Source organism: Salminus brasiliensis, chromosome 1, assembly GCF_030463535.1.
Source record: "Salminus brasiliensis chromosome 1, fSalBra1.hap2, whole genome shotgun sequence".
In the NCBI taxonomy this organism is placed as follows: domain Eukaryota; kingdom Metazoa; phylum Chordata; class Actinopteri; order Characiformes; family Bryconidae; genus Salminus; species Salminus brasiliensis.
This window is the reverse complement of record NC_132878.1, coordinates 76,828,230-76,972,408: the sequence shown is the minus strand read 5'-3', so window position 1 is coordinate 76,972,408 and position 144,179 is coordinate 76,828,230. Positions and strand designations below refer to the sequence as shown.

Here is a 144,179-nt window from a genome sequence, read left to right as displayed (position 1 = left end):
AACAACTTCCATGCTCGCTGCTCTTTGATATGAAGTCGGCTAAGGCGCTCGTGTGATCGCTGGCCCATGAACGGGGAGGACAGCGCAATCAGAAAAGTACCAGAATCAACATGAAATAGCTAACAATTACTGGCACTTTTTCGCCACGGTGGGTGGAAACAAGGAGCATATATAAATTCACTGTGTTCTGGAAGAGCTCACGGTACTTGCACTTGGCGGAGGGTGCTGGAAAGTAACTATGCCCATAAGTGATTATGTACTCATTCTAGTTCTGTCACTTTGTGTTTACACGTCTGTCAATGACATGGCAATCAAGACCCTTATAAGACCTAATTCGCACGCCCTAGACTAGTGCTTTGAGAGGACCTTTTTTGGCCTTCGCCAATGAGTATCTCAAAGTCTCTCGCAGCTCTTAGACATTTGGCCAAAAAAACAAGGCTTTTACCCTAACTCATTGTAAGCCTTATCCATTGCTAAGCAAGTGCACATAGTCTGTATTATTATTATTACACAGCAAATGCAAAGGAATATAGATTTTTATATCAAGGTACAAATGCAGATACCCGGACCCTAATACGAAATAAACAAATCATTTATTTCAATATTTTATATTTGAAGAGTTGCATAACTGTTTTACACATCATTTTAATGTTCTTTTAGCACATTAACTCCAATAGCTGACAGCCACCAGTCTAGATTTTGGAACAAGTGTCTTTATTGGTTTATTGATGCTAATAAGAGCAATTACATAGGTATTGATATTTGGCATAGAACAACACAGGTCATTACCGCAAAAGCATCAAATTTCAACAACCAGCACTAATAAATACACTAGCAAAAAGCAAGGCTCCGTGCTAATTACTGGATTCGACAGTCTTGGTGACAGTTCCTTCATTTGAAATCCTGTCACTCAGGATTTAACAGAGTGTCTGAATCTGGCTCTTTTCAGCTGTAAATCCTGATATTACAGTCCTCCAGGCTTCAACTGTTTTACAGCGCTATTTAAATAAGGGAGCAGGGTGAAAAAGTATGTCAAGGGTCTGTAACAGATGTCCAGTGGTCTTTCCGCTCTCCCTTTGGCTAATTTAGCACTATATTGAGCCTTCAGGGAGGATTGATGGTCCGAGAGGAGGGGCCTACTCTCCTCCACATGAACAAGTCCCAGGAGGAAGCTGCTACAACTTCCAACACTTTATTATTGGTCAATTTGGAGTCTTCTTTCACTTGGGTGACATGGCTTAGGAGATGTCACAGACTGGCCAATCAATACTTGAAGCTTAGCAGGCTGAAGTGTCTGCCACCACGAATGGCAGCAGCTGTGGCCGGACTCACTCCTGACCTGTTTATCGGACGGTAATTACTTGCGAAGTGCTCAACATTTGGCTCGGGCTGACCAGAGCAAGTTAATGAAGGCGAAGAGGAAGAAAAAGCATGTCTTGGAGGGTTGAGTGATCAATCCATCCTTGAGCTTGACCACTGCATTTTAAATGAAGTGAACATTAATATAAGGTGCATGATGTAGGCTTCACGCTCAAGTCGGTTCATCATTATGTTCACTTGTCCTCAACTAGCTGGAGTTATTTTAGGTCATACAATTGATTAATGACCAAATGCCAAAATGGCATTGATATCTGGACAGGAAACAAGCAGTTATAAGTTTTCTGAAAGGACTGCAATTGGCCCTAAAAAGTGCAATGTACAGTTCCCTCCCACAGAATTTCTCTCCAAATCGACCAGTAGCATCTCCTGATATTTCTCGGCTTATTTCCTCTGAATGAATAGTACGCGCAGGCAGCAGCGGCGGTGTTAGGCTGCGGTTGCCTGTGGCTCGATGTACTTGACTTGTGGTGCAGCAAGGCGCTCAGCATGTAAGCAAGCCAAAGCCTGGTAGCTGGCAAATGTATTGATCCTATGGATTTCCTCCAAAAGACGCAATAATGATACATCATGGCCAGATTTAGCTGAACAAACTGTTAGGGAAGTGTGAAACCAATTTGAGAACATAAAGACCAGCACTTTCTTTTGTGACAACACAACAACAAGCAGGCAGAAAGGAAAATCTATAGGAAACCTTGAAATGCCTTTATCTCGTAAGGCTTTAACTTTGCATTGTACTATGCATGGTCTCTGAACCTTTACCACTTAATTGTCAGGAACCAAAACTGATGTCATTCTTAAGAATACTGTATATATGCTGGTGGACAAAAACCTTGTATCTCTGAAACACCTGTAAGTGTATAATTTAAATAAATGATTAATTTACAAAAACCTTAATTCATTTTGAATGATTTTTATTGATCCGACTGTCATAAAATATTCACACAATAAAAAGGCCACATGGAACATTGCCTTAAAAATTGTAAAATGTGTTCCAAAGACAGTATGTTCAAAATACAGTTTAAATGGCATTATGGCAATAAATAGGACAATCTAACTATGATGACATGAGTGCTTCTACACGAGATGACTATCTGTAAGTCCATTTTTAATTTGTGGATAGGTTTAAGTGGAAAGAAGAGATGATTGGTGTACATTTACTACTGCTCTTTCTCTTTAATATAAGCAACACAGCAAGTGCTCTCATAGATAAAAAATTATGAGGGTGGAAAAAAAGGATGACTTCTCTGTTCAGTTCTGAGAAATATGGTCATAATCCGGCATGTAATGTATCAAACCCTTTCATTTTTCAACCTGAATCGATGCATCTGTGCTTTAAGCTTCTTAGTATGGCAAAGTATTAGATTTCTGTGAAAACCTCATATACACTAGTTTTTTTTTTTTTTGATAAAATCCACAATTTATATTCCATATTTTCCAGCTGATTAAAATGTAATCACTGATTATTGTGACCCTCTGCAATCTTTTCAACATCAAGAGGAACGTTCATTTTAATCTCTACTACATTTTAATTACTTGGTCAATTTCTACTTTCAGGGAAATAATATTCATCTTTGCAGTATGCAAATTACAAGATAAAAATATATAGACGTTCCAAATAAGAAATATATATATATATTTTAAAAATACAGTTCATACTAGATTACTACCATCTACTCTGAAAAGTCTGTGATTTAATGACACAGCAGATTATTCGAAGTCAGCAGAGGTTTTTTTTATATTTGAACATATGGAGGCTAAATAGCTATCACATTACCTTGAAGGAAACATGTTTTTAATAGAACTGTTTGTATTCAAATAACTGCTTGTAAGCAGGAGAATGTGAATGTGACATTTCTGAACGTGTCCTAATAATTGCTTACAATCAGTAAAATGTAAACCGTAATAAAGGAAACACACATGTACCTTCTATTATGAAGGACACAGGCAAAAAATATGAAGCTTAATCGCTATCATAGTACTAAAAATGTGTGCGTAATGAGGGCACAAAGAATTATTCAGTGTATGCAAAAAGATTACCTAAAGATTAAGACTGAATTTAAATGTTGCGAATCAAAGACATGATAACTGAACTGCCCTGTTTGTAGCTATCTTCTTATTTCGAGAATGGAAACGAGGAGTTTCTTTGCAAAGCGTGCCTCCTTTCTACACTGGACACCTTGTTTGAAGGCAGCTGTAATTTTGAACAAGGTTTTTTTTCTTCCCCCTCCCCTCCTTATCTAAATGCTGTAGGAACCCGCAGTCTTCTGTGGTTCTGTTTTAAATGCGACTGCTGGCCAGCATGCTGAGTGTTCATTTTGGAGCTGTTATGGCCAAATCAAGATAACAACATGTCTCTTCAAACAAAATGACCACAGCATGATGCTGCCAGCTGAAATTAATTCCACAGTTGACTCAAGGGGGAAAGACTCAGAGCCTGCACCTACTGTAAAAAAGTCCTGAATATGTAGGAGGAGGCCTTATCTTTTATACGCCGTCCGCAATTCAATCTCCCCCGACATTCAGGATTACACTGATGGAAATGTACATCAAACAAAAACATTTCGCTGAACCACCTCCCTGCGCCATCAGGAAAATGGATTTGCAGTGCTGTTACGAAAGGTAAATTCTGTGTTCTGGGCTTTTCGCAGCTGTCTTTGTGTTGGAGAAGTGATGCGGGGTCACTGTGAACTCACTGCTGGTTATGACACCTCCCAATGTTTTTTTTATAGGGGAGAAAAAAAGAAATCTCTTACAAACATGCACATCATAGTGAGAGTAGTTTCGCTTCAAGTTTAGCTAACTGTGTGATAATTTATTCCAAACAGAAAAAGGTAAACAACCTGCAAAATTATTCTCAAATTTGCCCCACGACTTATTGTGCATAGAAAATGTAAACCTGTCATTTTACCTTGAATATATATCTACATAAAAACCCACTGAATATGAAAGTCTGCAAAATAATAACTGCAGTAAAAGCTACAAAGACATTGCGTCTTTTTGGACAATCTTTTTGTAATTAAATACAATGTTTTTAAAAAACTGTCTCTAATAATTTGCTTAGAAGTAGCAAAATGTAAACCACAATTAAAGGAAACAGAGGTGTAACTTCACATAAAGCATACAAATTAGTATTATAAAACTTATTCATCCCCAGAGCTATCATCAAATGTGCCACATGATTTAAACTGAATCACAGGATAAACTATAGATTTTTTTTACAGATGAAATTGTGTTTACAAGACATGCACCGATGTGGGAAATGTGGTTCAGTGTCATATCTGCCATATACAAACATTTGCAACACATAAACATTTATAAAATGCAGTAATCATACATCAGTCAAACCTAAACATCTGATGCTGGTGTCTTTTAAAGATATTATCTGCCGTTAACGATACAATTTCAATATCGCCGGGCAGCCATACAGTTTCAGTTTGATTTACATTCTATACTGACAGCTTTAAGTCTGCACTTCTACTTCTACTTATAAACACAAAAATTGTATGGACTGAAAGTCTGCACTTTGCATTTATTTGCTAATTTGAATGAACTACAAGGGATAAATAATTACCAAATTAAAACACACTTTGGTTATCATTGGCCTAACTGTAACTTAGAGAGATAATTACACTGAGATAAATAAATCTGACACCAACTGAGAAAAGGTGTCATAAAGAAGGAAAAACAAGTGCTCAAGACATAGGATGCAATCCATCAGAAACATTTAAGAAAAATGGTCAAAATATTTCCATTTTAATTCCCACCAATAGCAATTTTTAAGCGCAAACTTTACAAAAGACCACTCTGACAATAAAGAAATGGAAGCAAATGACTAATACTGAAATAACTAAAACTTGGGTTAGAAACACAGCTGTGGCTTGTACTGCCTATAGCTGGGTGACCTCTCACGCAAGTGGCTGTGGAAAGAAGGAAGAAATTGGGGGGAAAAAAAGGGTAGGGAACGATCTCTCACCATGACGTCACACACACATAGGGCAACAGATTGTTGGTACTGGTATATCAGTACTGATGTTGTACAAAAGCCTGAGTTTCAGTTTTAGCAGTACTGACAGATAACAAAAATGCAGTCAGCTGTAATCTGTCATTTGCTTCCATGTAAAACACATAAAAACCTAATAAATACTAAAAGGTTTATATCTGGTATATGATTACTATGCTGTGTAAGGTTCCCTTTAGTATAATTCTAGGAAAAGTGGAAAAAACAGCCCAGAAAAACAAGAGATGTCACTTTTGTAAGACAGAGAGAAGTAGCACTCAGGAACATTAATTATTAATTATCTTGATTTTAATACAACCTAAATATAAATTAGCATTGCAATCTTTTTGGAAAGCATTTGAATAATACTGCCCAGCACTGGTGTTGGCCTTCATATTTCTTAAGTGTTTCATAGGTAAGTTTTGACTACATTACATATAATATGAATTATTATTTAAATAATTATTTTTAAAATTATAAAAAAATACATATTTTCCTCTGTTCAAAGAAAAACATGACCTTTTTAGGTCAGGTCATAATTCTGTCATGTCGATTAAACAGGGGTGGTAAAGTAAGCGATAATGCCATGGCTAGTCTATGACAAACTGATCAGCGTCACACTGACATTTCCTTAAAACAGACTCAGATGGGATGATGCAACACTGAACAAAACAGACAATAACTGGCCTCAGAGAATGTTATGCAGAATCTTAGTCTGTAGTCTGTATAATTAAAAAGCAATATTCTTATATCTAATATTCTTTAATATATTAAATCTAACTGTAATCATTAGAAGTCCATTCCTCCATTCTATTCTGTTTTATGTAATGTCAAAGATGTGTTATTTTTTTAAAAATATATAAATGTTTTAGAATTTAACATTTATTAGTGAAACTGCAAAATTATTCATTTAACAAAATAATTAAAACTCTAGTTTTACCAGCAAGACTATGGTGGTGTCACGGACACTTGACGTCTCTATTCAGTGTGCAGTGTTGTAAATAATTGCAGACAATTAGCATGTTATTAATGATGCTGAAACAAAAGGACAGCTCCCCTGGCGCACGTTTTCAGCTTTAGGAAAACAACAACCTTGCTGCTGTTGACAATCTGCCATCTGTCTCTAAATCCACAGGCAAAAAGACAAGCCTCGCTAGCAGTACTCTGCGCTAATATGACATGTTGAAACATTAATCGCCCCCTTGGGCCGACATAATTACTACTCCATGTTAATCACCTAACAATTAGCAGCCATCAGTTCCGAGGGGCAATCAATGAATTAGCTGGAGATTCTCCCACATGTTCACTGCCGCTCTAGCCATTCAAAACCAGCCAGCCCTTCAGACTGACACCTTCTGTGCATAGAATAAGAACTCATTTGCACTTGTACCAATTAGGCGCTCTAATATCCCTCAGTGAATTGCAAGGCCATTTCACACATTCTGTGGCATTGATTTTTTTCTTCCTCTTTTAGCGATACATTCTGTATTCACTTGTAATGCAGTGTTAACTCAGAGTGCATTAATGCTACGCTTACTAATTAAGTACTTAATAATATACTGACAAATTAAAGAATATAACACTACACTCACAATTCAAAGCACATATTAAACTGACAAATTAAAGCACACAACACTTGATCTGACAGATCTTTTTCTACACTGTATTTTTTGTATTTTTTTGTATCTGTCTCTGCTCCATTTAGAATCTAACTAAGAAAACATGATTAAAATCACCTACATGAATAATAATATACAATTTGACTAACAAAAGCTGAAGCAGGTGCAGTTATCTAGATAACCATTACTTTTATTGCTTTACATTCTTACATATTTAATATAATTCTTAAACATATGTCACCATACACATTACATAATAATATACAGACTCAGAAAAGATATTACTCTGATTGGCTTGTGCTAAATTTGACCATGTGATTTTTCTCCTCCTTTAAAATGTACAGCAGGTTATACATTTGGAACATAAATTCTGAAAAGAAGCTAATATTTCAGATTAGAAACCCAAATTTAATCATGCAGCTTTGATCAGCCATAGTGCTCTATTCCTTCATTATTCTTTATATTGCCTTGGATGATATTACAGTGTAGATGCCCTCCTCTCCTTTATTACGTTATGATCCTATAGCCACATGTGTGAACCAGCTTGCAGGGTAGCTGTGTTACATATCAGTAATATACTGGCTTTGTATGCTGGGGTGATATATTACAGCCCTGTTTTTGTGGGTGTTTTTTGAGGAGGGGGGGTGAAAATGCAGTGAGCATCCATATGTATGTACAGACTGTGTTTCCATTCATCTGAATAATCAGTGGCCGGTTGACAGTCAGGTGCTGGCCTAGCCGGGCCAAGGGGCTGATTTAAATGTCAACCTCAGCATCACCAAAAAGTACCTATGGCAATCACTGAAAGCTTTAATAGGTTTCCTGTCTTGTTCTTAATTTGCTGAAATTGCAAAATCAATACCTGCAGTTGTAGTCACAGCTTCTTGTTTTACTGCTTTAAGATAAAGTCTAAAGGGGGAGGCAATCTTCACTTCCAATTTGCAATGTTCAGCATCAGGCTAGCTCTTATCAGTGGCTTTAAAAAGCAGCTGTCTGGCCCTAAACACTGGACTGCTCGCTCCGAGATGACTGCTGCATGCTAGGTGCATTCGTTAAAAATGTGGTGAAAAAGTAAATAACATCATATGAAATAAAAGATGTTGTGTGTTCAAAAAGCATTGCATTTTAGCTGATCTTTACATTGTGTGAAAATGTAACAATAAATGAACCAACAGATATGTCTCGAAAAGTCTCATTGCATTAACATGCATTACAATAAAGAGGTTCTCCATTTTGCACATACAAGATTTTGTTCTGACCACAATGACATGCAAATCATTCCTTGATCAAAACTAAGCTAAAAAGATAATTGATCCACTGTCGGTGACCACAGATAAAGCTGCTCTAACATCACTGTTGTAAAAAAAAAAAAAAACTCATGCCAATACTAGCAACTGCAGAAGAGAAGGAAAAACTTTCCTCATATAATAAATTTAATTGAACAATATTTTATTGTTTCATTTTGGGTCCATTTATCATGACATCTTCCCAACATATAAAGGGTAGGTGGCAATTTTAAATGGTGTATAAAATGGAAATCAAATGCAAAAGAAATGGACATCATCATCATCAGAAATGGCGATCTTTGATACAATATGACAATGTGTAACAAGTAAGCTACTCAATGGCAATAATACAGCATTCATTTTTTCAAGTCAATGTTTTAGATCATGTTATGATCTAAAAGCCACAAAGAAAACAAAAAATGAAGGGCATACCCTTAACTCAGTCCTGTATGGGACAATGGATTGTGGTGTGTTCTGCCTTCTGTGTGACTACAAACCAACTCTGACTCTCAGAACACAGCTGTTTTCAGTTCAAACAGAACGCAAAAGGTTACAAATATAAAAAAAAGAGATGCAGAGACCTTGATTCCCTCTGATTCTTTTGGAGGACGCGACTGCATTCATCTGCCTGCCTCAAAAGCCTACCTACAGAGGCCCGTCAAGTATTTAGTGTAAGTGTTTTGGCATTATGCAAATGAAGCTGTGTAAAGTGTGTGTTCATTTAGCGTGTTTTTAAAGAGGACCTCAGATCTTTTGTCTCAGCATGTGGGCCATTAATCCATCTTAAAGCCTTCTCTCTGTAATCTCCCCTCTTTCATTAGCTGAGATGACCACAGAATGCCACCTTTATTGCTTTTCACTTTCTAATTGCATGTTGATCATATATAAAAAAAAACACTGTATCTGAATGGTCTCTTATTCAGAGCCTTAAACTGCAATCAGGGGAGGACTTTGCATTTGATTGCAGAAATAATTTCACATGTTCCAGAACAGATTAAAGAAAATTTAATCTGGATATTAAGAACATTATATGTCAAAGTTAGGGGTCAGTGCTGGTACAGTCGGAAGGAAATCCATAAAAAATTAGAAACGGATTTGATGAGGCTGGAGTGTACACCACAAAAAAACAGAGAGAGATTTTAATCAAGCCCCGTCTTTATGACAAGAGGACTGGCGATTCTTTTCTTGGAATTTTTAAAATTATTTTGTGACGTCCCAACATTTCTTAATCGCATAATACAATAAGCAGATTTGCGGAAGGGCAAAAATACTGCCAAAATGGCCATGGAGGGGATGCATTTTTGAGCATTCTCGCATTGTGTGGGTGGAAAATCAATTTTATATTTGCTCATCACAATGAATATTTATGGTTTTAAGTCATAAAAAGCACTTTATGATAATGCAAATAGTTCAAGAGGCACCCCACACTTGTCACTTTTTGCACACTCTATACAAGTACATAACAAATGTCTTGTTTACAATTTTCCCATCTCAAAATAACTGCTCAACAATAGTTCATTCCAGGCCTCATCCTTACACACTTCCAGCAACGACAGTCTTCTGGGGCCAAAAGAATGCTTGGGGAAACACTGCCACCTACTGGCCGGTCAGAATGGAAAGCAATAGCTTTGCAAATTCGAAACATACAAGAAAAGATGCAAATGACCTGCATGTTAAGTAATACATTCCTCTAGGCACAGGCAGCATATACATGACATGCACATTACGGACAAAAAAGGGGAAAAAAAAACAGATCAGCAACAATCTCCCAGCAAAGCAAAGCTGGAAGCAATGAGAGGGCTTTCTATTCAGCTATTTCAGAGGCCAAGCACCAAACCTTCGTAAAAGAGATATTCTGTAAAATGAGAGTGAACACACATAAAAGTCAATCAGCACTGAAATAAGCAAATAAGCAGATTCACACAAAGCAGTGGCTCCACAAGCGGTGCATACTCATTCAAAAAGTTGACTCTAAAACCCAAACACTAATGCAAGTCCAAATAAACGTCCATTGTCAGGCCACATCATATGGAAGCAGTCTTTGGAATGAAGGGTGTAGTAATATTTTAGGAATAATCAAAGGATTATTCCAAAAACGAGCAGTTAACTGCAAATACGTCCCTCCACCCTGACTTCATGATTACACTTAAGCCCCTGTAGTTAGGTGTTTTGAATTTCCATATTCACACACACGTTTAGAGAGAGGACGGCGGGGGTGACAGGGTGGAAGGGGGGAGCAGCCAAAATGTCTGCTGCACCTTTTATTAAAGCGTATGAAAGGCGCTGAAGGAAACCCACACCCTGTTTTCATTAGCTGCATGTCAGCCCGAGAAAGAGAGAGAGAGAGAGAGAGAGAGAGAGAAAGAGAGAGAGAGGGAGAGAGAGAAAGAGAGAGAGAGAGAGAAAGAGAGAGGGAGAGAGAGAAAGAAGACACTGCTTTTCTTTCCTTTTTACCTTTGCGCTTCATATTACAGCATGCAGCTGGGCATCAAAGCCACAAAGAGGCTTATTCTGGGTTTTATTTTTTTAAGGAAAAATGTTTCACATTTAAAATGCTTAAAAAGCTGGCAAAGAGAGAAAAAAGAGAATGCAGTATATTAAAAGAATATGATATGGCAGCATTTTTTAATGCTGAATAAAACAGCTCTTTCTTAATCTTCACATTTATTTTTGTTATATTAAGTCTGTTTCGATTTCACTAAACATACTGAAAATTACATTTCAGCGTGGGCCAAGGTTTCTCTTTTATCTGCAACCTAGTTTGTGAGAAATATTTCAAATTCCTTGCAGATAATAAATAGTTATTTTGTATATTTTCTTAACATCTGTTTCCACTCAGTCGATTTGCAAATGTCCCTCAATATGACTAAACAAAGACGCTTCTTGAATTTTCGCTCGGGCAAAAAAACTAAACCAGATGTTGCCGTTGAAGGAGTGAGAGGGAGAGAATTTTACACATATCAGAACGTTTCTATCAGCACACCTTTTTATAAATATAGTGTGTATCTGGTGGAAAGTTTGTTGTATTTAGTTGCGGAAAATCACACATACCCTTTTCAAAAAACAAAACAAACAAAAAAAAAAAATATATATATATATATATTACTGTTTTAATGTTTTATATATATATATATATATATATATATATATATATATATATATATATAAACTGAAACATACATTTCATTTTAAGTTCAGCATGAGTCATGACCATTTCTAGTCAAAATCAGAAAAATCATAATTCAAATCTGAGCAGCTTGCTTCCTCGGCAAGCTGAAGTGAGCACTGGAAATGTGCGTGTAGACAGCGGTGGTGCAATCAGCTGACTGGCACTGTGTTTGTTAAAGCCGCGTGTAAAGCAGGGTGAGGAAGGAAGCCAGACTTATTACTATGCAGACCCCTCACTAAAACGCTCAACGGGCGAGGGAGAGGGAAAAAAAAAGAAAAAGCAAAAGAAATAATAAAACAACAACCCTCTGCCTATTTCTGGAGATTTAAACACATCTCCGCCCCGAAACGAGCATCAACACAGTAATGGAGCCTCACTTGCAAATTGCGTTCCTTAATGATCATTTGACTGCATTTGTCTGACGCATCACTCTTCTCTCAGGCTCATGCAAACGCCAAACCCTGTCCTGTCCTGCCTGACCAATCGCAGCTCGTGATGAAGCAATCCTGCCCCGCGTGTGATTAAAGATGATGGATCTCCTCAGCTGATAAGAGGAGAAAAAAAAATTACCCAGACTGCCCACCGTAAATTTGCACACACCTTAAACGTCAGCCCGCATGACACGCTCGCACGTATAAAAGCACGAGAATTAACGCAGTCGGGATTAAGCCGAGGGGGGAATAACAAGGCACCTCTTTAAAAAGCGCCTCGTCTCCTGTATATTACAATGGGCAGCGCCGGTGCCCCCCGAGAGAGTCGAAACAGTGAGCTAGAACAAGACATCCCTCATCAGGAACGGAGCAGAATTACAAGTGCAAGAGCGGAATTACTTAGCCAGCATGGCCATATTATGTCACCGTCTTGACTGAAGGAAGCCTGGGATGGAATAGTTCTAATAATAATAGAAATAAAAGCAATAGGACTCCAGTGCTTGGACCCCCTAATAATAATGCACAGACTCAAAAATCCACCCGCATTGCAAATCATGAATGTGGATGAGATAGAGTGAGGAGGATGGATAATAAACATGAGGATTCATGCAGCATGGTCACACTCGACTTGACGAGACGCACAAAAATGACAGACATTCAGAGATATTTACCAGTGTTTTCGGTCCTCACAACCGCCCTATTCACTGTGTTTGAGTGTGAGTGAGGGTGTGTGTGGTGTGTGAGCTTGAGCCTAGCCTTCTCTCTTGGACCGCTAAAGCAGAAGGGGGATAAGACAGTGTAGTGTGTAGTGTGTGTGTGTGTGTGTGTGTGTGTGTGTGTGAGTGCGTGTGTGCGAGTGTACGCAACCATGGCCCCGAGACGCATGACCCACAGTGATGTTCAGGAGCCATTCAGTGACCTCCCGCCAGCCGGCCCCCAGTGATTAATTCCCCCTGCCCTTCACACACGGGACAATTCAGAGACGTATGTGTGTGTGTGTGCCCCCCCACACTGAAACCCCCCCAAACTCCTTCTACAAACCCCCTCTACTGTAACACATATACACACACACATACAGGCATACACTGCCTCCACTGAAAGCCAAGCACACGCAGACATGCAGGTTTGTTTTAGTACAATTCCAGGACATATGTCAGTACATATCACAAATGTGTAAACACATATATGAAATGCTGGCCCGTATGTGTTTCAGGTACATGGAAATACTGTTACAATAAATCCATCATATTGTATTATTAAATATAAGCCTCTCAATTTAATGCGCACAGAAATCGAACAAACATTTAACAGTTTGTAGGAAATACAGTATGCTTATTCTAATACTGATAAACATATTCCACAAAGTAAAATAAAAAAAAGGACAGATCATCCCACATCTACAAACCCTCACCCTCAATCTATATTAACTTATAGCCACACATTATTATGAAACACAGTACCTTTACAATGTTGAAGAAAAATTAAATATACAGGCACATTTAAATATATATATATAGGCAGATTGTAGGGCACTCCCTATTTCTGCCATTAGAAGAATTACTTACTCAAGCCACAGTACATAGTTATATAATGTGCAATAATAACAATGTGCCCCAATAATTATGTGCCATAAAGTAGGTTTGTTTTAAAAATCCATATGTAACATATTATGTATTATATGTCATTATATGTAATATGGATTTTCTAGGCCTTACACCTAACCTGCATTCAAAAGAATGTACACAGAACAAACATATATATATATATATATATATATATACACACACACCGTCATTGCCAAATGCCAAATTTTATTTCAATATACACAATAAAAATAAATACAAAATAAAAAAACTATTTTTGACTGAGAAGAAGAGAACGGCCTCTGTAGCTAAAGCAAACATTAAACAAAATTGTAGCAATAATGCACAGTTACTCATTCATTAATAACAGAAAAATAAAACAACTAAATCATCACTGTAGTCTATGTAAGTCTGGGCACCTTGTTTTTTTTTGTTGTTTTTTTTTTTGGACAAGGCTTTAGACCTTAATTGGCAAATCAAGTATGAGGTCAACCACTGCAATTAGGAATCTTTATTACAATAATCTCAATAAAAACTCAATAAATTTCATAAGAACCTTATCACAATACGTAACCGCGTCACAAAACACAAAATAATTCTAGTTATGTAATTCAATTCATTGTAGAGAAGTCAAATGGGTTTGTGAGTTCTGTGGATCAATAAAGAAAGTCACACATCTCTTTGGCCACAATCATCAAAGGTGTGTTTGGAGACTTGGGGATTTATCAAGTTTGTGAAGGCAACGCTGCACAGTGGACCAGTGCATCACTCTCTTGACTCAGCCAAACCTTCATGTAGGTTCTTGGCAGTCATATAGAGGGTTTCATTTGTCTGTCTAAGCACACCAGCAGTTCTCTAAGAGTTTTTTTGGTCTCCCAGATCCTATTCTGACCTCCATGGTTCAACTACCATTTCCTAATACCAGTCAACACTGCAGAAACCATGAGCTGAAAACGTTTGGCTATCTTTTGATAGTCTTTCTTTGTTTGTGTGCATCGATTACTGTCATTTTCAGACAGACATTTTAGACAGTTAGAAGAAGAGGCCAGAAGAGGCCATACTTGACAAGAGTAGGCAGAAGTATGAAAGAGCAAGAGAATACAAACCTGGGAAATTTAGGAAACTGCATTAGAATATGCTGAAAATATTGTGTTTTATTTGTGATTAGCGACAGAAGCTGCTATTCTTAATTTATTATAAAAAATATTTAAAAAAAGTTTTGGATGAGAGCCCAAATTTTGCATAAGACTGTACATACAGATGTGCAAGACAACAAAATGTCCATTCCTACAATCACGTTTTTACAAAATCACATCCATTTCAAGATGTAGATGATACATGGTAGTTTTAGTTTGATAGCATGTCATAAGATGATTTTTGTTATTATTTGATTTAATAATCATCACAGATATCATGTGATGCTGAATGAGCAAACAAAATTAGCAACATTAGATAATTTATCCAACTTTTTTTTTTATCCAGTGCATTTTCAAGGAAACGCATGTGAGCTCATGCCCAACAGGTTCATGTACACTCAGTGTCCAATGAAAAATGATGGGCAAAAACAATAAAGGTTAACAATAAAGGAAGGAAACAGAGAAAAAAAAGAAATGATCACACTGCACGTCATCAGTCAGTCAAAATGGAGGTTTGGTGAAGGGAGAAAAGCAGTCGCCATTCGCCATCACAATATTTTCTCCCCCTTCTCGCACATTTGCACTTACACACATTTTGTCTCTGACCACAGATGGCCGCTGCGCCATGGCGACACAATTTCCATTTTCTGACAGACTGAATTACCATTCGTCCACTTTCTTTTCTGATTATGTGCTGGACAGCAAAATTTGGGGGGCTGCACAATGCAAATCGTTTTTTTCCCCTTTTTTCCCTCCTCAACCTGACACCCTGACAGCGAAACTGGCAGTCACACAAGGACAGAGTGAAGAGAGCAATCTAGCGTCCAGGGGATATGAATTTCTGATCAGCAGCAGTAGCGAGGAGGCTGACGTTACTGCCTGGGCTTTACTGTAATCCTATTGGATGGAGCGCTCTGATGAAGACTACAGGATTCGGGGCCCCAACATGGTGGCAGCTTACAATTGCAGACGTCTGACCATAATTTAAAACCACACATTGCAGAGTGCACCGGCCACAACAACAAGCAGCAATTTGACTGCTGGGGCAGCTATGCAGATTATGCTAACCTGCCTTGCCCTTTTCAAGCCCTTTCCCTTATGCTATTTGTGTTATTTAAATTACTGTTCTGTCAAACACGCCCGTCTGATGGCGTGATGTTGTTTAACAAACATTTCTTAACACACTCCCTCCGGCCTACGCTTTTTAATGAAGCTTAAACTGGATCCCTTTCAGCTATCAACTGCTAGCAATGTGAGAAATGGACGAAAAGTAAGAGGAACAGTATTTACAGCAGAATAAAACAGGGAAAAGTTTATTCTTTTGTTTTGCTGCACTATTCAGATTCTGTTTTTACATTTTTCATTACATAATGAGCTGTACAATAGATATACTAATGAAATAGACAATCAAAAACTCAGCGGAAACAGAAAACTACTTAAAAACAAGCATAAAATGTCCAAATTGAACAGTTTACAAATCATTAATGATAGATGAAATTTAAAAATAGTGATTAAAACACTGTTTTATTACTTCTGTTCCATCCAAATATCAACAACAGACCTCGGACATGCGAAACCATTTTTGAGTTTCTACAAGAAAAATTGGACAACTTTTTTGTTGTTTGTGCCATGTACCAAAAGAGGGTACTAAGCCTATCCCACTTCATATGCAATATATATATATATATATATATATATATATATATATATATATATATACACACACACACACACACACACTAGACATGCAAAATCTAGATACTTTTAGCAACACAAGCTAAAATGAAAGTCCCTGCTACAACACAGTATAGCCATCTGTAGCCACAGTTTTTGAAAAGACAAAAAAATTAAGTTTGAAACAAGAGTGTCAAAATGTGACAATTGCCTCTGGTCGACAGGCCATGGAAAATGAGAACAGTGTGGAATGCTGTTTTGTATAAGCGGCAAAAAGGTTGAGCATGACATGTTAAGATATAATTTCACATGACACGTCCTGCCATGTGACTGTTGCGCATGCAGACATCCTATAGAAATCAGAGTATTAAAACTAAAACTGTTATTTATCTTTACATTACATCATACATGTACATTTTTGGATTGTGTTTTATTTATGTCATTCAAATATCAATAAAAAACACTTATTTTAGGTTTTTGTTGGGTCTAATATGTCTAATATGTTTCATTTTGGTGCATAACAACCATTTACATTTACATTTAACTTACAGGTTTACACTTCTCACCTTTGTTTGTTGCATTATAAAGAACTTGTTGGGCCAAAAACATGAGGAAAATGAATGGATTGTTTTTCCTTTTCCACAAACATGGAAAACATGTTCAAACTTATTAATCAAACTCACTTCAATGAAATATCTCCTACAAATCACAAAATGTCTTTACTTGTTTTGATGAGCTAGTGTAAGAAATAATGAATCATAAATTACACCATGCTTTTGTTATTGCCAAAGATGAATGAGATCTCTAAGGTTTAAAACCACAGCGTGGATCTGGAGAGGGTTCCCTTTAAACCCGTTTATAAAGCCATATGTGGTGCTTTCTTTGTTTTAGCGCTGGAGTGCAACACATAAAAAATCATGACAGGCTATGTGACACAGGTAGGAGAGGCTACAGTAGCTGTGGGACTTGCTGAGTACACAGCAGTTGGCCAAGGCTATCAGCGGCTGTTAGCCCAAGGCAGACACAGCACATTCTTATAAAGGTCATGAATCTGGGCCATGTGGTCGCATGACCAAACGAACTTTGTAAATGTTATTGTACATGATGACCCGTGTGAAGTGATGCGCTCTCAGAGCAGTGGCTGGAGCTAATATGGCTATGATGAAGACAAGCTGGGAACATTTATGCCTGTCGGAGAGAACCCCAACACTGACAAATAAATGTTCCTAAATGGTTCTTGGGTTCCAGGAACAAAATCTTCAACTAAAGTGCAACCTTTACATCATGTGGGGGTTCAGACCTTCACATAGGTTCTCCACACTCACAGTTCTACAAGAACCATCGACGGAATGTTCTTTAGGTAACCAAAAGTGGTTATTTTATGGTACTGCTCCAAAGAACCATTATTTGCACCTTTTAAGGATCTAAGTCACAAGGTAACAAGGTAAGACCCAAAACCAATTTGGATCTATTTGTGGTAAACAAAATAAAATCTGACCAAACTTGGCTACAGGCAGACAAACTCCCTTTGCCTTCTGTAATGGTTAGGTTGTACTTACTAAAGTGTGTCTTTTATCTCCTGCATTCATTTAAAAACAGTATAGTTTACTGGGCAATCTTCTGGGCAAGTAATAGATAACTAAGTATTAGTTATACAGACCTGAACCACTGCATAGTGTGTAATTTGTAAATTAACAGTAGCTGAAGTGGAAAACATTTACAAGTAGTAAATTAGTATGAGATAAGCAGGGATAGATGTTTAAAAAAGGTTTAACACTTTATTAAAGACCTTTTTCTGAAACTATATATTCATACATTCAGGAAGTGTTTAAGATCTTTACTGTTCAAATAAGTTTTACATCAGGATTTTCTGTTTTTTACTGTTAGTCCCTTTTTCTGAAATACTTTTCCTAACCAACATAACTCATTTATGTTTTTAGAAGAGGACATGAATTCATTTTATCTGAGGATTTTCACTCTGAAGCAGTTTCACTTTGAAGCCTACCTGTATTTTACTGAAGAGCCAGGCCCCAGAAACATCTGAAACACATTAAGGGCCAGTGACACTAAAACTTGAAATGTGATGATCTTTGACTTTAATTCTTCATAGAACACAAAAAATAACTTTGGCCAGTAATTAATATCTACATTGGTTTGTGAATAGAAATCTACAAGGACAGGCTCCAGTCATGTCAATAGCTTTTACACCTAACCTTTTACACGGATAGGATCCTGCAAAGCAAATGTGTAACCTGGACGCATTATTATTATTATCATTATTATTGAGGTTACTGTATGTCCAGTTTAGAGTTAAAGAATGAAGAATTTCACAGGTTATGTGACCGAGTTCCTCAAACGTTTCTTTCAGCCACCTTTGGTGAACTGAGGCAAACTCAACGCATGCACCACATTCATAAACATCGCAATTAACAGTGACACGAATTCCAATTTTCCTTAGGAAAAGGTTACTTTCATGCAACGTAGGTGAAAGGACGGAGGAAAGGGCAGATAGCGCTCTTTTCCTTTGCTGAATTAAAGGAATTCAGATGGCTCTTAAGATGGCTACTGCTCGAGTGCTCCCTGGTCGCAGAGCACATTAAAGAACATCCCCTGCTGCATTTGGCCATTTGAATGAAACACTTCTTATAAGTAAAAAGTTTGAATCTTAAATAGATTAATCTTTTAGAGGCTGCCCTGCTAACAGTGTATGCAGTGACCTGCGTCTTAATGTCGTACTGTGAACTTGAGTTTTTTTGTAGCGGTTCCTCATGGTGGCGAGTCATCCATAGAGACGCAGAAATGAGCGAGGCGTGCGACTGCGGAGCCTGCGTTATAAAGGATATTGTGGAGGGTGATACAGTTGAAAGGCATGAATACGAGGTGCTGAGAGGGGTGCAGTCAAATCAGCACAGTTTGCAGGAGTGAATTAATTCACCTGAGTAGTGTGAAGGCGAGAAGCTCTGAATATTAACAGGGCTCTTATTGTAATTGTATGATTAAAGTTATTCCTGGACTCTAAATAAAACCATTATTTCTGTATTTTTACACTCCATTTTAATCAAAATGGTGGGTGACATATTTATATATTTATGCGTTTGTTTCTCATTGCCTGGTTGGGGTGGGGAAGAGGTTAGTAACTTGTCACGTTGGCAGAAAGCAGGTAGGGTGATGTCACTCTGATAAAGGACGGGCAACGGTGGCCAATCAGAAGGCATCTTTCGTCTCGGTAGCACCCACATAAGCGCGGGAGTGGGTGATTTACAATATGGAAAAGAATTGCTCCAGATCGGAAGCAATATTAAAGGAGGTTAAGGAAATGAGATTAAGGAGTAGACCTCATTGGTGCATGGGTGAAAGCCCCACAACTGCACATAGGCAGATGCATTAGACTGATGAAAGTGTGACCACTGATCAGAGTTTACAGATGAACACTTGTTAAAAAAAAAAAGGGGGGGGGGTGTGATAGAGCCAAAAAAAAAATCAAGAAAGCGAGAGATGACAACATCTGTGGTGTAATGAAAGCGTATTGTGTTGGGCCAGATTGTATGGAGGCACCTAATCAGATCCTGGACGGTAGGAAGGGGTGCTGGTGTCATTTGGTGAAGCTCTTTCCACTATTGTCATGATGGAGCAGCCTTCAGTCTGAGGCCCGTGCAGGATGATAAGTGTCTCACACGTGAGGGGTTATTCGAAGTTCATGTGAACGAATGAAGTCCATTTCCGAAGAGTGCGATGAGAGAGGAATACAGCCACTGTTTTCAATTTACAGCTCAGGCAGAGGAACGCGTGTCTGGGAAAGAAAGGGAGGGGAAAAGGGAAAAAAATGCAGCCAACCAACAGAGCTTCCTGCAGAGGTGGCCTGCAACCCACCGAAGAATGTGCTGGGATCTTCACCAGAATGTGCCAAGATGAATTGTGGCTCCGGGCTCGCTTTCAAACGCATTAGTCAAATTTTGCGGCCAGAGAAACTTTCCTGAACCCCTCGGAAATCAAGAGTTATTACTTTCATTTTGCTATACTGTTCAAATGTAATTACATATTAAATAACATAAAACGTAATACAATGTATAACAGTACCGTTCAATTTACATTTCATGCAGAGAAGGTTGCGTCAACTTGTTTTCATTTGTATTGATGGCAAAACAAGACAGAGACGTAAAAGAAGGTTTTTTTTATCCTGACCCTACGCACAACAACAACCTTTCTTCAAATTCAAATCATTTTATCAAGCTTTGCCAAAAGACTGTTGTTGAGAAAAGCGTAAAGCAGAGAGGCCCTGAACATTGTTTTAAATATGTTTTTAACACTAGAACTACCACACAATGGTGGTCAGTCCTCTGCTGTATAAAATAAAATACTAAGATAAAAGTATAGAATCACAGTATTGAATTCCAGCATGCTTCTGTTATCTAACTCAAAGGTTAATTCAGCTGTGCCGACTGAACCAACATCCCCAGTAATGTTGGACAGACTTCACCTCATGAATCGCAATGGCGGCAGTTTGGCGCAAGACCGCTATTTGGAGAACCGTTCGTATTTACTTGCTGATTTGAGACATGAGCCAAGGCCGGGTCACTCTGCAGCCTCCTCGCAGCTCGGCCCATCCCAACACGGCAGTGCCTCAAATTACCACAGGCATCCATGCAGCCAAGTCTAAAATAACCAATATCACCTCATTATCCTCTAGGTGAGAAGAAATATGATTGGTGGCAAATTAAGCTGTTACATCTCCACCGCGTTGAAATATGGAGCGCAAATAAATACGGTGAGAGGGGTGGTGGGAGGGGGAGTTACAGCAGGGTTTGACTTTATCAGGAGACATGCTGGGCTCCAATCTCCCACTGCCAGGTGGGTTATTTACCTCCTGAGCACACACTGCAGCACCGAGGCAGTGAGGGACTATCTGTCCCAGACACACGCCTGACAGTACGCTGTGCTGAATACACAAATGCATTTAAAAGAGTCGGCCTGCATTCTCACAGACACAAGACATGCACTGCGATTCTTGGAGTGCAAAATGCAACATGCATCTGAATATTGAATTAGCATCACTGCTCATTTCAGAGGACAGACAGTAGGGCCTAGCACTTGAATTGGACTCCTTCACACATCAGGGACACACTTCGAAGGCATGTTTAAGAGGATCTGTGTGCAATGGAGTGGCCATTGTCACTGTTTATCAATTCCCTGTGCCAGTCCTTTATGAACTTTTTCATATTTACTGCACTTTAAGTCACTAGTTATATTATCGATGTCACGCAAAACAGGAGAATGAAAAAGCGTATTAACTTTCAATGGAAGTCACTGTCACAAGATTGTATTTTAGTTAAGACTTACCCTGGAGCATTTCTATTGGTCCATTCATCAAGTAATTTTGCACAATGTAATAATGGACAGCTGCCAGATTCTTCTTCTGCATGACAGCAATGATATGTTTATTTATGCATCAAAATGACATAATTGCATATGCAATATTGCATGTCAAACAACTTAATTACCCAGCTGGGTAGGGCAGTTTGTCAGTACTCAGTGACCAAATGAATGTTTCATCATTAAGAGAGTAAGTCCTGGCTACCTGGACTCAATGCAGCACAGTGTGTGAAATGTTGAATAAAATCATTTGTACTCATAGTTTATTATTTTATTTAAATGCACCACTGTTTCCTGTTTGGTCCAATTTATGAGTTTCTTAAAATTATGAGCATTTCTTAAAATACTGTGATATTATATTTAGGACAAATCGCCCACTCCTGTGCCAGAGACTGCTAACGTTTTCTTACACTATTCACCTTATTTTCCATCAAACATGGGGGGGAGCATTTATTTTGTTTATGTTGTGTAGAACATTTGGTGCGGAGACACTGCTATAGTCTATGATCGAAGGCGCTAAATTTAAAACATCCACCCAAATGTCCATGTGACTGCTCTTACCAGAGAAATGGCGAGGTTATGTAGCTCCGAAATGGCGAGGTTATGAAGCAGACGTAGCGTTAGATCTTAAACATCTTACCCGACAGCCTCACAAGTACTCGACGCGTCCACTTCACTTGTGCATCATAACTGAGTCTCTCCTCCACAAAAAGGTTAAGATCAGACGTATGTTTTAAATGTATTACCTCTTCTTCTTTGGATATGGTGCCCCACTTTAAATAACGCTAAATAGCCTGTTGGCATGTTGTGTTAGCATAGCTAGCAACCCACAGCAGTAGCTTGAGGACTGCATTCATGTTGAATACGATTTGACTCAATCAACTGACATAAAATAAGTGGAAATTCTAACACAAAGGCAAAAAAAACATTCTTGAAAGTGGGCGTGAATATGTGGCAATGAAAATATCAAATGTAATCAACACAACACAGATCTAGATTGTTGCCATCATTCTGTTTGCAACAGTTGTTAGGAACAATACATAGTACAGCATGGATGGGAATTTGTAGCCTCATCAATCTCAGAAAATTCACAATCAAGCCATTTCCACAAAGAAAACAAGTTTGAGTATATTGAAGTTAGAATATTCAAAAAATCATCTGCATCCTCTGGCCTTGTTTACCAGGAAGATAATGAGAGGTGTATTATTCCACATGGGCTAATGCTAATCGAGATGTCCTCTGCAAATGTTATTTATCAGAGGCTGTAATGAGACATCTATTATTCCACCGTGGCGGAAGCTAATGGGCTTAAATCCATTTGCTGCAACCGCACAGGACAAAAATGCATGCAGGGGTGCAATTTTAAGGTGTGTGGAACAATTGCCAATCGGTTTCCTTCATTTCCTGCACATGCCCATAGAGCGTTTTTTTTGCGGTGGTGTCCTGCAGAGACAAACGCATCAGCCTGGGCAGCGGGAGTCGCCATCAGTTTCATTTTGATTAACGCTTCTATCGCTCAACTTGATGGAATACGACTAAAAACAAATTATTACACATTAAATAACTTTTGCCTGGTTTCTCTGGAATGCTCACACTGAACACTCAGAGTTTATTTTAGCAGTTCATTAAAAAGAGAAAATCTTGATTTATCTTTAATTTGCAATCCAACTCTGATGTAAACTAAAAACACACCGGGCCTAATTATTTAGCTCACGAATTAGAGGAGGGCCTCTCTTACGCATGAATAAAGGAAGATGCCATACTCATGTAATTAATTTCGCATCACTATTTATGTGTATGCTCATAACCATTTAAATTTCTGAAACGTTTCCTTTAGCGGAGAGTGATTTTTTACACTTGACTTCCTGTTGTAATCAAGGTCTTTCTAACCTGATAACTGAAGGTCACGCCTCAGTGAATAATTCAGAAAGGCACTGAAACTGTGGCAGCATAGAGAGCACTAATCTTATATTGGAGCAGTAAAGGATATTAAGGAACAATTGCAAAAAGTGACACATCTAATAGAAAAAGATTACTCTGTGCTACACCAATTTGATTTGAATTGAATACATTTTACAAGTGCTTTCTCCTGTGCCCGTCTGGACATAATGCAAGAATGCGGGGTGTCAGAGAAGGCCAAGCGCAATCCCTCCCCTCCTCTGGCCTGGCTCTTTCTTCAAAACCTCACTTGTATAAAACAAGTCAAAGGAAATGTGGTGGTCTAGAGAGAGAACCCGGGATTCCAGGCTTTTTTCTTTGTCAAATGGCCCTACCTTTTTCTTTTCCAAAACCGCAGAAGTTTAATCAGGAAAGACATGCGGCCAGTGGAAAAAAAGACTAGAAACAGAACAGGTAGCAAAGTGAATGCCCCTCTGGGTTTGGGAAAGAAGTTTCATGTACCTTTGCCAACAGCAAATTTCTGTTGATCTAGTGGGAGACAGTTGGGGAATTATGAGCAAAAATGTGTGGGTGAAAAATGACGGGCCGTAATCTTTACCCTTAATCTCTCATTGAATGGCAAGCTGGTCGCCGGCCCGACAGACGCCATTAATTTTAAACTGTAGCCCACTTTCATTACCAGGAGTAGCCTATGCGTGTGGGGCTTTCTGTGACTGAACCTACTCTCCTTTGTTCGAAACCTTCAGCTTCAGAGAAGGTGGACTTCATTTGACAATGTCAACAGCAATTCGAGAAGACCACGTCTTATTTAAAGCAGGACAGTTAGGCAAAAGCAAAAGCGTAGCTTAAAAGCAAGGTCGAAAAAAAACCTGTTATCAACAAAATCTTTTAACTAAACCTCTCTGGAATACTACAACAAAGGAACAACGAAGTTAGGATACTACCAAGGCCGGCGGGGGCGCCAGAAGGTTCCTGGCACTAGAGATTCACTTTTGCATGCAATAGCATAACAAAAGATCAAGAGAGATTTGCGAAGACCACTGGTTCAAATTCCCAGCCAACAAAGAGAATAATCCAAATGATACTGCCACTGTGGGACTCTACTGACACCTGGTGGCAGCAGCTCTGCATAGCTAGAAACTAGAGATCCATCTGATCCTGTGTGCGAGTCAGAAAAAGCACAAATATATATATATATAAATAAATATAAATAAAATGGATTAGGCACTTAATATTCAACATCTGGACAACAAGCCGTATAACATGAAGAAATCTGAAGTATATAAACTCAAGAACCTAATCCTTTGCTGTGTAAATGTAACCCAACCATCTTTTTGGTCCACACAAAGTAGGGAAAAATATAAACCAGTCATGCCACTTGCGGATGAAGCCATCAACAAGCAGCGAAGAGTGTTTTAAATGGTTGCACTCAGGCGAATACAATTTTTAGAGCTTGACGCGCAAAACAGGAGGAAGGAAAATTCTGCCTATTCAACTTGCAGATCATATGGATTACAATCACTTTGAACATCCTCACAGTGGTGAATGTCAAGGTGCACCGGGTGTAGAGTCTCCCTGTGCACAAAGGGAAAAGAATGGATATGCTTATTCTACCCACTCCACTCTGCTCAGAGGCGGCTTACCGAGGCTTAATACCACGCCGTCACACAAAGCTGAATGCTTGAAATGAGATGTGTGCCTCGAATACTAAGATAATGGTTTGTGTACCAATAAGAGCATGCAGCATTGTGCGGTTGTTCATTAAGGATCACTGGATGCTCAGCTCTCTCCCATGTCAAGCTTTGCAGTTTAACCCCACGCAAGCCGCTACTCCATTATGGAGTTGATTGGAGGGGTTTGCTGTGTTTATTTTACCTCTGCTCCATCTCCATTTAGACTTCCTGGCAGCTCTCCCGCAGTATAATAGCTGGGTGCAGCTGACTCTGGCGCATTCGAATCCAGCGATATGAGATTGTTTCCTGAAAGAAAACAACAACAACAACAAAGAAAAACATCAGAAAACTAGAAAGCACCAAAACTAAATACAGTTCCCATGAATGCTGAGCGACTGCCAATCCAGATCAGTCCAGTTCACAATACTTGAATCTCACCTAAGAAGGTATTGGCTTTTTGATGGGTGATAAAATGAGTTCTGTTCCAGTTGTCTAAGGACCTGTAGTCAGCGTGATGAAACAAACTACAGATTTCACTGTACTGTTATTTCTGAGCCCAAAGCATCTCTGGCATGGAATACTTATAAAAAAATTTTTAAAAAGTGGTTGAGGACATTATGCTCTTTGCGGCATCTGATTAGAGCTCAGTCTACAAAAAATGGTGACCAATGTCATATTTTATTGCTTGAGAGATAAATTACATTACATCTGATAAAACTGTGGGTATCGCCAAAACTTTTAGAACACAGAACAACAGCAGAGATTAGAAAAGAGACCATTAGATAGTGTACAGTAATCGCATAAACGGCATTGTAACATACAGCTAGTTGTTTTCCAACTTTACAAATCTAGTAAACTAAATATCATGACACACAGTGTATCTTAAAAATGTCTATAAAATGTTATATGTTTTGCCAACTCATCAGTATATGCTGGTTTACTGGGTCTAACTAGGTCCACTGGTTCCACCTTCATCTTTTCAGTATCAATTGGCTTTAACAGGTTTTGTTGTGCATGATATTTATCAGTCACTCTTAGACTTTTGAAATACAAATCTTTCAAAACAAAAGTCCACTCTAGTCCTCAGTGCCCTTTTGCCTGTAGTTTATAGGCAGTACTGTTTTACAGACGCATTAAATACGCGTTTTTTAATCCAAACTGACTCCACAAGACACAGGTTACCTTCAGAAGTCCTATGGAGTCCATGCCTCGTCTTTGGATGCATAAGAGGGACCTGCACAGTAATACGCAGGAGGGTTTACTGTTATGGCTGATCAGTGAATATGTTTCTGTCTAAATGGCTCAATTAAGTCTATTCAATTATTCCTTGTTGTTTTGTTTTGTTTTCTTTAATCGTTCGTCAGTCTTGGCATACAAATCCATTAAAATATCTAAACCTTTTCTGACAGTGTCAAACTAGAGCCGATTTTGCCACCACGCACAGCCTCTTATAGCTAGCTAGCATGTTTGGAGCGGCTGTCTTCAGTCTCTGTAGGAGATACGTGGCGATACGTGTTTTTCAGTGTATACAATTATCTACATATCTTGAAAACCCGAAACACTTTACTGTCAAATGACCAATGCCATTTAATCTAATCTTAAAAAATATGCTTTTCAAACAACTGAAACCCCCAGCCTGTCAAACCTTGGCATCCCTACCTCACATAACCAACCAGTGCAACTCTGAACTGCCGGAGATGATTATAGCTAGCTAGCACTGAAATACAAACTGTATTAGCTAGCTAGGTGCAAAAACAGTAGCCTAAACATCATAGTTATGCATGCCAGTCAAATATAGTAAAGCAAAATGAGTTTATATGGACTAAGTTTACTGTACGAACAAACGTTTAAGCTAACTAGTGCTAGCTAGCTATATTAGCGCTAGCTCAGTTAGCCTGAGTCGTCACTAGCCAAGTGTATCAGACTATGCAAACTTGGCAAGAAAAGTCATGTAGACTTTAAAAGGAAATATAACGGCAGACAATCCCATTTAAAAAAAAAGTTTATTTCAGCACGTCTAAACATCATGAAACATAAGAAGAGGATTAAACACGTAGCGCTAGCTAGCACTACTTACATGATCGATGCGCTGTGGAGAACTGTGCTGCTGATCACCGACATCTGCCCTGACATATCATTCATATCTGCCATTCACTCTAACTGACCTTATAAAACGGCCTAGGATGAAAAAATGACGACGTGTTTTGAATATTAAGTTATATTTAAACATAAAATCTATTGGCATTAACTTAATCTAACTATCAGTTAAAGGTCAGGACTGCCGGAATCTGAACTTTAGATTTAGCTCTAATTGTATCTGTTAAACTGTAGGATTAGGGTTTAGTCTGCTGTAGTAGTCTATGCAAAACATGTGGATTACCTGGTAAATTATCTGATATTCTACATTTTAAAATAAATAACAGGAATTACAGGAAAAGGTTACTTACCCTTTTTTAATAACTAAAAATTATGCCCCTAAAATTGGACGTTGAATAGGTCAACGTTACTGAAGTTAGCTATATAAGCAACATTAATTATTTAAACAACATAAAAACTGACATTTTAATCTGTTGTTTTTTTTCTGTTGTGTCAAATTTCTATGATGAAAGGACCAGTCTTTCACTGAAAGTTAAAAACCGACTTTCCGTCTCCTGTAAAGTTGTCATTTTGTGTGCCATAGCTCTTATATGATTTTACAGAAATGAATACACAGTTATTTATTTGATTTGTTTATTTAAACATAATTAGGAATACACCAATTCCAACATAGGTTACAGAATCAGTCTAGAATAAATTAAACGTGTGTTCTGGCCCTCAGTATTGTAGCTATTTACATTTCAATAGTCATGTTTACAGTGTTTTTACTGCTTTAACATATCAGCATTCTGACATAACACTCAGGTATGAAATAAGAGTAAATAAAACATATTTCTGTGATGATCAGAGCTGGGTCAAATACAGATAATGATATATTTATTTACTTTGTTTTAAGCATTTGCCAATATGTTGAGTCAGATACCATATACTGTTACTGTAACCTGCAATATATAAAAATACCAATGACCACTGAAAAATAGCAGGAGATCGTTGTTAACAAGACTGCTCCAAGAAAAAGGTTAACTTACTGAAACAGATGGATTTTCTGTACAATTCAAAATTAAAATGTTAGAAAAGTAGGGCTGGGTGATATGGTAAAAATACTGTATCACAATATTTAAAAACCTTTTTCATGATACACAATATTTATCATGATAGGTGTAATCACAGACTAAAAACATCAGTAGCAACAGATTCTTATAAACTCAGATACTCTCCCGTACTGAATACAGTAATTTATATTCAACAGCTGCTGTTCGTCATCTAATTAAAGCAGTCTAATTACACTGTTAGTAATGAAACCTGTAGCTGATCAGTGTTTACTAAGAGTATCCTTGAAATGCTTAGAAAGCATATTGTCATCACGATAACAACATTTTTATCACAATGCGAATGCCCAGCTCTATAGGAAAGTCAGTTACAGTAGTTTAATGTGAAATGTATCCTAAACAAATGTAAAAAGTCCGAACTGCTGTGGTGATGATGGGAACCAGACCAAACTTACCTTACAGAAAGTTCATACACAAAACAGTTACCTGATGATAGCGAATGACAAGGGTTTGGCCTAAAACATTAGTACATGCACGGAAAAAAAAAACAGCACTCAAAGAACCAATATTTTATCATTATCAGTACTGCATATAACATTTCAGGAGACACGTTCACATTGTAGGTTCACTGGTCGCTTTAGGTAGTAAAATGTCTATGCTAGTGTTGTTGACATTGTGATCCCTGGTGCTTTTCACCACCACTATAGATGTGTCAGACTGACACATTATTCTGTGTCAGTATGTTTTTTGACATTGTTTACGTCCCAATGATGGAATTACTGCTAATATCTTCAAAAATGATGTGGAATAACATTTAAAGGTATTTTAATACATTAATTAATATAAAAGGTAATAAACATTCTGAAATCCACATTTGACCCAGGTCTGATAAAAGTTTTCCTCCATATTTATCTGACATCACCTAATCTCTATGGTCTGGAAAGTTCCTAATAAATCTAAGGTACAAATTCAATAGATTTCATGCCATTTACACATTTACAAACACAGCCGGCTGCAGCTGTAAGTAACACCTTGACAGGGGTGGTGATGCAGACTTTAGGCCTCAGAGAGGAGGTTCAGGTGAACGTCTGCTGGAAATGGGCTGTGCCGGCATCAAGATTGTCGGACTAGAGGAGGACTTGTAGATCTCCTGACTCTGAACCTGAGGGGGAGACGGGATTGGGGTGTCTGGAGAGGCTGGAAAAATAGGAACAAAAGGATTTAGCATTTTTAAAAACAAATCTCCATCTGCTGCAAGTCAATTGTAGGGTCATTTACAGTGGACAATAATTTTGAAGCATGTTCTTGTCCTTACAAAATAAAATTGATCACTTGAAACACACATAAAAAGCCACTGGGCAGTTGGAGAGTTCTGTTTTTTAAGTATGTATCCAAAACATTTTCATAAAATCTTTGGTCAAAGGTATAAAATATAAATATACGTAAACAGGTGTGATTCATATTACTAAAGATGAGATGATGTTTTTTAGAGAGTACTTGTGTTAATATATTACCTACATAGTAGTGCGGGTGGAGTTTTCACAGGGAAAAATCATAGGGAAGCTGAATCAACTGGAATTGGTTGGTTTATGGTGTTGCTCCACTGTTCGAGCATTGCATTTATAAGAACAGCTTTGATAACACATCATATCTGTCTCAGGGTTTATTAAAGTTCTTTCCTAAGTACAGGGAAACACGTCATAAATATTGTCTGTGGTAACTGACGGTCTGATACAGAAGCCTTGTAGGCCTTCAGAGAAAGCCTTATAGGTTTTGCAAAGGTTCCGAAATATTTATATTTCTATCATTTTTATTTAGTTTTTACTCAGCATGTTTATATTTTAACTTTGTTAAAATATAGTAGTTTAGATTATTGCAGCAATACAATGCTGTCATTTGACACTTACATTTCTTCTGGTAGTTTTGGAAATATCACATAGCCGTAGCCGTACCCTATCAGTTACAGTCAGTTGCTAGAAATGTAACAGCAGCGGCAAAGCTCTTTACTGAAAGATTATTTGTAAAACTTCAACATACAAAGTAGATTATAGGATACAAGCTTAGAGTTAAGCAAGGAGTGTATTTTCAAGCTTAAAAGAACAACCTTATTCTCGAACGACCAAAAAAAATGTTCCGTGCTAAAAGTTAGTATTGTTTTTTTTGTGGCCTGAACGGAAGGCCCAGCATTAGTGGTCATGGTCTGCATGGACCGAAAGAGATTAGGTAGAGTAGAGGTAGGTGGAGTATTCCTTTCAGGTATTAAGATGCTCATCCACAGTGTGCTCCTAACATTTGATATGTACACAACAGCTATCACTTGCAGATGCTGTAATATTGATTAACACTGTTGAATAATTAAGCTAAAGTAGATGTCATAAATAATTATCTCACCTATTTGTTGTGCATGCACAGGGCCTGAAAGGGAGCTGATGACAACTGTCTGCCCTGTGATTGGATCCTGGGCCAACTGGGAATGACCATGGTGATGCAAGTGTGGCTGCTCCGTGGTGAGACCTGTGAAGCAATCAACATATAGATTCAGGTATTGATTAAGAATGACATATCCTTTCCTGTGGGAATACTGTATACCCAATGATGGATGCTACATATTCTGCTATCCTTAATAGATGCTTTGCTAGGCCTTGATTATGTCAGCACTAATATGCTGGCACAAGAATATAGTTTTATGTATTAGCAAAGGCCAATCTATCCAACATCTCACCACAGGAGAGATTCTACACGGCTTACAGTGACAGCGATGCCTTATTTTACTTTAACCTAGAGCTGGGCAATATGACAATATTTTATTGTATTGTGATAAATATTGTTATCATGATACGCAATATACTTCTCTAAGCATATTAAGGATATCATCAGCCATTTCATTACAAACTGTGTAATTAGACTGGTTTATTTAGATAAAGTGCAGCATATTTTGAATATAAATCACTGTACTCAGAATGGGAAAATATATGAATAGTAGGTTTTAGGAATCTGTTGCTACTGTTATTTTTGGTCTGTAATTACATGTATTGTGATAAATATTGTGTATCTAAAATAATGTATCAATATTAATGTGTGTAAAATGTATACTCATAATTCATGTAAAATTTACTTTATGTAAAATTGGTTGTAGGACAAACAATTATTCAAAACTGTCTGTTTTTCACAGTTGTAATTTCTAAATAAGGAACGTCTAGACTAAGGATGGCATGTTTTGAAACTTTTAACATACTACATCGAACTGTCTTATGAAAAAAGCGAGAAACATTTGTTGTCTTTTGTGTTTTTCTATGATCCCTTTAAAAAATAAGCTTGGAGAGCAAGAAGTTAAATTCTTAGGTTGTCCTGTAAATGGCCCTCTCCAGCCTCACCTCCGAGCAGCATCTCTTGCAGCAAGTTGTCGATCTTGGCCAGGCCGAAGAGTTTGATGAACTGCAGCTGTTCAATCATCTGCCAGGTGATGCTCTGTAGAGTGGGCAGCAGCAGGAGTAGTTCACCAAAGCGCCCACGAGAGTCGTACTGCCGGTCATTTATGTAGTCCTCCAAACTCATCTGGACCTGGTACCTCATATTCTTTATCTTTGACGGGTCTCTGAGGCTTTTGGCATCTGAAGGTCATACACAGAACCAGAGTCATTTAAATGAGTTAAGGCCTCTATTGACCACTTCATGGGATGGTGCTTGGAGAATTGGGAGCATGCGAGGGAAATGGGCCAATTTTTTATTTACATGAGCACTTACCGGGGTCAAAGAAAACAATAGCTTTCAGTGCTGCGTATTCATTGTCATCGATCTGGATGTCTTGGAAGGGTGCGACCAATTCGTCGAGGACACGGTTAGCCACTCGGCTGATCTCTGCTTCGGGGCAATTTCGGTGAATAACACAGCCATTACCTGCAAAGGAAAATAGGCATTTGGGCTTATTTGTGATCATACCTTTTCTGTGAGTGTGTCTGTGTTTGTGTGCTTGCGCACTAAAGAGTTGATGTAAATGACATTTTCTTGATCAATAGTTACCGAGAAGCAAAATGTCTTTGTATGGCATTGACCTCTTTGCCACTCCGAGCAGAAGATGTTCCCCTGCGTGCGCCCGTAATAAACTGACCTGCAGGACCGGAACAACGAGAAGAAACGCTTGAACATTTAGCTCATTTAAAAAGCATCAGCAGCCTACAATAAGCATACTCAATCAATACAATAACAATGCACATGGCAGGGAAGATCAGAAATTCTGCACAAAACAGGGCACCAAAGAGCAGGCTGAATGGAGGGCTAAATTGAGTCAGTCATGTGAATAGCAAATATTGAGCTCAAGCAAAAGGTCCTGCAATTTAAGCCAAGTGCCTTGCCAATTAGCGCGGGCAGTTTGGCTTTCGAATGGCCATTACCTGGTCGTCAAGAGGCAATTCGCCGAAGGCCGGGATGTATTTAGCCCACTCTACCAGAACAAGCAGCTGTTGCTTCATAGACTCGCACACGTCCCCAATGGTGGCTGATTTCTTTTCCGAGATGTCGGCAGGACCTGCCGGGCTGGCAACATTGATCTGCACACAAACTGAGGTTGAGCGAGACGAAGTCACCGCATCCTCCAGAACCGTTTATTATTATTACCCAAGCTGTTGTCTCTCCTGGAGTAAACCCCACATAAGTAGTCATGCAGATGATTGGAAACGTTAATGACATTAACTGATGCTCAAGCGGAGACTGATACTCATGCAAATTACACATGCCATCTCTCATCATCATCATTAACTGAGCATATCTGAAGACAGAGACCTTCTTTATAGTTATTCTAATGAGACTTTCGCATTACCCTTTGTTGTGTCTTTAACCAACTGTGTTGCCACAGAGGACAAATCGAGTCGATGGAGAATATCACAGGGAGCATTTGAGCTATTTCCTGCAAATGAACTCAAATAATCTCATAAGCATAAATAAGATTTATATGTATGCATGTGTTTGTTTTTGTACTCCATCAGGATTAAAATGTCCTAACTATTTAAGGAAGCCATAGAAAGACAGAGCTAACCAAGAATTCCAGGACCAACCAGACAGCCCTGTCAAGGTGAAGTGTTTCAATGCATGCAAGATTTCTGTTTCACAACAACCAGGTGTCCCTTCAGTCATTGCCGCATGACACTTGATGCATTTCTGGTTTCAAATGTAATCTTTTCCTTCTCCAGAGAAAGAATTCTGCTTTCATCATGCACACATTTCACTCGCAACCCGCAGGGCTGACAGATTAAGGTTCTTTTTAAATAAACAATGGAACCAAAAATACTTTATTTAAACAAATGATCTAATCAGTGCATATTAATTCTCATGTTTAATCTGGCAACCCAGGGAGAGAGCACGTACAGTGAGCGATGGCTAAAAATGGCAGGTTTGATGGAACGTCGCTGATGGCCAACTTGTCTTGAATAGGGATGCAACGATACATGTGTTCATATCGAACCATGACAGTACAGGCATAACTGTTTGGTGCACGCAGTTACACAGCAACTACCTGGTACACGTTATTAGAGGAAATACAATAATTTCACCCAGAAACCGTACACTACTTATATAGTATATTAAGAGTAATAGCTGACAATGAGAAGATAGAAATTTTGTTTTATCTACAGAGATTATTTTACAAATATAATTTTTAGTGTTTTTTTAAACAATATTTGTGTTATATTCTGCTTATGATGGGCAGCATTAAGAAAGTTTGGCAATCAGTCCTGTTCCTTCAGTTACAGCATCACTCAGCATCATGTTATTGTGCTTTAAGTCTAATTTAATAATGGTATTATTATTTGACCTTTTTTTCCAAAGACAGATCATTTTTTATTTAATCACCTTCCCTATTCTTCCTTGATCTAGTCATCTCTTATCTCCTGATGTTAAACTACAACATGGCTGTTTAGAGTAAACACACTCAGCTAAACCTGAACTAACATGCCTAGCTCAGTTGCCAGCACAGTCACTGTCATCTTTAATAAACACAGAATATAATGTTACAAAGGGCAACATAACACCAAACTATTTATATGATTTATTATTATTAATAAACTTACTATGTTTACACATGATCCTTGCTCTTATGTTAAAGTCCCTCTCCCAAATAAATAATCTGTCATTCGATCTGTCATTTAAAAATAAGATTTCCTCCCTTAATATTTAATCCAAGTTGGTGCCAATGTACACTGTATATGTACACACACACACACTCACACACACACACACATATATATATACATACATATAATTATACATACATTGGTAGTAACATGACATTGCTATCAGATAAGAACCTCATACACCGAATATCCAAATGTTTATGGACACCCCTTTCTGTAATGATGGTGGGGTGGTGATCATCTAACATTCTGACCTCACTAACATTCTTGTCACTGAATGCAATCAAATCTTCAAAGCAATGCTCCAAAATCTAGTAGAAGGCCTTCCTTGGACAGTAGAGATAGTTACTCCAACAAAAGCAGGAGAAACTCTTTTTAACACCCCTGAATAAGCAGAATAAGCAACGAATGAGAAGGTATCCCAATACTTTTGTCCATATAGTGTATCTACAAAATGTTAACCTCACAGGAAAGGAAATAACTCAACTTCAAGCAGAAGCCAATGTAGACAATTTGATTGATCCCAGTAATTTTGGACCGTTTCTATTGGCTCATTGATCATGATTGAAAAACACCAAAAATGGAGATGAGGTTTTGTTCCAACTGTGATAAGAAATAAATATGGGCCATTTTACTTATGTGTGTGTGTGTATACAATCAGTAGCTAACCTGCTGTGACAGTGACTCTGCCTGTGCCAGTACAGTGATGGGTGGAAGGTCTTGTGAGTCCTGTATGCTTCTCCTGGAGCTGATACGATCCCGCTCATTTTGCACAGCTGAAAAACACACAAACAATGTGGCTGATTAGAGGGCTAATAACACCCCATGGTGATTACTGATTAGCTAAGATGATTGTGTGCGTCTCCAACTTCCCGTCAAGCTCGCGCACCTCCAAGAAAAAGGGCTCATAAAGTGCAGCACTTCAGTAGCCTGTTCTCAACTGATAATAAAATGACATTCCACTTGAACATCTTATCTGGTGAACCTAATTAATAAAGGTCCCCGTAGAGTAGAGCAACAGAGAGTTCATCACGGGTGTTTCTAAACTACTAATAAGTATCTCAGCATGAAAGAAATGAATGGATTTTATAACTGGAGGAGAGTGAAGAGTAAACACCTGAGTAGGAGTTCAATAGTAAATAATACTGTACCATTGAAACCTTACTGGCATCTTTACTTTTACTTTTGAATTAGAGGGAAACCTGCCCGAGCAAGAAGCAGAGGAAGGTAAAACTTTAACCAATCACTGCCCTGAACAACATGTACGCACGGAAAGTGAGGTAGAGAGCACATGATCGCCCATCATAAAAGCCAAAGCCAAGGTTATACATCCAATAAACTGCACATTCCTTGTGTAATCAGTGCAAGCTTTTATGGCATAACCCCTTTCAGTGTTAAGCATTTTACTCTCATTTTTCCTTTCTTCCTTGATCTATGAGTGTTCATTCTTTCTTTCTTTCCTTCTTTCTATCTTCCATTGTTTCCCTGTTTGCCTTTTCATTTTGTTTGAGGTTTTTTTTCTTCGTACATGGCAGTAATGGCGGAAGAAAGCGTATGTACCTTCCTTCTTCATTCCAGCTCGGAAGCACTTGTTAAGCCGGCAAAAGCGACACTGGTTCCTCTTGTCTTTGTCAACCACACACTGCCGATTGAACCTGTTTAAATGAGTCAGAAAACAAAGATCTTAGACATTTTTTAGACATTCTATATAAACACGTGACCCGCTGCTGCATTTGTGAACAGAATTTCAGACCTTGAATTTAAATGCCAATCAAATCACTGTATGAACTTTGTATGGAGCCCACGTTATGCACACTTTTCTGAAGTCTGTGTGGGTTCACTGTCACTCTGCCTTTGAGGCATATACATATATGTAAATTATCTCTGTTCCTATTGACTGCCTTACTGAAAAAGCAGTATGGGCTGAAAAACACAGTCTTCATTTATTTATTTTTTTGCTAATGATATTGGGCCTTATTTTAATTATGCCACACATTTCTATTCACTCATCAGGACTGCATATACTTAGCTTGTTACCTAAAACACAAATGTGTCAGAAAAAGTCAAAAGACAAAGCTCTTATATTTTTCGGTCTTGGTCATCTCTGGTTAAACAGAACTTGTAGCATGACCATGAATGTGAATAGTCGTTATGTATGAACAGCATGAGCTCATATGGGTCCATATGTGATTGGCTGTGATCATATGGGCTCTGCCAGCTACCTGCATGAGTAGACATGGCTCTTCCTAATGCTCCTGCGGAAAAAGCCCTTGCAGCCGTCACAGCTGGAGGCTCCGTAGTGCTTGCCTGTGGCCTTGTCCCCGCAGATAGCGCAGTTGGAGCTCACCCCATTATCCCCCTGGCTGATGCTGGGCTCCGTTGGCATGCTTTCTGAAGATCAAACAGCAAACATGAACACTCGCAAAGTAGACTAAAATCATACACAGTGCTATTAAGATTTGAACCTCTCGATTTTCAGTCCAGCTCTTCTATAACTACGTGAGCCCAGAGTACAGATTGGCATGAAAGAAATGTATTTAGCAAAATGAACACAAAACAGTTGAGACCACTGCCAGAGGGCACTGCACAGGTACATTCATGCCCCTACAGGCATAACCAATGTAAATACCTTAAATACACTTAAAAATAAGTGTATAAATTAATTTCAGGCCGTGAGTCAAAACAGGGAGAACATAATCAGTGCAGCTTGGAAAAAAACAACTGCAGTAGAATATGGTGCAAATACTGTACTATGAAAAAATGTAACTGTTTACATCCATTTATCTTAGCAATAATTGTGTTTTTGTTTGTTAAATACAAGAATAAAATATTTCCCAGATGAACTGATTTGTATTAATGTCATTTGTTTGTGTTCTCTAATATTAGTTTGTTATGTCTGAACAAATAAATGCTTTAAGTAATATGGGTACTACCCCAATAAGTTTATCTATTTTTTTCTGAAAATGTATTGTGACGCTAATATGAATATAGTTTTCATATGGTCTTATAAAATGGTCTGTAAAGTTAATAACTGTGTGAGAGGTTTTTTATTTATTTGCAAATTTCTGATAGCCTCAATACATTTGAAATGTTTATAATTCACTTAATAATGCTGCACTAAACTTACTTAAAATATGTACATCATATCTAAAAAATGAAATATACTACTATTATCATTACTCCCAGTTTACTTAACCATGGCAATAACTGTGTTGCTATTGAGCTGACAAAACTGATAAAATGGTAAAACTGTATTTTGTTCATATGCTTCCTTTCACACTGAAAGAAACACTGGTAAATAGTCCCTTGCTAGAATTACATTTAAGCATTCAATTATGGATCAAATGACTCTTCAATTGGAAGTGCCCATCCCAAGTCCATAGGTGGCCGCACGATCCCTTGCGGGGAGTTGAAACACAGTTTTTGTGTTTTGCACGAACAAAAAAAGCTCATGGCTTCACTTGTGAGGCCACATAGAGGACCATTACCAGCCTACTATATTTATACAAAGACTGAAGTCAAAGCACAAAAGTTGAAACCGCGAGTCCACTCTGCTTCCAGGGGCTATGCAAAGTATGCTAAATGAGGTGTAGTTAGCAGAGCTAGCATGAAAAGCGCAAAGGTTAGCAGCCCCCGCAAAGCAAAAAACGCAAATGCGTCTATCACACCACGGCCCGGCCCGCTCTGTCGTCTCTCAATCAGCGCTGTTAATGAGGAGGCAGAGGATTTCAATAAAGAAGTTCTGCATAAGTGAACAAAGGAGGCTCGCCCAAGAAGAACAGCTCACGAAACAGAGACCGGCACCCCTCTGTTCAAGCACAGAGAGGATAGGAATCAATCATTCCTTTGTGCATCCAAAATCATAACATTTCAACAAAAGAATTGCAGCAGGGGACTGGAGTCCTTTATGCACAGAGGCTGATTGAAATCTCCTTCTAATGCAGGACAGACTTAATTAGGATTTAGCCTTCGCGTTTTATCTCCCAGACAGACATTCGATGGAGATTGACATCTCCGGATGAATTTTAATGGGAGCTGAAAGCAATCTCTTTTGATTCAGCATATTCCCAACCTGATCCTTCCTCATTTAAGAATAAAACATAACGCAAAAATGAAGTGCACAGGTTATCGCGAAGAAGCAATTTTGCCCCGTCAGCTTGGGAGAGCTAATAATTAGACCGCAGCACATGTTTTATGCTCTCAATTTCAGGAAGGGGAAAAAACAAGTTGTTATAGCTGCAGTCTTCTCAGAATGAAACAAAAATTATTTCCCTTAAAATTGAGCTGAAATTGTGGATACTCAATTAAAGCTAGTTGGGAAAAGCTGGAAACAGGGGCCAAGCACTTAAGCAGAAATAGAAAAATTACCAACAGACAAAGCTAACCAAACGCTGGCCTATGGGAACAACACATCCACTGGGAACTCTCAGCACAGCTTGTGTTGGTGCACTAGAGGTGGCCCCTGGCTTGGAATAGTTTTCCATTCAGGTTATTTTATGACCTTTCTCTATCTCAGCAAATAGGTGTCCTGTACAGAACTGTAAAGATAAACCGGCCAATCTTTGCCGTCACTGAATTTCAAGCCAACATCTGGTTAATGAAGAACAAGTGGCCGAGATGAATCACTTCTTGGGGCTACATAAGGCTCCAAGTTAAGCTCCTTGAAGAAAAAGAGCAGAATATTACCCAACACATTGCAGTTTTTGCTAAACACTTACAGATTTTGCACAGTTTAGCCAAAAGCAACCAAACAAGCTCACAAAACAGAGAAGGGAGATGTGAAATGTGCTCAAAATATATAGTTTGATACAATTTGATGTATTCCAACCCAAATAAATCTGCAATCGGGATGCATCAAAACATTTTCAACTTACTGTATATAGGGGGCATGAGCTGTTTTAAGCACTACTCCAGCTAGCCTAAAGTATCTCAGCTCTTTTGGATGCAAACTTGCTTGTGTACGGTGCATCACAAGTCCTATCAAATCTTCTGTCTAAAGATTTTAATTGATTTTAGTTATCCTTTTTGGGGGTTGAAGGGCATGTTGTAGGTAGAACATAATCATTCCATTTCAAAGTTATCTGATGTTCATTAAAACAGATAAACAAGCAACAAATGAACCCTATAAAGAGGCATTCAGCTTCAGATATACAGAATCACCATTTGGCTATTATCCCAGCAGCACTGTAATCTAACAGCACTGTAATCTAATATAAAACATTAAAGATCGAATGACTGCTGAAAAATCTAATATGAAGGCGTAATCTCAAACAATTCCCAGAAAAGGAGCAGTTTAAACAGTTCGTGCCAAACATGGGCAACAGAAATACTGTCAGGTCACTCACCCCCACTGTAAAGCATGTCTGCATTCTCAAAGCCCAGCGTGCTGTAGGTAGGGTCCAGGCCCTCACAGTAATTAGCTACATCCATGTCCAGCAGGGATTTGGATAGAGTAGTTGGTGAGAACTTCATGCCTGCCTGCCAAACTTCTGCTGAAGCTGAAACGAGACAATGTCTATGTGCAAAACTGCTGAGGCTAACCTAAGGTGGACCATCTCTCAAGAATGCTGATTTGTCCTAAACCAAGACAAGGGAGGAGCTTTGTCAAAGGCTTCTCACCTCCTTGCTCAAAACGTGTCCAACTTATCTGCGCTTCTTATCCCAAACTTATCAGAATGAAGAGATAGCACTACTTCCCAGTGACAAGTGCAAAGTTATGTTGGGTATGTTGAAAGCTACAGCTCCTCCAAAGTCATTAATTGACAGAAAATAACACCATTATGGTTATCACTGTACACTAATTTAGATAAAACTGAATAGACAAATGCAGAATGGGACAGTTGTTACCGAAGCATTAGCCGTACCATTCATACAGGCAACGTACAAACGTGAACAATGGGGTACGTGAGGTAGATGCTTAGACCTACAATACTGAATTGTGAAACATTTTTAGTGGTTTTAAAATTGCAGCATTTTGCAATGCTGGCCGATAATCTACTAATATATCAGTATCTGTGTTACATCATATTTTATTTGATCAGTATATTGATCAATATGTATACTTCAATATTTCACATTTCACTGGAGGTGGTGACTGGAGGGTCACTGGTGATCTGTGTAATCGTTTTAATATTTATTATTTTATTATTATCATTTTATAATTACCCTATAAAAGTTACTTAACTAACCTAGCTAGTCTGCCTAACTAATCTGGTTAAACTTTATATCTCTACTCTTAATTTCTGGCACTTTTGTAGAAGTGCATTTCATAACATTTGTCATCATCTCTTTACATATACCTTCACAAATATCATTAAAAAGTAGTGCAGTAGGTAGTATCACCGCTTTTTCTGTGGAAGACTAGGGAATTGATTCCCTGGCTAGGCAAGCATCCACACTACACCAATTAAAGTCCTTGGGCAAAATTTCTAACACTACACTCACCAACCTGTGATTCAAATGGAAGTTGCTCTGGATGAGAGTGTCAGTTAAATGCCAGTCATTTTTTTTACTTTCTTTCTATTTAATAAGTATTTACTTTTAGAATATTTTAATATACTTAAAAATAAATAACCAGAAACTGTTAAAACAACCCCAGTACTGGATCAAAGTAACCTTAACACCCAGCAATCCTGGGTCAGATTAACCCAGTGTGTTGACTGCCATAATGACCCAGTGGTGGGTTGTGGAAATTACCCACATTCAGTTGTTTTTAATGTATTTTGGGTATTTATGTTAATATGTCATAACTGAACAGGTAATGTCACTGTATATCATCTGTTGGGTGCTGCTGAATGTTTTAAAATAGCAGATAAAATATCTCATTCAAATTAAAAAAGTCTAAATTCTTAAAAACGATGTAAATTGAACTCCATGTTAAATTAAGAAAAGTATACTTCCATACTCCCAATAGCATGACCACTTTGGTTGCAGATAAATGTATAACATTCCTTTAATATTGGTTTTGTGCTAAATCACAGATTTTAAATAATTAGTGGGACACAATAAAGCTGTAAATATAACTTCAGAAATGGTCAAAATGAACAGATAATGCACCAGGAAGTAAATTATAATACAAATAATATCCAGAATTCATCATACTGTATTTCAAAAGTGGTGATCAAATACAAGGATAAACTGACGTTTTTATCATCAACAAAAATCTCAAAAATATCAAATAAAACATCCACACACTATGGTGAATAGTTTGTAATACATAAATCCAATCTGTATTAAGTCATTATTGAACATTGTTTTATCAGAACTGCATCTAGCACTGACTTAGTAGCTACTATTCTCATATTTACTATCTCATATTTGGGAAAAGTTTGACATTATTTAGGCACCAACTTAAAAACAGCTATAGCAGCTCAACCAAAACACTGATTCTAGTACAGACTTTCTTTTCTTACATATCACAGATGCTGTATCTCATCTCAAGAAATACTAAGAAATATTTCTACATACAGCTGTAGGTTTGGACACCCCTGGTCAAATGTTTGTTTGATTTCTAAGTAAATGTAAATGAATAAATCCTCTACAGAATGCAAACTGAATACTTTATTTAGAGCACTAAAATAAATTGCTATTTACTTTCTGAATTTAACATACCACAATAATCAATAAAAAATAATAAAACATAATATTATGTGCCATAAATTTTTTCCATGCTACATTTTATGATTCTTTCCCAAATATGCTTACTATTCCTGTCATTGTATATGAAAAAGTACAAAGGTGTTCCCTCTTGTTTCCTCAATCAACACATAATTTAACCAGGGTGCCTAAACGTCTGTATGACTGTTTATGAAGTATGTACATAGTGTGGTGAGTCATTCAAATACTTATATATAAATACATCTTGACACACTGAGTCATAGACAAGTTTATGACTGTTTTATTGTTTTATCCATGAGGATGCCTTGCAGTGAGATCTTTAAACATCTCTGGTATCGTTTCAATGGCTGACAGATTAAGCAACCCTTACCACTGACACTTCGTATCATTACTAAGTATATTAATGACTCATGACTTTTCCCATCAATATTCACAAGAACAGTTTAATGTTATAAACTGTACTGACTAAGGAGGTAAATTGGTGAAGTCTGGCATCAGCAAAACCTAAAACGTATAAACTCATCTAACCTAAAATAAACTGATCGTGATCACAGTTAAACCTGGAGCTCAGTCTGCAGTGAAACCTGCTTACCTATGCTGAATATGGAATGAAGGTAATGTGTGTAAGACACTGAGTAACGTCTGAGTAACGTCAAATCAAACAAGCTCTGGATTCTGAGCAGGAGGAAGTTACATTTTAACTGAGCGCCAACAATGAGCTGAACGCTTCGCTTTAAAAGAGGAAGTACTCTGAATCTTCACACCACACCACAGAGGTCACGACCTCCGCTTTCAGTTTATTAACTGTTTATTCATCAAATGCTGTCAAGAGAAGGAATCAGAGGGAAATTCTGAAAAAATACAAATGTAGCATTTCTTAACAGTACAATACCATTTCAAATCATAAAAACGTGTATAGATATCAATGTTAGATATTGATACCATAATAATAATACTAATAACAAACAACAGAAAGATGCCAAACAGCAAAAGAGGATTTATTCAGACTGACAGTTGCCACAAGGTCTAACTCAAGTTAAAAATAATAATAATTTGCAAAAAAAAAAAACATGAATAATAATAATAATAATAATAATAATAATAATAATAATAATAATAGCAATAATTTAAATGTTCATCCGTAGTCTGAAAAAGATTGTCAATAAAAAAAGAAACACTGCTAGATACAACACTGCTCACTGAACTAATGGACTTCCATTTTAACCTTCAGAAAAGAAGTGTGCCTCAACTGCCCCGAGTCTCAGGGACCGTTCAGAGGAGAAATACCCGAAGGACCAAGGGCTTACACTGCGTTACTGCTAACACACAGACTACCCCCTCCTACACACACACATACACACACACACAGCAAAGTCTCCTGAGGTGAAATCAGTTCACCCACATACAAAACACACAACACACACAGGTCAGAAATGCAGTAACAACGAGATTCACCTGAAATTAGTCTACAGGGGAGTTTTGGGGGGGGGGGTTTATCTCTCTCTCTCACACACACTCACACACACACTCACACACACACACAAAGAAAGACAGTAATATCAGTTGAAATCAATTGTTCTGAATGACCAATTATTTGATTTACTTCTGTATTTGTATTTTAACTGAGATAAATGACCACCACTGGCGTTGCTGCTTGAATTCGCTCTGGGCTACAGGGGTCTCTCTCGACCTTCAACCTCAACCTCCAGAAGGCTGAGTTGACCAGCAGAGCAGATTCAGCCTCCTCAGTTCTCTTGTCAAAAGTCGTCTAAAAACACTAAAAATAAAACTAAAAATTAAAAAATAATAAAAAATCACCGGTTCTGTTTTACAGTGTGTTGGTCTGAAGGCGACGCGTGAAGTTCTAAAAGTGTGCGGCTAACGCGAAGGAAAGCAGCGGCGCTCACGTCATGAAGTTCAATGTACAAAGGGTGGTCAGACAGAGCAGACAGGCCTGGGGGACAAGCAGCTCACCAGCCCTCAGCAGATAAAGCGCCTGGAGAAGAGCGGAGCAGGCTAACAGGCTAATAATAACCACATCCCCACTGCCCCTACAGGTCCAGCTGCCGCCGAGAGCCAGGCCGGCAGGTACCTTACCTTCTTCCTGTCCAGGAACGATTTTGCATTGATCCAACACAGAGGACTATCTCACTCCCGACATGGAGACCGCTCGCTGTTCCTCACTCTCCTACTCTACGGCTGCTCGTGCACCTGAGCAGACTGAGCAGGGGCGAACTTGGTGGAGTGAAATTCAGTGCCACACATGATGGTGTCAGGGTAGCCTCATTAGATCGATTTACTAAACAAACTGAAAGTTGGGTGGGGATGTTAAACAGTAACTAGGCCCAATAAAAAGGCAAAAGAAATGAATCGTTGTTGTGCGTTCACGGCATAGGCCACTCGCGCGCGCACACACACTCATACAAGCCACAGAATTTAATCTTAAAGAAATCCCTTGTTTAAATTTTTGAGTTGGTATTTCTATTTATTTGTATTTATAAGTACCTGCTTAGATATGTGGTAAAAAAAAAAAAAAAAGTACAGATTAGTTGCGTCCTTGCTATTGCTAAGATTGGGGTAGTCTAACTCTACACACAGTGGCAGACTAATTAGGGTGTGGTGCTCCACATCCGGGGCTTCTCATTTTATACATGATAACAATAACAGTAAGAGATAGGAAGATTTCAGCTGCTGTCCCTGCGTTTCCCCGCTTCTACAGCAGATGGCGCCACATCCTTCCTTCAAACTGAACAATAACTTGCAACTGATGCCACGTTTTTTGGACACCATTTTCATGTGTCCCCCAACTTCTGTCACTATTTTAAAGTAAGACATATAATTCAACTGCTCCGTCCCAACAATCCACACATGGGAACTAAGATCCAGAAAATGCAACCAAAAGCCCACACGCATGTATAAAGCGCCTGCTACTCCACCTGTAGCCGAGAGGGCTCAAAAAATGTTGGACGAGTTTTTGGACGAGTTCTAGCTTATTCTTTTATGTACTACATTGGGCACTCACGTCATGTTCTCTCTTCATCTATAATATAGTCTGTTGCTGTTTGAGCAGTGGATAAATGTGCTCTCAAATTGAACCAGGGACAAAGTTCAACACTACATCAGCCACAGTCACAGATGGGTGATGAGTGGGATGTGTTGGGCCAATGGTAAAGTTATAGTTGATCTAAATGCTTAGGTGCACTCAGGGTTCTCTACCAGCTACGGCCCATAAAATGATTATATATGATAAACTATACACTGTTAGTGTATCAATGTCAAATATACCAAATATCTTACTAGCACAGTAATAAAGAGCATTTTGAGAGGCTAGAAATTGGTTATGTAAAAAGGGCTGGACTGTTTTTGGTATATAAATCCATACAAATGAACAAGTACAATACAAGAAAAAATAATAAAATAACAAGAAAAGTTATGTAAGGTCAAACACTCACTTAAAAACAGTCTAGTAGATGCTAATACACACATATACGTTCTCTCGATTATTTGTAAGACACATTGGTAAGTTTGGGATGGGGGTTTGTCGGTGTTGTCCTCCTGTCTGGGTTTTAACCCCCCTGAACTTTCTTCTCTCCCAAGAAGAACCGTAAGATCATTGGCTTCATGGGCAAGACAGCCATGAGCAGGGCCGATCTGTGAGGCTTAGGTTGTCTGAGCAGTTTAATCATCATCTCCACCCTCACCGTAAAACATGACTGTTGCTGTCTTTTCTTTGCAATGCATTCACGATAAGCTGAATAGTGGAGGTAGTTCCTGTTATCAGAACCCACACAGTTGACATAATCCCTTCCCTGCGAAAGTGAGCAACATGTCAGCGCAGGTAAGAGTGGTGATGGACAGAAAGATCTCGTTGCTGTCCTGCATTTTAGAGGGATTCTGAAGGTAATACAATCGAAATATGTTGTACGGCACCAGGCAAGTGAAGATTATCACAATGAAGCTGATGTTCTTCATCTGGGCCCAAAACTCCTGCTGGTGTCGACAAGCTGCGCCATTCTTCTTTATCATGGAATAAAGGATAACCCCGAGTATGCAGCTCAGGACGCACGACACAAGGATGATGACGACTGATAAAAACACGTTCAGACCAAACACATTCCCTGTACTGGCTGCCTGGCCAAAGTTAAAGCACTTGTTTTCATCCACGACTTCTTGGTTGCCATACTGCGATAAGATGATGGGTCCAACAATGATCAGAATGGACCATATACCAATGCTTGCTGCCAGGGCATGAAGCCTCCGGTAGAACTCTATTCGATCTGTTTTCTTGTAGTATTGCACGAAACGAATAGCAAGGATGACCGCGTAGATGACAAAGACCAAATACATGTGCAGGTGGATCATTGCACTGACGATTTTGCAGGTCAATGGAGGCAGTTTCCAGTAGTTGGTCACATAGTAGTAGATGCGGAAAGGGACAGTGAGCAAGAATATGAGGTGGGCCAAAAGCAAGTTCAGAAAGGCGATGGTGGTCCATGAGCGCAGGTTGGTTTTCAGCACACTGGTCATTATAAGTAGGCCCACACTGCCCGTCACGAGCACCACTGTGTAGATGGCGATCAGGGCGATTCTGTGGGGTGAATTAAGCAGATTGTCTAAAGATGCTTGAGTGCTGAGGGTGCTCGTGGTCGTGGAGTTGTAGCTGGGGTTGATCGTCAACATGGTTTCTGCGGAAAGAAAGAAATAAAGAAAGTTGTCATATACCAACAGAGTATTTGATAATTAATGAAGCCTTTGGCAGGCTTAGATGGCAGGATAAAGACACCTTAAAGAAGCCTTTAAAACAGCGGTAAAGGGGGCATTCTCTCTTTCTCTCTCTCTCTCTCTCTCTCTCTCTATCTATCTATCTACACACACACACACACTATATATATATATATATATATATATATATATATATATATATATATATATATATATATATATATATATAAGGTATTTAGCAGCCGTTCTTATCCAGAGCAACTTACAAAAGTGCTTTGCTATTTACCCAAGAAAAAACGCAGCTAGCTTGAATAAGCTAAATTCAAAGATACCTCTAATAATGCCCTTTATTGAAGAATATATATATATATTTATTTATTTATTTATATATATTTATATTGTCAGTTTCCCTCACCAGTGGGACAGAATTCACAAGTTTACATCATGTTATATGTTTTTATATCCATCAGATTTAATTCTCTCACTACAATGTCCAACACATGGACATTTGCAACCATTAGAAAGCCCTGTCCCATCCTGACTTATGGCATTTAGCTGACGCTCTTATCCAGAGCAACTTACATGGTGACTTCTAGCCTAGCTATTATGACAAGCTAGAATCAACATTTCTAATATCTAAAAGGGAGATTTGTTGTGTAAAATATTAATTATCATGCAAATTAAATTACAAACTATTGCAAATTCATCAAGAAAATATGTATATTTTAACACATATACATGTTTGTTCAAATTATCGTGACAGACCTAGTCAAGAGCAGTGCTTAACCTTATAGATTACATTCTCGGTATGATCTACACAGAGAAATTTCTAGACAATGAACCACACACACACCACTGAAAAAACTCTTCTGTATATGTGGTTATACCCAGCGTTCAATGCAACAACAATGACTGCTGTAAAATGAACACAGCACAATTATTAATACTACTTGTAATGAAACAAACATGTTATCTACATTAACTGTAGTACAACAAATACTACATAATACTAAAAATGAAATTGTCACATACGTACCGTCTGAGTAAAGCAGAAGCTGAAGTGTACTGAGCTGAACAAGAGGAAGTGCAGCTTTGTCTCAGTCGTCTGTTCTATTGGTTATAAACAGCACTATTGGAGTGTGTCTGACTGAGGCAGGATCTTGCAGCATTAGCTGCTTCGTCATTCACACTGGTTGTATGTTGCACTAAGTGGCTAAGTGGCTTCCTTTCACAGGACATTGCACTGCACTTCTCAAGTTGTTTGTTTTAGTTTTTAACTCAATTAGATTTTTACTTTATTTAATTTACTTGACGCTGACTATAGTTAGTGGCATGATCCTTAATCCAGTCTTACATATGCCTTTGCATACATTGTTGTAATATTATATTATATTACATTGTGATCAAAATATTCACAAAAAATAACTACTTTGAGAAGCGTGAGATGAAAACATATTATCCAGAATGGCATTAACACCAAAGCACCACTTACACATTGTCAAGATCACACAAAAAACTTTTTGGCTTTTTTCACTTTTTCATATAATTGGAATCTGGCAGTTGTTCCTATATGCAATATTAATTAGGAAATTCAAATAATAGGAAAAAAAAGCACCCTTCCCCATTAGCATAGTTTGCCCCAGAAGGCCAGTCACATTGAGAGGAAGGATGTGGGCTGAGGTATTATTGGAATTCAAATTAAATGAAGGCAAAAGTATATCACAGTGAAACGCAGTCATAGTATAGACAACAACTTTTTATCCCACATATGAAGACATAAAACATACACTGCTTTACAAAAGTATGTAAAACACAATTATGTTACATTAGAAAGAACACAAATGAACAAAACGTCATCACATCGTTCTGTTGGCTGATACTGATAAGTTGGTCAGTAGAACACAGGGTTGTTTCTTCTCTGTAACTCGACACTTTGAGTTTGTTCCACCAGCAGCTCACCTGCTCTAATTTAATGAAGGACTGATTAGATAAACTAGATGTTTAATGGGAACTCAAAATGCTGGCCATCTTCAATAACAGCTTTGCCAATGGTTATGCTAACACACTTGTTTAAAACACCAAAAACTGAGGTAAATGGTGCACTTACCAAAATAAGACACACATATGTCAACCAAACTTAGAGAATGTTACACTTTCCAGTACAAATAACATATTTCTCAAACAGTAAGCTGTAAAAGTACCCTCCCACCAATAAGTTCATATTCAAATGAAAATGGAGTACTTCTAAGAGCCGGTTCAATGATTTTCCCTTTGCCCCAAATGCCTGTTGTCTAAAGTCTGCTTCTTTAGGTTTGCTTTCATGTTACAAGGCTAAAATAGATACAAAAGTAAGTTTATGTCACCCAAATTCTTAAATGACACATGATATTAGCCTCACAGCACCAGTGCAGAATTAAAGATGAAAATGATAGACAAAACAAAAACATGTTTATAAAAAAAAACACTTTATTAACATGCTAAAACATGTTATTGAGTCAAATGGCCAAATCCTTTCATTTTGACAAAGGGGAAACTTGAGAATTTGGTCCTTTGGTGTAAAGTAAGATGACATTCATGTGACACAAAGTAATTTGTAATTAAAGCAAGTGTTTTCTGTAAATGTACTTCTCAGTGGAAAGAAAAAACACAAACATGTCTTTGACATGATGATGTATACAATGCATCTGGAGTGGTGCATCCATCTAACTGTTGGAGCCCCATGATCTAGAGACTGTCAGGAGACTGCCATCTGCCATGGAATCCTAGATTCCCAAAGAGCATTAGCCAATAGCCTCGCTCTCTCTGGGCGGATAGAATGGCCCTTCTTCTCCCCCTTTACATCATGGTGTGATGCTTCCCAGAGCAAGCATCTGGTAGCTAACGTAAAAGAATGTGACTCCTCCAAGCACACCGAGCTGTCCAATGACAATGTGTTAGCAGCACTTCAAAAAGGCCCTACTAGCACTGGTAGCATTGTGTAATAAGGGGAGCCTTAAATTTGGAGGGGAGGTGAAAAATAAGAAGAAAATACAAAAAACAAAACAAACAAAAGAAAAACATTACCAAACATACAGTACAACATCTCAATACTGCAAACTGTTCCAAATACTGAAAAAAGTTAAATTGTACAAGTACAGAATGTACAGCATGCATATTTGGTAAAGACATACAGATCTGGTGTGTTTGCAGACTGGAGATTTGCATATCATACCGCCATCTGTAATGTTGGGTCACAGTATTGCACCTAGTCTAACATGAATGCTATAATTGATGAATGGGGATTTTATACCTGCTCATAATGGTTTATTTCCTTTTACTTTCAGTTCTGAAAACTGCTTCAACTTTGTTAATGAAGTAAAGCAGCCAACAAGAATCACCAACGCACCAAGCATGTGTTTGCTTGGTTTCATACGTTGTTTCATAACGTAAAATAACATAAAAATACTATCTGCAGCCATAAAACACCCAACCACTGGACCTCATTTGAAGTGCAACTTCATTCTCTGTCCAATCTGGATCCTCTTGGATGTCAGAATGTGAGTCATAACGCTCAAGAGCATCAAAAAGATAGTCATGGACATGACAATGACATAGTGACTGATGCTAGAGGAAAGGAAAAAGAGATAAAAATTAGACACATCTACACCAATTTATCTCCTAATAATAGACCCCTCATAACACTGATATAAATGAACTAGAAAAGACTTACCTAGTACCAATGTCTAGCCAGCTTCCATAGTCTTTTACCAAAAAAAAGAAGTGCTGGAAAACAAGAAAAGCTGATTTAACCACTGAATGTTTCGACCTTAACCATGTAACTAATTTGTCCTGCAGAACTTACCAATGCCATCAAGTCAGAGATGACCAGCACAATGAGGAAAAGGCTAGAAAGGAAAGTAATGAAACACAATGAACACGCATTTTTCAAATCTGACTGCATGATTGAAGCCATTGTAAAATACCTAATGTACACTAATATAACAGCACACATTAGATTTTGTATTAATGCATTAGGTTACACAGCAACCACAGCTAGTCAACACAATAAGCCCCACTGTTTGCTGGAAGAACTCTGTTGAAGATAAATGATTAATGAAACATTATGGTATTTTACCATTGCTGCATTTTGTCACCATGTTATAAAGCAATGAGCTACGTAAGGCTGCTTTGCATAAACACCTCATTCTTGCTTTGTTTTAAAGGGCCATGGTCACAGGGACAAAATCTAATTTATTTCATTTATTATTTAATTTATGTATTAATTTAATACATTTAATACAAGTTTCAAGTCATACCTTTTTTTCCCATAAACGGAGACTAGAGCCTGACAAAAACTGTATGGCCTAAACCAATTTTAGAGAGTTAGAAATCTGTCAGACAATTTAATATTTTAGTTGAGCAGTTCTTTAGTGACGGATCTGATTGTCAGTCTTGATCTGTCACACTTTAAATAAATAAACAACTGAAACTCACAGTGTGAACACTAAGCATGTGTTGCAGCACATGCAAGCGTACTCTTGATTTCAAGATTTAAGGTTAAGAGGAGTTGGAAATTTTATTTGAGGCCCAGAAGCAGCTTTGCGCCACATGCAGTGCACACCAGTGGTAATGAGTGTGGCTGGCACTTCAAACCAACAGCATGTGGAGCATGCACTACAGCATCTGTACATGCACACTAATTTCTGTGCCACTTGAATCTTGCAACTTATAGAAACTACCCTCCAGCAACAGGTTACTCATGAGTGGTGTTAAAAAGTGAAGCAGATATAATTCACTTTATTGTCGTGGTGTGTGGTTTGTTCAGTGATGAGCATGGTGTAATAAGCTAACCAGAGTTGAACTTTGTCCATCTATCGTAAAAATATGAAGTATGGACGCTGTGTTAAAAATTTGCAACAGCCATGTTTATAACACAAATGTTATAAGTGGCTAAAAAATCTAATACAAAATAAGTGTGTTTGGACCTTGTTTAAGACAGATGCGTTGTTATGCCTTACATAGGAAATTACAGAGTAAAGATTTGTCAACATGCTGTGGCCCAAGCCTACCTACAGTGACTCGTCACAAGAGCTGCTTACCAGTAATCATGCACGATATTACAATGTTTTTTCAATACCTTCTTGATGAAAGCCTTGTTGATACTTGGACACCATCAAATGTGCACATTACAATTATGAAGGGAATCAGAACCTGAAAAAAGAACAATGAAAAAGTTACACCAATGGGGAAACAAAGGAAACGCAGATAGCATTGCTATACAAAAACAAAAAAAACAAAAAGCACACCCAGATATTAGAAAATACAACACTCATTGTTTGAAAGAAAAAAAAAGTAGTGCTCTATGCGCTTTAGCATGTTTAAATCTACCAGAAACGATTCAATAACCAGTATCTATTACCTACTAGAAATTATTAAATAACCATTATGAATTACTCAGTATCCATTATGAGTTACTCTGTATCTACTAAAAATCATTCGATGACCACTATGAATTATTTACGCATACACCTAAATAAAATGGGAATGGTTGGTGATATTAACTTCCTGTTTGTGGCACATTAGTATATAGGAGGGGGAAAACTTTTCAAGATGGGTGGTGACCATGGCGGCCATTTTGACGTCGGCCATTTTGGATCCAACTTTAGTTTTTCAATGGGAAGAGGGTCATGTGACACATCAAACTTATTGAGAATTTTTATTGAGAATTTTTTAACGTAACTTTCATGAGTTATTTACAAGCTTCTCTTTGTTTACAGCCATTGACATGTCGCAGAGGTTAACATGTGAGGAGTGGATAGAAATTGTGTTGATGTCTGGTGAACGCAGTCCCCGGGTCATTGCAGCAGATTTCAATGCAAGACACCCTATGAGACCACCCATCTCCCATGCTACAGTTAGCAAACTGCTTGCCAAGTTTCGTGAAACTGGTTCAGTGTTGGATTTGCCAAAATGTGGACGCATGAAAACTGTCACTAATGAAGAAACATCAGTGGCTGTCCTAGCTTCATTCAGCTAGAGCCCACAGCGTAGCACTCGCCGCATGTCACTGGAGAGTGGCATCAGTCGAACATCCCTTCGGCGGATATAAGCTACTCACAAATGGCACCCTTACAAACTCCAGCTGCTGCAGCATCTCAACGAGGATGACCCAGATCGGCGCACTGAATTTGCAGAATGGGCAAAACAAAAATTGGAACAGAACCCTCAGTTTACACAGAACATTTTGTTCAGTGATGAGGCAAACTTTTATGTGAATGGTGAAGTTAACAAACAAAACCACCGCTATTGGTCTGACACTAATCCACATTGGATAGATCCCTCCAAGACTGTTGGAACACAAAAATTGATAGTATGGTGTGGTATATGGGGTACAAAGATAGTGGGGTCATTTTTCATCAATGGAAACCTCAAGGCCACTGGATATTTGAAAGTGCTACATGATGATGTGTTTCCCTCTTTATGCACTGAAGCTGGCACGTTCCCTGAGTTTTTCCAGCAAGATGGTGCACCACCACATTATGGGTGTCAGGTCCGAGCATTCCTATATGAACAGTTTCCTGGAAAGTGGATTGGTTGTCGTGGGCCAGTTGAATGGCCCCCAAGGTCTCCCGATCTGACCCCCTTAGACTTTTATTTTTGGGATCATCTGAAGGCAATTGTCTATGCTGTGAACATACGAGATGTGCAGCACCTGAAACTACTGATACTGGAAGCCTGTGTTAGCATTTCTTCTGCGGTGTTGCTATCAGTGTGTGAAGAGTGGGAGAAGAGGGTTGCATTGACAATCCAACACAATGGGCAGCACTTTGAACACATTTTATAAGTGGTCAGAAACTTGTAAATAACTCATGAAAGAATAAAGTTACGTTAAAAACCAAGACCCTCTTCACATTGAAAAAACTAAAGTTGGATCCAAAATGGCCGACTTTAGAATGGCCGCCATGGTCACCACCCATCTTGAAAAGTTTACCCCCCTCCCATATACTAATGTGCCACAAACAGGAAGTTAATATTACCAACCATTCCCATTTTATTTAGGTGTGTCCATATAAATGGCCCACCCTGTAGTATCCATTTTAAATGATTCAGTATCTACTATAAATTATTCAACAGCCACTATGAATTATTCTGTATACATTATGAATTATTCAGTATCTATAAGTTATTCAGTATCTACTATAAGTTATTCAATAACCACTATGAATTATTTAATATCCATTATAACATATTCAGTATCTATTGGAAATTATTTAATAACCACTACAAATGAATTAATATCCATTTGGAATTATTCAGTTTTTACTATAAATTGTTCAATAACCACTATGAAGTATTTAGTATCCACTATGAATTATTCCATAATCATAAAATGTCATTTATGTTGAGAAGCTGAAGAATAGGCCCAGATACAGGCATTGAGGGTTTAAATGGTTAACCAAGCAAACAGTTCTCCTTTTACTTAAATGACCACAAACCATTTAGCACTTAATTTACCGCATATTTATGTATGAACTGAAGATGTGTGGAAATGTAAGCATAATACCTTCCACATCAATAAGCCACCCATGATGAAGGGGTTAAAGACTGTTAGGAAGCAGTAGACAGAAGCCGGGTCAAAACTTAAAATAAAAACAAAAAAGAGAGAGACATTTTTAGCATTCCAACTCCTCACGACTTCCTAGAAAGGTATCGTTTTAATGTGTCCCCCGGCTCAAACAATTTAATACATTTAACTTATTGAATCATTTGTGATTAACTTGTGGTCTATAGGTGAAATCAGACAGTGTTTTGGGGCCACAAAAACACTGCTAAAGGATGTGGTCAAACAGAAGGAATCACCTGTTGATGGAAGCAATGTTTCCTGTGCCAAAAAATGCAATTATGATGAAAAACACCTGGGTTAACTGTTAAGGCTAATATGAAACGGCAGGCTATAAAGGGGAGCCAACACATGCATGGTGAGTGAAGATTGTTTCATTAGCTTTAGACTGCAATTACAAGGCTAATGTCACCAACAAGTAATGTTAGCATTGTGAAAACCACATATCTGCATCATCACAAATCTCAAAATGCAGTAAATTGTTAAGTAATCTCAAATAAGCTTGTTTCTGTGGTTTCTGGCACTGTATGACAGTGTTATCTATAAAAAATAAAAATAAGCAGTGCCAAAAATCGTAAGAAGCCTTCTTGAGGCCTTAACTTTGACTTTACTATCTTTTTACTTTTATCAATGTTTATAAATAATAGTGTGTTATGCAATGTCAGAAACCATATAGAGAAGTCTATTCAAGATTACTTAACAACCTGACTTGGTTTGAGGCAAACATGTATTGACTAATGTGTGCAGTTTGCACAATTCTGGTGAGTTTCAATTATTTAAGGTATTACTCTTGTAGTTCCAGGGTAAAACTAAAGAAGCAAAGTTCAGACACCTGAACATCTAGGTGGATCGACTTCATTTGAGTGAAGGGAAGATGACTGAAAATTAGATCATTGACCAAAACATGTCCATTCATTCTAGAATCAAAGATTAATACACAAAGCTATTCACTGGTAAAGTGAAAGGATACAAAAAAGTAGGATCTTCGTAGATCATCCAGCTTCAACTGCCTGATTTTGGTTAAGTCAATGTTCTCGGCAAAATCAATACTGTGGAGCTGCAAAGATAACTTGGGATTATTATGAGCAGTATAATATACCAGTTATTGTGTACACAGTTTAGCAACAAAAAAAAAACGTATACAAAAAAAAAAAAGTTAAATACCAAACATGCCAAATCCTGTCTTTATCAGAAAACACATCAGGACAGTGTTCATTTTAAAAGTTAAATTGAGACTTTCACAATGTCAATCCATTTGTTTGGTCAATATTAAGCACCTTAAGCTAATAATCTTAAAATTCATGTGAATTCAATGTAAAATGCTGGTGACTTTTGTCCACCTCTAAACAATTTGCGATTCTTGATTTTGCACCAGCAAGATGAATAATATAAACCTATTTATAATAAGACCCACTGGAAGAAACAGGTTTCTTTCCTCACTTCTATAATTGTTTAGGAATAAAAAAAGTAAACTCATGTGTAAAATCATGTATTTAAGAAAAATGTATGTATTATATTATGTATTTAACTTTTTGTTAAATACACATAACCGTTCTAATGTTTCTATAGCAGACTTTTGAACAATTTTGATTCATAAACCAATACTGGTTCCTAAACCAAACCAACAATTACCATAACTAATAATATGAAGGATGAGGGGTGGTCAAGTTTAGTAATAATTAGGGTTATGAACTCCTTCCTGGTAGCAATAAAATGCTTCAGTAAAGTTGATGGAATAGATTTTAATACAAACGTATATGATTTACAAAAAAGAAAGAGGACTGATTTTTTTTATTCTTCATACAGGTGAGCAAACAAGTGTTTTACTGTGTGTGTAGGCAATTTTTACATATGAAGAAAGTTGCACAGCTGACAGTTTAACTGTGCTATGGGTGAGTTTATGGGGATGGTGCATTTACATTGGAATAAAAATAATGTGGCTGTATTTACAAGAAATGTGAAAAGGGTCTTGCTCAAGGACCCAGCAGTGGCAGCTTAGTGTATCTGGGCATCAAACCCCCCAAAAACATCTTCAATTGGTTGCTTCTCCAGGAGCACTCAGCCCTGCCGAGAACAGTTTGATGCACAAGTATACTCAAACTGTCCCACCTTCACAGAGGAAATGGTAGGCCACAGATAAATAGGTACGTGGCAATAACAACCACATTCTCTATAAAGCAGAAGCTACAGGAACTCAAACCGCAAAGAGACTTCAGATGTTACCTCAGTCCTGCTGGACGCTCCCTGTGCATCCATGGCATCCTGCTCCATATTAATCCACACAAACATCAGCCATGACAGCACTGGAGGAAAGAGGGCCTCGTACCTTTGCACAGTACCAAATAACCACAGTTAGTGAAAAATATCACAATGTTGACTGCACTTTATGTGAATATCCTTGACCCACAAGGAGTCAAAGGGGTTCAGCTGCAGCCACTTTTAGTTTCAAACCTCAAACAGTAAAGTTAAGGTAACCTTTATGATTATAAAGGATGATGTTAACAGTCATCACTTTGAATAGAAATGTATTACATTGAATTTATAATTTGTTTTACTCTCATGTACAATATAAAGATACACTTCTGCACATTCTGAATCATAATTACTGTTTATTTGGTTAATTTGGTTAAAAAAGAGGATGCAGAAATCAACAAAATATGAACAGGAGTGCCCAAACTTCTACAATAGACTGTCTTAAAGGCACAGCATCAAGATTAGCCGGATTAATTCTAAGGTATAAAGAGAGGTTGGAGAAAACTTTAGGATATACAGCTAATTTGCAGGTGTGGAATTAACACTCACATGGTTAATTTTAACACCCACAGTGTTGATTTAGCACCTCTAACATTCGTTCTTAGTGCTATCTTCTTAGGCATTATACCGGGTGCTATAAATAATATTTAAATGCCAATATAGCTATAAAATAATAATAGTAATAGTAAAAGAATCAGCGTTTCATTTTACTTCTCTATAGAAACCATATCATAACATGGTTCCAACCCACAATACTGTAACATTTGTGTATCATTGCACCCTTCTGAGAAACCATATAAATCACAGGGCAAACAGGTTCTTCCACCTAATCCAACTCCAGACAAAAAAAAATCTATATCCACAAACTATAGACATAATCTAACTAAAGACTACAATAAATTCAGACATGATATTCTGCATATTAGCGTTAAGTTATATATGTATATAGAGAGAATTTCATATTGAATTTATTTAGGTTATTTTAAATTATTTAAATTCATTGTTTTGTTCAACGATTAGGACAATTTCTCAACTCAACTGATGCACACTTGGCTAGCTTTATGCAATGATTAGCATACATTTCCCGATATATTGCAAAAGTACCACTTTGAATAAGTAAAAGCAACGTTTCTGGCAATTTCACTTCCTTCAAAATGTGCTCAGCCGCTTAACCACAATAGCTCTAATACAGCAGTAACCTACATAAAGCCATGGTCCACATATATAAAACATATGAACGTCAGCTAACTATTTCATTTTGGGGGGGGGGGGGGGGGAGGGATTTGCAAGTACAAAATTGCTGCACTAAAACGCTTTACCAGACATGCCTCGACTTTCTGTAATATGATCTTTCACACTGTGTGTAAACTGAGAATACAGCCACTTTAGCCATAAACTTAAGACCCAAGTGCATAGTGTATATACACAAAAAATTATATATATATATATACATACATATATATTATAACATGTGCATAACATCTTACCCTGTGCTAAGAAGAAGGTAGACACAAATGAGGGATAAGAGGATACTCAGAAGCCTATGGAACAATCGCGTAGAAGTCAGCAGTGGCACAAAAAATGATGAAACTGAACAAGAGAGAATATAGATTAGTGGACAGACATTCAGTAGCATGTAATGACTGAGTCAAAGAGAATAAACTCAGAATTCTAAACCGAGATCTGCACTGACAGGAAAATGTACTCCAGACCTAGGCTAAATACTGGTCTTGGAAATTCACCACAGATCAAACTCACAATCAACAAAAGCACTATAAATTATTCAGATGACGGAACATTCAGTCAACGAATATGCATATACAGTATTCTCCAAAGATATTAGAATGGCAAGACCAATTCTTAGCGTCTACAGCTATACCCTGTGGACTTTGGGTTTGAGATCAAAAGATGAATACGAGATGACAGAAGCTTTTTTTCTGAATATTAACATCTAGACCTGGAACACAGGACCTTTGGTGGCAGGCTACCCAATTTGCATGTGAGCTTAAGATAAGAACAGATAGCAAACTACAAAGAGCATTTAATATTTGGTTGCATATCCCTTGCTTGCCACAACTGCAGCAAGCTGACTCATGTTGAAAATGCAGATTTCTCCTCTACAGCATCCGGAGAATTCTACCCTTTCTCTCTAGGGAGGCGACCCAGGTGCATGTTAAGTCCCTCGTCCCCTAAAGGCTTGACTACTGCAACTTTCTCCTGGCTGGTCTTTCTATGCGTGCCATCAGGCCCATGCAACTGATCCAGAACGCAGCTGCACGACTTAGCTTAAGCCGTGCGGATTTCTGACATGTCACTCCTCTACTGCGTTTTCTTCACTGGCTTCCTGTAGCTGCCCACATCAGATTAAAAACCCTGATGCTGGAGTTCAAAGCCAAATGGCTGGTCCATTCAAAACCTGACTCGTACCTAGAGCCCTTTAAGCTTTAAAGCACAGCTTGGCTCGCCCCATCGTCCGTCAAGAAGCATGGATCTGGATTTTAATCCTTGTGGAATGAACTCCCTCTGGGTGACCTAACAGTTGGATTGCAATTGTCTTCAAATTAATGTGATCACAAATTAGTCACAAATCCTGCACTTAAGAGCTTATTTCTGCACACACTGATATCACACACTGAACCAGGCATGATCTGTCAGTCACATGTTCAATATTTTTGATCACTTAAAATGGGTGGGTTCAAAATGTGCCATTTTCTAAGTTGTTCAACACGTCCAGATGTAAAATGATTATATTCAGTTTAATATTCATCTTTGGCCCTCAAATTCAAATGTCTTCAGTGTACAGCATACACAAAATCGTTGTTTTCAGACGAAACTATATATGTATAAGGAGCTGCACAGTCTAACTTAGCAATAACAGTTGTGATTCATTCCTTCAGTACCATTCCCAACCCCTCTTTATTATATGAACCAAGCAGGCTGTTTTTGTTACTGTGCCATTAAAAGTTACATATGCAAATCACCTTTGTTCTAATTGGCTGCATTGTATAGTGTTTAGTGCCCAATACAAAAGCAGTACAGGATTAAACACTAAACAGGCTAAACTGCAATAGGCTGAATAAGGTATTGGATCTTGTAAAATGACTGAAATTTTTTTAATAAGCCCTTTAAGACAGAACATGCTAACATGACTAACAACAGTATTGTACTTAGTTAGCATGACCCTGTGGAGAACATGCTAGTCCTAAGGCTATATTCAGCTACTTTTACATTTACATTTATGGCATTTAGCAGACGCTCTTATCCAGAGCAACTTACAAAGTGCTTTGCTATTTACCCAAGAAAACTAGCTAGTTAGAACAGACTAATAGTTCAAAGATACCTTTAAGCTTAGACATTACTAAAAAAAACTTTTGCAACTTGATTAAATTAAACAAAACTATTGGCTTTCACAGTCATTAAATCTTAGCAATGTTAGAGATAACATTCGAACTACTCCCTGAAAGAACTCAGAAGAGGAAAAAAAAAACAAGAGGACTCTCTAACCCAGAGTGGACCAGCTGATGAGCTGATTGAACAGCGGCAGGCCATGCTTCAGCTGCAGACTAGAGTGAGTGCTGGCGAGCACGTAAGCACACAGCCCCACCTGGAACATCTACAGCCACATTCAGATTGTCGTTATCAGTGGATTGTATAATACAGCACTGCAATACATGAAGCTTTACCAATACATGCACATATGTTTCTGTACATGATTTTGATGACAGAATGTGAGCAAGTGAACATGACAGAAGACACAAAACAGAACATGTAGAGCAAATGACAAGAAATGACCTGGCAAATAAACAGTCGGCGATCACTCCTGTGTAGGCCGGCAAGCCCACGTGATGACCAGAGGTAGGAGAAGGTGTTGAAGAGAGTTAGAGCTCCAGCACACAGCCTGTAAATGTCAAATTATAAACATATGCCCAGATTATCCAAAAGACATGTGTAAATATATCATATGATTGAAAACGTCAATAAAAAAGTTATTCTGCACTCCTGCCATTTTTTCCCGCTTGGTGTACAGATTCTTTAGGTTTTTCACACTCACACATCTCTATTACAAACATGGTTCTTCTTTGGCATCATTTAAAGAAACATTTAAAGAACCTTTATTTTTAAGAGTGTGGTCACACCCTAAGAATAGTACAGCAGCTAGTATATGGTCTATGAAGTTACCACTATGTGTCAGAGAGGGGGGGGGGGGGGGGTTAGACATACACATAGTCGATGTTAGGCTCTCGTCCAACCACAGGCAACAGAGGAAATGCAGCCAGACACAGGCAGCTCAACACCCAGCTCACTGACCTGGACTACACACAACAGAAACAAAACAGTACATCCTTAATAAATCCTGCCTGCATTAATACCTGAACATTAAGGGTTTAGTTTGAAAGGCTGAATTACATTAAGACTATGTCTTACCTTCGCTTTTCTATAAAGGCCTGAGACAAACGGCCACACTGTTAGAGTTATGAGTCCCAGTGTCAACATGGCTCGATAGAAAAAGCTCACCACCTACAAAGCAGTGGAGAAAACATGCTTTAATATAAAGTACATTTAAATTATTTAGACAGGGACAACTACTTAGTTAAATTACTCCCTGCACTTATTATGTAACAAAAAGAAAACACATTTACACTAATGCATACACAGTTCTGTTGTGTTAATAGGCATATGTCTATCCACAATATTTACATAATTATTTTTAAATTTATCACAGTTAACAAAATCACCATGACATAATAGTACATGTATAAGAGAATAAATATGTTGATGGTTGATTTTTGTGACTTGTGGGGGGAATAAATGTGACAGATGGCTTTTTGTATATCGGGATTCACTGGGGAGTTTTATTATTATTCAATTTTTTTCTTTTTTTTAAGTGTCTTAAAAGGGCATCAGTTCTTCGGGTTTCCTTTGGTGTCCAGTTTGAAGTAGTTGTGGGGTATTACAGGGATTCATTTTGAATCATTTTTAGAAGGCATTAGCTAAAACGTATACAGCAATGTTCCTTTTTTAATATTCTGATTGAACAATTTAATAGCAATGGTATGTTGGAGGTTTTACATTTTGGTGCTTTTTTTAAGAAAAGAACTTGTGATGGCTTTCTGTATAATAACATTCACTATAGAATCTTGTTTTAACTGTTTTAAAGGGCATCAATTCTTTGGTTTCCTGTTGATATTTTATTTTGATATTTTTTTAAACCTTAGGCTGGATATTAGGACCCTTGGTACTCTAGATGGCACATAAAGAAAGAAAGTGAGTACAGAAAGCATTTCAATGCTTACTGAGAGTTGTGAATGTGTTCTGACTAATAATGCACAAAAACAGCTGTACAAACATCAAATAAAGCATAGGGTTATAGTGTAACAGTGTTGTGGGGGGAAAAACAGATTTCCTTTAATGATTTTAAAATGACTACAATGTTGTGTGTATACGAAAAGGTATACCATATAACTGAATATGGTAATAAGGTACGCATGAAGAACAATCATCCAGCTCTGTGACTTACCAGCAGTTCAATGCCGAATGTAACCAGGACAAAATATCCAAAGCATTTACTCAGTGGCAGGGAGGGGATGGATCTTATAAGATCAACAAGGATGCCACATCTGAAAGAAAGATCATTAACACGTCAAATATAACTTAGAACTGAAAAACAAAAGACTATTTTAGGACTTTCCACGGCTGAAAAGAAGAAGTATGGCACTATTAGTGGAAAGCTTATTTTATGCCTTTCGCAAATACACCTTTAAAAAATTAGGATCAAGATCATCCTGAATGGTCATAGCATAGCAGGACAACAGAATTTAGCCCACTCACACACTCTTTACTACCTGACAGTGAGCACACACATCTGGAGCAGTGGGCAGCCACCTCAGTGCCCAGGGAGCAATTGGGGCTTAGGAGCCTTGTTCAAAGACAGTCTTTAGGAACAGGTGTGAATGAGGGAGAAGAAGGTGCTATTCCTTTACTCTCCCAGCTCCTGCTTCCTGGTGGTCCAGGGATTTGAACCTCCAACCTAATGGTCCAAAGTATACTTTTCTAACTTTTAGGCCATGGTTGCCTAAATGTGCCTCATACTGCTTGGCCTGGGTGTAAGGTTATGTAAGGTTATTCACACTCTAAACAGGGTTCAAGGCTTAAAGAACCATTTTAATACCAGGACCATAATAATAAACATTAAACATGAGGACAAATGCAATAATATGATGTATTAGTCCATCATTTTCATATTATATTTTATTTATTCAATAACCGCTACAAAACATGTTAGCTATCTCTCTTCTGGCTGGTCTCCCTCTGCGCACTATCAGGCCCCTGCAACTTATCCAGAATGCAGCGGCACAGTTCGTCTTCAATGTTTCTAAATTCAGCCATGTCACTCCACTGCTGCGTTCTCTTCACTGGCTTCCTGTAGCTGCTGCCCACATCAGATTTAAAACCTTGACCCTGGCCTACAAAGCCAAGAACGGACCAGCCCCTCCGTACATGATGGCAGACACTCTGGATAAGAGCGTCTGCTAGATGCCCTAAATGTAAATGTAGTTGTGAGACTTAACTAAAATAAAATATGGACCCATATGTGGATGTATAGGGGTTAACGAGGTGAAGAACCATCCAATAAAAGAATCAAACATAGTTCTTCTGTGGCATCTCTCCAAAAATCCGTTTTTGGCACCTTTATTTTTCGGAGTACAAAAGCATGAGGATGAACAATACTCACTCTTTAATGACAGAGTACCACACAGGCACTGGCAGCAGGCAGTAGATGTAGTAAGTGAAGGGACTGGCCTGAAGCAACAGGAAGAGGGTAACCAGCAGGCCAATGCATACAAACACCCTTCCCACACCTCTCCCTGGCATCTGTGTTAAGAAGAACAGGTCCCATAGTCATCTCATTTACATAAACATCCTGTTGTACAAACACCTTTAAACAACCTTCACCTTACTTAAAAAATAGGTCTGTGGGTGAAAGTTCTGTACTTTCTTGCTATTCACATTCACTGAGGTTCAGAAGTTCAGAAGGTCAGAAGGCTAAACATAACATTACTTTAGTCGTCATTTGGCAGACACTCTTATCCAAAATGACTTTAAAAATGAAGAAAGCTAATGAAGAAAGGCACTCCAAAAATCAAATTAAAAGAGAAGAGTCATACAGTTGAAAATAAATATCGCGATAATAAAACACAGGGGTCAAATTCAGCAACAAAGTTATTTTTTATCATTTTAGTGCACTAGCTAATCTGTACACAGCAATGTTCTATTTTCTTGTTTAACCTTCTGATTGAACAGCTCAACATTTTATTAAAATGGCCAAAAAAAATTTTATTTTGCATTAATGTCTTTTAAATGATCACATAAAACTATAGCATTTACAACTTGATAATTCCTCATTTGTAGTCCTTTATGATGAGACTGAAGCTGATCAATATTAAAAGGTGTGCCACATTTGATTATATGGTGTACTTTGTTTATATTCATAATAAAATACTGTATGTAAATAACTGTTCCATATAATACAGCAAATTCCTGGTTAACAAAACTTATTATGCTCCCTTGGTAATAAGGAATGTGGGTGGTCTTTAAGTACTGACAAAATCCACAATACACTGAAAATACATTGAATACATTGAAAATTGAAGGCTTTTTATGAATACTTTTAATACTAGGAATTTTTATAACAATAAAAAAGTGACAATGCCCACTCCAAAAATCTGATAGCACATCCTGTTTACATTAATATGTAAATGTTAATAAAGGGATTAATGAAAGGAAAATTACTCCACTGCACTTTTTAAGTGGAACAAAAAAAGTTGGACCAAGGATGAAAAACATCAAAAGATTAACATGACAACTGAAAAAGTTTAACCCCCCCCCCCCCCACAACTGCCCCCTATGCACTGATAGTGTAACATTTATGTTTCTCACCTTATCCCTACTGGTAGGTGGCTTGCGAAGACTAGCATGGGTCTTTAAAATTAACAACACTACATATGACGTCCACCCGATGAACCCAAAGACCACACTGGAGCCCAGGAAAAAGCGGTCGTAAGTGTGATAGTAGGATAAGCCATCCATGGCCTGAGTTATTAAAACGTCACAAAGGTGAACCTAAAGGAAGTGGGTGAGAAAACATCATTGAGTACTGATCTTTCAATTCCAAGTTAGGGTTTTACATCATTACATATGTCACTGTACAGTGTCCACTGTACAGTGGAATGTGTCCTCCGCATTTAACCCATCTGTGGTAATGAACACACACTCACACACACTAGTGAGCTAGGGGCAGTGAGTACACACACACACCCAGAGCGGTGGGCAGCCAACTCCAGCGCCCGGTGAGCAGAGAGGGTAAAGGGCCTTGCTCAAGGGCCCAACAGTGGCAGCTTGCCAAGCCCGGGAATCGAACCCACAACCCTGTTATCGATAACCCGGCGCTCTAACCGCTGAGCCACCACTGCCCCCATTATGCCTTTATTTGACATTATTGTATTCAAAACACTGAGATACGTGGTACAGAAATCCTGAATCAGACTACAGCAGCAAAGTACTAAGCTTTTATTTAGAGTGGGGGAGGGGTTCAACAGACATTTCTCAATATTTGGCTTAAAAATCATTTTTCATGCTACAGAATTCAGACCTTTATGAACATTTTAAAAATATTTTAAGCAAGACTTTTTTTTTTCTTTGGCAAAAGTTATGTGAGGTACGTAAGGTACATCATCCACACCAAAAGCTGTTGATTTCATGTAAGTAAATAAAAAAAATCATTATAGTGTACTCAAATTTGCTGTTCGGCTCCAGTTCAAATAAGACGGAATTGTACTGATTTGACTGCTGGCCTCTCAGCCTGTTACAATTAGCCCCACCTATGGGGTAAGTTCTAACATCTATCTAACTTCTATTACTTGGTTGAATTTGTATGTATTATAGGATTAGTGGTAACTCAGAGGTTGAACCCTTGAGGAATGCATTTAACCCGGTTTCCTCCAATAAGTATTGCATTATAAGTATAAACGTATAATTAGTATAATTACATAGATATATTTAAGTACAATTACAATTAAGGTACTTCACAAAACAAAAAAGGTCTCTTATCTAATTGCTTTTTTGATGGTAGGTTCAATTAGGTATGGCTAACTGATGCTCAGTACTCACAGCATCATCAAACTGCCCTTTTTGGATCAGGTCTCTTGCATGATGCACAAAATCCATCTGCTTAGAGTCAGTCAGAATTCTAGAGAAGGAAAAGTAATAAGAAAAGGATGATCTCACTTAACATGATCAGATTAATCAGTTAAGATATACATCAGTCTTTAGAGGCAGATCTTTACTCACTGGTATGGTGTGAAGAGAAAGGATAAGGTGGTCTCCTTTTTCTGTGCCATTTTTACCTTTAATTATAAACAGAATAACTGCGATTACAATTAAGACATATGAAAAAGTAGTGGTGTTATGTAAATTAATTTTTTGTTATATGATGGTTGATAAAATATGGGCTATAAATCAAATAGTTCGATTAATAAATAAATAAACACACAGACACACACACAGACACACACACAGACACTAAAACCAAAATTATTCAAACCATAAATGTTTTTGTATGTATTTGTATTGTCAAAAATGACTTCTCTTGAAAATCAAGTAATTTTCATGAGATGTTGGCCCTGTTTGGGAAATGAAATGGAAAAAAAAATAAAATGTCGGAGCAGCATTTCTTCTGATACGTAAACGTATTATGTGTGTAAAAATGCATAAATGTTGAACCCACCTTGAATTGCTCTAAGATTTGAATGGCATTTGCATACATGCTCTCAGCTTTGAAGTGCTGGCTGTTGTTGAGGTACTGTAATGGCAGGACACCCTGTAAATCAACCAAACATATCATTGGTGAGTGAGAAAGCAAGAAAGACGATAGAGAAAAACACAGGGATACAGAGAAAAAGAGAAAGCACTCAGCTACCGCATGCAAATGAAATTCTATTACGTCCTATCTGAATATTAGACTTACTACAGAGTTCAGTGGAATGGGTATTCCAATGAGAGATGACATGAGTGGAGCTATATCAGCCTGCATTGATTGGAAACAGAGGGAAACAATATAAACACATCAGAATAACCAACTCATTTTCTCAGCTGTCTGTTCATTGATATGCATAGTGCCAACAGAGATATATAGGGGAGTTCATTTATACATACATATATATATATATATATATATATACAGTATGGAAAGGCCCACCTGGTTTACATCAACCCTTCTGTATGTTTCCAGCCCCCATTCTGGGATAATCAAAGCCAAGAAAGTTAATATCACTTCTATTCTGTGGAAATTCCTGACACAACTTTGTAAGAATAAGAAAGAATAAGGCGACAATCATACTACATCAAACCAATGGTTCATCCAATATCATACAGATGCAATTTTTTTACTGAAACGTAGCTGATCAGCCAAGACAAGTTGGGTGTCTGCAGTTTGCTTCTTACTGTTGCAGTTTTTGTACACTAAATAGCATTGCACAAACTGTAGGTCTAAATTGACTCACACTTGCACTTGTTGAGCTGTTCAGTATTCTAAAGAAGACTTGCTTGTGTGGTTTCATGCATGTTGTGAAACACTGCTATTTATAAAAATGAACAGAAACCACACAACCTATTTGACTTAACAATATGACGTGCTTTGAAACAGGTGTGTGATTATTTAGGCATGCAGTTTGCACAGTTCTGAACAGACGGCTATTGGCTTGCATCTTGTTAGCCTTGTAGCCTTGTAGCTCCCTTGTAAAACTAAAGAAGCAAAATGTAAACGCTCAACCTCTTGGCAGATAATCTGATATTTAAAGTGAGACAAAAATCATGCAAATACAATGTTTAGCTTTACTAGGAGTAGTTAAGTGAAAACCCACCTTTCGAATAGCCATCCTCATAGTGCTGAGAGGAGGAAGTCGTTCTCTGTGCTGTCTGAACCCCAGCCCCCCAAGCCACCAGAGGAGTGAGTGTCTCCGACGGGTGGCTGGCTCCATGAGACCCTTCAAACACATACACAGTCAGCAAACCTCAGTACAAGCTTGTGTTTCCTAAATAAATGCATTTAAATGGTTGCCAACTCAGAGATTTACACTCTTGACAGAGAACTATATTTCTAATGGGTATGCACAGAGGGAAAGGCCTTACCCCAGTTTGTCATGCCGTGATCAGCTGTGAAAACATATGCAGTCTTTCCATCATTACCATAGAACTCCTCAAACATAGACACCATCTCAGCCACGCCTTCATCAACTAGGCCAATGTTATCTAGATATTCTCTGGTAAAACAGAAATAAAGTTAATAGAAGAATAGGCACAGCTTTGGAGCAGACTCATGTCAATGTTAGGCTCCCTCCTACGATTCTCTCTGGTATTCATCCTGTTACAGGACCATGCTGGAAGTCACTGAGCTCTTCAGAACAACCCATTCTTTAGTTAATGTTGGCAAAGACTGCATTTTATACACCTGTGATGTATACAATACAATAGAGCTGAATGAACACCTGAATTCAATGATTAAGAGGTGTCCCAATACTTTTGTCCACATATTGTATAAATCACTTATGTTTATTTATGTTTGCTTCCCTTATGCATCCCTATGGTTATGTTTTTTCCACTCTCTTCTACCATCATGTTTTCTGAATAATCAAAACATTTACTTGGACATGGGCCGGTGAGCATGTCCGTTGGTGTCAATTCCAAGAAGATGAAGGAAAAACACACTCTGTTCTTCATGTAATTTAGACAAGAGTGTTTCATTCCCCTTGGCAGAGTTGAGAAAGGCCTAGACGAAAAAAAAAAAAAAAGAAAAAGTACATCATTAATAGTAAATCACTCTGATGTCCTGTTCTACATATTCCATCCATTCCAAGTGCAATTGTGGTCAAATCTCAAATCAAGAGTACCAGTTAGAGGTCTGCACAGGCATGAAAATCTGCGACTTTAAGAACTGACCCAATCAGGCCTTTCTGGTACTGCTAAATTTGAAACCAGAATTGGAACAGAGTCAGCAATGGCTGTGAATCTCCAGTGAAGATGGCCCAGAGTCTTTTTTAGAATCTGAAACAGTAGCATTTTCATAAACTTTCTTATTATTCGGATCATGAGAAACAGTTGGCAAGACTGTTACCTTGGCTTTGTTGTATGTATAGACTACACTAGAGCAAAAGATATGCTAGAGAGGAGAAAGACAGAGACGATGAAAGAGAGAGAGAGATATATTTAGATAAAAACATTAAACAAACCAGAGTCTGAACAGGCCTGAGCCCAACCCGAAACCTGATATTTTTCCATGGACAGCAGACCTCTAGTACCACAGCCTCCCAACCGCACTCGTGGAATGCAAAAAGACACTAACTGATAGCAGATCAGCAATCATCCTTAAACACAGTTCTAACAGAATAATTAAATAGCTGCAGTTCAACAGTAGTGGTCACTTACTTTATGTGGTATTTCCTCATTTATTCATAACAAGTGAGAAAAAGGAGATAAAAGGTCTGGAGTTCCAAGTGTTAAATTGGCATTTGGTAGGCGTTTATGAAAACTGTCAATATGAAGTCAAAAGAGGTGTCACACAAAAAGTACAGGAGGCAATCGTTTGACTGGAAAAGAAAAGAAAAAAACTAGGACTTGGAGCAGCCAAATCAACAAACTGTTATATTCAAACTGGTAACACTTAAGAACAGAAAGGCCAGATTTGACTGATAGAAAACATCTAGTTCTGAAACAAGATTCTGTAGACAGATGAAAGCAAGAATAACCTGAGTAAATAAAAATGATCTGTAAAACATGGTGTGAAGGCACTGTTGTTGCATAGGCATGTATGTATGTGTTATAAATTAACAAATTGCATTTGGTTGGTATGGCAAAGCAAAAGAAATAACTTAACCTCTACAGATTAAGACACACCTTTACTTCATCAAAGACCCAGGTGTCCAGTTTAGAGGCATCAGTGGAAGCAAAGTCCTCCATTGCAGCTGGATAGGTGTAGGTGTACACATGGTCTCCCGTTGCTCCTAGAATACACCGGCAGTTCCAAAGAAAGACAGCACTTATTACATGTGATCTGACAGGATGTATATCTAAATATTTAGCAACCTACACACTCACTTTAAGCCTAAATGTTTGTGGACATCCCTTCAAATGAACTCAATCAATTACATAAATTTGCACCCATTGCTGACACAGATGTGCAGTCTACTCTAGCCCCTGTAGAGAAGTCCTGCCAATAGAATAGAGAACAAGACTGGAGCAGAAAACCTATTGGCACCAACTTGCCTAATGCCAGGCGTAGGCTTGTGGGGTATAAAGTCCCCCAGCATTGAGCTGTGGAACTGTGTTCTCTGAAATGATGGTGCACCATAAAGTACTTTTGGGATGAGGTAGGGTGGTCATCCAACATCCTGACCTCACTTACACTCTTGAATGCGATCATATTCCTCACAGCAATGCTACAAAATCTAGAACAATGCCTTCCCTGTACAATAGAGGCAGTTACTCAATCAAAAGCAGGATAATCCTGGATTTCAGAGAAAACAATGAATGAGCAGGTGTCCCAGTACTTTTATCCATATAGTGTTCATCCTTACCTTTAGCAAACATGGGCAGAATGTCAGGGCTTCCCCAACACCAGGTGTGCCTGCTTTCATTAAACACTGAGTCAAACTCCACTGGATTCTCCTTCCAGCCTGTACATATAACATATATACACATAGATCAGCAGCAGAGCACATCAATAAAAAAAAAGAAATTGAAAAAGAATAATGAAATAATTAAAATTTAAAATAAATAAACCATTCTATTGTTCTATAAATAATAAACAAACAGATACACCTGCTCAGAAATACCTTTGGCCACAGCACTAACATCCTCATAAAAGCCTGCTATTAGAGCCACGTGTCCTGGCCGGGACTCCGTAGGCACTCGCGTGTGTGACACCCCCCAGGTGCCTCTGTCCTGTATGACACTTCTGTTAGAGTACACAAATAATATCAAGTTGAGTTTTTTCAAAGAATCCACAAGATGCTCATTGAAATATTTGTGTTGTTGTTGCTTCTTAAAAACCTTGTTTTATTGTGCACCCTGTACTCAGAACAAGCTAAACACGACACTACTGTGCAAAAGTTTGGAATGATTTTAAGTGCTAAAAGTTAAGTGCATCAACAATATAAAATTCATTTTGCAATAAGATTCACCCATATCAACTCACCCAAAGCAATTCTATTGCAATGTGAGATTAGAGCTGTGCAATAAATCGTTTCTGCATTGCCACCGCAATGTGCACATGAGTAATAGTCACATTGCAGGACATTAGCAGGTTGCTTCTTGTTACAAAAGCAAAGTCTGCCCTGTTCTCATTTTTCATGACATCTACCAGAGGCAGACACTATCTGTCCAATATCATTCCTTTTACTCCTATTCTGAATTCACAGCGTGCATTTGTTAAATATCATGCCATGCTGGATCATTGGCTTCTGATGACTTCTGGTGAACATTTCTGTTTTTTTTATATCGCAGAAAACAAACTATTGCAAAGTCATGCAGCCAAAACACTGACTGAGAATTCTCAGAGGTTTAAAAAAACTCTAAAATGTTATTTTATGATTTTACTATGTCATCTCTGCCATGCAAAAACCTTAAATCTCCATTTTTAATGTTATGACAAAATTAAAGCTTAAAGTATAAAAACATTTGTTTTTCTATGAAACTTTGAAATGCATGAACACTTTAAAAGATAAGAAGCTTTTTTGAAACTTAGCTACATAGTTGTAAAGTGGTTATGATATTTATTGTGATTTACTTGTATTTTTCCTCTACTGAGTGATTGAGCTCACTGAGCTCACAGGACTGAATTGGGTATGCTTTTTGCTCTTCTCTGTAGAAATTAGTATGTACAGAGAGAGCTGCAGAGAAGTGTGAGTTCACACAGTTCAGCCTGTCCAAAATAGTGATAGACATCAAAACAACTCAGCACTTCTCAGCAGTCGAGATAAACATGTTTGTAACCCTTTTTTTTAATCAACACCCTTTAACACATTGATCAATACAGAACTAGAAAAAATAAATAAATCTCCATTTTTCATGTTATGACAAGATTTCATGATACATGGACCAATGGAAATGACAGAAAAGTACAAAAATCTTTTTACACTGACTCCATTAAAAGTTAAGAAAGTGTTTGCAGGTTTTTGCACAGCATGTAGCACAGAGCCAGTATACTAGCTAGTACAGCTATCTAGTTAATTGCAGTTAACTAACTGTAAAAACTAAAATTACAGTAAATCACCTGTCAGTCATTTATCATTTCAACAATGGAGGATGGTATTTAAAGATTTTTTTTTTATCTTTTACAGCCTACTTTCTTTACAGTAGGCTGAATATCTGTAAGACAAACATATCCAATCCTCTTGGTCAGGACACACAGATTAGTTGTTAGTACCTTATGTAAGGTGCCCTGGTGCCATTGACGTCTGGCTTAAAAAGACTATCAGCTCTCAGGCCGTCTGCCACAAAGAGCACAAGGCGCTTGGCAGGAGCAGGCAGAGGGACATGCTGGGGCGTCATCCCATGAACCAAGGGTGAAGTGAAGTAGATGTCAAAGATAGAGATAAAGAAGACCACATGGACTAAAAGTCCAACAAGAAAGAATGTGATCATTTTCATCTTGCCTGTAAGACAAAAAGATAGAACAGCAGAGACATTAACAAAGTCTTTTATTTTAAAAAGTGAAGACAAATCATTTCTCTATAATATGGGTCATTTAATCTTCAACAGCTTAGAAGCCAAATGAATGACTGCTTGCTGTTTAACATGCATACAGATGTGAAGGTGAACTGTAACTAACTACAGCTCAGACATCCAGTTTTCACCACGCCTTAAAACAAATAGAATGAAAATAGTAATCACTGGTTAATCATTGCACAACTCTCCAACACTCTCCAACACTACCTGAACAACAGGTTGATGCCCTGATGCAGTCTTACCTCCCTGATGCCTCTACAGCCACATGGACACGTCTCATGCTTGTTGCAGTATTTCAGATCCAGTGACTGGAGAGTCACGTAATCTGAGAGGGGGTTAATACAGCCGGGGAAACATTTACTTTAAGTTAATTTACCGGTTAAGTGAACCGAGCAGCTTAAACCAGATTTTCGCTTCTGCACTTCCTCGATGACCTGTGAACGTAAACGTCACACCGAGAATTGTGGGTAACGTAGTCCTTAAGGCCACCTCTAGCTGCTAGCTGCTTAACCCAACGTTTTTCTTTTATTTCTTTTTTTTTCTGTGCGCTGAGGCCTTGGTGAAGCAGGTATTCCCGTAACACACCCCTGTCTACGTTTATAAGCCACTATTTGATGCGCTATGGACGTATGTTTTAGGCTAATACATTTGTTAAGAGGTTAAACTGGGTTAACTGGTGCAATTTCAAAGTCAAACCACTAGATGGTACCATTTTACCAAACCAACAAGAGTTTTAGACAATAAATATTTATTTTTTTATCTTTCGTAATATTTTAAAATTAAAGCTTTGTTTTTCTATGCAAATTTGAAATGCAGGAACACTGTAAAAGATAATATGTTTTTTTTTAGACTCCAGCTAACATGTGGTTATGATATTTATCGTAATTTACTCGTATTTCTCCTCTACTGAGTGATCGAGCTCACAGGACTGAGTTTGTATGCTTTTTGCTCTGTTCTGCAGAAATTAAAGAAGTGCATATTCTGTCTTTACACAGAGTGTTTTTTTTCACGAGCTGCAGAGAAGTGTGAGTTCACACAGCTCAGCCAGTCCAAAATAGTGATAGACATATACATAGACATAGACATAAACAACTCAGCACTTCTCAGCAGTCGAGATAAACATGTTTGTAACCCTTTATTTTATCAACACCCTTTAACACCCTGATCAATACAGAACTCGGCAGTCCTGGGGCTTGAAACTGTATTTTTTTCTGACAAAATAGTGACAATAATATCCATAGCACCATTAGGCAGTTTATTACAATTGCGTCACTTTCTTTTTTCTGATATTGTGAGTGCATTTAATAAGGTTTTGTTGCTCCATTTAATCAACTGGCACGAGGACTTTTACTTTGAAATTTTGGACACTGACTTAACATAAGCAGAGATTGTGTGCTGTGGGTGTGCTGAATAATACAAGTTTAAATAACACAATAAGAAAATATAATAAAATATAATCTTTGAGAATATTCAGAAATGAGAAATGTACGTTATTATTGTTAGTGTATTTATGTTCTTTAAATCAGTGAATTTACACTTATGGCCAGCTGATGGGGCTATATATGCACTCTAATGCTTGGGTTGCCCTATTGGGGAAAACCCCACTGAAAAAAGGAGCACATTCTCCTGGGCTGCTATTTACTCTGGCTTTCCAAAATGATGGACACAGAAGAATGAATAGATTGTGTTCATTTATTGAATAATAATGATCCGAATCCAAAACATGCACTGTGGAGACTGGTGCACTGAACTGCTCCTGTAGCTAAAAGGAGAAACTAAGGACACTCACTGTATTTCTTCACGCGGTTGGAGCAGTTGTTGCAGTTGTTGCACATGTCTAAGCAACAACTATGAACCTTTGTAGCTCTATAATTACTGCTGTGTCTGATCCACTCGTACCAGCACAACACACATTAACACACCACCACCACGTCAGGGTCACTGCTGTGCTGAGAATGACCCACCACCCAAATAATACCTACTCTGTGGTGGTCCTGTGGGGTCCTGACCTTTAAAGAACAGGGTGAAAGGAGGTTAATAACATATGGACTACAGTCACTAATTACAGAGCCACAGTGCGCGCCTGTAGGGTCATTAGGGTCATTACAAACCAGGTCCAAGCTGATCATAATAATCTGATATGACTGAGTATATGGATGCTATATAAAAAATATAAATTAGGGGGTCTAAAAGGAGTCTGCAGGCAGGGAAGAACAACGTACAAAAAAAAAAACTACACCTAAAGGGACACCAGGCAGACCAGGACAGGACAGGAAAACCCCCTTCTGATGGTGTATCTTGAAGGGGTCTGGAAAAACTACATTTGCTTTAAGAGGAACTCATTAAAGCAAATAAAGCACAAGGACAAAATATCCAACCAAAATGTTTTATTTTTTTAATGTTTGTATTTTTTTTATATTTATATTAAAAACTTATATAAAAAATATATATTGCATATTTATATGGAAGGTGCTAAGCCTGACCAGAGTGAGGAGGTGCTGAGTCAAAATATAAAATATATTTTAATATTTTAGTAAAAATAAATTTAAGTGAAATTCAAAATGTAAATACAGTTAAAAAATGAGTCTTTTTAACAGATAAAATAAAAACTTTGCTTTGTTGTTGGTATGCGATATGACTAAACGCACAAAGATGAATTAGGTAAATTAAAGAAAAATAAAGTTGGGGGTTTTTTGTTTGTATTTTTTTTGGAAATGTATTTGGGTGTAATTTTAAATTTTAGTTAAATTAATATCATTTACTGAACTGATGAAAGTTTAAAGACCTAAATACAACGAAGACATGTTTGTCTCTAGTAAATGCAGTGTATTTGGAGTGAAATATGAACATATTGCATATGAACCCCGACTGCTGAGTAACCATTAATTTGAACGTTTTTCAGCTGTACTCAGAAATCATGTGTAAATACTCAGCGATGTCTGCTCGTTGTGTTGGAGTCGCTGCGAGCGGGGGGAGCTGGTCGGCTACATTTGGCAACCCTAGTCGAAACGGCCATTTCCCGTAGCAGGAGCCGCAACAGCCGTAGCTAGTAGCTAGCTGCGTTAGCTAGCTAGACAGCTAAAGCTAGGATTGTGTATAATTATAAAGTCAGTGGTATTTCCAGGAGCAGTTGGTCTAAGCTGTGGTTCTCTTCCTGAATCGGATCTGTTGTTTTGGAGAACTGTTCAGGGTCTGGCTCTGGGTGTTGAGGTTGGCTGGGTGGTTGTAGCACTAGCTAGCTAGGTACTAGCTATGGCCGGGAGCAGCATAGCTCAGAAGACATGGGAGCTCTCGAACAGCATTCAAGAGGTTCAGAGTATTGATGAGATCTACAAGTACGACAAAAAACAACAACAAGAGATTCTCGCTGCCAAGCCATGGACAAAAGAGTAAGCGGTCGTGTACCTGTCGTTGCTGCGCTCACTAGACTCTCTGTGTCGCTGTGTTTGGGAGCTGAAGTGTCCTGTGCTCTTGTTTACAGCCACCACTACTTTAAATACTGCAAGATCTCAGCCTTGGCTCTGCTGAAAATGGTGATGCATGCCCGGTCTGGGGGAAACCTGGAGGTGATGGGGCTGATGCTGGGGAAGGTAGATGGAGAGACCATGATGATCATGGACAGCTTCGCTCTGCCCGTGGAGGGCACGGAGACTCGGGTCAACGCTCAGGCTGCAGCCTATGAGTACATGGCTGCTTACATAGAAAATGCCAAACAGGTAGATGCACACGTTTAACTGACCTGTTCACAGACCCTCTTCACATCACACAGCCAACAGACAGGAGTGATTATAGTGGAGGGAACTTTAAAAAGGGGCTTGTTTTTAACTCCAGTCATAGTTGATCATTGACAGCATGTTCGGTTGTCCACAGATGTTCAGGTTGGAGTTGTGTGCTGTGCAGCTTATGCACCCAAAATCCTCCTCATCCATTATATTGGTCTCAAAGCAATCTTCAGACAGCACGTTTATTTGGACTGACCTACATTTGGTGTAAGAGCGAGCATTTGTGAATTAGGGTTTCTCCTAAATGCACAGGGATTTGCTGACATGAGCACTGTGACCAAATGCAATACATGTGTTTAAATGTATATTGTTTTTTTATTATTATTATTAATTCTTAGTCTCTATTTGAATTTTTATTTAATCTTTAAAGTTTAAAAGCTTGTCGTCTTACTTTTACATTTACTTCCAAGTCCTTTCTTGAATCCTAAAGTGTCCATTGCAGTTAGAGGCCACAGCTTACTGAAGTAATAATAGACATCCTTGTTTATGTACAGAAACCTGTATTTATCAAGCATATCAGCTCAGAAATGCTGATATGGGGTCAGCTTTTATATGACTTTTTATATAACACTGAATGAATTATGTGATGTGATGAGATGAGTCTTGATCCTATCTTGATCTTGAACTTGTCGTGTCCTTACACTGAGGTCCATGATAAATGTAGGTGGATTAGAAGTTTACCTTTAACCACGCTCCTCAGCTTCTGAGTATGTAGTGCTTAGACGTATTGCTATGTTTCACCTTTTAAGTCTCATGAATGTTTATAAATGTAGCTTCTAACATGATCAGTCTACACCAATGTAGCCATTAATTAAATGTGTATGCTGTAAAGAAATAATAGACTTACACCTCTATTACATTAGCTTTGTAAAAAAAAATCAACTTCAGACATTAAAATGTTTTTGCTGATAAGTACATTCGAGGTTAAATGAGGATTTTGTTCATTTTTGGTAAGAAATCTCTGTAAAGGCATTAGATTTTGTTTACATTATGGTCTATGAACATGCATTTTCTTTTTTTAATCAGTAGCCTCAGTTCATGGGGTTCATGATTGCTAAACTTGTTTGTAACCAAATATTAATATGCCATCTTTAACTACAAACAACGTAAGCAAAAGCATAATTTCTCAGTAATTGTGATGAGATAATGTGTGATAAGATGTGTACTAAACTGTCTATTACTCAAGAGATCTCACTGGACAAATTTGCACCTTAAGTTAAAACACTTTCTTTTAAAACAAATGGATTCGCTGCTCTGATGTTTAAAAAATCTAATCTGAATGTATAGAAATGTTGCTTTAAACATAATAAAACCACATGACAATGGACTTTAAATAGGTAATGACAGTTTGTACACATTGCTGTATGCTGTATTAAGATAAGATAAGATAATCCTTTATTAGCCCCACAGTGGGGAAATTCTCAGTGTCACAGCAGAAAAGGGATAGCAGTGCTGAACATATACAGTGCAGTACAGTATGGATGTTGTGAAGGTAGACCGGTCAGTAGAATGTGAATATGCTTTATTCCTTATTGTTAGTTAGTGCAGGGGATAGAGGATCAGTTAATCAGTGAGCTGTCAGAGTTTGTATATGTGCATGATTCTTAAAACCATTTCATGAATGTTATATATTTTTACTCAGGCCTTCTAATAATACCCACATAGACAAGGTAAATGCACACATTTGACCTTGCCTTCATACAGTTGTTCTACACGTCAGGCAGTAAACAGACTAAAAGTATTAAAGGATGAATTTGCAATTTTTGAAATGGTTTTGTGGTGTGAATTTATATTTATGTGTGCATTTTTTTCTCTTCACTGATCTCAGTTTGTTTTGGATTTGTCATTATTGTGTTAAGTGTGTTTCTGGATTGTGTCCTTTCTGATTGCTGTAGGTGGGTCGGTTAGAAAACGCCATTGGATGGTACCACAGTCACCCCGGTTACGGCTGCTGGCTCTCGGGTATCGATGTCAGCACTCAAATGCTCAATCAACAGTTTCAGGAACCCTTTGTGGCAGTGGTGGTAAGGGCAATAGGAAAACATTCAATTTCATGCTTACTTTTCATTGTGCTAATTCTGCACACTCTGTACATGATCCCATTTCCATATATATGGTGAATGTTGCACTGGAGCAGTCTCGGTGATCCATGACTGACCCTGTTATACAAATGGCCTAAGTGACATTTGTAGTGGTGTCTGATTAATGGCTGTTGCTTTTGTAACAGTATACAGTATGTTATTTACACTTCAGTGGTATTGTCGAACTGGCACGGAGGGCAAATAATAAGTAGGTATGCAGTTCAATAATTTGTTATTCATCGAGCGGCTCTGTTTTGTTTGTCTTCAAGTATGGATGTCTTGCTGAAATGCTGTTTTTCTCATTATATGGTATTCAGATGTTTTGCTTTCCTTAACAGATCGATCCTACACGTACCATATCTGCAGGAAAAGTGAATCTTGGAGCTTTTAGGACATATCCAAAGGTAGTCAAGGCCTTTCTTATTTTTTTGTCATTTAGTATCTTTTAACTTCTATAAACACAGAGTTTAAAGGATTTGAATGTTTGTTGATTTATTTTCTTCATTCACTGGTCATTTTACCATTTTTCTTAATCAGGACTGCCTTGTAAAAGAAGACTATTAACTCCACTTGGTTAAATAAATGTGATGGTAGAATTAAATAAATAGTAAATCTACAATGTATGATGCTTTTTTAAAAATGATTTTCAGGGATACAAACCCCCAGATGAGGGCCCATCAGAGTACCAGACGATACCACTTAATAAAATTGAAGACTTCGGTGTGCACTGCAAACAGTAAGGCTGTTAGCTATCAGTAATTTATTTCATTAGTAGTAATTTATTTGTATTGGTAATGCTTATTTTTTTAAAATTAGGTACTATGCACTAGAAGTGACGTATTTCAAGTCCTCTCTGGACCGTAAGCTACTGGAGCTCCTCTGGAATAAATATTGGGTTAACACACTGAGTTCATCAAGTCTTCTTACGGTATGTATTTTTTTCACAGTTCACAAATGTAGCTAATAATTTGTGTATTTTGTACACATAAACACACATTGGTGCTGTATTATAGTTTTTTTGGTGCTATGTAGAATCATTTGTTTGTATTATTTTAGTTCATTATGTGAAGATTAAAAAAATGAAGAATTTTGCTTGGTAGCCGTAGCATACTATTAACAACCTATACTGTTAAGTGAATTATTTAGGGATGCTCACATATGAAAATTGCCAGTCAGTGCAGATATCAGAAGTGTTTTATGTACATGCACATTTCCTTTGCTTCTTAATATTCTATCTGATTGGTTCCCTTTTTGAGTCTTATTCATTATTATGAAATTATATATATATATTATATAATTATAATCTGTGTTTGTGAGGCTTCATACACAAAGCATGCTCCTAAGCCATATGTAAACAAACTGCGGTGTTTCAACATGGTATTCCTTTTTTTTTCTTTTTTTTTTCTTTTTTTTTTTTTTTTTTACTGAAACCAAAGGGAACTGACACAGTTGGCTCCAGCGTTCTGTCTTGAGCTTTTCTCGCTGCCTTCGGCAGACTATCTAAACAGCAGACTCTGAGCTGCCGAACGAAGATAAATTGACTAGTTGTCAAGATCGGCTTGCTCGGCTGAAGAAGAACTTGTCAGCAATTATACTGTCCCCCATTGTTTGAGGCCTTGTGTCACTGCGCCTCTTTTTATCAGTAAATGCTCAGCCAGGAGACACCCCACCCCACCTTTGGCAAACTTAGAGTCTCTTCTAAGGGGGCTCCAGCAAACAGTCTAAGGCTTAAGCAACTTGGACATGTTTTGTAACAAATTTCTGAATTTCACAACAGTGCTGAAAAGGTGTGTTGTCAAAGCTGACGTATTGTGTGGAAATTGTGCATGAAGCTTGGCCAGGTAGAGGGGAGCTCTCTGGTTAATGGGTCTTGTCTGTTTAGAATGCGGATTACACCACGGGGCAGGTGTTTGACCTGTCGGAGAAGCTGGAGCAAGCGGAGGCTCAGCTAGGCAGAGGCAGCTTCATGCTGGGCTTGGATACACACGACAGGAAGTCTGAGGACAAACTGGCAAAAGCGACACGAGACAGGTAACCCAAAATCTATCGCTAATTTTGGGACTGTTGTGCACTTGTTAGAGCGGGTGGAAACGCAAAGGAAAGGAAGTCTAAAATCTTTCGATTGTTTCTAAAATCTATCAGTTGTTTTCAATTTTGCATTGTTTTAAGGTAATTCAGTCTTCCTCGTTTCTATCTCGAAATGACATTTCTATAAACATTGACGAGAAAATATAGTATGAAATCTAATGTTTTTAATTACAATTTCTTAGTACCAATTCTTTTTCTTTAATTAAATTTTTTAAATAAAATTTTAATGGAGATCATTGTTAAGAGCAAGATTTGAACTACGTTTCTATATTATATTATTTTTGTTGAAAAGCAGGGTTGTCTGCATAACATTATCAGATTATTGTAGGCTGTTGCTAACCTGACTGTGTGTGGGATTATATCCCATGTTACCATATTTGACTTGTCAGTGTAGGTGTGCGCTCTTAAATGTAAAGGTACTACAAAGAGTTCTTTCAGCAATGCCATAGAAAAAAAAACGACTTATGGTTCCCTACAGTACCATGTCTGTAATAGAGATGTGTAAGTGTGAAGAACCGTTTAAAGGCTTAACGAATGTTGTTTTAAGGGTCGCTTATCAGTTTAAAGGTTTCTCCCTCTCACATCCCTATTACAGACATGGTACCTTGAAGAACCAAAAGTAGTTCTTGTATAACTTTTTGTAGCACCTGTATTTAAGTGTATAGTGACTCGCTTTAGCCAAAAATGACTGACTGTATTTGGATAGTTTTTAGTTTGACTGGTTAGTGATTGAATCAGAGGTTTATGAAATGTAACGCACTCTTCTGCTTGCTTTTTCAGCTGCAAAACGACTATTGAAGCCATTCATGGGTTGATGTCCCAGGTCATCAAGGATAAACTCTTTAATCAAGTAAACACCTCTGCCAACTAGCCAATAAAAAACTGGAATGAGATGGCCTTAAATAAGTGTGATGCTATGTATGTTCAGCATTGGTATTCTCATTTGGATCAGTTTGCGCCCTGACGTTAATGTCATCACCTGTCTATAGATGAATAAATGTTATTGAGCTTTTTGAGTGCATGTTTTGTGTTTTGCGCTGTTTACAGTGGTAGTATTAAAATGTTTGTGGGATTGTTAACTCGGTGAAAGTTCGATTCCGGGAAATGGGTATAAACTGCTGCGCATGACTTTTTGACGGTGTCTGGATAATTCCAAATATTATAAAATGTGTTATTCTCCATTGGGTTTACACTGTTGTAGCACCAGATCTCTTTGGCGAAGGCAGGAATATCACCCAGCCCTGACAACAAGATTTTAACACATTAACAAAGACCATGATTACGTTGCTCTACAACAAAACCCATCGAGCTGCCATTTACATTCTGAGCAGTCATAGCATTACATAATGGAATAACAAACTTTGGTGGCTGCGTTGGCCCAAAGATAAACACAAGCTGCCTTGTACAGAATGTCTCTGTCAGGACAGCTTGGGGCAGGTTGTCTTTACTTTGGTACACAATCCTTCAGGATTTTGAGCTGGACGTCTATGGTGCGTCAGTGATGCATCACAGAAGCAGAAGCCCGACACACTGGAGTCCATTCAGCCGGCATGTCTGCTCTCTGTCGCTGCAGACACTCAGCGAGCCTGTATTTTCTTATGGACAACAGCTCTTGCACCTTTCTCGGCTAATGATTTTTTCCCTCCCATGCGTAGTGTAGAGGTTTATGATTTAATGCGTTCATATTTAGATTACAGTTTTTAAATAAAAGAATTGGTCTGTATATTTTATGAGTTTATTTGAGCAAAGATTTGCAGAATTAGTGTCAAATATGATCTTAAATCTGTCATTTGGTCACTTGGTGCTTTTGATTTTAACAAAATGGCAGAAAATCCAAATTTGGTTATAAATAAGAGTGGGAATTGTGTGATCAAAAAACACAATTAAGCATAGAATTATGCTTAATGAAACTTGTGAATGTTAGAAATGATCGTACACAGTATCATTTCAAAAGGACCTTTCTGACAGAATCCTGTGTTTTGTTAGTGAAATATTGCAGCAAAGGTGCAATAAGTAGTATTATAATATGTTATCAGACACATGCTACTTGTTCTCAGTAAATCAGTTATTTGACCTTTAAAAAGAAGAAAATATACATTTCTATCACAGCGCACTGCTAATATTAGCTAATCTGCATTTCTCCGAAAGTTGAACATTTTTGTTGGAAACCGCATGTTCTGTGATTTTAAAAAGGGAGTAATCTAAATTGCAGTGGTTGAAAATCATCATGCAAATGTTCCACAAAGTGCTCATTGGAATCACAAATGAGGCTTATGATCATCACCACATGACTATTTTTATGCTTCGCTAAAAGAGGGAAAACACAGATGAATGTAAATGAGGACTAACCCGTTTAAAAAGCAAAGCAAATTACATTTTACACAAATGAACTGACAGCCGCCAAGTATATTAACCGCATTCTATGGTATGTTTTCCATTAACGAAGGCCTCCTTAAATTACCGTTGGAATTCTACTTCATTTGCAGAATTCAAAGAAAATATAGAGGGATAATAAATAGTAGGGTTGAATGCTGATAAAAAAGCAATTCAGAAAGCCCATCAGACTGATAAGTATGACTAATCAGGGATAGCTATTTATCACCAGGGTACCTAGACTGCAGCCTTTGGGACAAATGACCCTGCGTCGGTCCTCAGATTTTTGGGAGCGCCAGTGTTTACTTTGGATCACAGAATATTCTCGACAAGCATGGTAGTGAGGGGCTGAAACATGCTGGGTGCCCTGAAGGAAAGCCTCAAAAGAAGGGGGAGGACTCCTCCCACTAGAGCTACATTTCCTCCCTGCCAAGTGCTCTGCATGCATAAATGGAGGCGAGTCACTCAGGCTCAGGAAGCTCATTCCTTGACGTTATATAACAACACACGGGTCACTGCATCGCTCCCCCCATGCTACCATTAGGAATGATACGCATTATTACAGAATGCAATTCGAGCTCACTATGAGAGAGAGAGAGAGAGAGAGAGAGAAAAAGCTCTGAATGCTGAGGCTGATACACATAAGCTCTGATTACAGAAGGCAAATACCTTTGGGCCTTGTCTCTTCTAGGCCTCAAGGGCAACCCTAAGTGTGGACCTAACAGTTTCAACTTGTGTGACTTTTCAAGTTCAGGCCCTTGTTTTTACTTCTTCTGATATAAGACAGTTCAGTAAGACATTTCTTATCTTTTTTTAATGCCTTACTTTTTCACTACTTATGTGATAACTATACAGTATATAAACGCTCTGCTGCTGTATTTTATAATATTTAACATATGTTAAGTCGTAAAAGTAAAGGTTTATATGTTTAGCTAATAATTAACAATTACCTTAACAATTTAAGGAATAATTTAAGCCATTTATTAAGTGGCCAATAAATGTATAACATTCAACAGGTTAACTGTAACTGGAGCTAAAATATATTGAGCCATTGTATTCACAGGAAATGTTACTACTTTTAAAATGTTAACTGTAACAGAATTATCCTATATTATACTGGTGTACTACCATCTATGTTATAGATGAAGGACACTGCAGTAACTGCTTGAATTTCAACATTATTTCAAAATGACTTTTATGCTAAGAGACCATATATTAAATACCATAAACCAAACAGCACTTTCAAAATAGGATACTGTAACATATATCTGTTTAAAATCACTACCAGGTGAAATTCATAACACTGATTAATTATCTGTCCAGGGTTAGATATATAGTACATATTAAACAGCAAGTGAACAGCAGGACAGATGGACAAGCATACGAATCTGATTCACTTTGACAAGGACCTACTTGTGATGGTTAGATGGCGGGTCAGAACATCTCCAAAACACCAACAGGTCGTGTGTTTTTTTCTCTGGTATGCAGTGGTCAGTACCTACCAAAAGTGAAGGACACCTCCAAGAAAGGACACCGGTGAACCGGTGAGAGGGTCATGGAGGCCCAAGGCACATTGATGCTATTTGAAGGTCCCACCTCACAACTTACAGAACTTAAAGGATCTCCTGCAAACATCTTTGTTTTCAGACATCATAGGACACGGTCAGAGGTCTTGTGGAGTCCATTCCTTGTCCATTCCTGTGCTTGAGAAGTGATGAGATGAGAAATGCTTTACAGGTGCTTTGCCTATTAAATAAAGGTACACCAAGCCTGGTAACTGACAAATGATCTAAATAAATAAATAATTCATTAATTAATTAATAGTATAAACATTATCTACAGTTTTATTTTATTACAATATTGTTTGTGTTTTTAATTATATATATATTTTGTTTATTGTTAATGAGATAATCGCTCAATCACCTCATTGGCTGTCTGGAGTAAAGCGTTCGGTATCCATGACGACAGCAGCGCTACTTCCTAAACAAAGCGCGGACGGCGCTGCGGGCTTGGAGAGGAGCTGTGGTTGTCCTCACACCGAGGACCAGCTGAACTACAGTAAGTAGCTAAGTGTAAAAGAGCTTCTCCCACACATCGAGGCGCTGGACAGACAGGCAGTGTGTTCTCTCCTCTGGCCTGTTTAGCCTCGACTAGTTTGCGTTAACTGAACTAGCTAAGCTAATCGTGTGAAACTCGACAGTGGAGGTGATCCCGTCACGTTAGCCTCCAGCTACCTCCATCCTGAGTCACTGTAGTAGGTAGCTATATACATAGTGCTACATACATTTGAACAAATACACACAAAAAACCTGTACCTCCAAATTTTGCTGCATTTCATTTTACGATGAGATTGAATCTGGGAGTTGTTCTTTACATTATGGCAATATTTCATGATAAATGGACCAATAGAGGAGCTCAAATAATGGACTAAAGGGTTTTTACTTTAACTTCTTTTTTGTCCTTCTTCTGTAAAGCTGTAAATTTAAGGAGTTTTCAAGTCAAGTTTTTTGTGTGACAACAACAATGTGCAGGTTTGTCGACTATCCTAAACAAAGAAAGTAATATGTGTAACCAATATTACGTTTACTCCCGTTCATCGTTCATTGTCATATAACAGAATGACTGTCTAACTACTATGTGTCTATCCTGCCTTTTATAATTTTCCCTTGAGGGTGCCTTTCTATTGATTTCAGGGGGCGCCCCATGTCAACCCATAGCCTTATGCTCGAAGATCAAGTGTAGAAAAGACATGCTGTCATACCTTGATGAATGTATTATCCACCTCTTTCTTGGCCTTTGCTGGTGTTTGGAAAGCCAAAGTCAGTAGAGACACAGTTTGCTGATCTTGTACTGAATGGAAGAAAAAATTGTCTTTTCACACGTTTTCCATGAACGTGTATCAATTTACAGTGATAACGATTCAGCAGGCAGATGTCCCAGGGTCAGGGTAATAAATAATGCAAACCTCAAGGGAATTATTTTAGTTTTTCTATGGGTATAGATCTGCCTTCACCACAAACTTAGGTCAAGTCACCTTAAGAGCAAGTATCTAGTTCACCTTTGGCCTCTTATTTGCCTCTTAGGAATGACTGCACAAAGTCTGACCATGATCCAATAGGGTCAATTGCCTGTGATTTCTAAATACAAACATGACAGGAGTGTTTGTAAATAAATAATACATCAATAAATAAAGCAGGTAAACAGCTTTTTATGTGGCCTGAATACTGTTGGTTTGTATAAGCAGTACTGTGCGTACACCCTAGGCGGTAAGGTTGTATATATATTTTGCCAGTAAAACATTAGAATGAATACAAATAAACATAAGCACAGTAAAAATAAGACAAACTCTTTGTTTTTTTTAGTAAATGTATTGATTTGTTGGTACTGCTGACTTCTCTGTGAACTCCACACCCTGAATTTGGTCTTGTTCTGTTCCACCAGCAGCTCACCTGATCTACTTTAATGACAAACTGATTAGATAAACCAAGGTGTTGGATGGGGACTGGAAATACTGGGCTTCCTCGAAGAGAATGCTGGAATTGGTTTAGTTAACATACTCACTGTTTGTATTTATTGTAGTTGATTCTTTTTTGTTTAAATAAAGATTTACTGCCCAGATAAGCGGCTTTACATATCATTTCTCAAATGAGATTATTGCACAGTGACTTTAAAGGTTGAATGATTCTTTTCTGTTGATCCATTTTCATAGTATATTTACTCTATATCACAATGTAAAGTGGAGGTGATGATTTCTGTGCTATGATATGGTCATGTTTTTTTGTCACCATCCCATAACCACATATTATTTTTCAGATTAACAGAGCACCAAGTCATCATGATCCGCCTGACTGTGGATCTGATCGCCAAATCCAGCAGCCACTTCAAAAACAGAAGAAACTGCCCCCTATCACAATATCTGAAGAAATTAACACATCTCAACTTCTCAAACAGGAACATAGATGATATCGTAAGTCATGGTCTACTTAAGTGTATTCTCTCCAGTCACTTAAATTGTATTCTAATGATTTTTTTTTATGTCATGCCTACTTGCAGGATGATCTGTCCATGTGCAGAAACCTCACAGTTCTTTACCTGTACGATAATCAGATAACACATATCTGCAGTCTGAGTTTTGCCTCCAATCTTACGCACCTATACCTGCAGAACAACCACATCACTCACATAGAGAACTTATCATCCCTGCAGAATCTTTCCAAATTGTAAGTATGAACTATTCTAATGAATAAAGCTGCTTGTAGAAATGTTTTACACAACTATATACAAACTGTAAAAAGGTAAAGGGGCACGTATTTGTCACTGTACAGTGTGCACTGTACAGCGAAATGGGTCCTCTGCATTCAACCCATCTGTGGTAGTGAACACACACTCACACACACACACTAGTGAGCTAGGGGCAGTGAGTATACACACACCCACCCAGAGCGGTGGGCAGCCAACTCCAGCGCCTGGGGAGCAGAGAGGGTAAAGGGCCTTGCTCAAGGGCCCAACAGTGGCAGTTTGCCAAGCTCGGGAATCGAACCCACAACCCTGTTATAGATAACCCGGTGCTCTAACCGCTGAGCCAATACTGCCCCTCTGTATACACAAATACATATTCAAAAACATTATGTTTTTACAACATTGTTGATGTTGGAAAAAAACATTGTACCTCTTCATGGGTAAAGTTCTTGTTCTATAGAAGAAAAACGTCCATATCATAATTTTTTTCTCATATTATATTTCTTGTTTTTTTGTTCACTGATGACATTTGTGTGCCAGAAGGCAGAAAGAATTCATCTTTGTGGGATGCCCTTGGGTTTATGGACGCACTATAAATTATTATTATTATTATTATTATTATTATTATTTTTATTATTATTATATAAAAATGCTCTTTATAGATCTTTATGCTCTTTATATAGAAAGAATATATAAGACGCCGGTGATAAGATGAATTTTCAGCAGATACGTAATGTGGGTTAAATGCAGTTATCTGTTCTTCATCTAATACTTACTGAAATATGATAGAGCTTTCCCTTCTTAGCTTGCTATTAGGACCTACAAGTTGACCTTTGTTTGGTGTATCTTACTGATGTCTAAATGATGCACAGCAACACCAGGTTGCATGTAGCAAAAGCTGCATTCAGAGCCTGGACTGCAGCCGAGGTAGAGAGTGTCCTTGGTAGGACTGTCCTATGAAAACTCTTTCTAAGAAGCTTATTAGTCACACAAATGGAACAGTCTAACCCGGCCACATGGTGACGTCACTTGCAACATGCGCTTTTTTTCCACTGAAATGAATTATAATTATAAAACCTAAAAAAAAGATTAATAACAACTCTGAAGGCTTTGTTACGACCATTTTCATTTTTAAAATTATTTTCCCACGTTGTATGTGTGCAAAGAACTGTGGGTAACCGAGGGCCAGGAAGGATACATCAGTTGCGTCCTCCAAATCGCTCCAAACGTCAGCTGTTTATGAAGGGTCTTTCACTTTGGAACAGCGTTCCATGACATAGTGGTCAAGAAATGCAGCCTAGGCTTTGGAACACAGCCATAATTAGTATTACTACTATCAAACGACCTTGTAATTCAGAGGATCAAGTGATGCACAGGAGTAAATTACACAGGACAAGCTGGACAGAGTTCTGGACATATTTATTTACCACAGAACATCACAGAGGCAATTTTTGAAAACCCAATTCTTTTCTACCACTGAAAATTGAGCTTAGACCAGGAATGCCAAGTATGGGCATAACACGGACTACAAAGTGACGCACGACTTCAGTAGTCTATTAGCAGATTAATGTAAAGGAATTCTGAAGCAGAAAGGGCTGTTTTTGCATCTTAGCTTAGCTTTAGTGTTTTTTGCTACCTCGAAAGTGTTTTATTAAAATATAAATAAAAATCACATGGAATTGGCCCTTTAATTCAGCATATGTTCATGTTCAGTTAAGACATAATGTAAATGAATGAAGTTATAACTAATGAAGTTAAGATGTTTTTTTTTTAACAAGGCCAGCCATCTTTTCTCCTGGAGATCTATTACCCTGAAAAAAAATAGTTGCAGCCACCCAATCAAAGCTTCTGAATATTAAAGCCACGTGTGTTGGAGCTACAAACGTCAGGGTGATAGACCTCCCAGACTGGGGCTGGGCACCACTTATTAGGTACTGAATATAATGGTGTGAAAAGTAGGACACAAGAAGAACTTAAAGCACAGAGTACATTTGTGAAGAAAAAACATGTACATACTGTTCATTCATACAAAAATCGAGTATCTGTGCAGTGTTACTTCCAGTTAACCACAGATCAAGAGCAAATATCAGCAGTCATGTGTTTGTTTGTGTTAGGTTTCTGGGGGGCAACAGCATCACTGTGGTTGAGGGTTTGGAGCAACTGAAAGAACTGAAGGAGCTGCACATAGAGGGCCAGAGACTACCGCCTGGAGAAAAGCTGATTTTTGACCCTTGCACCGTTCTTGCTCTCTCTGTAAGAACCTCAGCCCTGCACGCAGACAACACTGGAGCACTGATCTTCTTGTATGTTTGTGATGCATTCTGTGAACATATAGAAACGTATCGTCTACTAGTAGTTCAAATGAACATGTGTGGATGTACTGAGTCAGAGTATGTGTGTCTACATCACATATGGGTATGCGTCACCTATCTATGTTTATCACCTACCATCTACATGTTTACTGTTGGCAAGTAGTAAGCCTAGATGGAGGCATCCCATATACCGGACTAGTGCTTCATAATAAAGCCGTTTTTGTGTAAGCTTAGATGATAGTAAAAGAGGTCTCTGTGGCCCCTTCCTAAACCGAAACTTGTTTTCTGCCCTGGTTGTAGGTAAACAAGCTGTAAATTTGAGAATTTTGTTTATTTTGATAATTAATGAAATTGCAGCAAGCATAAGAACATTCCAAAAAGCCCTTCATTTAGTAGTACAGCATGTTCATTTATCCTACTAGAGGATCTGGTGTCAAGCTTAAAATAACGGCAACTCTCAATTGTTCTTTTTATAGGGGTCGCTAAGTGTTTTGAATATTAATGACAACAACATCGATGAGATACACGAGCTGGCAGTTCTTAACAAACTGACACACTTATATGCTGCAGACAACCAGCTACAGGATGTGCAGGTAAAAGATCTTTACTTTTCTGAACTGACAGAGCACAATGAACTCATGTAGTTGTAATACTCTACAGTTGACTAGATTTTGTGTGCCGTTAGGTTTATTTGATCCAGTTGAGCTGTCTATGATATGTGAAATGATCCTGAGCGTCGAGTGCTAAAAAAAAGGTTAATCTTGCAAATCCTGCCAGCGGTTCCCGGTCTTCAGAGTTGGACAGGGTCAGAATTATTCAACAAATCAGTGGGCTAGTCTCCAGGGACCACCTTTGCTGACAGCTTAAACAAGCACAAGTTTTCCTCCTTCCTCAGTAGACTTATTTTGCTCCACATTATACAACTGATACTTCAACTCTAGCTGCAGCTTTGTAAAACAGCACACACTCCGTGGGAGTACTAAAAATCATGTCGCTTTTTTTATATGTGGTTTTTTGACCGATTTCTTCAGGAGAGGCTATTAGTCTGACTTTGATATGTGAAAGCTGACAGACGTGAAGAAATGTGAAGTAGGTCTAAAAACCTTGTAAGTGTCCTGTGCGGTGAGTTCTCCACACAGGCCAAGAGCCACCCCTCAGCGCTGCTGCTGCTGCAGGTAATTGCAATACATGTGTCAAAGGAAGCTTTCATGTTTAGCAGATATCTCCTTTAATTTATACAACCCCTCGGCCACTATTGATTGGGCGAAGACAGCACCCAAAGGGTCGATTCTTCTTCCTTTTTGCGCAGTTCAGTGGGAATCCAGAGGAAACATTATGGATTTTTAAAAGAGATTATGACAAGCAGTCAGCCGAGTGACAAATGGGTATCTGCAGAGGCCGTTAGTGGCGCGTGGCCAGACGGCTGAGGACGGAGGATCGAAGGGCTGGTCCAATACAGGTTCATAACTGGCCATCATTAGTCCAGCGCGAGGCTGGAGAGGACCCCAGTCAGGAGTGCATTCAGCACTCATGCGCATGGGAGAGCAATTTGGTGCCGGCCAGTTCCCAGCCAAGCCCTCTGAGTGACGGGCCTGACACGATCATTTATCAAAGCCTGCAAGCATGCGGCCTCGCCGGGGTCCCGCTAGAGCTGATTGCACGCGGACTGAAAAGTGGAAGCACTTGGTTGAGACAGGAAGGCAACGAACAATCAGAGTGTGTCCAGAGAGTATTCATATTTCCAGGCTGGATTAATGTGTCTTTAGATAAACATACACTCCGGGCAACATGCTGGAGGGCAACAGCCCCAGGGAACTTGTTAGTCCGAGTGACAGTATTTATTAAAGCAAGCTGATGGCTTGTTTACGCCTTCACTTTCTTAAGTAACTAAAGCTGTTCCAAGGTTTTTGGAAATGCAGACCATTGCCCCTAGAATCACAAATTCAAGTTATGAACTATAGTCTTAAAAATAAAAGTGCTACAATGTTTTTTTGAGCTGTGCCATTGAAGGCCTGTTTTTTAAAGATTTTTAAAGGTATTTTTGCTCGTTTTTAAAAGAGATGTGAGTGTGAAGAACCGTTACGTTCTCTTCATTAAACCTTTGAAACAGGGTTTTTTTTTACATACAGGGTTCTTTATGGAACCAAAAATGCTTCTTCTTTGGCATCCCTCTAAGGTCCCTTTGTGGCACCTCTACTTTTAATAGTAGATCAAATTATTTAATTAATTATTTTCACTCTCTCTGCCTCAGGAGCTGGAGGTGGTCTTCTCTCAGTGGCCTCAACTGCATAGAATGGATTTGCGTGGAAATCCTGTGTGTCACACACCCAAATACAGAGACAGACTAATAACCGTTTGCAGAAAGCTGGGTAAGAGCTCTTTTCAACACGTCATCATTTTTTTGCTTTTTCTGCTTAAACTGAGTTTTCATTTTAAAAGTAATGAATACATTTTACTTAACTTTTGTTTTTGTTTTTTTATTTAAAAGTTAATCTTTGGATTTTAATGTGTTATTCAGACTTCTGATTCTTTTCAATATATTATTACTGTTTTTATGTGATATGATTTATTGCTGAAGTCTATTTTTCTTCATGACTAGAGGACCTTGATGGGAAAGAAATAAATGAGTTATCAAGACAGTTTCTAATAAACTGGAAAGCCTCGAAAGAAGCCAAGAAGAAAGTGAGAAGTGAAAGAATCATGACAAGAGAAATCACATATCCGTTGTCTGGTATGATCATTAGCATGCTATAATCAGCTTGACCTACATACCTGCTTTATTAACAACTAACCTTTGCTGATCTGAGGTGGATATAAAACATATCACTGCAATAGTGGGTTTTTTGTGTTTATGCAAACTGCCTTAGGTTTGTACAATGGAATCCTACCTTTTCACGAATAATATTAAACATGTGCTGTAGGATCCGGGCCATTATATGTCATCAGCATGTAACCAAACACACCCATGTCCCTCTGTGTCCTGTGTATTGGGATCGCGACAGAATGTGAGTCACTCTGTTTTTGTTCCAGCTGACTTTCACTTGGGCCCCCAGCATCCCTCTGCCCAGAACCGTGCTGGCTTTCTGGGGAAGAGGAAGCCGCTGGAGTTTGGGAGACCCAGCATAAAAATGAGGTCAGACCCAGTGTGGACAGACTGCATAGGGGTAAGGTATGAACAACAGCACCTTCTATCCCTCTGTTCTCTTCTTCTTCAGACCCTGATTCCTTTAGAAGTTAAAGGAATTGTCCAGCATTTGTCAAATTAATCTCAGTCTGCTAAATCTTTGTTTTATCATCAGTTATTGTGGTCAATAATGTTGAGCCATCTAACCCTGTACCTTGAAAAGAACTGAACTGAAAACCTGCTTTTTGAAACACACGTCACTGCTGTTTATAGAAGCCAATGAGCAGTATCTTCAGCACGTGTCCACTGGCCTCTGTTATAAATGTGCTTTAAGTTAAGTACATAGAAAAGCACTGAAATTATTGTCCATGACAATCAACTATGTATTAGCCATTCAGCAGATGAATTCCTTATATTTTTATTATAATTATTATTTTCGTATCATTTTGCTCAGTTTTAATTTGACTTGACATCATTTGGCATATCCCAATTAATTCTCCATCGTTTCTTTTCACAACAAGTTAACATTCAGTTTATTTTTTAAGTTAAAATTCCTTCCTTTTACTTTAAAAATATGTATAAACAATCAGCCTACACATGCTTCATATAGCGACCCATTTCCTTCCTCTCTCCTTGCCTGATAAATGGCCTGCTATTTGTCAAAAACTACATCTCATAGATTTTTAACTGCCCATGCAAATAAACAGTTTTCTTTTTTACAACTTGCCTGAGGTTAACCATCACTTCCCTAAGCTGTTGTGTGTGGGGTCATAAGCTACAGTTTAGCTTTAGAAAAACTGCCCCGTCCCCTGAGAGCATACCCAGTAAATCACTGCTTCCAGAGGTAGACTGTGCAGCCTGAATTCAGGCTTAAGACCGAGCCGGGCCTGGTGCCATACAAGGTTGGCGGTCTCTGAGGATGCATCCCACCGCAGTCCCACTGGGAGGGAAGGATCATCAGCAATCCATGGCTGCATGGATGGCAGTTTGAAACGATGCCCTGACACACTTCATAGAAATCGGATGAGGGATGTGCTGGCCTTTGGCATCCAAATGACGCTGTCGTGTGTCAGATGTATTAAACTGGGAATATCTATTACTAAACTGGCAAAACGGTTAGAAAATTGATTTCAAAACATGTTTAGTGAAAGACAACAATGTCAGCACTAAAGTGTTTTATCTGGGACATTCTAACATGGTCAGAAATAGTATAGAAATTGCACTTTACAGAACAGTCTTTAAATGACACAATGTAGAAGATTTTAAAGCTTGCTGCCTTAGCTCTTACTTAACTACTGGTAAATAAACAGGCTTGATTCAAGGTATTAACCTTAAATGAGCTACAAAACATCTGAATATTTTCAGTACAAGTGAATTGCGTGGATTAAATTTTCTGTTAATTACTGTGAAAATATGATTTATATATATATTGTCGATATATAGTGTCCAAAGAAAAACAAGTATCTCCAAAACAGCAACTTTACAGGAGAAGAGAAAAAAAACCTTCTTCACTTTTAATGGAAGTCAATGTAAAATATTTTATTCCATCCAGAATTATTTACACAGTGTACAGAGCAGCTACAGGGTTCATGTTAGAGAATATATATATATATATATATATTAAGAGGTTTACTTAAGTAATTTGAATAATTTCTATTGGTCTGTTCATCCATACTTATTTATACAGTGTTCAGAGCAGCTACAGGGTTCAAACATGGAACAAACTACATGTTTTCCATTGGACATCAGTGATATATATAGTATTTTTTTTTTATTGTGTGGTAACATGTGATGTAAGATCAATTTTATTAGGTAGTTATGAAGTACACCTTGTGTTAAACTGCCCTTTTTTGTTGTTAGCATGTCAAGAAGAGTGAAGATTCCAGCCAGTGCACGGCTAGCCACAGAAATGCAGGAGTCTTGGAAAAGTCAGAGTTAAATGGCTCTGTGGCTCCTCAGGCCCACACACACTTAGGCACACACACATTTCGTCATGAGTGCATCTGGAACGGATCTGAGCGCTCTCGGTAAAATGAAGTCCATAGTTGCGGTCTGCTACTGTCATTATGTCACTGTGTTTCTGTAAATGTAGATGTTTCAGAGCCGTTTCACACTGACAGCAGCCAAGGTCATCCTTATGATGTTCCATGCACTCATATACACTGCCTGAATGATAGCTTATGAGACTATTTGATCAAATGACGACTCTCAGATTTCCCTGCATTATATCTGAGCATTTAGTCTGAATCAGTGTTTAACATCTAGATGTGTGTGTGTGTGTTTGTGTGAAATGTTTATTTACAGTCTGGAATAATAAAAATTGGTTGTTACACTTACCAAATGATGTGTTGTGATTTGTGTCTATGTGCTGCCTTTTTCAATCAGAAACCACTTGACTCACAGTCATGTTTCAAATCAGAGATTTATTTAAAAATTCCCATATTTAAAAACGACCTACACATTTTTGCATGGTTGTAATTAATGCTATGATTAGATCCACCCTTTATAAAAGGTGTAGTTCTTTTGTGGGAGGCTAAACGTGTTTATTTCTATAGGCTTTTTTTATAGGCTTTATAGGCTATATTATTACAGGCTTTACCTTCATTAAACACTCGCCACTAAGACAAATTTAAGCCTAATTTAATAATCACAAGGGCAACGATATGAAAACAGGCCGGTCTGCTTTGTTCTGGGGAACATACCGTTCTAGCTTTGTATCAGCAAATAAATAATATGTGGACAACCGTTTCCTTTTGGTCATTCTAACCAGCAGTGAGACATACGTCGTAACAGCCTAGGTTGGCTATCGAGGGAGTTTTTCTAACCACACCAGGGTATAGACCCACCGTGAAAGATGTGGAGTAATTAGGTAGAGGAGCTTACTTAACCTCCTTTGCTCTAGTTCGTAATTAGTGGCCTGGAGCGAAACTGTTACTTCATCCTTACAAAAACAATGTTTATTAAGACCAGTCTGAGATATACATGTTATGAATAATTCCATTCATTAATTCCATCTCTCTGCGTGGACTCTGGAAATCAGAGTGATTAATTTGGGAGTCTCGCAAGAATTTCCTCATACTTGCCTGTTGATTGCAGTGTTTAGAGTTTATTTCTCGGCCGTGTCTCAGGAAATGAAGCTGCGTGTTGCTGTCTGCAGCTCTAAATATCATGCCCGATTTCTGCCCCTCTCGAAATGCTCAGTTTCTGCTGCCAGTAGCCGGTGCCTTCAAGCCAGCGTGGCAAAATAATAGGGAGGCTGGGTTGGTGAATTGAGCATTACTGGAGTCTGAATTTGTCCACCCAGCAAAGTGTTCTGCTGAAAAAAGGGATTATTTGACTCATAAAGAGGTAAAAAAAAATAAAAGGCTTGGCATGAAGGGTTTCTACTATAGAGAAAATGTATTTAACCATTATTTAGACGCAGGGATGGGTCGTATTTAATTCTCTTTACTTTCATGTTTCATGTACTTGAGAACACAACTTTAGGCCATTAATGCAATTTTACATCATTTCTGCTATAAATCTTCATCAATAAATGAATTTCATTCTGTTCTGCTGAACTATTCCTCCTGAACCATTTTGCTTTCAAGTTCTGGCATTTTGTTTTTAGAAGAATAGAGCCTAACCCCCTTCAGTTCCCCTGCTAATAGATGTGGGACATGGGACTTTCTCTACATCTTTATTATATTTCTAATTTTAGTTCTGGGTTTAGTTCGATTGCTCCACTGAAGTTACAGGACTTCATGATTGGAGGGGTTTAAACTCCTCTACACACCTCTGCATATGACTTACCCCTACTAGTGCCATCCCCTGCCCTGCCCTGCCCTGCCCTGCCCTGCCCTGCCCTGCCCTGCCCTTTGGAAACAGCCCAATAAAGACGGGACGATCAGGACAGTGCTGCTGAGTGAGTGCAGTGTGAGGTAGGAGATCAGTCTGGGCTGAAACCCGCTGCTCTCCTCAAGTGAGTTAAAGGGAAAAGTGAGCGGAGCCCCTCTGGCTGCCACTGAGCTTTAAAGGCCCCTGATTAATTGCTCCGGAGTGAAAGAGCTGTCAGCTTGTTGTTTTCCCAATAAATGAGAGGCTCCTGAGAGCTGCGCGCCGCTTCAAGGTGAGGCGCTGCTTTATATAGATTTTAATGCGGAGGGAGCGGAGCTGCCCACTCAGAGCGCAGAGCAGCGAGCAGTGAACGGCTGCATGTCCAGCACCAGACTGCTCACACGCTTAGGCTGAAGGTAAGAGCGCGCCTCTCTACTCTGCTGTAGAAAACTTTTAACACTGGAGACACGGGCTGTGCGGGCTGTGCGGGCTGTGCGGGCTGTGCGGGCTGGGAAGAGCTTGCTCAGTTTGGAGGTGTTCGATTAATCGCCCAGTTTTTCCTCAATGCTTGACGGTGTGAGTTTGATGGGTTCTTATTTTGCACTGTGAGATTAATAGATGGCCCTCAATTAATCGGACTATTTGACAGGGTTTCCTGTGCACTCCTATTCTAACCATGCTGTCTACACTATCTGCTTAAAGAACCATCAGATACAGCCTGCAGTTTTTAATACCCGTATATATAAACTGTTTCAGCAAAGTCTTGAAGTCACTTCATGGATGTGATCACAAATCAAGGCTCATATTTTTTATAACAACATCCAAGCAGACTTTGTCTGCTGAGTTTGAGATGGGAAACAGGACAACCTCCTGTGTTGCTGTATGTCTTGTTAAAGCGGTAGATAAGCAGTGCTGTGTTGTGTGTTTAAGTGCTTCAGGTCCGGCGCTGATCCCGCATGGAGCCGCAGCCTGAGAGCCCCGCCTGCAGCCCCAGTCCCAGTCCCAGTCCGGAGCCCTCTGACCGTCGGCGCTCCAGGGGTGTTCCGGGCCCCGGACTCGCGGGAAGGGGCCGGCCCGCCGCCGCCAACGCCGCACGCGAGAGGAGCCGCGTGCAGACGCTCCGTCACGCTTTCCTGGAACTGCAGAGGACTTTACCGTCCGTGCCGCCGGACACCAAACTGTCCAAGCTGGACGTGCTGATCTTAGCCACAACGTACATCGCCCATCTGACCAGGACCTTACAAGAGGAGAGCGAGGAGGACGGGGACGCGGGGAAACAGACGACCGAGGCGTTCAGGCCACTCAAAGGGGACGGGTACCTGCATCCTGTGAAAGTGAGTGCAACTCTTGCTCTGTGTGTTTATGTATTATATATGTATTACATATACATATCTATATACATATCTATATACATATACATATTCTCACTTGTGTGTGTGTGTAAGTGTGTACTCATTCAGTGTCCTGCTTGTTGTGCATTTTGTGCGCTTAATGCGGGCATGCATGTTTCTGCATTGCTGCCTTGTGCATTTATATTTTTGTGCATTTAGTCTATATTTGTGTGCGTTTATGTTCTCAGTGCTTTAAGAGTTTTATGCATTTATATATGAGTTTTGTTTTATTTATAACTTGCATTCATACGTTGTTTATTCTACCTATATATATATATATATATATATATATATATGTGTGTGTGTGTGTGTGTGTGTGTGTGTGTGTGTGTAAGGAGGTAGACAAATGTCTGAACTACACGCTACAGTTTATATATATATATATATATTTATATATAGTATAAATGTAGCTTGTAGTTCAGACATTTATTATTATTCTTGTAAACAATATAAACCGATTCAGGACATAATCTGAAGCCAATCACAACTCTGCCTCTAGAGGAGGACTTAATTCTTACTGTTACAATTAATATTGATGCTACAAACAGTACTCAATTTTATTATACTTATCAGAGATATGTTTCTGACCCCTGTTTGCTTCTGTACGCATTTAGATCATCTTTCCTTTACTGGGTTTCATTTTATTCTACTCTGTTGGTTCAGCTACTGGACTACAACCTACACTTACACTCACTTCAGAGCTCCAACATTTTAATTTAGACCAAAAGCTTCCAGAAGAGAAACATACTGCATAACAAACGTTAGGGTCGATGCTGTAAGTTCCATTGCACATCAATATCAATACATAAATACATGTGCTACAAAAGAGTTTAGCTAGCGATGTCTTAGCTGAACCAACTGCTGAACCAACTGCTGAACCAACTGCTGAACCACCTTTGATTCCGCGAAAAAAAACCCACAGGTTTGTAGAGATGTGTGTGAAGAGTGCGCAGAACCTTTAAACTGGTGAAAACCTTTAGATCAACTAAAGTTTTGTAAAGCTTTGAACACATGGATGGTTAGAAAACTAGAAGGGGTTATTATATGGCTTTGCTCAAAGAGGGAATCGTTTTAAATAAACTACTGAAACTACTGAGGGACCCGGGTTTAGATGCTACGTCTACTCCTGTTTTAGTTATTTTACATTATGATAAAACTTTTACTCCATGTCTTTCATCTCAATGTATGTCATTTTGAGACATTTGTGTGTCCATCTCTGAAAATGTATTTGGTCCACATGTGCACAAAAGCCGAATGTCTATTATTTAACAATAATGAATTAATTTGATATTCTATCAAATTCCTTCTTTAGGTCGCAGCACTGATGTTTAGCAGAACTAATGAATGAATGTAATTCAGTGCAGCTGCATGTGCGTCCAAGATACAGCTACATTACATCGCGTTATTCCAGTCCGCAGATCTGTGAGGCTTTCTCTGTAGATCATGAGATCATGCTTGTTTTTAGGTCTTTGATCTTTATGCTTTGAATTCTGTGTTTTGCAGAAGTGGCCCATGCGCTCGAGACTCTACATCGGTGCGACCGGTCAGTTCCTGAATAACTCGGCTCACAGTGAAACCCAAGGAGCATCATCATCATCATCATCATCATCATCATCATCTCATTCATAAAAAACATTTGCACAAAAGACTTTGTGGAGGCAAAAATGAAGGCTTAAATTATTATTATTACTACTACTATTATTATTATTATTATTATTATTACAAACTGTCTGCCGCGGCTCAAAAACGCACGGGTCACTGGGGCTGGGATTGCCCATCACCAGCATCACAGCACCCACCCTTACTCCCTCTGAACACGAGCAGAAGCTGTCCTTTCCTCATTTCAGCACTTTCCCACTGAGATGAGAAGCCGATGGGACTGGAGGACTGGGTGGCGCTGGGCTTTGCTGGCTGTGTTCTGCATCTCACAGACGTGCATATTAAACTGCAATAGCCGAGTTCGCTTGAGACTGTAAATAGCGTTTTAATGACTGATCGCAGTTTTCTGTTGTTTTCATCCTCTTCCTGAAACAGCTGTGGGTGTCTGCTCGGGGGTTGTGTGTCTTGTTGGGGGTTATGGTGTGTAGCTAAACTGTGTTTTGGGGCTAATGAGCTGTCATGCTTGACTTGTTGGCTGTGCACTTTCAGTTCAAATATTTGCACTAAATGCATGTGTGTGAACAGCATCGCATTCGTCATGTGAAGTGGTGTGTCAGAGTCTCGACAATAGCAGGTCCAGTAGGAGCCCAGCTTCTTCTGCTCGTTACCCTCCTCTCTTTCTTCCATCCCTCCTTCCTTCTTGCATCAGTTGTTGTCGGGTGTATTTGTGGATTGTAAAGTGAGATAAATAAAAAAAAATTTTTTTTGATCCCACATTTGAAACTCGGTTGAAATACATTTCAGATGAATGCTTTTATGATTACATTATTTTTTTTTTTTAATGAAGAAAACAAGAGGTTTGTTGTGTGTTTAAAAAAACGACAAAACAAACAAAACAAAATAAGATATAATATGATAAGATAGTCCTTTATTAGTCCCGCAGTGGGGAAATTCACAGTGTAACAGCAGAAAGGGATAGCAGGACACTCAGTTACAAAAATTTAGATAAATAAATAATTTACACTATATACACAATATAAATAAGAATTAAAAAAGCAATAAACAATATTATTACAGCAAAATATTAAACAAATAATAATAAATCGTAGCCTTATAGCAGTATTTCAGTTGTCTGTAGCATATAACGTTAAAGGATTTCTTAAATTGGCTGTATTGAAATAATTCAGGATATTAGCAATGACTGATCCACTAGATTTACCTTTATTAAAAGCATCTTAAACCTGGCTTTATTATTTGTTGTATCCATTTCAGTGGCACACCTTCGCTATATTTATTCTTAACTGAGCTTTAAAACGTTTTTAAAACAGCAACAACAAAATATCAGATATTAGTTATTAAGTCTTTTGGGATTTAAAGCCACAGTCCAGTAGCTAGCACGTGCACTGGTCAACCGCTAAGCCTGTTTTATAAAGGAAAATATACAAGAATCAAACCTGCAACAGCTGACTAATGATCCCCATCCAAATCAGCTGAACTGAATCTATATCTACATCAAATCCATATCTGATTTACTTCAGGTTTACTGCTGGAACAGGTACGTGTTTGGAGGAGGTTTGGGGAGCTTTTGATATACAGTAGACTAAAAACGGAGGTGTCCATAAACATATTTAGTGAGAGCGCTCAGACAGGGTCTAATACATGCTTTATTATATCGGACCTGTGGCACACATTCCTACAAACGCTTGTTAAACTGTTAATACAGACATACATGTGAAGATCCCGCGCAGTGTGTGCTGAGAAGTGTGTAATTAAGACAACTTATTTTAAAGTTATATTACATAGTAAGTGTTATATTCAGATGTATGTCCAGAAATGGGGCAGTGGTGGCTCAGCGGTTAGAGCGCCGGGATATCGATAACAGGGTTGTGGGTTCGATTCCCGGGCTCGGCAAGCTGCCACTGTTGGGCCCTTGAGCAAGGCCCTTTACCCTCTCTGCTCCCCGGGCGCTGGAGTTGGCTGCCCACCGCTCTGGGTGTGTGTGTGTACCCTAACACATGTGAGTGTGTGTTCACTACCAGATGGGTTAAATGCGGAGGACACATTTCGCTGTACAGTCTACACTGTACAGTGACAAATACGTGCACCTTTACCTTAAATGGCACAGACGGTAGATGTGCAGAAAAGACATCAGACATTAGAGTGGCTTCCCTACGGGTGGGACACACAGAGAGTTAATTCCTCTGTTAGTCACTGATGATTAAATCACACGGTGATGCAAAAGTGTCCTTTTGCATTTTAACAGCAGTAGTAAATAGCATAGACGTGTTTAATTTTTCTATCGGTAGATGCAGATATCAGAAGTCAGTGTAGAATATATATTTCTTTATTGGGGATCTCGAGACTAACTAATAAACAGCGAACAGCCAGCACACCCCTAAATGTTTTATTAAGGGTTAATTTCACTAAATACAGTGCATGAAAAGCTTTTAACATATCATTTGCATCATTTGTGAGAATAAATAATTAATCTACAAAGCAATCCTTTATTAACAATATTTAAGCTAATGCCCTTATCTTTTACATTCCAACAAATAGCCAGCATTTGACTGTTTGTCTTTATATTGATTAAAATGCGTCCGATTGCATTTATGAATTCAAACTAGCATAATGATTCATACAGACCTGGAAAAGCCGTGAATGAAGGAGTTTTGATGAACTTTTATAGAAAATCATTCACGTTTTCAGTCGATGGCTATTCGCTCTACTGCGCACGCGCACACGTGGAGCAAGCCCTCCGCTGAAGCAGTGAAACGCGCCTGCGCGACCTCCATTTTCTTCCAGCATGGGCGCAGGGATGGAGGGGTGTTGCGCTCGTCGACTCGGCAGAGCACGTTTGCTTCCCGCTGATCAGGTAAAATAACTTTCAGTAGGTTACAGAGCGATGCAGAACCTGCAGTTAAGTCAGTGCTGCACGTTTTGCGTTATTTTTAGTAAGGGGCTAATTTCTTTAAACGATGGTGGGTTTCTGCACTCGAATCACGGTGCGGCGTTATAATACAACTCAAGTAGCACTAGTTACTTTAGTCAGTCGATTTGGGGGTTTATATTTAGTGCATTTCACCTTTCTGTTAGATTGAGCTTTCGATGGTGAAAAAAAAAGCCACATGGCGAGTCAGTCCTCTGGGTCGAGGCTGGACCACGTGGTGGTCACGTTTCCCTTTCCCAAGACTCCCAGAGACCTGGGCCTAAGCGTTCTCTCTGACTAACGGACCAGGCTGTGTTTTATACACGACATTTCGTACAGAGGTGCGATTTACTTACCCTGTGTGGAGAGCTGAATACTACCATACTGTAAAAATTACCTTAAGCAGTTTTAGTGTCGTTAGCTAGTATAGTATGTAGTTTTGCCCCAATGGCCCCTCTAAAAATAATAATAATAATAATAATAATAATATCTGCATTCTCAACTTAAAAAATACCTAATGCATAATTGGGGATGTGTCCAAATGCTTCTGTAAAAGACTGTTTGCAGAGTTTCTCTGCAGTGGTAATCTGGTCCTAATTTCTACATTTCCATCCTGAGCCTGAGAATAGTTGCCCAAAATTGTGTTTGGCCTTAAAATAATAGCCTCATGGGTGTAACAGTGCACTTGGCCCAATCCTATTCATAATCCATGTGGCTCAGTTTACTAAGACTAGAAATGGGGGGAGGGAGAAGAATGGTGTATAACTTGAACATGCTGGTTTGCAAACTTTATAGAAACGGCATTAAACAGCATGCATATGCTTTTTGTGCTGATTTACGGTCAAATACATTTTAACAACTCAAAGCATTTGCTCCTCTCCCAGATAATGGCATGATTGCACCATTGATTGGGTGAGGAGAAAAAGCTTTTAGAGATTTTGAGTGGATGAGTTATGTGAATAGCACATGGGTTGCATGTGAAAGTAGGAAGATGACATCCTCAGCCTGGCCCATTTTCCACAGAACTAGAGTAGTGTATGAGCCCAATTTGAGCTGAGCAGTGGGTGATCTGTTATTTATGCTGGCCAAATAATGTTGTAATCATGACCCAACTTGTTCAACAGGCTGTGTTAAATATCCCTGCAGTACTGTTATAAATCATGTTGGCAGCTGAGTGTCCCACTTACATTGATAAATTGGCCCTTTGCTATTTGCGCTGCTGTTGGTAGGATTGTCCACTGGCTATGTCCAGAGCTCGTGTCCCTTGTGAGGCAGAGTTAGTTTGGGAATGGTCTTCACATGACCTACGTTGGGGAAATTATGAATTTTTAGCCCCCTCTGAGGATCTGCAGCCTTGGTAGAGGTCCTGACCTTGAGTTAAACTAGCCTTGGTAAGGCCTTTGTGCTAGTGTGGGGAGCTGTGCTTTCAAGCTGTGTTACATGTGCCCCTTGGCCTTTGGCTCATCAGTCAACTTTTGAAGTAGAGTCAGGTTCACTTATTGATTGTTCTCTCAGTGCTGCTTATATACAGCGGTGTGAAATCAATAGTTTTAACACAAAGGGCTAATTAGTCAGTGGTCATTTTGAGGTGTAGGGTAGGATGGCAAACATTTTTATTTATTTAAATAAAAAAAACTTTGTCTTTGAAAATATTTTCAATATTCATGTTTTCTTCTTGCAGTTGCAGTGGGACCAGAGAACCATTGGTGTTGATCTGCAAATTCATGTGGTAAGTTTTTTAATGGAGTGAATTTCACATTTAGCTGATTTGTTTATGGGCGCATGTGCACAAATTGGATGGCTTTAATGTGTTATTAGCGTTCTGTTGCATCTATGATGATTTTTCACACTTTCGCCGTTTACCCATCTGACCAAATTGGGTTGCTGATATTGTGATTACCTGAGCATATTGCTAGCAGAATCATTCATGTGATATTTGTGGGTCACTAATGGACATGTTTTGAAATTGATGGTGCTTTTTTTTTTTTTTTTTTTTTTTTTTCCCCTTCCCCCCTCAGAAAACAGTGGTTTTGGAAAAGGATCGCTTGAACCCTGCATGAAGACAAGGTAACTTTTTTTTTTTTTTTTTTTTTTTTTTTTTTTTTTTAATTATAAAATAAATGCTAAAATTGTGACCATAAAATGCTGCCGCTATGATGATTTTTCACACTTTCGCCGTTTACCCATCTGACCAAATTGGGTTGTTGACATTGTGATTATCTGAGCATTTTGTTGGCAGAATCATTCATGTGCTAATCATGGGTGTCATTGATGTTTGAAATGAAAGTGCCTCCCCCCCCCCCTTTCAGAAAACAATCCTTTTGGAAAAGGATGACTTGAACCCTTCGTGAAGACAAGGTAACTTTTTTTAAATATATATTTTGCTTTTTAATATAAGAAATGCCAAAACTGTGACCATAAAATGCTGCACATATGATGATTGTCACATTTTTGCCGTTTACCCATCAGACCAGATTGGGTTGTTGATACTGTGACTGTCTGAAGTCAGCTTATGATCATGTCTGTCAGATCAGATTAAGTGTTACTCTAGTGTGAATTTTATTTCGTATTTTACATCACAAACCTGATTGAAGTGCACTGCTCTGATCTCAGATTATTACTGTTTGAATCTCTCACATCTCAGCAAGTCTCAAGCCTTTTGAAATTTCTTCTCTACAGTGCTTGAGAATGAGAAGACTGAATTCAACTGGCTGCAATTCAGAATGCATAAAGGTGAGGAACACTTCAGCTTTTAAACACTCTCTGAACAAACATGCTGACTATGATGATTTTTTTTTTTCTTCACATTTTTGCCGTTTACCCATCTGACCAAATTGGGTTGCTTATATTGTAATTATCTAAGCATATTGGTAGCAGAATCATTCATGTGATATTTGTGGGTCACTAATGGACATGTTTTAAAATTTAAGGTGCTTTTTTCCCCCCCCCTCAGAAAACGGTGGTTTTGGAAAAGGATCACTTGAACCCTGCATGAAGACAAGGTAACTTTCTTCTTTTTTTTTAAATTAATTTTATTATAAAATAAATGCTAAAATTGTGACCATAAAATGCTGCCGCTATGATGATTTTTCACACTTTCGCCGTTTACCCATCTGACCAAATTGGGATGTTGACATTGTGATTATCTGAGCATTTTGTTGGCGGAAACATTCATGTGCTAATCATGGGTGTCATTGATGTTTGAAATGAAAGTGCTTTTTTTTTTTTTCCCCTCAGAAAACAATGGTTTTGGAAAAGGATGACTTGAACCCTTCGTGAAGACAAGGTAATTTTTTTTTTTTTTTTTTAATATATATATTGTTTTTTAATATAAGAAAAATGCCAAAACTGTGACCATAAAATGCTGCACATATGATGATTGTCACATTTTTGCCGTTTACCCATCAGACCAGATTGGGTTGTTGATACTGTGACTGTCTGAAGTCAGCTTATGATCATGTCTGTCAGATCAGATTAAGTGTTACTCTAGTGTGAATTTTATTTCGTATTTTACATCACAAACCTGATTGAAGTGCACTGCTCTGATCTCAGATTATTACTGTTTGAATCTCTCACATCTCAGCAAGTCTCAAGCCTTTTGAAATTTCTTCTCTGCAGTGCTTGAGAATGCGGAGACTTTCTCATCTGGCTGCAATTCAGAATGCATAAAGGTGAGGAACACCTCAGCTGTTAAACACTCACTGAACAAACATGCTGACTATGATGATTTTTTACACGTTTATGCCGTTTACCCATCTGACCAAATTGGGTTGTTGATCTTGTGATTATCTGAGTTTGTATCTTATTTACTTATTTAAAGCATGAATGTTACCCTTAGACTGCAGTTTTCAGGTTAACAAAAGCTGTAACGTTTCTTTTCCTCATTCTTTTATTGTTCTAGTGATGGATATGGCCATGGTGAAAGGATTACTAGTGATGTAATCTCTGATGTGAGTCGTCCATTTCTTTGTTTGGAAAGATGTTTGAGGTTTATAAAGTGTTAGTTAGTAGCAGTGATTGTTGGTGAAAGCTATGATGATTTTTCACATTTTCGCCGTTTACCCATCTGACTAAATTGGGTTGCTGACATCGTGATTATCTGAGCATTTTGCTAACAGAATCATTCATGAGCTAATATCATATGTGGGTCATTGGTGGTGGACATGTTTTAAGAAGTTACTTTTCTCTTCAGAAATCAAAGTGACTTTTGGAAAAGGATGACCTGAACATGGCTGTCTAAAGACATGGTAAGTCATTTTAAATGTGCTAAAAATGTGGCCATAAGATGCTGCACACATGATTTATGTTTTTGCCGTTTACCGGTCCGACCAGAGTGGGTTATTGAAACTGTGACCATCTGAAAAGCCAGCTTGTGGTCATGTCTAGATTAAGTAGGAAATACTATTGCCTAAAGACCTGAACCAAAAACCTGATTATAGCACATTAGTCCTACTGTTACTGTCTGAATTAAGAGCTCAATCACTATGGTTTTCAGACTTTTGAATTTGAATCTCTGCAGTGCTTGATTGAGAGCAAGAAGATTAATTCAACTGGCTGCAGTTCTGGATGCAAGCGGAGATATCCAGCTGAATGCAAACTACTCAGGCACATGCTATAGGTACTTGCCTACTATAATTGACATTTGTTTACCCATCTGAGCATACAGAGTTGTTGTTTCTCAGCAGTGGATGAATATATCTCTTTAGTCTAATGTGATGAGGTTAACAAAAAGCTGTTAATGACTTCCATGATGTAAGGTGCCCATTTAAGTGTAAGTATTTTAATAGTTGTGGTTGTTGGACAGCTGATTTTCATGTTTTGGTAGTTAAACCCTCTGACCATACTGGTTCACTAATGTGAAATATGAGCATTCAACAGCAGAATCTTTCGCTTCCCAGAACTGTGGTTCAGTGATGCAATGTACTTTAGTGTGGGGGTGTTTTCCTTTTTTTTCTTCCTAGAAATTAGTGTTTTGTTTTAAGAAAATGACTTGAGGACAAATGCATCCATGAACAGGAATTTTAAATTTATCTGTGTAATGCCTGGAAATGTATTAAAATTGGCTCTATGTTCAACATGAATATACACATGGGATTAAACTGAAGCTTGTAAATGAAAATGTACTTGTTTTTCTGTTGCGTTCTTTACTTAAGTTATTTGTACATAAACTTTGCGGGATCTCCATTTATTAATTATGCATGTGCAGAAACATCTAACTTGTGTGCCTCTACCTAGTTTAAAAAGAAGTGTCTAATTTAAATGTTTTTTTAACTTTAGAAATCAGGACTAGCTGGTAATGAGTAATGATGTACCCTATTCCTCCATGGTGTATGTTGCAGCTCCTGGTGCGTAAGTGTACACAAAGTGCAAGATCTGCTGATGAAACTCTTTTAAGATCAAGTCTCGTCGGCGCAGGGAATCCAGGTCACAGAGGGCACAAGGAACTGAGGCATCAGGTGGAATAACAAGCGCTGAGGCTCCTGCAGTCCCAAGGCAGACTCTCAAGAACATGCAATTTGATCATAGAAGATGAACTAGTAATGAGATGCTAAGATGTTCATATAATGCTACATTTATATTAAGAAATTTCTTTGAAATAAATGTTTTTTTTTAATGGATTTCTGCTCTTTTCTGACAACTACCATGGAATAGTTCTGTAACCTTTTAGAACGAAGTGTGAGTGAGGTATTAGTTATACCAGACCTTTTACAATCTAACAAGAATATTGGCTAGGTTTTTATATAGCTGTAAAAATAATCTCACCATGTTTAAGAGTCATTGCATTTTCACAGAGCAGCACTGCAATAACTGCATCTTCTTCCAGAACTTCTGTCCTCAGGTTAAGCTTAGCATGAGCATGTGCAAGAGCTACCCTGGCAAAACCAACAAGTGGGTAAATTTGACAGTTAGATATACTTCAATACGCTCAGACAGGTCTATAATAAACCAATGTACTGTAACTGGTAAAAAGGCCTACAATGAGTCATTTACAAAATGAAGCACATGATTGTTAAAGCATCTATTAACTTTGAACATCCAAAGAAAAGAAAATCTTGCCTAACTCATGGTATGTATGGTTATGTCAGCATGGATGATTATCCTTTAAATTAACAAAGGTTATAGATTTTGGAAAATCTATAATACTCCTATATTGTGATCTGAAATAGGTGGCAAACTATTAAGTGTAGATGTGGTTTGACTACCATCTAGTGGTACTATGTGAAGTGTTCATTTGATTTACAGCAGTTTTTCCTCAATTCATGGTAGACCAACTACACAGTTCAGTGTTGAATTAAGTGGTTAACAATCATGCAGTTTAAGAGCTTAATTAGGTGTGTAGTTTGTAGTAGAATAACAAAAACCTAATTCCCCAAAGCTGGGACCAACTGACAGTGTTTCAGAGCCTAGTAAGTTTCTTACTTTCCTTGCTTTGTTCTTTTTTTAATAGAAATCAATAGGCAGATTTACATTTGCCTATGCTTACATCACTTTGATGGATGTTACGTGTACCGAGGAGCCCTGGGCGGAATCTGAACGAACCCTCCGACTGGCCATGTAATAGCCATGGATCATCTTCTCCGCTTCAGGGGTCATATTTACTTTCAGGCCCCGAGCATAAGCCAGTAGCTGAGAGAGAGATGGTGAAAGTTATTAAAGTTCTAAACTATTGTACTTTACAGTAAGGCTGCACAATATATAATTTGCTTTTACAAAATGGACATTGCAAACATTAATATGCAAATACAGCCCTCTCACCAACCAGGTTTTGTTCTGTCTTGGCCAATCTCAGTTTCATTACAAAGTTTGTTGGTGTTTTGACAAATCAAAGATCTCTATATGAACAAAAGTGCTGACACCAATGTATTTATTGTCTCTTCCGAGATTCATTGTCACATATTCATTGTTTCTTCCAAGGGTATCAAAAAATGTTTATTCTGTTTTTGTTGGAGTAACTGTCTACTGTTCTGGAAAGGCTTTCTACTAGATACTGAAGCATAGCTGTGAGGATCTGATTTTATTTAGCATGAAGGGCATCAGCTTTTTAGTGATCAGTGTTTTAGCATTCTTCAAAGGTGTGCTGCAATTGCTGTATGCCGTAAAATCTCCATAACAGTTATTTGGGGCACAGTGAGCAGTCTAAATATATAGGCGAAAGATATTAAAAATAACCTTTTAGAAAGGTTTCTACCAGAAAAGAATTTGTAGCAGATACTCACTGATGTATTACTGAATTTACAAAGGAAATGTTTTGATCAGAAAGGTTAATCATTAAAAGAAAGATTGCTATTCTTGTGGTTTAACCTCTTTGTAGTCATGTGTGGTAAACTGCATGCATGCAGGGTAAAGGGGCTCTCCTGGTGAGATGGCCTGCCTCAGGGTGTGCACTGTCATAGGAAGGAGTGGGTGGTGACCTATTGGCTCACGGCACTGGATCACAAGTCCAAACGCCTCTGCAACTTGTGGAGGTACTGGACCCATCTCCTGCAGACATATATAGAAAATGCAATGTGGATGTTTGAATGAGTACTTGGAAGGGCAGTAATATTAAGGATATGAAAGTCATTGTTGTTTTTCTATTATTGTTAGTGGGTGTACTGAGACTCAACTATCGACATATGAGAGTGCTTCTCCAGGAAAGATATTATTGTCTCCGCTTCCTGTTACTAAATATGTTTAGAGGTGGGGTCGCCTCCAAACTGCTGCAGCATTCTTTCAGCATTAGGTCAAAACGAGAAGACCCCTCCTTGTTCAACAAAAAAGCTTTTGGCAAAACCTAGGCACTGCATGGTCTAGAATTTGTTTGTGCACTATACTTTAGGCTCGAGATCTAGGAAATAACAGGAATAACAAACAGCCACAGATCTCAGGAAGGAATGATCAGTGACTCCAAAAACATCCAGTTCTCTCATGTTCACAAGCTCTCCCCAATGCTTATCCAACTGTAATCAATATAAAAAAGTCTTAGATTGAGCGAAAGCATTCACAATGTATATGCAATTTGACATGGTCTTGCAGTGTAAACAAAGAACACTAATAGTTATCCTTTTCTTTAACAACCCCAATTACAAAAAGTTGGGTCGCTGTGTAAAATGGAAATAAAACCAAAACTACATTATTGTGATGGATGTAGTATGTGGTTTATTATATTATATTAGAACCACTTACTTCTCCTGCCTTTTGCTGCCCCTGTCCCAACTTTATTTGAAATGTGTTGCTGCTTTCAAGTAATGGTAAAATGTTTTACTTTCAACATCTGGTATGTGTTCTATGTTCTGTTGTTTATAAAATATGGGTCTATGAGATTCTGGTTTTATTTACATTTATTGAAATTTTACACAGTGTCCCAACTGTTTTGGAAATGGAGTTGTATTTAAAAAGCATAGGTATTTGCTTTCTGCAATACTGGAGATTTACCATTGTGGTCTGTAAATTTAAAGTCATGTTTGTGTTGTAATTAACTACAGGTGTTTTTTAAATAAATACCAGCTATTAAAGGGAGGCTTGGATTGACCTCATGTGACTTGTAGGAAGCAAATGCTATCCTTCACCCTCTCAGCTCTGGCAGCATAGTGTAATAAAGAGAGACCTTACTAGTGGGTGGGATTTGGAAATGACTAAATTTAGAAGAACATGATATCTTAATTATTTTTTTGCAAAATATCAGAAATATGTTAGCATATGAAAGTCAAACATAGATGATGCATAATCACAGTAACTTTAATTATACCATACTATTAGGGCATTGCTGGACAAAGCAAATTTAACATGTTTGATGCTCATGTTCATGACATTCATGTTTGCCAACCTACCACAGAGCCCAGTAATACACTTTCTGGTCTGATGGGTTTCTTGGAAGGAGCTGATGCACCAGCCAATGCCCAGAAGTTACACTTGATAGAAAAAGAGAGTTGCTGGTCAGCATCCTCTTCATACTTCTTTCCTGGAATGAACACAGCCACTGTTCTGCTCTCCAACACTGAGGTGACACAAAAGTCAAAATGAACCATGATAACAGATTATTGACCTGCAGAGTGATCTGTTAGTAATAATGGGCCTCAATCACCAATATCTTCTTTAGAATTTTCTTATATTTGTTCTTAAGTCCTAACAGAAAGCATCCATTAGATTCATAACGTGTTTCTAAACCGCAGATTCTTTTCTAGCCATGCTCTTATAATGATGGATGTCATTGTCCTTGTAAATTGAACAAATAACAAATAAGAACACATTGGTGAATGTCAGAATATTTGTGAAAATTGGGTAAGAAATGGTCAATAAGGCCCAAAGTTTAAATCTGGTTTGCTGTTCTTTTCTCATGGTACCTGACTGGAGTGTGTCTATCCTATCTTTCTTGTAGCATGTTAAATCTCCCAGCAGACACACGCCTCCAGTGGCCAGCATTGCAGAACCAGCATGGATGTTGGCCATCCCTGTCCCATGCTCATCTCTGGATAGGAAAGCAAACAGCTCCCCAGTAACTGGATGACGGATACCTCGACCAGCCAGGCCCAGACTGTATGTCATCAACCTTGAAATAAAACCACACAAATAATAATGAAGTTGTCTGGCGCATCGGTTATCTCATGTTCAGGTAAACAAAGAAAAGATTACATGTTTATATAATGCAAGGGACCATGCTCTCCTGGGAACTCACGCAAACCATATCACTAATAAAAGTATAGATAAGTATGTTTACTGTTATTTTTTGCTTATATGACTATTTATCAGAGAAAGCCAAGCATGTGGATTCATAATATCCTTAAAAGACCACTACGCACTGACAGGCAGGTAATAAGAGTCTCAGCTTGGTCCACAATATTTCTGTTTGTTTGTTAGGGCCTCTAAAAGTTTTAAATACTACAGAAGTCTAAAAATGTATGGTTAACTCTCCAGTGATATTACTGTTGTGTTCAAGGGTTAAAAAGGGATACCTATCAATGATAAGTGTGTCGCTGGTAAGTGCAAGTACATCCAGATGGTTGTTTGCATCAGGATCCTCCCCCTCATTTAGGACCAGGCTGAGAAGCAGTGCCAGCTTCAGAGTGCTGTAGAGGCCAGGCGGAACTATTGCAGATCCAAAGGAGTTTGCCACAATGGCAGAGAATCTCCATGGAGAACAGGCTGAGGCAGCATGCAAGGCATGGAAGTTGTCACTGATCTTGCAAGGGTCTGTGTGAGTGTGTGTGTTGGGCACATGGTGGGGAGTGAAGGGGCAGAGTATGATCAGCAACTTTAAACTCATTCGAACATGGAGGCGTGTTATTATTTTACCAAAGTTAAAGGAAGTCCTCACATTCAGGCATCACTGTTTGAACACTGCTGGCCTCTATGCTCCAAATAATGTTGGGCCACTGGTGTACATGAGCTGGTATCCCAACCACTCGATAGACCTGACCAATTTTCATGGAGTTGCAAAGTTCATCTAAAATTATGAAACACAACAACAGTATTTAGGGATGGTACATTGCTTTTAATAAAACATACATTATGCTTATGCAGGTCCCAAAAGAAACACTGCAGTCTATGGAACAATTTCTGTTATTATTTGAGTTATAGACCTGTCTAATAATATGCCAAAAAGTGGCTAACAGATAAGAGCACTTAAAACCTATCAAGAATATTAACTGAAAACTGCATTTGGCAAAAAAAACTGTATCTCATAGGCACAGTAATTTTGTGCCACCATATTTAAGTGTCCTAGCCACACATGCATGTCTGTGTAACTATCAGTTAATATATCACATCCTGACTTACCTCTCAAAAACAGAGTGACAGATTGATATCTTAGGGACAAATTATCATGGACTCCCAACACATCCAGTGCTCCCACATGCACAAGCTCAATTAGCTGCTTATCTAAGCATAAATGGTACAATGAGAATCAAATACGAAAGCAAACACATTTACTATAATTCCAAAGCTCTGCATGGTCTTTTTTAAGTCATTTTATTATGCTCTGGCTAAATAGCGAGTCACTTTTAAAGTTAAATCTCTTATACTTATATATGTTTATTTATTATCCTTTCTGGGAAATATTTTGACATTAAATCTGCAAGTATTTATCAGACATAAATATTGGCAATGTACTATTTTTCTTGATTAACATCAGATGTCAAAGTTGATTCGTACTAGATAATTTAACATGACCTCAATAAAAAGCACTTGTACTACATCTTGTCATTTTATTCATGCTCTTTTCCCAATTACAAAACAACTGCAACTGACAATCTAGCTGAAAAACATCTGCTGTTGTTATTCATTTGGTTGTTCACCCCCTAAAACACGAGACTTCACATCTTCTTTAAGTGGTGAAGAGCATAGGAAGCAGATGAAGCCACTCCTCACGGTAGCAGACTCTGTGGCCCCTGGAGCATGTACTCTAATGTGGTGGAAACCTGGTGGCAGATTGACAACAGCTATAGCCGGAGACAGTGTAAGTGCTAAAAACATACACACTCTAAATAAGGTATTAAAAGTTACCCCTGGAGCAAGGGCATTTTTCTTCTGTGCAGAGAAATCTGGCCCCTTGGGTGTATTTAGTGACCCGAGTCATTGCAATTACAAGGCCCTCCATTGCCAGAGGCCTCATTGGACCATACCCACGAGGAAACTCTGAGAAGTCCAGAAAGTAGTGGGGAAAAGGTGGCATGTGTGTGGGCTTTAAAACAACACAAACCTCAGGGGGCGAAAAAAAAAAAAAAAAAGATCATTAACTGATACATTTATGATCACAACTCCTAACACAAGTAAACACAGTACACATGCCTACCTGGTTTTCTGTAACTGTATGCTCAATCAGTGACAATGTCTTTATAGACAGATAACAAACCTGTGAAATGATAAATGCATTTTAGCGTCATTTGAGCAAATCACAAAAGGACTAAAAGGGGAATTGCACAGATTTGTTATAATTTCTGCAGAATTATTTTGTTCTTATGGAAAAATGCTGTTCTAGAGAAACGTACAAAATTAAAATTGTTTGCAGCAGTGAAGATAAGCTACGTCTCAGGAAGCTAGTACATAACATGACAATGAATTTGCCTAATTCTTGAGACATCCTTTTATGAAGGTTTTAAGATTAGGTTTTGGCCTAGACTTATATCCTTCAACCTAGAGAGCCACACAACTAGCTTACATGTGGTGCTTTTGTTTTATCTCTAATGATCTCTATTATGAATATTCATACAAGGACCAAATACACTATAGTCCTGGTTAATCAGAGGTTTATTTCCAAAACGCATGAAATGTTTTTTCATGTTTGTCTAAAATATGTTTTGGGCAGGGATTTCAGGTTTTCCACTTAGCATTATTGCATATAAACACGCAGCAGATGTGTGTAGGTTCACTGATCATTGTTGATAGCAATATCTATACATTATACTTACACATACTGACGGTAAATACGACCACCACTGAGTCTGTTCCTCTACAATACTATTTTACACCAAATCACTTTGGTTGAATTATTTGTATAAAATATAAAATACTGAATCACATTTCAAAAATACAAGGAATTCCCCCTGTGCCTCTATGAATCCCTATCTGAAACTTACAGACTGAAAAAGTGAAGCAGCTTTCAGAGGGTCGTGTAATATGCAGTCTCCCAGTCTGGCATCCAGTTCAAGCACATCAGTGGGATTCACATCGAAACTGAAGCGATACACAGCTTCTTCCTGCTGCGATTCTGAAAAACATTTCACACAGGGCGTGTTTTCATGCTAAATACACAACATATCGTCCCATTATTACTGTTAACAGTTGACCCTTCAAAACTGTTCCATAAAACTGTTTTTGTGTATACTGACACTATTAATACTCTGATATCTGAGAAGAAGAGTGAGAAGAATAAACAGTTTCAGAGCTACATGCTATCGCGAATGTAGTTAAAGGTTTAGTGTTAGACTCATATTCCTGCGCCTGGTTATTAGGGTGACCACACGCCCTCGTTTCCCGAACATGTCATCTTTTGGGGGATTTTTAAACTGTGTAGGATGGCCTGCTTTTCACCGCCACTATTGGTCTACATATACCTGCAAATACATCAACCATTGGTCAAGCTGTTTCCCACCATAGCCGAATAACCACAGCCTAAAAGGACTAAACGAAACGGCAAAAAGTAAACACACTAGTGCTGTCAACGTTTACACTTTACCGATTAATCTGCACACTTTAACGCGGTAACCCTTTTTTGCGCAAAGTTTGGCCCCAACTTCCTCCCGTAGGTCACTTTTTTAGGGCGTATTACCGGTTTTCTTTAGCGATGTAAACACAGCGCCGCAACTGTTCAGCTCAGAGGATATATTACACTTGATTAATACTCTATTAATGGATTAAACCTCATAACTAGCTAACTCTCAGTATCTTTGTCACTCACACACACAGCTGACCCTCTCTTAGCTCTTAGCTTAATCCAGCCCAATGACCGATCCTCCGTTTATCCCTTAAAACCTTGTTAAAGCATTTTCAACACTAAGGCTTTTTTTCCCGAGGCTAAAGTTCTCAAAACTACTCTAAGATATAAGAAAACTCAACTTAAAGTATGTGCTAGCCAGCATTTTAACTTATAATAATAATATAATAATATTTTGTGATTAACGCGATTGAACGTTTTAATCGTCTGACTCCACTAGCTACAATAAACACAACTCATTTATAGACTTAACTGACTTTTTTATTATTGATGTAACTATTATTATTATTATTATTACTCCGGCATGAAAAACGTGCTTTTTAAATTATTATTATTATATTAATATAGCGCTAAGACTTTTTTTTTTTAAATCGACATAGCAATATATGCCATTTTATTAGCCTATTTATTAGTTCGTTTAAATGAGTGAATATTTCTGTTAATGTTAATTAACACAGTACATGATTTTTAGAGAGGTGTAACCCTTCCTACACACCCTGCCACGGTCCTACAACTGAGGCCTACTCGAAGCCCCCCGCCAATATCCTAGCAAACCATGGCGGACTCCCGCGTGTCCCCAGTGTCCTCTTATTTTGTGAAAAAAACCCCCAACAAAATATGGTCACCCTACGTTCATCCTAAACTATCTATCTATCTAGATATGTTTTAGTGTTTAGTATTAAATGCATGGGAAGCTCTAACGGGTGTAGCTGCTACACAGCAGAACCTCTAAATCATACAACTAGAGAAGATCGTTAGCACTAGCTAGTCATGGTCGTAATGTCGCCCCGTCAGTGACAGGAGCCCTTATGCTAAGCTAGCAGCTAATTAAACAACCAGCTTCGCCGAGCCAGCGCTGATCACCTTTCCAAGAGCTGCATGTCTCAATTAGTTTTCGCAGTCCTCCACTTCGGTCCAAGTATATTACTATCGATTCTTTCAGAGACAGAAGGTCTTCCATGTTTTGTTAGCTAATGAAATATAGCTCGCCAAGTTACCTCAGACCCGACGGACTAGCCCCTAGTCACAATAACACGCGCACATCAACCGGCGGTTTTCATGTTTTACTGGTAATGTTTGGGTCCAGTCCCAAATGCAAAACACCAGTTTGTGTTTTTTTTTTTTTTCTTTTCTAAAGTAGTTTTATGGTAAAACTATTAAACATAAATACACACAGTTAATGTAGTTCCAGTTAGAACTAGGTGACATTGTGAACGTGACCTAAAGGATGGTCAGATTTATCCAGTGACTGCAGCGGTGTCCAAAACCACATACTAGCTCACAACTATTCACAGGATCAGTGGATCCCCACTCTCTATATTCGGGATACCTGACAAACCTAAGGGGTTGCACCTCACGTAGTACACATGTGGCATGTAGTACACTATCTGAAGGTACAGAGCCCCTAAAGTATCATAATAATATTAAGAGACAGTTTTTAAGCTGTTCCCTCAATCCTTCAATTTATTAAAGGGGAGGTTTTAAGTCTTTTAACATTATTTATATTTTTCAACACAGACAGAGGCTCCATAATGTCATTATTTCACAACCTTTGCATCGAACCAATGGCAGCTGGCTTGGTGGTATGTTAAAAATAGTAGCTACAACATTTGTTAGTAGAGTCTGTGGTTTTGGACAGAGACAGTATTTGGAGTACAGGGACTGGTTTGGTTATAAAGGTCAACAACACACAGGAATAGAGTTCTGTTTATTTTACTATGTTCAGTTCCATCATTAGTTAAGTTTTTAATTCAATTCAGTTGTACAGCATTATGCCATGGGGGTCATTACAAAAATTGCATCTTTGGTTAAAAAAAAAAAAAAAATCCAATATATATATAGTTTAATATATGCACAGGCCTGTAACTTTTTTTCCATATCACATTTCTTTTTTGTAAGGAGATGAAACTACACACTCACACCTGCACAAACTCTGTGTCAAACACAGTTGGTGTCAACAGACATATAAAAATGGAATGTAGAAGACAAAGGCTTTCTGTTTTCAAGCAAAGAGCATCATTCAGCTTTCCCTGACAGAAAAACTGCCACCGTAGAAAAGAATCTGGGGAAGAAAAAAACAAAAGCAACACCTGAGTTGTCTCTCAGGGAAGGAAATAGATTCCATACAAAATATAACTCTGTTGTTTAAAGATAAAAATAAAGATTTCAAACACCCTGCATCTCGAAATGTCCGTGCACTTATGTCAACAAAAGTGTGCAACCCTTTAGAGGTTGGGCTTCTCCACTGGGCGTATTCTTCCCTTTCATCTAAAAGAATGACGACAACAAAGGCGCTTCTGGGAGCGCTCTAAGGACCACCGATACCTTCAGCGGCCTAGCTTCTTAAGTCTTTTTACAGGAAAGAGTCATCTGAAGGTGGAGCGTAGGAAAACCCCAGAAAAGCGTCGTCTGCCTCCATGACGCTGGCATTCACGATGGAGTGCTCACTGGAAATGCACACTGAATTGGGGACAGTTTCTTCTGTGAATTCTGGATCAAAGTTGGAAATGTCGTACTGTGAATCCTGTAGGACAAGAACAGAGAGAAAAGGCTGCATTATAATATTTCATGTTCACATTTCACGAAAGAGTAAAAATAAGTTTTGACATTTCTATTTGTATCTATTTTTATGCATTTAACTTAGACTAAAAGTCTGTAAGAGTAGACATAGATCTATCATGGGATAGAAAAGCACACTATAGATGGTGGAAAGCATTGAGCTGTTTTGCAAAGATTAACCAGGATTTTTGGTATCTGTTACAACTAGTCACTCTGCCTTTTACAGTTAAACGTGCCTATGCATGTTGAACATTTTGCACTCATGCTGCTTTAGCTAAATTACTGACAAACAGCAGGTGCAGAAAACAAATTTTACATTCTCATTTGTAGCCGAGAGATGTAGACTGCTTGCAAATCTTCCCTACTCATACAGGATCGGATTCTGTCACTGAGGTAAAAATAAATAAAAGAGAAATCTGATCCTAGATCAAGAGGCTTGACAAATGTAGACCCTGATTTGGGGGAAAGAAACAGTAAATGGACTGTAGTAAAGATATTTACCACACTGGGGTTAAACGGAGGTGGAATCTTTTTCTGCTCAAGGTCATCCCAGTTAATGGAAGAGAAAAAGTCATGGCTTTTGACTTCATTCTGAAACAAATACAGATATCCAATAACATCAGTAACAGCATAGCATTACAAAATTCTTATTTTTTTTCCTCAAATAAGATGCATCTAATATCAAACTAGATTGGAGTCTGATATTCTATAACAACCTGAAAAACATTGAAACAAAAGTTGATCTACATTCAAAATAATACACATTTCTGACATTTGTCTTCCAGTCAGTCTAGTTGGATCTGGTCCCATTGCAAATTATGCCTCAATGTAGATTGGCACCTGGTCATGCTGGATTTTTGTCTTGAAAAACTCATTTTATGCCTTCTCTCATGTGCGAAGGCCACCTCCTCTGTGTCATTCCCCTTTGATTTCAATATAAGACAATCACTTAGGAAGAGAAGACTGACGATGGCTAATGAATTTGATGACCGCCACATTACAGTGCCATTTGCTCACACTTTGACAGCCACATGACAGTAAAAGAGACGTGCAAAGTTGAGCTGAATCTAAAATTATTTCGTCCACAAGGGGGCGCTACATACAAATAGCATGTGCAACATTAGTGGTCCGGTGTGGCACCTCCTCCAAAACCTCCCAACTAGCCTCCCACTCCAATCACATGTCTTTTTGCCAAATGATTGGACAGCTACTGCTCACTCACTTCTCTAATCTACTCTTGAAAGGTGATTCACAAGTGCATCTGTCACCTGATGTGCTGAATAATGATCTGACCACCCAAAGGAACAGACTTTGCCTCATTAAGATTCTAAGCTTGACAATTTCAAGATGAAAGCTTTACTACATTCACTATATATAAAAGTTTTTATTTCTCATTTATTTCTCACCATTTCTCATTAACAAAACAGGCCATTTAAGGTATACCTTGCTTACAAAGGTGTTATATTATTTTCACATGGCTGTGGAGACACCCCATAGTAGGAGGAACCCTTTTAAAGATTAATAAACCTCTGTATGTCTACCTCTGCATATATATTCCTCCAGACAGTCCAGATTTTTGCTTCAAGCGAATATGAAACACATATTAGCTTCTCTAAGGAACCAAAAGTGATTACTGTACTAAAATGTTTGTGGAACCTTTTTTTTGGACTGGCAGTGTTTTTCTATGGAGGGATCACAAAACGTCTTTGTGATGAATTGGAGTACCATTTGATAACCAAAACTAATCAGCTAATCATCAGTACAAGTAAAGGTTCCTAAATGTTTTTTTTTTATGTTTTGGTATGTGATTCGATGAACATCCTTGGACTTTATGTGGTTAGGTAGTGACACAGCTGGCTCTTTAAAAACTATACATTTAACCAAAAGCGGTTCTTCTAGGGCAACATCCAAAGCATTTCTATTAAATGTTCTTGATATCGGAATACATGTTAATAAAAAATGTCTGGACAGTGCAGTTGGGTGTCATGGTAAACAAACAAACAAAAACAACAACAGGAACTTACAAAGTCATCCCTGTATCCCAGCCTCCTGGTGTTGTCTTTCTCCAACAGAGCTTGTAAAATGGACCAGGCAGTTGTGGAGGCACCAGGCCGCATTGGCAGCTCCTTGTGCAGTATATTGTCATACATCTCATGTGTGTCCCTACTGTAGAAAGGAGGCTGTTGAGGGCAACAGAAGAACCACAGGTTAATATATCTTTAAAGTTTCACTTATAAAAACAAGCAAATGGGCAAAGTATATTTACCAGGCCATAGAGCATTTCGTACAGCACAGAGCCAAGACACCACCAGTCCACAGTGTTGTCATATGGCTGTTTCCTTAGTACCTCTGGAGCCAGATACTGTCAGGCAAAGAAACAATATATTCTATATTATATACAATATATTCTATATATATTTTAACAATATATGACTTTGAACGTAATGAGGGCTTGAAATTACTGAAATTATTTAATCCATAATCCTTATTCTTATTAGGAGAAGGCATTCCATAAAAGAAGTATGTTGGGCTTTGTTAATCTAACTTAAACATAAATGTGAAGGAAAACAGAAACATTTAGCACAAAACCCAAAATCACACGTCATAGAATAGTAAAGCAGCAATTTCAGTTCAAAACATTTTTACAGGATGACAGACTAGTAGAGAAAATGGCATACAATCATTGTCTGAAATAATAACTTTACAAAAGATGTTGGACTATTTATCTTGGTTCATTCTAGACCCTGAACAATAGGAATAATATCAGCAGACATCTATGATCCACCCCCCACCCCCACTGACTAAACACAATATCACCCGATGCCACATGCACTGGGACTGTAGGACCTGCCTGATTAGTTTTTAACTCTTTATATATATAATTTTTTATCAGTAATTTACTGTACACACTGGAAACATAAATAACAAACATAGTGCTTGATCTTCCCATTTCAGGTCAATCAAAGAACACAACGAACACTTGTCTATTATTTGGTCCAATTCATTCATTGCAGTGGGAAATCAAATAAACCAAGAACAACCAAACAAACAAAAAACAACTTACAACTTAACTCTGATGCAGACTTTAGCAAACAAATTAGATGTGAAAATGCACAGTTGCACCACTCTGAAGCTTCATGACCTGTGATTTTATTAACATAGCCGGAAAGGTCATTGACAACCTGTGGAATGTTACCAAGGATCATCAGGACACGGATTTCTCAGGGAGGCATCTCCTGATGATTGGGCAAACCTTTATAAGGCTATGCCATGGAGGAGCCTTAAATAAGGTATCTTTTTTAACTAGGCTAACAGACTAAACTAGTGAAAATAAAAAAATATATATATATATATTCTGCCACTGTAACAGAAAAAAACTTTTCTTTATTAAGAGAACTAATAACCACTAAGGTTCCTGCTGTTTAGTTGAGTTGAAGAAATATGACAACTGAAAACTGACAATCAAACAATCAATTATAGATTTTTTTACATCAGTCAGGCCCTCCAACATTTCTCACAATGTATTAGGTAGCTGAAGTTGTTAAACAGTGCAAGCAAACAAATGAATAAACAAACAAATAACCAAATAAAAAAAACTTGCTATAAATTGGTGTAACAGAATGAAGTTTTGACATAACCATGACAAGATTTTGAGACTTATTACCTCGGGTGTTCCACAGAATGTGGTGGTTGTGTCTGCTTGAGAGATCCCCTCCTTGCACAAGCCGAAATCAGTCAAGACTATATGCCCCTAAGATGGGAAACAGAGGAATTTTAAAAAGTGTTTCCATTAAACAAGCAGCCAATTCTTACAGCTGAAGAACCTTTTGTTTAGACAGAATGCTGAATAAGTCTGGGCCACTCGCCTATTTTACCACATTCTTAATGAGATTTGGCAGGAAATGCTCAACTAAAACTAATTCAATAAAAGACAATGCAACTCCAACATTCAAATAAGCATCTGGTTTCAGTAATACACTTTGTTTGGCTGGCGGTGAAGCATTTCTGATCCCACTAACATTTTCTGTCAGTGTGGTTTCTTATAATCACACAGTTACTGAGACATCTTACTTAACCTTTGGAACTGAGACAGCTTTGTTTTTCAGATTCAGTGCACCAACAATTAACAATGACACTTAAAAAAAGAAAAAGAAAAGAAAGAAGGGAAAAAAAGAAAAACGTGCTTACTTGGAAGTCCAGCAAGATATTTTCTGGTTTCAAATCCCTTCGAAAGAAAAACATAACACTCATTTCAGCTTCTGTTAGAATATAATTTAAAAGGGGGAAGAAAAACATTCTGCAATGTATCAATAGTCACATTAAGGGATGTTTAATAAAATAATATATTTAACATATACAATAACATACAATTAATGCTATATTTGCCTGGTGAACCGTGTGCAGTCTATTAGAATAGTACAGAGTAAACCCTTGACATTACTTAGTCACACTGAGTGACTTGTTTCACACTGTGTGTTTGGAAGGCATGATCCCATAACAACCAATAACACTTAAAAAAAGAAAAAAAAGAAAAGAAACACTGTCATGGTGAATCATCAAGTTTCCAGATTTCCAAGACAGTATCAAGGGAATTTAGTAAGAAAACTCTATCATTATATATATATATATATATATATATATATATATATATATATATATATATATATATATATATATATATATATATAAAAGTTATAACAGTACAGTTATACCCAGACTTGAACTACAACATTTGGAGGCTTCTAGGGAACACTCCCTTGTAAAATAAATTGTGATCACATGTCAGTTTCCTTCACTGTTGGAATGACTACATTGAGGAGGGCTGTGATTAAAATGACTGTGGCCATTGGCCGTAAATTAGGGAAGTCTTCAAAGGAACAGTTATTTTGGGAATGGCAAAGGCTAACAACCACTACAAAACAGAAACAGTCCAGCTATTTGATCAGTGTCTAGCTGTATTCAAGTTTTAGCATTTAATAGTACAAACAGGTTAACGGCAAGTAAAAGAGAACATTAAAAGGGCAGAAGTCCGACATTTTACTCATAGTTTCATTGTTTTCCTATGAACTCCACTAATGATGTTTGTGGGTTTATGTGCCTAAAAGAAGTCGTAATTCAGTTTTGCATGACCATAATCCAACATCTCTTTAGCTCACATAATTAAAGGCTGTTTTTTAGTTTTTGTTACTTGACTGATATGTAAACAATCTCTGTTCCAACTGGCTGTGTCAATGCATGGTGCCTCAGTCAATAAACAGCCTAGACTGAAACACTCCTTGTGAAACTTCAATGTGAAAGGGCGGGATTAAACTGCTGTAGGCTAAAGTAGCAGTGTTTGTTTTTATGCTCTAATGTAAATCGGTGGAAAATAGGTAAAATGAGTGGATAAATCTGCACTGGTTTACAAGTTTGCTTACCTGTAAACAATGTTAAGAGAGTGCAGGTAGCCCAGTGCACTGGCCATCTCAGCAATGTAGAATTTTGCCCTGGACTCAGGAAAGATTCGCTCTTTTTGAAGGTGAAAGAAAAGCTACAGTGACAGAAGTCAAAACACTCATTTTAGGTTGACACACACAAAAAATAAAAAAAGCTTAGATCAATGTGATGAGCATGTGTCATCTTAAAGCTAAAACATAGCAAAAATACAAATGTGGTAAAGAGCTGTAAATGAGTTGTGTAAGTCTTAAGAACCTTTTATAAAAGATCTACCACTCAATGTCTTATTTTTAGAATATGTTAGATGAACAAGTTTGTCAGAATTAACAGTTTCAATGTACTTAAATTCCTTCTAAATTTCATAATTACATTAAATATACCATCCAAATATACCAATTTCAGAAAAACATCCTAACAGCTAATCTTAATGGCATCTCATCCATGAGTCATAGATTAGAAAACTAAATCACACATTAGTCACTACCAACTCTTCTATATAACTTGTTGACTTGTGCTTTACAATCTGCAATCTTTCAGTTTCCAGGAAATGTGGCCTCATCTGCTGAATACTGATATTTCTCATCACATATCTGTCTAAATGTATGCCATTCTTGAGAATAATGTTCCTGCCCCACTTCCTGTGCTTTAACTTCTTGTGGTTTTCCAGTACCAGATGACATTCCATGCTTGCTGTATTCACATGGGGGAAACTACTCACTTCTCCTCCGTTGACAAAATCCAGAACGAAGTATAACTTGTCTGTTGTCTGGAATGAGTAGTGCAGTCCAACTAGGAAAGGATGCTTCACGTTCTTCAACAGTACATTGCGCTCAGCCATGATGTGCTTTTGCTGTTAACAGTGCAATGAAATGACAGCAAACATATAATGAACACATGCTAACATGTTATTAACATTTAATAATGAATAACCTTAAACAACAATGTGGATATCTCTGCAATTTGCATTTAGCCATAATGTGCTTTAGCGGTCATTCGTAACACCAAATGATGATAAACTATATAAGAATAAAAACGTTCAATACCAATCTTCAAAAAAAACCAAAAATATATATATATTTGAATATCCCAGCATCAGTTGCACAATTTACAATGATATGCAATTATATTAACAATTTCACAATGGTAGATAGTTACCTCTCTTCTGTTTAAAATGACCTTTTTTTGCAAGACTTTGATTGCATAACACTTCCCGTCTCGTTTCCTCTTTGCAAGGAGAACCTTTTCATGAGAAGAGGGAAAAAAAACAAAACAAAAAAAAAACACATGGCGTGTTAGAACAGTCTGAGTCTGAAAAGAAACGCCCTGTAACCTCAGAACTGTGAGACTCTCACTTCTCAGTGGGAAAGCCCACCATTTATTAGCTACAAACCCACAAACACAACAAATAATCCACTGCTGGATGAAGGTCTTTACTACCTATAGAACCGATACTACACACTTCATATAAATGTTCAAGCACTACCATCATAGGTCATTATATTTCACAATGGTAATTATGAAATGTTTTTTTGTTCACAGCAGTACATCAACACAAGCATACCTTTCCGAAGCTCCCCTTACCGATGACTTTAAGAAAGTCAAAGTCAGTGGGTTTTGCCCTAGAGAAAAAAACAACAACAAAGTCCATAAAATATGTTCACCTCCATGGAACACTGAATCCTGAGTTAATCCACCGAATTGACTCATAAGCAACATATTAGTATAAACAAAAGAGCAGGAATTAGCACAGAAATGAGCATTAAACTTACTGGGGATTTGCAGATGGTCCCAGGTTAATATTTCTGGAGGTAGAGCTATTCTATAAAATAAAGAATATTTAATTTAGCACCAGGTTATGGGTGTACCAATGAATGTAAGAAATAGCTAAATAAATAATGAACACAACCAACCAGATCAAAATACATGCTGTAGCATTTTAGTCCAGGACAGTAATCAGACCAATTTTACTTGTTTTACATGTATCTTATATTTTAAGTCCTTAAAGTATAGATAATCAAGTATAACTGAAAGTGTTACAAACCTTCTCCTCTTCATCCTCTGAAGCATCTGAGAAGTTTTTTGATTTGTCCATTTGCAAAAAGTCTCGAACATCAGGGCTGTGTGTTGAGTAGTGAGAGAGATAGTGTAGTGTTAGAAGTCTAACTGAGGCAGTACAAAGCCAATGCTGTGATTGTAATAAGAGCTCACATTAATATTACTATAGAAAAAAAGCCTGAAGATATTTCCCAATGTAACACTTTTTTTTATTCTTTTTTTTTTTGTTTGTCCCAGTAGAGCACACTTTTTACAAACTTGTTAAAAGATATCAGACATTTGCATACATCTGGTGGACTTCTCACCATGACTGTTCATGAATAATAATGTTTGTGAAGCACTGTAGAAATGACTGATGAACTCACTGGTTGCTGAGCTGCGGATGGGACACGATTTTCTGAATGAACTCATGTAACCCCGTTCTTCTCTGCTTTATAAACTCTGGTGGTGATCATATACAATATTAGTCCATTAAAAATTTATAACATTATAGAACCATCTTGTACGTACAACAAAAAACGTCAGCAAGTATAATGATGGGAAAGTTCAAGAGGAAACAATCCAAGGCATACTATGCAGGTTATACAACATCTTGTAATCGTGTGACTGTAGTTATTTAAGGAATACTTCAGCATTTTCGAAACCAATCTCAAATTTTTTCTGTACTTAAAAAAAGAACAGAAAATTTGTTGACTCAAAACACACTTATAAAGAATGCAAATGGGCAGGTGCCTTAGCGCCAACTGGCTTTCATTAGAAGTAAGTTTTTAATGTTTTATTCCAGCTCTTTAGTCAAGCATAGGGAAATGACTGTTAACTGGTAACCACGTGCTACAGACGTGGCAGACAGAGATTGGTTGGAAAACAATAGTGTGTTCCTTGTTGCTACTGCCAGTTAAAATCAGTAAACGACTACTTCCCATCAGGCCAGCAGTGAATGGTCGAGAATGGTGTAGCACAGGTGCTAGTGTGTACTTAATTTAAGCCTGTGCTGAAATTGCAAACACATGCACTCAATTACATGACCAGTAATTGGTAAATGATAGATATACTGCCCATTCACTGGCCACATAACTGGTTACGCATGAGCTCTAAACATCTGCATAGTTTCGTGGTTTCAGTATATCAATGAATTTCATGCTGGGATGCTAGAACATGTGTAACATGTGATTATAGAATGGTGAGCAAAACCAAAATAGTTTTTAAAGTGGCTTTAAAATGGTTCATTTCCATTATGGACCTGTATTACAAATACCCTTATTTACCTAAAATCACATGATTTCTATTTAACTAGATGAGGCAAGGTCACCAAAACGCAGCCTTACAAAACAATGCATAACAGTAGACCTCCACATAGACAAGTTAGTCCATACTGGGATACAATACACTATTAACTGCAGCAGTGTGTGTGCTTTACTCGTATAAATACCTGGGTCAAAGTTGTCACCAAATATTCTCTTAGCAGGTATCTTCAAATTCAAAGCAGGATATTGTTTTTTCAACTGCAGTAAAACAGTCAAAGTTAAAACCAGTTATATGTGTGCTAAATAGTTTCACTGTTACTCAGGATTAGAAACATTTCTATTCTAAAAACTCAACAGTGAGTTTCTTGTAACTTTAGGCAGATAATCACACTGTATCACATCTGTTTGCTCGACGAAAAACAAAATTCAGATTTTTGTAAATCCAACAAACACCATTAATTGGTTTAATAGTAATACAGCACCACAAAGAAATGGATACCCAAATCTTCTAAACATCAAGATGCATTTTAAGAGGCATGTGTGTGAAAAAATGAGCATTATACAACTAGTCCTAAAACAATTACAGCATACAAAATGTGTCACTTACTGTATTATACAGTTTATCAAATTCTGTATATCTCCTGAAGACAAACCACTCATGTCTTCCAACACTGACCATCACTTTGTAAACCTACAACAGAAGAAGATCGATTAACGTGTATTGATCTTTCAATTATTTCAAAGGTAAAATAGTGCTGGGTGGCACACTACTGGTATTTTTGAATGGTAAACAAAATACCATTTTTATTTTTTATTTTTTATTAGTGTTAAAGTAGCTGCTGAATTTTGCAGTGATAATTGATACTAACACTGTAATCTGTAATCAATCATTGATAAATGAATCATTGATACTGATACTGTAATAACTGATCCTTTATAATACAATGACTTTACAATGTAAAGTTAAACAGACAGAAAACATTTCTGGAAATGACACTAAACAAATATTCAAAGGTTTTCTGTATTTTTAAACTGTTCTTTCGAAACATCCTAAATAAATTACTTCCACTGCATTTGAACAACATTTGTGTCATCCACCAATACTGCTAAAACTAAAGATCAATAATGATGATTGGTGTAACACCAATTCTGGTATACCAGAACCAAAGGGTTGCAAAAAGCTTGGTCTGTTATCAAAATACCAGTAGTGCAAAACTTTTATTATTGACATTAAACAATTGCACATTTACTTTATTTCCTCAACCTTAATTTTGACCTTTAAAAGTACCCACTTCATTAAACAGACTTCCTAAGTTCCTGTGCATTTGTTGTGGTGGTGTTTTTTTTTTTAACGCACCCCCCCCCTTCCATCCAGCTGCACAATGAATCTTCCTCAAACCATGCAAATTGTTTTCTGTGCAACGATAAGTACTGCCATAAGTCACCACATCACACACCACCAGAAAAAAATAGCTTTTTTACATATAAATTTGCTTTTTAGCATTGAATACTTTGGTGTGTGTAAATGTAAACAGCTGTCAATCAAGTATATTTTTGGCTCCAGACTTCCTCTTTTAATTAGTATCGGTTGGTATACTGTAGTGGGTGACACTACTGCCCTTCACACAGAAGTCTGGGGTTCAATTCCACCAGGAGCCATTGAGCAATAAGATGTTTAATAATATTCTCTGAAAAAAATCAAAATGTAAGCTGCTCTGGTGAAGATCATTAAATGTGCACTATTCCCTACGTACAGTTTCTCTGTACTTTTCCACTTCTGCAAAACACAAAGTGATAGTGTATTATTCATTTCAAATATGTGTTTCATAATCTTGTAAAAAGTCAAACTGTTGTGACAGATCAGACGTAGTTTTTTTATGTTGTGTAATCGAGCTATGTTGGTTAGCATACTGGCAAAGCAACATGGTCTAACCTGCTTAGTTTCAATTAAATACAACAACACTGTCCAGCTGGGTAGCATTTAAAGCTCAAAATTCGACATAATGTAGTGACAATCATGTCTCATTTTTTTCCAAAACAAGGTGAAGCAAGCCAATGGCCTACACTGTAGTTATGAAGGTATTCATTATGTGTCAGTATAGTTCAACTAAAAAAATCAGTATTGCAATACAAGTACACCGTTTCTGACAATGTTTCACTCACCACATGGCAAAAGGTAATACTACAATATTGTCTTCAAATAACTGAAGCTCTTTCAAAAGCAGCCAGTGCACTAATCATCACTTACAGTGTAGCGCTTTTTCTTGTCTCTCTGCTCATTGTGGCAGGGAATGCTGACGTAAGGGCAGCTTGAGTGCTCGTCCATCCTGAGGGCTCCGGCTGGCTGGGCTCAGAGAAGGCAGCTTGGTGTAGCAGCGGTTCTTCAGTGCTCCACTCTGGAGCACAGTTCAAACACACAACGAGCAATCTCCATTCTAGAGCTGTGCAGAACAGAGAGACAGAGCATGTCAGAGAGTGAGAGAGTTGCTCCGCCACCCTCCGCAAATCCTGTTAGGAGGAGAGAGCGGTGCATTAAAAGGCTTCCACTCTCGCACTGCATGAATGGAAAAGCAAAAAGAATGGGAGAGCTTGGCGTGACAGCAGCCGGACCACATTGGGGTCACTAATCAAGCCCAGCATGTGCCCAGTGCGAAGCTGCGGCCTGGATGGCCAGGCACAGAGACTCCTCCTCTCTAAGAGTGGGCGACAAAGATGATACAATACCTCTTTTATTTTCCTACACGGATAATAAAATCTTGAGAATGAACTGATACTGATTTCAGTCTGAGCTTTATTGTTGTCCAAAAATTGTTCCAAAAACTTTTAAACTGAAGCATGGCCTGAGCTATCTAAAAGATCAACATTACTGAGTCCTTTTCACAGTAAAAAGGGAATTTCAGCTTTTTGTCTACATAACGTATACATAAATAATTAGTTGTGTTTGTCTAAGAAAATACTTTTAGGAACTCCAAAATAGTTTAATAATAAAAGCCAAATTCTAGAGAAACCTACACAGTCAGAATCATTCACACAGTGGTGATAGAATCCAGGCACGTAATACTACATGGGTAATGTTAAGGAAATGGTTACAAGCAAGATGCTTCATACCCTACATATTAGTTTACAATAATTTTAAGATTTGATAAAAAAAAAAAAAAAGTTCAAGGTTAAATAGATCATGAAGAACGGAACAGAAAATAGTCTATGTTTAAAGGATTTACAACAATTTTACTATCATCAAATTACATGCCAAACTTAGAACATCCATAGGTTTAGTACAGCATAACAATAATAAGTCAATCTAATTCTGTCAGGCTACAGTATTCACAGAATTGAAGGAGTTCAACTTAAGTGGTGGCTCAGCAGTTACAGCACGGGGTTACTGATAACAGGGTTGTGGGTTTAATAACAGGGTTCACTATACTGCCACTGTTGGGCCCTTGAACAAGACTACTAACACTATCTGCTCCCAGGGTGCCGCTGCAAAGGCTGCCCACGGCTCTGGACGTGTGCTCATTGTATCATTGAGTCTACATGCATGTTATCACCATTAATTGGTTAAAGGTCATCTTTGTCCAACACAATGGCTAATATTAGCCACACACAAATACTGGGTATTGTATTCATGCTCGCTCTATATGCATTATGACAGAACACTTTCTGTCATAAAAAAAAATAGACAAGAAAATTCTAAAAATGAATCCGAAAAAAAGTAATGTCATAAAGAGGTGGCATTCAAACCAGTTCAATGTTAAAAAAGTAGAGGTAACTCTGAAAAATGAACCCTGACATAATTTATCACAATAACGATACATTATTCCCCACTGTCCACATTATTCCTCTCCTACTATGAGTAGAACCAATGGGGGCCACCTCCTGTCATGCACACATACACACATACACACATACACACATACACACATACACACATACACACATACACACATACACACACTCTCTTTTTCTCTCAGCTTCACCATCTACCTACACACATGCTCACACTGAGCGTGCGACATTCAGTATCCCCTCTGTTGGAAAGGAGATATTTTTAGATAACCTGCGGCAGGCCTTGCTGGCACATAGGCCAGGTGGAGTCTCACTACTGCATCACAACAGGACCCTCACAGTAAAAAACATTTCTACAAGTCTGTAGAAATGCCAAGTACATAATGGGTGAAATTTCAATGTGAAACATTCATTCAGTTTTTCCTTTTAGGCTGTGTGATATGGGGAAAAAAACATTATGAGATTTACACACAATCGCTTTCATCTCTTCATCCCGTAGAATTAAACTACCTATGTTTAGTTACTATGATCTTGTTTCTTCGCGATCATAGTATCACGATCATGTTTAACATATTTAAATAGCCTCTGTTCTGACTGACTGCATTGTGACTCACTCCAAAAGCAAAAATGAAACTCTTTATAACTGCAGTTCAGGTGTGGCTGAACTTTAGTAGGCAGAATTAGGAACACCTGAACACAGACTCATTCATGCAATTACCTAATCAGCCAATCATGCGGCAACAGTGCAGCACATAAAATCATGCAGATACAGGTCAGGATCTTCGGGTACAGTTCCCCTCAACCAAGGATGAGGAACAAAATGTGATGGTCAGTGATTTTTGACACGGCATCATTTTTGGTACTAGGGATCCACCGATCCGATATTAACACAATTAGCTGGATCGGGTATCGGACATTTAGGCTGATCTATGGAACCAATCCGTTCACTTTAATTTGTTGGTGCACTAAATGAGCAAATAAATAAATGACAAATGGCAATTTTGTACATTTATTATGTATTATACAAAGTAATGTTTAAGTCAATTCTGATGCCTTATGTCTCTCCCACATGGTGAGGTGTACTGTTTATTAATTCAGCAATAGTATCAGACTGGTATTGGGTATCAACTAATTTGCAAAGTTTATGTATCGGTATCGGAACTGAAAGCCAGATCAGTACATCCCTAGTTGGTACCAGACAGACTAGTTAAAGTCATTTCTGATCTTCTGATTTTCATGCACAACAGTGTAAAAAACCCAAAACAAAAAATCTAGTAAGCCACAGTTCAGCAGACAGAAACACCTTGCGAACAAGAAAGGTCAGAAAACAATGATCAGACTGGTTTGAGCCGACAGAAATGCTACAGTAACTCAAATAACCACTCTGTACAATCATGGTGAGCAGGAAAGCATCAAAGAATTAACAACACCTCTAACCATGAGATCATTAGGCTACAAGAGCAGAAGACCAAGGTTCCACTTCTGTCAGCCTAGAACAGAAAACTGAGGCTGCAGTGGGCAAAGACTCACTAAAACTGAAAAACTGTAACCTGGTCTGATGAATCTGACATTAATAGAATAGAGTGAATCCATGGACCCAACATCTTGAATGCCACAATTCTGTGTTCTTTGGTGGCCTAAGCTCAATAGAACACCTTTGGGAGTGTGTGAGGTTGGTCAAGATGCTCACACCACACAATAAAAGAGTAACTCGCTTGCATATGTCAGCCTTTAAAATATGAGTAAAGATAAATATCATGATGATAATTACAGACGTTATATTGTGCAGCACTGACTGTACCTGAAATGTCTTGCATTTCTTAGCAGATAAATCTGTGGGTGACAAAGGAGCGCACACCATATATGACAGATAAGCTGCACAATTTTGAAATGCAGCCCTGGCTTTACTGCAAACCTAAATTAGAAGAACACAATCCATTCCAGCTGAAAAGATAATGATAAAACCCCAGTTTAGCTGCACTGAAGCCCTTGCAGCCCTGGTATTCTTCCACAAGAAAAACAGTACAATGAGAACATGCTTGCTTACATTCCAGAAACATTTTCTTCCTCCCTGAGGGGCAAATCTACCAACAAGAGAACAGAGATGGCATGGCTGTAAAAGACACAAGGCATTTTCACAAAGAAATAAAAAGTGTTCCAACCAAAACGGTCATTTATATCTCTTTTTTTTCTTTTTTCTTTTCTAAAATCAACAGCAATATTACAATCTTGTGTATTGCCTCACACTGACAGCAATAACTGTACAAACTACTGAGCTCTAAAATCAGCTGTTGAAGTTGTTGTTCCATTGAAGGCCTTTCCCTAAAACACTATGCAGCAATTTTACATAAAACAACAGCTTCAGCATCATTTTAATAGTACACTGACTTAGGGAGAATGGCGTCTCCGTCACTGCCACTTTTGGAATGCTGGCTACTGCACAAGGTAACTCTGGTGGAGCATTTTTTGCTGATGTCAGCCCGATGCAAATATGCAATTCCTAATTGTTAGAACAATTTACATTAATGCACCAATGCAAACACTGCCCTAAAATGTGATCTAATCCTTATCAAAGCTACAGTAACAAATAAGCATAACATTTGCTGAATGTGAATTGATAAACATTTGGACTGGAATACTGTCTCTGACCAGACACAGTAATTTAAACACATTGCCTTGTGCCAGAGCTGGGTCACATATTCACAGACTTGCAATTTGACTGGAGACTGCAACCCATAATGCAGTACGTAAATAAAATACTTGAATACCTTTGTCAGTTTTGCTATTTCTGCGAGCTATGTTGTGAAAAAGTTTGTGTACCCCGCATTATGGGTACTGTAGTAAATTTACTGTTTAACTGTAGTCACTGCCATGAGGCAAAATACTGTTGCCTTTGTCTCAATCGTTGGCTGTGACCAACATGGATCCTTTAGGCACTTTAGGCCATTTTAGGGCACCACATCGGCCATTTCTCTTAGAGCGTGCGAAACGTAAAGTGGGTTTTGAGGGCACTAGAATCTCCCATAATGCATCTGTAATTGTCATTTCTAGTGAACGTATCTTACTCAATGAGCTGAAGGTGAATCAAATTGCAGGTCTCGTTACTAAGCAACAAACCGAGAAATGAAATGTAGCCGACGGCATTTGCTCATTTAAGCTTATGCTGTTAAGTAACATAAAGATTATTTCATGAACAGCACAATGATTTTACTAACTTTCACTCACAGTTTATGTGCGTATGACGGCTTTAAACACGGCAAAGTCACTCTCGTTTGTTCGCGACTGGTGCTGAAGCATGTTTATGATGAGGAAATGTCCACATTTATGTGTTTCTACCACTACTTGTGCCTCCCTGTATACTGCAAAACTAATGATGGATAGTAGGGATTCATTTCTGTCTCAGTCAGTCTTTTGTTTTGTTTCATAAGTGTAGCTTCTTATAGTGCCGGGAAACATGGCTAACTTCCTTCATTGCTGGACAACCTGCTAGTACATGCCTTCAAGTTGCTGATTGGGGCTAACTGTCCCAGATGGTCCATAGCACTGGTGGTTTTACCTGGCAAAACTCAATCAAGTCACGTCAAGTAACATCACGTCAATGTTACATGACATGAAAGACAACCACCTAATGCCTTGTGAGACCTACTTTACACTCCTACATTTGCACTATGCCAAACATGTTAAAGGAATACTCTTGTATTTTTCAGCCCAAGCCTGCCTGTCACATCTATAGCATATGGCCAATCACTACGTACAATCGCATTGAAGCATCTACCTGTACCTGTAAGAGATCAAAAAATCAAGTGAGTAAGTGCTCCTTATAGAAATCAGTGGTGAGCTGGCTTCTACTATAACTGTGCTTCAATGCTTCAGGATGCACAGAGATCCATCAACCATATGAAAACACTGAAGTATTCCTTTACACTAGATCAATTAAATTCTCGCAGTCTACCACGAGCAGGGCAGCTAAATGGTGTGAAGAACTGGAAATGGGGAAAAAGCACTCTCAGATGAAAGCAGGGGGTATTTTGAAGCTATAAAAATAAACATTTTATAAGCCATGAAATGAGAACCAAGTGTGAGCGAGCGGCTGACTAAGAAACAAGGTTTCTCATGTCCTCTTTGCCTCAGACTGGCCATCAGGAAGCACAGCACACAATCACTCATCTGTTCACTCAGACTCTGGGACAAGTGACCAAGTGGCAGAGTGACATTTAATCTTGAAAGTGAAAGCAGGAACTGGGAACTATCTGCAATTTGGCAAACAAACAAACAAACACACACACAAAAAACAAAACAACCAGTGAGTTTCCATGCAGTGAGCCAGGGCCAATATGCAAGGAGCTAGGCTCAAGTCTATGTAGTGAAACCGTGCGTCAGTGGCCGTTTATTATGCACTGGGAGCCTAATCCAGGAGGGTGTCTCGGAGCCAAGGACTTAAAGGGAAAATCCATCAGTTTTGCTAAATTTAAGCATTTTCCTCAATTGTAGCAATATAAATGAAAGTGTTCGTAGCAGTCTGATGTGAAATGATTTATCGGGTCATTTCTGTACAGTGGATTTGATTTTTTTTTTATGGAAATGCTAAAATAAATAAGTAAAACAATACAAAATCAGACCTCAGGAGACAGATCAATGGTCATTTTGTATAATGACTTTCTGTAAGGTAAAATGTTTCAGATGTCTGGTTCTATTCACCACCACTGTGAACAATTCTGACTCTGTCAGTTTCTCTAGATTGGAGTGCTTCATATTAAACCACTCCAAAAGACTTTGTTAACAAACTAACCATTTAATCATGTTGAACATTTAAAACATCGGTGGAATTTCCCTTTACAGAAATGAGAGTAAATGTAACGCGTACACCATGTTCCTCTTACCTCAAACAAGTAAACTGACCATGTTCTGAGCGACGACATTAGTATATATAGGAATCTGTTATACAAACCTTTGACACTAAATGTATTTGCTGACTGACATTAACACAAAAATACTAATTCCCCCATCCTGGAAACCATTTCTAACCAAAGGCTGCTGGTTAAATTGCTCTTATATGGGATCTGCTTCACGTTCCTCAGGTTGCTAAACCAACAATTAGCACAAACACACATACACAGACACATGTAACAGCATGCCATACATCACACTTCATACATCATCACGTAAAACAGAAGAAGAAAGGATGGGACAGTATGTCCTGTTCAGCGTGTTAAACATTTAATAAGTGCATGAATCACCTGCATGCTGCCACAGTGTTGACATCTGATTTCATTTCAATTAAAAGCTCAGTGTTTGGTCAATATTTCACCTGACAGTTCAACCGGTTTAAAAGTCAGCGCTTAGTGAAGCAGATCTACCAAATGAAATCATATGATCTAGCATAGACAGTTAATATCTCCATTCTGCTCTGAAGAAAAATGCATGAGACACTAGCTATAAAGACCTCCTGTTTCCCAGCAGTAAAACTTTACTATTCGACATTCCTGGGAAATATCCCCAGCTCAGCTAGTAAATTACACGGCTGGATTGAATACCTGTGCACTTAAAAAGCTATAAAAGAACAATTTTGAGGGGAGATGGTTCAATCTTTTAAATTAAAGCTTAAAACCCTGCATTCACTGCAAACAAAGCTGTGTTGTTGTTTATTGTGGGGTTTTTGTTCTTTTTTTTTTAATTTTTTTATAAAGACACACAGGTTGATGTGTTGCACATGGGTTTTTTCTACAGGTAGCCTCTACAGTTTTACTGGTATTTCCGGAGGTATTTTTCTACAGAAATCCTCTGTTCCTCTCAGCTGCCAGTATTGTGGGGGAAATGGACTTGTGGAAGTGTGGAGGTGCAAACGTTACATAATGTAGCTAGTTAGCTCTCGACCTGTGGCTTCAACTCATAAAAGGAGAAGAGTACAGCACTGAACTACAGACAGCCTCCACCGTCAGCCCACCTCAGCCCACTCCCTGTCTAAACACAGCCTGCTCGGAATCACTTGCCTTATTTTCACGAGGTTTCCACCGAAGCGTCTCCGCTGACTGACGTGTCGGACCGTCTGACTGCAGACCAACAAGCTGAAGAACAGCCTCGAGGGGTGCTTCACTCCAAAACACTCAGACGACCGAGCAGACCGGGGCAGAGCCCTCCTCCGTCCATTGCTGTTTATAAGTAAACTGCTAAGGGAAGAGGCCGAGGCGGCCCTGCTTACTAGCGTTTGGTCCGGAATTCCACAGCTAGTTGTCACGGGACAAAACTTGAACGATAGTATTTTAGTGGAAAGAGAGCAACCGCGCCCCCTAACGGCAGGACACAGCAGCTCAGCTCCTCCATTTTCAAACACAGCTGTCTGAGTAAACAAGCCTCCTGTGTGGTCGGTAATACATGGAAAATATGAGTAGTCGTATTAAATTAATGCTATATATGTATTTTGTTTTTAGGCGATTATATATTTTTTTTAACACGCATGCAAAACGGCACAGCTAATCAATATATCATTGCTACCACGCAAACAAACAAACAAACAAACAAAAAAACACAGGAGAAGGGACAGGTACCGTTACTTTGAGTTGAGGTTAATACAAAAAAGTTTTTTTTTATTTATAAGTAATTTGTGATCATTTTTATTGGTCCACTCATCATAAAAATTGAAGCAATGCAATGAATCACTGCCAGATCTAAATGTTGACAGGAGATACAAGGTTTTTGCTGGACAGAGACACATGATGCACATCAACAAAGTGAACTAAGAGTGAAATGAGAATTTCCAGGAAGACAAGCCAACTCGTCCAGATGAATATTGACTATAGCTGTGTTTCCTAAACACATCTGGTGTGCAAACAGACAGTCGCGTGCAGTGCAGTTTATTATGGCAATTTTACTGTGTATTTTATACGAACCGTGTCCCAGTCCTGTTGACTTAATTAGGACACACCGGTGAGACGGCAGGTGTGTGGCTGCGCCGTTTTCCTGATGCTGTGTTTCAGCTGAAACGCGGTCCGCGCTGTTCCACGAGAGGGCGACAAAACACCACGGGAGAAAAGGGTCCCTCACCGCATCAGCGGAGCAGACTTTCACACCAGTGGGAAACTCAGCACTTCTTACTTTATAGCAGCTTTAGGGGGTTTTGTGTTTATTCTAATGTTATAACATTGTGTGCAAAAGTCTGGACACACTTTCGTTGGGTTTCTAGTAAGTGCACATCCTCTACAAAGGCCACACGTCTGCACAAGGCTTTTAGTTACTGTTGAATTGATGAATTTAACATATTAGGATAATACATTTTAAATCATTGGTGAATTTCTGACAAGGCAATGATGAATTAATGATACATTGATGGAGAATTTATTATAATCTGATGGTGATGTGGGTTAATTTGATTACCTCATGATACATCGATGGAGAATTTATTATAATCTGATGGTGATGTGGGTTAATTTGATGAATTAATGATAAATTGATGATGAATGTATTGTAATCTGATGGTGATGTGGGTTAATTTGATGAATTCATGATGAATTTATTATAATCTGATGGTGATGTGGGTTAATTTGATGAATTTATTATAATCTGATGGTGATGTGGGTTAATTTGATGAATTCATGATAAACTGATGATGAATTTATTATAATCTGATGTTGATGTGGGTTAATTTGATGAATTAATGATAAATTGATGATGAATGTATTGTAATCTGATGGTGATGTGGGTTAATTTGATTACCTCATGATACATTGATGGAGAATTTATTATAATCTGATGGTGATGTGGGTTAATTTGATGAATTCATGATAAATTGATGATGAATTTATTATAATCTGATGGTGATGTGGGTTAATTTGATGAATTAATGATAAATTGATGATGAATTTATTATAATCTGATGGTGATGTGGGTTAATTTGATGAATTAATTAAGAATTGATGGAGAATTTATTATAATCTGATGGTGCTGTGGGTTAATTTGATGAATTCATGATGAATGTATTATAATCTTGATGAATTAATGATACATTGATGGAGAATTTATTATAATCTGATGGTGATGTGGGTTAATTTGATGAATTTATTATAATCTGATGGTGATGTGGGTTAATTTGATGAATTCATGATAAACTGATGATGAATTTATTATAATCTGATGTTGATGTGGGTTAATTTGATGAATTAATGATAAATTGATGATGAATGTATTGTAATCTGATGGTGATGTGGGTTAATTTGATTACCTCATGATACATTGATGGAGAATTTATTATAATCTGATGGTGATGTGGGTTAATTTGATGAATTCATGATAAATTGATGATGAATTTATTATAATCTGATGGTGATGTGGGTTAATTTGATGAATTAATGATAAATTGATGATGAATTTATTATAATCTGATGGTGATGTGGGTTAATTTGATGAATTAATTAAGAATTGATGGAGAATTTATTATAATCTGATGGTGCTGTGGGTTAATTTGATGAATTCATGATGAATGTATTATAATCTTGATGAATTAATGATACATTGATGGAGAATTTGTTATAATCTAATGGTGATGTGCGTTAATTTGATGAATTCATGATAAATTGATGATGAATTTATTATAATCTGATGTTGATGTGGGTTAATTTGATGAATTAATGATACATTGATGGAGAATTTATTATAATCTGATGGTGATGTGGGTTAATTTGATGAATTCATGATAAATTGATGATGAATGTATTGTAATCTGATGGTGATGTGGGTTAATTTGATGAATTCATGATAAATGTATTATAATCTGATGGTGATGTGGGTTAATTTGATGAATTAATGATACATTGATGGAGAATTTATTATAATCTGATGGTGATGTGGGTTAATTTGATGAATTTATTATAATCTGATGGTGATGTGGGTTAATTTGATGAATTCATGATAAACTGATGATGAATTTATTATAATCTGATGTTGATGTGGGTTAATTTGATGAATTAATGATAAATTGATGATGAATGTATTGTAATCTGATGGTGATGTGGGTTAATTTGATTACCTCATGATACATCGATGGAGAATTTATTATAATCTGATGGTGATGTGGGTTATTTGATGAATTAATGATAAATTGATGATGAATGTATTGTAATCTGATGGTGATGTGGGTTTATTTGATGAATTAATGATAAATTGATGATGAATTTATTATAATCTGATGGTGATGTGGGTTAATTTGATGAATTAATGATACATTGATGGAGAATTTATTATAATCTGATGGTGATGTGGGTTAACCTGATTCCATTTGTTGGAGAATGAATGGTGAATTTGTGATAAACCGGTGGTGACTGTGTGTTGAGCTGGTAGTGAATGTATGACACATTGACGGTGAATGTGTTGTTGAGTAGTTGATGGCAGTGGAGAGGCGCCACCGACTCGGCGCTGCTTCTGACCAATCAGCTGCGAGGCCGCGTGCGCAGATTCAAACTGAGCAGCAGCAGGAGGAGCGCGCGATTCGGCGGGACACACAAACCAGCAAAGAGAGAGAGAGTGAGAGAGGAGTGATAGAGGAGGAGGGTGAGCTGGAGACAAGGCGGGCAAAGCACACTCGGAGAGATATGTTTCTCAGCAGATGTCCGTGCATTGCCCGTTTGCAGCCGTATGGGTTAATGTAGAGAGCGGCGTCTGGCTGTTTGGGGGCTCTTTTGGGTTGGTCGTGGACGTTCGTGTTGTTTTGCGCGGTTCCTTCAGGAAACAGGACTGTAAGACTGAACATTAACCTGCTGCAGCGATCTTAATGGAGAAAGACAACAGCTAGACACTTGCTTGACATGCGGCGTGTGTCGGGATAAATGTCAGCGCGCTTGATCCTGGTGAATATTTGGATTTCGGCCGTGACTGAAGCTGTGGATTTGATCTCGGACACGTTTTACTTTCGATAACAAGCAACACTGTCACTCACTGAGGAGCGGATCTGACATGGCCAACATGAAATCCCGCAGGTGAGACGCTTAGCACTTGCTAACTGGTCTGCAGTCTGCATATCAGTCTCTGTATCTCTTATAGTGACATTATTAGCTAGCTAATATTTATGTGTGACCCCAATGGCTTACGTTAGCTAGATCACTTACTTAGCTAACTACATTAAACACGAACTAACTAACTAGCTACAATAGCTAACCTTGAATGGATCTGGGCATAATCTAGCTAGTATAAAGCCACTAACGTTACTTACACTAAGGTCAAAACACATGTTTGCTTAGTAGAGTATTGAGAACAGTAGTTTAATCACTTTAAAACTGATATAAATATGGACAATCGTCATCACGTAAACACAGAAAGCAGTGTGGTGTTTGGCTTGACAGTAGTTGCTAAGTCGGTAACCACACATTAGCTTAGCGTTAGGCACCCACAGTGTGTTAGCTAGCTAGCTATAGCAGTAATCGGCCACTCTGGGGGTTATCTGGCTGGGGGTGTTTAGGTGCAAATCTTCTGGCAGACATCATATAGAGTCCTGTTCAGAACAGCCAAAGCATTCTTGTGTTTCTCACAGTGTGCTACACGATGAGCTACAGGTGCTGTAACCATTGCTACCTGATAACTGCTAATGGTAGCTAAGCTAGCTGGCTAGCTGTGTGCTTGAGTACCAGTGAGCTGAGCTGTCACTGATCTGTCATTCAGTAACTTCCTTTATGAAGAAGATCTGCAGTTAATTACTACAGCACTTTCTGTAAAAGTGTGAGAGGAAATCCATGTAATTATTATCAGATACCACACACCTATTAAGATTAACTAAACACACACACACACACACAGGCACACACATATACACACTGCACATAGTCCAGTGAAACAGGGTTGATTGTTAGAAGTATAGCGATTTGTGGATTTGATACGATACAGTGGCGTCTCAATTCAGTTTGCTTCCCGATACAACTGAAATCGGGAGTGGTTGAAAATGTGCTTCACGTTTACTTTCAGTTTGTTTCAGAATTGCACATTATAAACATACAAAACTTGAAACAAAAGCTGTGCCCTGATATAAACCCTCTAGCCACAAGCAAACCTGCTAGTCATGATACTACAATACAGTATCAAATGCTGTGATGCAATTCAGCATAATACTTTAGGTTGTACTGTTACAGCCCTGCTATTTATGGTTTCTAGAAAAGGCACACTGCGAGGTATTGTATCATGATTATAAAAATAATACAACACCCTGTGCCCTGCTCCTTTATTACAGTGTTATGAAGCACGGTAGCTTTTTTATAGTTCTTTAAGCAACCCAAATCTCTTTCTTTACTTGTTTATTGTACTCCAATCCAGCTATGAAGTTGCTGCAAAAAGTCAATTCAAAACGCACAAGTAAAGGTACAGAAAAATAAGATGTTAGAATGTGTCCTCAAAGATATCCGAATCTGTAAAATGGCTGAAATGTGATATTAGGGTTTATCTTATTTTCCAACTCCATTTCAGAAGATTACACACAGTCAATATAGTGCACATGGAGTAAATGTGAAAGAGCTTAAGGAACGACTGGAGTTGTCTGAAAAATGTGATGGAAATTATTGAATGGAGATGGAGGGTTTGTTTGAAGAGCCTAAACACTCAAGCTTGGCCATTACGTAATTTATGGATGAATGCGCCACTCTGTGTGTGTGTGTGTGTGTGTGTGTTTCTCTGTTTGCCCCTTTCTGTGTGCCTCCTGAGGAGGGTGGGGGGTGAAACTGTTTCTCTCCACAGTAGTAGGTTTGGATGTTATTTTCAAAAGGAATCAAGTTCAAGTGTGCTGTTGATGTTAACATGGATGAAAGACGCCCCTATTTAGGCAACTTTTCCAAAAGGCAGAGAAGTAATGGTGTAGTGATTGCAGTACAGTGTCAGCAAAAAGAAAAATAATCAAAACAGTATATTAAACATTTAAACTGGTTGGAAAGACACCCTTGTCAGTCTGTTTTTGCACTGTTTTGCATTCTTTTTCAATCAAGACATTTTTATAAAAAAAACAATTGACAGTCACAATTTTTACAATCAGAAACTATCGTTGCACCTTTACTAGAAAGAGTTCATTTCGTACACTTTGTCCAGCTTTTCACATTGTTAGATATTGTATTTTGGTTCTTCAGGGGTACGTAGTGCAGTCTTACTGGGCAGATTTGAAAACTCAGGCTCGTCCAACTGTCTGAGTTTGTACTGCCATTGGCTGAGCATCTGCTCGGCCTGCCTCCTTCCTGAGAGATCTGAGCAGTGCACCTCTGGAGTAAAAAGAAGCCGTTTATTTCAGTCCCTCCTCACTTTTTCCCAGAAGGGAGTTTCATGCTAAAATTCAATTGGCATGTTTCTTGGCTGAAATACCTCTTTCATTGGGGGCATAACACTTGCAACCAATAGGAGGCCTTGTTCTCCCCCGAAACAAGCCTAGTGGGATTTTGAATTTCCATATTTGTACCTTTTGAGTCAGACTTGGACTTTGGCCTACAATTACTCGTGAACAGCTTACAGCTCACAGCTTAGGAGTGTGCAGAGGGCATGGAGGCACAAGAACCTTCAAATACCAACTATATTCTTTCATAGCATTTTCCACACAGTGAGGAAACAGTCCAGACTGGATGTCCTAAATTAAGGGGGGAATGCTGTTTGCCTTGTTTCAGTACTGGACAAATGCTTTGATATGGCGTTTGCCCTCCAGTATCCCAGGACAACTCATCTGCTCAATACACCACACCGATTAAATACTCCGAGCTCACTGTGTGGGGAAATGTTGCCCAGCAACCAGGCATTCCTGTAGACTGAAGGACGGTGTATATCCAGAGTTACTTCAGCCAGTTGCAGGAAAATGCAATGAAGCTTACTGTGATGTGATGTAACTGTACTGTATCTCGTAGTTATTTATAGAATCTGGCGTAGACCAAGGCACTTCATTCATATTCAATTCATATGTTAATTGAAATGAGAGTGATTTTAAGTCATAATTTTACAAAAAACATAAGAACTGACATCTACAGAGCATGCAATAATTCTGCAGAACATGGACAGAAACAGACATGCATGTTTAATGTGCTGCTGGGTAATGTGCCATTTCCATAATTCCTTGCATTCATAGTAAATGGACCTTAGTTTAAATCAATTCTGACAAACTAATTAATTCACTTTGATAAATTACCAGATAATAGGTTTTTGGTGGCTTTGGTCGCTGCTCAAGCACAACTTGGATTATATATTCACAGATCACATTTGACTTTTCTGTCTATCTTTGACTTTTTTCTCTATCTTAGTGAGGATGAGGATGATGACCGTCATTCTACAGACCCTGATAACAGAGACCCCAAGAACTCAAAAAAGATGCTCTGCAAAGTGAAATGGTCCAGAGAAGAGGTGATGTGTCAGCCATTAAAAATTCTATATATGTGTTTATTTTGGATTATTATACTTAAAAAAAATGTTTTGGGATAATTTTTTTAGTTGAAATTTGAAATAATTATATTTTATATAACAATCTCTTTTCTCTTTTTGTGGCACATAGACATATAGACA

General features: G+C 38.1%; 9 protein-coding genes and 1 long non-coding RNA gene across 19 annotated transcripts in view; 5 read left to right on the top strand and 5 right to left on the bottom strand.

The window, feature by feature from the left end:
• Positions 1–27,930: 27,930 nt before the first annotated feature.
• hnf4g (hepatocyte nuclear factor 4, gamma) lies at positions 27,931–44,341 on the bottom strand. Of its 2 annotated transcripts, none has more exons than XM_072689608.1 (10): positions 44,203–44,341; positions 36,711–36,879; positions 36,049–36,143; positions 35,158–35,264; positions 32,755–32,910; positions 32,384–32,471; positions 32,108–32,260; positions 31,738–31,974; positions 30,755–30,877; positions 27,931–29,560 (listed from the first exon to the last, which is right to left on the bottom strand). In XM_072689608.1, exons 2-10 carry the CDS (start codon positions 36,872–36,874, stop codon positions 29,427–29,429), a joined length of 1,257 nt encoding a protein of 418 aa, XP_072545709.1. In that variant the 5' UTR covers positions 36,875–36,879; positions 44,203–44,341; the 3' UTR covers positions 27,931–29,426. The 2 variants fall into 2 exon arrangements, with proteins under 2 accessions (XP_072545709.1, XP_072545719.1); XM_072689618.1 differs by lacking the exon at positions 44,203–44,341 and adding an exon at positions 39,834–40,019.
• Positions 44,342–44,478: 137 nt separating this feature from the next.
• On the bottom strand, positions 44,479–48,001 carry gpr141 (G protein-coupled receptor 141). The gene is made up of 2 exons (XM_072689633.1): positions 47,864–48,001; positions 44,479–46,790 (listed from the first exon to the last, which is right to left on the bottom strand). The coding sequence occupies exon 2, from the start codon at positions 46,783–46,785 to the stop codon at positions 45,883–45,885; it is 903 nt and encodes a 300-aa protein (XP_072545734.1). The 5' UTR covers positions 46,786–46,790; positions 47,864–48,001; the 3' UTR covers positions 44,479–45,882.
• Positions 48,002–48,567: 566 nt separating this feature from the next.
• On the bottom strand, positions 48,568–76,102 carry pign (phosphatidylinositol glycan anchor biosynthesis, class N). Of its 2 annotated transcripts, none has more exons than XM_072689698.1 (29): positions 75,866–76,102; positions 72,159–72,387; positions 70,567–70,688; positions 70,309–70,407; positions 69,629–69,735; positions 68,380–68,504; positions 67,868–67,998; positions 67,600–67,722; positions 66,936–66,976; positions 66,705–66,764; positions 66,465–66,557; positions 66,029–66,084; positions 65,849–65,927; positions 64,619–64,801; positions 63,414–63,553; positions 62,199–62,298; positions 61,106–61,198; positions 60,902–60,993; positions 60,473–60,578; positions 60,185–60,293; positions 58,168–58,270; positions 56,651–56,753; positions 55,398–55,484; positions 54,667–54,722; positions 54,371–54,446; positions 51,944–52,017; positions 50,669–50,711; positions 50,537–50,589; positions 48,568–50,430 (listed from the first exon to the last, which is right to left on the bottom strand). In XM_072689698.1, the coding sequence occupies exons 2-29, from the start codon at positions 72,380–72,382 to the stop codon at positions 50,307–50,309; spliced, it is 2,802 nt and encodes a 933-aa protein (XP_072545799.1). In that variant the 5' UTR covers positions 72,383–72,387; positions 75,866–76,102; the 3' UTR covers positions 48,568–50,306. The 2 variants fall into 2 exon arrangements, with proteins under 2 accessions (XP_072545799.1, XP_072545788.1); XM_072689687.1 differs by lacking the exon at positions 75,866–76,102 and adding an exon at positions 72,703–72,925.
• On the top strand, positions 75,465–81,424 carry cops5 (COP9 signalosome subunit 5). The gene is made up of 8 exons (XM_072689710.1): positions 75,465–75,849; positions 75,942–76,176; positions 78,138–78,266; positions 78,662–78,727; positions 78,974–79,059; positions 79,140–79,251; positions 80,206–80,354; positions 81,192–81,424. Exons 1-8 carry the CDS (start codon positions 75,713–75,715, stop codon positions 81,280–81,282), a joined length of 1,005 nt encoding a protein of 334 aa, XP_072545811.1. The 5' UTR covers positions 75,465–75,712; the 3' UTR covers positions 81,283–81,424.
• A 3,356-nt stretch (positions 81,425–84,780) lies between these two features.
• On the top strand, positions 84,781–94,763 carry ppp1r42 (protein phosphatase 1, regulatory subunit 42). 4 transcript variants are annotated; one of them, XM_072658013.1, is made up of 9 exons: positions 84,781–84,842; positions 86,598–86,751; positions 86,838–87,004; positions 89,138–89,276; positions 89,812–89,928; positions 91,587–91,704; positions 91,935–92,066; positions 92,366–92,499; positions 94,320–94,763. In XM_072658013.1, the coding sequence occupies exons 2-9, from the start codon at positions 86,620–86,622 to the stop codon at positions 94,488–94,490; spliced, it is 1,110 nt and encodes a 369-aa protein (XP_072514114.1). In that variant the 5' UTR covers positions 84,781–84,842; positions 86,598–86,619; the 3' UTR covers positions 94,491–94,763. The 4 variants fall into 4 exon arrangements, with proteins under 4 accessions (XP_072514114.1, XP_072514123.1, XP_072514132.1 ...); XM_072658022.1 differs by having other exon boundaries at positions 92,366–92,504; positions 94,320–94,487; XM_072658031.1 differs by having other exon boundaries at positions 91,935–92,017; positions 92,366–92,504; positions 94,320–94,397.
• Positions 94,764–97,231: 2,468 nt separating this feature from the next.
• tcf24 (transcription factor 24) lies at positions 97,232–99,295 on the top strand. Its single transcript, XM_072677653.1, has 2 exons — positions 97,232–97,609; positions 99,170–99,295. The coding sequence occupies exons 1-2, from the start codon at positions 97,232–97,234 to the stop codon at positions 99,293–99,295; spliced, it is 504 nt and encodes a 167-aa protein (XP_072533754.1).
• A 2,770-nt stretch (positions 99,296–102,065) lies between these two features.
• On the top strand, positions 102,066–107,805 carry LOC140536285 (uncharacterized). Of its 3 annotated transcripts, none has more exons than XR_011977589.1 (12): positions 102,066–102,137; positions 103,873–103,920; positions 104,210–104,258; positions 104,501–104,549; positions 104,871–104,924; positions 105,145–105,193; positions 105,429–105,477; positions 105,810–105,862; positions 106,093–106,141; positions 106,384–106,438; positions 106,711–106,809; positions 107,531–107,805. It is a non-coding gene; the product is annotated as an uncharacterized lncRNA (long non-coding RNA). The 3 variants fall into 3 exon arrangements; XR_011977590.1 differs by having other exon boundaries at positions 104,661–104,924; XR_011977591.1 differs by having other exon boundaries at positions 104,501–104,924; positions 106,687–106,809.
• mcmdc2 (minichromosome maintenance domain containing 2) lies at positions 107,505–116,563 on the bottom strand. The gene is made up of 14 exons (XM_072657997.1): positions 116,467–116,563; positions 114,746–114,876; positions 113,962–114,021; positions 113,673–113,868; positions 113,465–113,587; positions 112,947–113,048; positions 112,486–112,614; positions 112,124–112,361; positions 111,515–111,720; positions 111,002–111,168; positions 109,494–109,673; positions 108,676–108,818; positions 107,955–108,064; positions 107,505–107,671 (listed from the first exon to the last, which is right to left on the bottom strand). The coding sequence occupies exons 1-14, from the start codon at positions 116,561–116,563 to the stop codon at positions 107,505–107,507; spliced, it is 2,049 nt and encodes a 682-aa protein (XP_072514098.1).
• An 850-nt stretch (positions 116,564–117,413) lies between these two features.
• Positions 117,414–136,920, bottom strand: sgk3 (serum/glucocorticoid regulated kinase family member 3). The gene is made up of 17 exons (XM_072689595.1): positions 136,673–136,920; positions 129,145–129,337; positions 127,504–127,587; positions 127,082–127,154; positions 126,018–126,093; positions 125,639–125,714; positions 125,367–125,416; positions 125,159–125,216; positions 124,753–124,836; positions 124,316–124,447; positions 123,579–123,691; positions 122,350–122,386; positions 121,826–121,912; positions 120,428–120,523; positions 120,186–120,341; positions 118,663–118,752; positions 117,414–118,126 (listed from the first exon to the last, which is right to left on the bottom strand). Exons 2-17 carry the CDS (start codon positions 129,220–129,222, stop codon positions 117,956–117,958), a joined length of 1,461 nt encoding a protein of 486 aa, XP_072545696.1. The 5' UTR covers positions 129,223–129,337; positions 136,673–136,920; the 3' UTR covers positions 117,414–117,955.
• A 3,395-nt stretch (positions 136,921–140,315) lies between these two features.
• Positions 140,316–144,179, top strand: part of mybl1 (v-myb avian myeloblastosis viral oncogene homolog-like 1) — a 15,207-nt gene continuing 11,343 nt past the window's right edge. For 2 of the 3 annotated variants that reach the window (XM_072657988.1, XM_072657977.1), the window contains exons 1-2: positions 140,316–140,647; positions 143,921–144,020. In XM_072657988.1, coding sequence (XP_072514089.1) covers positions 140,625–140,647; positions 143,921–144,020 — 123 coding nt within the window. In that variant the 5' untranslated portion in view covers positions 140,316–140,624. Of the gene's footprint in view, positions 140,648–143,637; positions 143,713–143,920; positions 144,021–144,179 lie in introns of those variants that run through there. The other variant, XM_072657982.1, reaches the window with a different exon arrangement.

Excerpts from the sequence above, each read along its gene's own strand:
- pign (XM_072689698.1), bottom strand. The coding sequence starts at position 72,382 with ATGAAAATGATCACATTCTTTCTTGTTGGACTTTTAGTCCATGTGGTC. Across the intron at positions 60,994-61,105 it reads GCCTTTATAGAAAAGCGAAG|TCCAGGTCAGTGAGCTGGGT; the intron begins GTAAGACATAGT and ends TGTTGTGTGTAG. Across the intron at positions 56,754-58,167 it reads TACCTTCTTCTTAGCACAGG|GTACGAGGCCCTCTTTCCTC; the intron begins GTAAGATGTTAT and ends TACTGTGCAAAG.
- gpr141 (XM_072689633.1), bottom strand. The coding sequence starts at position 46,785 with ATGTTGACGATCAACCCCAGCTACAACTCCACGACCACGAGCACCCTC.
- tcf24 (XM_072677653.1), top strand. The coding sequence starts at position 97,232 with ATGGAGCCGCAGCCTGAGAGCCCCGCCTGCAGCCCCAGTCCCAGTCCC. Across the intron at positions 97,610-99,169 it reads GGTACCTGCATCCTGTGAAA|AAGTGGCCCATGCGCTCGAG; the intron begins GTGAGTGCAACT and ends TGTGTTTTGCAG.
- sgk3 (XM_072689595.1), bottom strand. The coding sequence starts at position 129,222 with ATGGACGAGCACTCAAGCTGCCCTTACGTCAGCATTCCCTGCCACAAT. Across the intron at positions 125,417-125,638 it reads CAGAGGATGAAGAGGAGAAG|AATAGCTCTACCTCCAGAAA; the intron begins GTTTGTAACACT and ends TTTATTTTATAG. Across the intron at positions 120,524-121,825 it reads CATTCTGTGGAACACCCGAG|TATCTGGCTCCAGAGGTACT; the intron begins GTAATAAGTCTC and ends TTTGCCTGACAG.
- cops5 (XM_072689710.1), top strand. The coding sequence starts at position 75,713 with ATGGCCGGGAGCAGCATAGCTCAGAAGACATGGGAGCTCTCGAACAGC. Across the intron at positions 78,267-78,661 it reads AACCCTTTGTGGCAGTGGTG|ATCGATCCTACACGTACCAT; the intron begins GTAAGGGCAATA and ends TTTCCTTAACAG. Across the intron at positions 78,728-78,973 it reads CTTTTAGGACATATCCAAAG|GGATACAAACCCCCAGATGA; the intron begins GTAGTCAAGGCC and ends AATGATTTTCAG.
- mcmdc2 (XM_072657997.1), bottom strand. The coding sequence starts at position 116,563 with ATGGAAGACCTTCTGTCTCTGAAAGAATCGATAGTAATATACTTGGAC. Across the intron at positions 111,721-112,123 it reads GACACACTTATCATTGATAG|GTTGATGACATACAGTCTGG; the intron begins GTATCCCTTTTT and ends TTTTATTTCAAG. Across the intron at positions 107,672-107,954 it reads TGCAATGACTCTTAAACATG|GAGCCTCAGCGCTTGTTATT; the intron begins GTGAGATTATTT and ends TTGGGACTGCAG.
- ppp1r42 (XM_072658013.1), top strand. The coding sequence starts at position 86,620 with ATGATCCGCCTGACTGTGGATCTGATCGCCAAATCCAGCAGCCACTTC. Across the intron at positions 86,752-86,837 it reads ACAGGAACATAGATGATATC|GATGATCTGTCCATGTGCAG; the intron begins GTAAGTCATGGT and ends GCCTACTTGCAG. Across the intron at positions 91,705-91,934 it reads AACCGTTTGCAGAAAGCTGG|AGGACCTTGATGGGAAAGAA; the intron begins GTAAGAGCTCTT and ends CTTCATGACTAG.
- hnf4g (XM_072689618.1), bottom strand. The coding sequence starts at position 39,960 with ATGAAGTTCTCACCAACTACTCTATCCAAATCCCTGCTGGACATGGAT. Across the intron at positions 36,144-36,710 it reads AGCCATGTCTACTCATGCAG|GTTCAATCGGCAGTGTGTGG; the intron begins GTAGCTGGCAGA and ends TCATTTAAACAG. Across the intron at positions 35,265-36,048 it reads AGCTGGAATGAAGAAGGAAG|CTGTGCAAAATGAGCGGGAT; the intron begins GTACATACGCTT and ends TGTGTTTTTCAG.